Source organism: Podarcis erhardii (genome assembly GCF_964252035.2).
Source record: "Podarcis erhardii genome assembly, chromosome: 15".
NCBI classification, from domain to species: Eukaryota; Metazoa; Chordata; class Lepidosauria; order Squamata; family Lacertidae; genus Podarcis; species Podarcis erhardii.
In genome coordinates this window covers 14,326,487-14,451,516 of record NC_138505.1, presented here as the reverse complement: position 1 = coordinate 14,451,516, position 125,030 = coordinate 14,326,487, and the positions used below count along the sequence as shown (strand labels likewise).

The window sequence follows — 125,030 nt, the reverse complement described above, 5'->3', positions numbered from 1 at the left end:
TTTATCACCACCCTTGGTTGGTTGGTTCTTAATGGAGTTGCAGGAAGCTTACATCAAGCCCCTTCCAGACGTTCTGTTTATTGTGCATTCATGATTATTTGTTCTCGTGATGGCACCGGAGTGATTTCGCGCCTTCCCACTGTCGATGCTGTTTGTACCTGCAAAAGTATCAGGGCAGACGAACTGCTTCGTTTCCAATCAGTGCATGACCCTTAGCTTCCTCCTGAGATCCTTGAACTTTTCATACCACAAATGTTCTAAGGTGGGGTGTGCCCAGAAGACTGTATGTCCTGCTTTTGTCACGCTATGGCTTATGTCCCTCTGGACTGCAATAAGTAGGTAAGCATCACAATACAGCTAATAATAGTGGATCCACCACTAATGAACTATTATCGCACCAATGACATGTTGCAGAAAACAGCAGGCAAAGAAGAGTCTTTCACCTCTTACTGCTTTTTTAACTGATGGAGCAGATCGAAAGGTCGGCGGTTCGAATCCCTGCGGCGGGGTGCGCTCCTGTTGCTCGGTCCCAGCGCCTGCCAACCTAGCAGTTCGAAAGCACCCCAGGGTGCAAGTAGATAAATAGGGACCGCTTACTAGCGGGAAGGTAAACAGCGTTTCCGTGTGCGGCTCTGGCTCGCCAGAGCAGCGATGTCACGCTGGCCACGTGACCCGGAAGTGTCTCTGGACAGCGCTGGCCCCCGGCCTCTTGAGTGAGATGGGCGCACAACCCCAGAGTCTGTCAAGACTGGCCCGTACGGGCAGGGGTACCTTTACCTTTACCTTTACCTTACAGAGATGAGATGAGCAAAAGAGCTTGCTTACTCCCACTCTCCTAACACATGGATAGGCAAACTAAGGCCCGGGGGCCGGATAAGGCCCAATCGCCTTCTAAATCCAGCCCACAGACGGTCCAGGAATCAGCATGGTTTTGCACGAGTAGAATGTGTGCTTTTATTTAAAATGCATCTCTGGGTTATTTGTGGGGCATAGGAATTCATTCATTATTTTTTTTCAAAATATATTCTGGACCTCCCACAACTTCTGAGGGACAGTGGACCGGCCGGCCCCCTGCTGAAAAAGTTTGCTGACCCCTGTACTAAAAGATCTGGGAAGGGCTTTTGAAAGGTGTTAGGCCAACTCACTGACTTAACAAAACAATAAAGAAAATAGTTGCTAGCTTTCTCCTTTCTGTAGCAGAGAACCTATAAAGATAAACTAACTCTGTAGTTTAACTCAGCTTGTATTAGAAATTGTACAATTTTGATGCTCTAACCAGGTCTGTGACCGTGTAACATTTGTTGTGGTGGCTTTTAAAGCCTGGGGTTATTGTGTGCTGCAAAGCATTTGCTGTACCACACTGTGAAACTACGGCTGTTCCAGGCTGTGGCTATTTTGGGGTGGGATTCAATTACATACCAGCAAATTTTGGATGTGCTATCAGTTGATGGAGAGCTGTTGTGCAACAAACCCACTTGCCCCAGAGAGCAAACTTTTTGCATTAAGAGACAGCCAGGAAATCTGCTGGTAAGTGTGATAGCACTCACTATGAGGCAACATCATGCAAATAAATCAGGATGAATGCTGAATAAACAGGTAGTCTGGAAACACTTGGAGCACTCCTGATTTTTCATGCTACCCTCCTGACCCACAACTGACTTATGTTAAAACATTCCACAACATAGGCACAACATAGGCAACAAATACACAAATTATGGCATGTTCTAATATGGAGAAACAGGGAAATATTTGGTGCAGGATTCTTTAAAACAGGAGTGGGGAACCTTTTCACACCAGAGGGCCACAGACCCTTTTGGACAAGCTTCTGAGGGCCACATGGTACTGGTGGGCAGGGCCAGAGGGAAAAGTGGGCAGAGCAACAAATGGAAATTTTACAGTACACTAGGGTAGTTTCTGTACTGTCAATCCTCTGTCCAGCCAAGCAAGAAGCATTAAAAGGAGTTCAAAGATGCATTCTAGACAGGTAGAAACAGGTAGGGAGCGATGTTGCCTAGAGAAAGTTCCAAGGGCCAGGTCGAGAGAACTAGAGGGCCACATTCAGATCCCAGACCTGAGGCTCTACTCCCCTTCTTCAAAAAGGGCAGGAATTAAACAGCAGTAGACAGTGTCAGAAATCCTTTGGTGGTGTGTGCATGAGCAGTGGACCCCTGCTGGGGTGTGGGCCCCAGCAAATACCTGACGCTGAGGTGCACATGACACTGCCTTACATACCAGGTTTGTGTTTGACAGGTTTGAATGACAGCTACTCTGCAGGGAGGCAAGTGGGAAGGGCTTCTTCATCCCTGCTCCTTTTTAGCGCATGTAACCTGGGCCCTTCCAAATGCAACTACAAGCCATCTGTCTAGCCCAGTACTGCCTGCTCTGACTGGCAGCAGCGCTTCCATAGTTTTTCAAAGGCAGGGGCATCTTTCCTAGCTAGTCCCATTCACTGAAGATGATAAGAGGACTGTATCTGCAACCTTATGCATGCCAAAAAAAAAAAAAAGGTCTATTCCCACTGAGCTCTGGTCTCCATCGTCTTCTGAGAAAATACATACCCATAGCAGCAGCCTTAACCCAAACTGCAGTGTCCCTTTGACCAGATCCAAAGAGCAATTCACGGATGTGACGAAGACATGGCGCTGTGAGCAGATGGGAGCCAGGCGCAGCGCTGGAGCATCAGGGACATAGGGACATAGGAAACTGCCACACACTGAGCCAAGCCATTGGTCCATCTAACTCAGTATGGTCTACACCAACTGGCAGCAGCTCTCCAGGGTTTCAGACAAGGAGTCTGTCCCAATCCTATCTGGAGATGCCTTTGGGGATTGAATCTGCATGCATAGCAGGTGCCCACACACTGGGCTATGGACCTGCCCTTAAAAATAAAGCAAGATTCCAGTCCTCATAGTTCAGAACAAAGGGCCAATTTAAAAAAGAGCATGCCTTGTACCAGGGGTTGCCAACATCTTGGAGGCCTGTGGCTTGTGGGACCAGGCATAGGTTGCAACCTGCTGTATTGGCTACAACAGAACACTTCTTCAAAGCCTAATTTCAGTGGGGGCAAGGGGGACCCTGGGGGTGTCAGGAAAGGCCTCTCTGGGCACTGTTGCCTATGGGTACTACCTTGGTGGTGTCTGCCTTAGACCAAGTCAGATCGTGAGTCCATCTTCCTTAGTATTGCCTACACTGACTGGCAGCAAGCTGTCCAGGGTTTCTGGCAGGGAGTCTCTCCTAGCCCTGCTTGGAGATGTCATCAGGGATTGAACCAAAGATCTAAATGCAAATCAGCTCCTCTGCCCCTGTGGGATGGCCCTTCACTCATCATAACTGGGTAGCTGCCCAAGCCCACAGCCCGGAAGGGGGCCCAGCGCCAGTCTCCAGTGGCCCCCCTGCTGCCCACATGCTTTTCAGCTGCCTGAGCCTGTGGTGGGAACAGTGAAAAAAAAAGCAAAGAGAAAGAAGTGCAGCCTCTGCTTCCTTTGCACGTTCTTTTTGGGTGAATATTGGCAGGGGCAAACTTTGGTAATATGGCACCCTGAGCAAGGACAAAATTTGGTCCCCCTCCACCCTAAATATTTATTATTTTCACAATAATTCCTTTTGATACAGGGTTTTTTAATCTTCTAAGTAGGTGCCCACATAAATATAGGTATATTATTATTATTATTATTATTATTATTATTATTATTATTATTATTATGTGCCTCTTTGGCTCAGCATCCAGGGCAGGGGAGCTGCCTGCTCTGTCCTAAATCCAGCTGGGATTGGTGCCAGGGGCAAGTGAATGCACCATGGTGACTATGGCATGAAGAGGGGCATCTTCCTCACCCCTAGCCTATTATACCTATTAGGAAGACTTAAAAGCACTTGGAGAGAATAGTAATGCGTCGCATTAAGGAGTTATTGTGGCAGGGAGTTCCATAGGTCCTGAAGTATTAAAACAATGAAAGAATTGCAAATATCTAAACTTGTATTTATAAAAAAATGGGACTGGGAGAACCATTTTCCTACAAGAAGTTGCAGCAGGGTGACCTGTTTCCCTAGAGGTTTCGGGGGGGGGGGGAGAGGGCTCACTGAGGGGCTTCTTGCCCAACAACATCCCCACCGCACCCCAAAAAAACTGTGAACTGGCATTGCCTGGGATATCCTTACATATGGTGGAACTTTCGCAGCCATTGGCAGGGAACCAAAATGATGCTTTCATTGAACCACACACGCAGAGCACCTGCCTCCAAGAGCCGGGCCTTGTTCTCAGATGTTGCTGTTTATTTTCCATCTCGCCCTCCCCTCCCCTCCGCCAGCCCCCTGCCCTCCCCAGCTCAGTCGAGCGGCCCCTGGAAGATGAGGCGGACAAACCCCTGCTGGCCTGTCAGCCAGGTGCCACAGAAGGGGCAGGCTGCGTGGAAGGCGTGGGTGCCGTGGGGCAGGGGTATCTGCGCCCAGTACTGCACAGTCTTGGCCGAGCAAACGTGGCCGCAGGGGCAGAAGGCATGGGTGGGGCGCCCGGCGTCCAGGTACAGCCCCGCCTCGCAGCCCAGCCAGAGAGGCACGTAGGGCCCCGAGCGGCGGCACATGGGGCACTCACGCTCCAGCCCCCCTTTCTCCTTGCGGAAGCCCCAGTTGTGGAAGCCGTGGACGTGGCCACAGTTGACGTAGACCCAGGGCTGCTTCTTCTCCACCACGCCCCGCTGCGCCAGGCTGGGGAATGCCAGCGTGCTGAAGCCCACTGGGCACTGGGGGCGAGCGGCGTTAATCTCCTGGCGCAGGGCCTCCAGCTGCTGCAGGGTTGGGGTGCGCAGGAGTCCCTCCGAGGTCCGCCACAGCAGGGTGGCCCCGCACAGGTCAATGAGCGAACCATCCTGGAGCACGTTGGACTCGGACTCCACCTGGCCGTGGGGGGAGAGAGAGAGATGTCAGAAGAGCCACTGAGGTCCAGCTCCGAGGGCCTTCACTGCGAGAAGCGAAGTTACAGGGAACTAAGCAGAGGGCCTTCTCGGTAGTGGCACCCACCCTGTGGAATGCCCTCCCACCAGATGTCAGAGAAAAACAACTATCTGACTTTAAGAAGACATCTGAAAGCAACCCTGTTTAGGGAAGTTTTTGAAGTTTGATCTTTTATTGTGTTTTTAGTATCCTGTTGGGAGCCGCCCAGAGTGGCTGGGGAAACCCAGCCAGATGGGCAGGGTATAAATAATAAATTATAATATTATTATTATTATTTGCGATGGAAGGGGATGGACAGAAGATGAAAGCATACCCTCCAACATTTCTCCGATGAAAAAAGGGACGTCCTAAGGAAGAGCGGGACATTCCTGGATCAAATCAGAAACCAGGATGGCTTCTGTAAATCCGGGACTGTCCCTGGAAAAGAGGGGCTGTGAAAGGCCCAGTATGAGGGGCAGAGTAGAGAGGATCTCCAGGGGGTGGGAGGCTGGGGGAAGAGGGTGAAGCTCCCAGATGAGAGCTGGGAGACTTGACTCTTCTATGTGTGGAATAAGGGTTAAGATATAATTGTGGTACAGAGCCTTGTGTTTATTTTCTCTTTCTCTTCTCTTTCTTCTTCCTTAGTTTCTCCCTTTGCTTATTCTTGCTTCTTTCCTTTTTATCTTATTTAGATTATTTTGACTTTTCAGAGGGGCCCTGAAGCAGCTTTAGTCTACATTGCTTTAAAAAATTGGGTCTAGTAGACCCAATTTCATCATTTGATGATGCATCCTGCACATATATAACATTTCCCTAATTTTCACCCCCCCCCATAACTCAAAAACTATGTCATATTATTTTTTTATTCACACCAGCGACTTTGACATGTGAGATAATTCACTACAACAATTTTAATCAAAATCTGAGATATAGGAGTTAAATATTTCAAAAAATTGTGGCAATCTGTCATGGAACAACCCCACTGTAGATGATAACAGCAGTTTGCTGGACCTCGTTGCTGGTTATGAAGGGGCCCCCATAACAGATCAAGCGTCAGGGCCCCAAAAATGTAGGTCTGGCGCTGTTTCCTACCCCTTCCCGAAGATACCAAGGAATGAAGCTGGGACCTTCTGTGTGCAGAGCAGATGTTCTGACCCTGAGCTATGGCCCTTCCCCTTAAAAAATAATGAATAGATCCAGTCCTCAAGGTTCTGAATAAAGGACTGATTTAAATAGGAGAATAGGAAGCTGCTTTTGGGGTTTCAGACAGGGTGTCTCCCCATCCTTCCTGGAGATGCCAGGGATTGAACTTGGGGCCTTCTGCACGCCGGCAGGTGCTCTGCCACTGAGCCACAGGTCCTCAGTAGGGCAAGAGCCTCTCCTAGGTCCTGCAGGACGCCTTGCCTGGGCTTCCTCTCCCCACGTACCAGCTTTCCCCGCTGCTGCGCTGAGCGACTGTCCCGCAAGGCATACACATTCCCGCACACGGAGATCTCGCGCCATACACCCGGCGTGGAGTCCTCGCTGAAGCCACCGTTGGGGTGCATCACCAGCACCCCGTTTGTCGTCAGCCCGTCCATCAGTCCGTCAGGAGTCCTCCACTTGGCTGCCCTCTCCTGCCAATGAACCCAGAGACTGGCATCACAGCACCGCTTGGGCAGGGGGGATGTGGGGGCAAGACTTGTCCTAGGGGCCTTTGAACATGGAAACAGGATTGCCCTGCAGAGTCCTAACCAATTCCAGCCAGGCTTATTCAAAGCACAGTCTCTCTCATCAACAATCCCCTGCCTCCCGCCGGTTGCAGTCTGTTTCCTGGCCCAATTCAAAGTGCTGGTTTCACCTCTTCCCACACATACCTACCCCTGACTGGCAATCATTATCATAGAATCCTAGAAATGTAGAGTTGGAAGGGACCCTGAGGATCATCTCATCCAACTCCCTGCAGTGCAGGACTATGTAGCTGTCCCATACGGCGATCAAACCTGCAACCTTGGCATTATCAACACTACGCTCTAACCGACTGAGCTATCATGCCCCCTCAAGGGAGCTCCGCCCGGCATTGACACCATATTCTTTCCCAGCTCCAGGCTAAAATGTGTTTGTTCGCCCAGCCATTTTAGATTAAGGTTATTTTTGTCTGGTTGAATGCTTTTATTTCTCTTCACTTGGCGGTGTATTTGGTTGTGCTTTGGAACGCATTTGCCCTTGGAAATTATTTGTTTAGGCCGCATTCCCAACCGTGTCTACTCAGAGGCTGTCCTACTGAATTGAATGAGCCTTGCTTATTCACTGCAGGGGTGGGGAACCATTTTAAGTGGGCGGGCTGCGCTCACTCGTGGGCAGCCTGCCAGCCGTCACATGCCAGGGGAGGGCAGAGCAAGAGACAAAAGTGGTCAGAGAAACAGACGTAAATCTTTACTTTTGTATGGTAGGCTACATTCCAGACACACACACACAACCAGAAGTTTCTGCAACCTCTTCATCCAGGCAAGAAAGAGGCATGACTACAGTTCAAGGAAAGTGAGAGGTGTGGTCGGGGAAGGGGATGTTGCCTCAGGAAGGTTCCAAGGACCAAAGAAAGAGATCTGGAGGGCCAGAGGCATGAGCAATCCCTACACTGAGGATCTGGAAGCAGCTCACATCAATAAAGACAGAGAGAGAGACATAAAGGTGTGTGGGGAGAGAGGCTACATCAGACTTAAAAACTAAAAAGATGACGCACAAGGAAAGGAGAGGAGAAGGAAAAAGCAGAGAAAGATCACTTTCTCAAGGCCAGGAAAAAAGTGGACAACTAAGAGGGCATTTATATCCAGCTCAGGCCAGACAGGTCTCTTTGAATATCATTTAGAAATCCATTTTGGGGGACAAAGGGTGGTCTAATGCCATTAGAGGCCCTTCTCTGTGTGCCCCCTCACAGGCTGCAATAAGGCAGGAGGCCTCAAGGGGAAATGGCAAGCAGATGCACTGCAGGGAGTCGCTTACAGAGCAACTGCCTCCTGCTGGCTGGTGCAAGTGAGCCAACTTATGTGCCAGGCAGAAATGGCACCAACTGAGATGTCCCCGTCCACCATCATGTTGTGGGAAACTGCACCAAAGTGAATATTTGCGTATCACACAGGTGTGCTGTCCTCCTTTGGAAGCCAAAGACTTTTCCATTCCACCACACGTACGCAAAGACACACACAGTCGTGCTGGTGACTCACTCACTCCAAGGAAAATGTTGCGGGAGGCATCAAAGCCAGCAGCGTAAATGCGTGCTGTGTACGGAGGGTTCCTCTCGCAGATGACACGGCAGGCAAAGCGAGAGATGGTGCTCTGAGCCGACTGACCATCGATGGCTGAGTTGGCCCCTGGGGTCGTGTCCGTCACCACAAAATCAATCATGCTCTCTGTGGAGCGGCCAATCTGGGAAGAAAGGAGGCAGAGAGAGTTCAGAAAGGCAAAAAAAGTGTGCTGGTGTTTGCTTCGCGAACACATCCATTGTTCACTTGTGATTTTGCCATCTCGGTTTCAGGAAAATAGCATTTTCTCCTGTCAAAAAATCCTGAAATATCACAAACGGATGCAGAGAAGTCAGGAAGGCCTTACATTGATGAGAGGGACCCTTTTTAATGTCCCATCTCCAGAAGATGTTTTGTCAGTCTGCATCAGGAACGTGGAACCTGTGGCTTTCCAGATGTTCTTGGACACCAACTCCCAGCATGGCCAACAGTGAGGGATGCTGGGAGTTGGAGTCCAACATCCATTGGAGAGTCACAGGTCCCTCATCCTTGGTCTAGGTAACAATCAGATATCTGTATTAATTTCCTTGCGCTCTCAATAATAGCTTTGGTTCACATTTGTTCATGAAGTAACTAGCCAGCACAGGAACAAAACATCCTGGCCACACCTGAGGCTTGAAGAAATGCATTTCCAAATGAGTTGAAAACTATTTCAGTGGTATTGTCATGACTCCAGAATCCAGCAGTGATCCAGCCACAGATGGAGGCTGTGGAGGCGCCAGCAAGGGGAGCTGGACACACCTCAGGGCTCTGATTCAGCTGCTGGAGACTGCTGGGCCTCAGACGGGGGCCTCCAGAAGGACTTCCTGTACCACCAGAGGCCAGAGTCAGGACTCACATTGGTGCCATCGCCTAAGCACTGCTGCCTTCTTCCTAGCATCCTGCGCAAGATCAGAACACAACAGGTATTTCAGCTAAATGACAAAGGGAAAAGTGGTGCCAAGGCTGCCACCATCTCTGGAATCTCCAGAGCCTCACTGAAGCAGATATTAAAACAACAATCTGATGCAATATCCACAGGGCATGAAATCATAGCCATCATCGGTGGTAGGCACCGCTGGGCACCTGCCAAGGCTCATGCAGGTTTTCAGCAGGAAATTATGGGGCATGTGTTGCTTGGAAATTACTCAGTACATCCACTCTGAAACATTTGGAGGTTCAAACAGTATTGAAAGTGTCATTGTGTATAACCATCATGAGTTCAAATCATCATAGATGCACAATAAAAAGTATATGTGGCACAAAAAAACCCTCATACACCAGACATCTGTTGAAGGCACAGGCACCTAGTCACCCAAAGAGGATGGCATTCCTGTTTCTGCTGCCAGAGTCATAGGTACCTGGAACATGTCGGTCTCGGAGTCATGAGTATACTCAACGATCACAGAGTGGCTTCGGGAAAGTGTGTATGAGATGCTGTGCTGGCCTTTGTTACTCAGTGCCTGTTGGGCAGAAGAAATAAAATAAACAGCTGTGGGACCCATCTAAAGCTCCTCTCCAGAGCTAAACTCATCACCTCAATCCCAGCACCGAGCCTCTGAGATTCCCTGTTCCCTTTCTAATGATACCTGATCAAAGAGCAAGAGGCTTGTATCCCATTCCTAAAGCCCAGCTGCACAGAGGAAGACAGGAAGTTGCCTTATACTGAGTCAGATCATTTACCTAACTGGATTGTTATCGTTCACACTGACTGGCAGAACCTGTCCAGGGTTTCAAACAGGGTCATTCCCCAGCCCTACCTGGCGATGTCAGGGATTGAACCAGGGACCTTCTGCATACAAAGCAGATGCTCTGCCACTGAGCTCCAGCCCTGCCTCTAAAAAGAAAGTAAGATTCCAGTCCTCATGAATCCGAATAAAGAACTGATTTAAATAGAGACAATAAGAAGCTTCTTTATAACCAAGTCAGGTCACTGGTCCATCTAAGCCAATTTGTCTATAATGACCAGCAGCAGCTCTCTGGAGTTTCAGATGAGAGTCAAGACAGCTTTGTCTCTATTTCCTTATTGTAGGGTTGTCATATTCCCAAAAGTGAAAAGTTGTTGAGCCATACGTCTGGGTTTCCCCAGACATTTTGCTGATTCGGCAAACATCTGCATGGACGCCATTTTGACAGACTGATTCCTGGACGTATGGCAGCCCTACGTATTGGGACAGAAATGCATTTTACACATGCTTAGAGTCATAAATCTTTTCCAGGACTAGATTCTGGCATAAAAAAAATAGCAGGGAGCTGCCCTATTACAAATAAGACCCTTGGTCCATCTATCTTGGCCATGCCCACAATGATTGACAGTGGCTCTCCAGAGCCTTCCTAGTCCTACTTGGAGGATGTCAGAGACTGTATCTGAGACTTTCAGCATGCCAGGCATGTGCTCTATCACCACACATTGGTCCTTGCACAAAATTGCCCCCCATTGAAGCCCAGAGTGGTCTGATGAGCAGAAGAGTATTCCTGGTGGCTAGGAAGGGGCTTTGGACTCACCTTGGATACAAGCGGTGTAGAGATGTGGTGGATGACATCTGGTTTAACCCCATTGGGTTTCGGCCTCTTGAACAGGGCCAATCGGCTGCGACGGCGGCCCTTGTCACCATTGGGCAAGGAGCCATTGTACCTGTGTTGGGAGAGGCCAATGGATCTGTTTGTTTGTCTGTACTTGGTACAGAGTAAAATAGAGCATCACATCAATTCAACTTGATGAGAGTTCAGGATTTCAAATATCTAGTGCTCTTTAAAATATATCTATTTTTGAGGCCCACCTTTGTGAAAAGGCTGCTTTCAAGTCTAGTGGACAAACACAACCGCAGGCACTTCCAGATGATCTGTTTACTGAGCATTCATACTGATTCACTTGCAGGGAGACTGGACTTCTTGTCTTAGCTATTTGATGAGCATTCATTGTTATTTTTTTCCATAGAGATTAGATGAAGTTGCATCAAAGCAAGGGTTATCCCACCCTTTTTCATGTTTTCCCATCATTTTCCTATTGGCAAAAGGTTTGATCTTCTGGGGAAGTGATTGCGTTGTGCAAGACTTCCCATCGTTCCACGACCTGAATTTGCCCATATGTGATCGAATCCCACATGAATATAGCAACAGTTTGGAAGTGTCAAGTATTAATCTGCACACCCACTCACACCCCCCCCCCCATTTCTTTTTGCAGCCTGTGTTTTGTTAAAAATCCTAAATCCACTTCCCAAGCAGTCTCTGCAACAGAGAGATATCTTGAACCCCTGATTCATAAAGAACAGGCCCTGGTGAAGGGTTGTTGGGTGGCGTTTTGGGTCCTTGAGAAATGCCCTTTTGTTGTTTGCAAAGCTTTGCAAATGCCTCCACTGTCAGAGGCAGTATAGTTTTGGATGCCCGTTGTGGGGAGACAGCTCTTATACTCAGATCTGACTTTTGGGTTTCGCAAAGGCCACTATGAGTATAGGATGATGGACTATGAAGGGCCTTTGGCCTGATCCAGCCGTCAGGCTCTTCTTATGTTCCTAAGCCAGCAAAACCATTATCTTTATGGGGTCTCCAATGAGTTGCAATTGGCTTGGTTAGATGCTTGCTATGCAGGCCTGGTTATAACAGGGTCTCTGAACCCCTTCTAAAAGAGACATGATCGAGGTTCAAGCCTGCCTGGGAGACAAATTATCTGATCTGAAGGTCATCACCCACTAACCTTGGAAGTACATGGCTATTTTTACTCAGTGGTGAGAGAAACGTACTCTGTACATGCTCAGGCTTCCTGCTCATCAGCTTCTTTTTATTTCATGTTCCAGAGCTGAGCACTAAAAAAATGTGTCCAGGTCTGCATGGGGGACTGCTGGCAGAAAGGGTCCCCTTCACTTACCCCAACACGATCAGCTCCCCGTACTTCACTGGCTCCTTGGTCAACAGGATACTGTCCCCTGGAGAGGGATAAATGCGGCTGCTTTTGGGGCAAGCTCGCCGGAGATCTAGTGACTGGGAGCTCACTGCTTCAGGGCTTCCTTCTAACACCATCCTGTAAGCACAGAGAAGGCAGGTCAATGATTCTTCAACATCAGCTTTGTTGGACTGGTCATGTTGTTCGGATGCCTGATTATCATCTCCCAAAGCAACTACTCTATTCTGAACTTAAAAATGGAAAGTGTAATGCTGGTGGTCAACAAAAGACTCTCTAAAGGGAAATCTAAAAAAAAGTAGTATAAACACCAACAATTGGGAAACACCGGCTTGCGAGCGCTTCAAATGGAGATCAGCCTTTACCAAAGGTGTCATGGAATTTGAAGACGCTCAAACTCAGGACAAAAGGGAGAAATGCACGTTTGGCAAACCCACACAGTGATCAACTCCCGCCTGGAAACCTATGTCCCCACTGTGGAAGGATGTGTGGATCCAGAATTGGCCTTCACAGTCACTTACGGACTCACTGTTAAGACCGTTTTCATGGAAGACAATCTTACTCAGCTACGAGTGATTGCCAAAGAAGAATGCCACACATTTAAAGCACTCTCATTTCACTGGATGGCTTCCCGAAGAATCCCGGGAACTGTCATGTGTTCAAGGGTGCTGGGGGTTGTAGCTCTGTGAGGGGGTCTCCTAAGAAGTTTCAGAACCCTTAACAAACTACTGTTCCCATGATTCTTTGGGGTGGGGAGCCATGATTGTCAAAGTGTTGTGAGAGTGCTTCTTCTCACTTCAGCCGTATGAATATGGTTGTTAAGAATAATTTTTTAAAAATCATTTACGAGTCGCTTGCTATGAAACATATCGAGGCAGTTTAACAATGAAACATTAACAATATAGATATATTTCACAACTAGAACAAGTTCACGTATAAAAACAATGCCAAATTGAATGCAGTTACAGACTGGGATTAAAAAAAATCTCCACTTAAAAGACAAGTTGGGAAAAGGAAGGTCTTCCATAGGCCCCCAAAAGGCAACAGAGAAGTCCCTGTCTGATATGTAATGGGAGGGAGGAGGAGGAGGAGTAATAAAAAGCACAATCAATGCATTGCATGATCCTTATCAGAGAACAAAAGGAAAGATCCATTGCAACCCTGTTGTACCTCATGTACATAGATTCATTAAAAATAGTGGATATTATTTTGACTTAGGTCCATTCAGGTCTATGGGTCTACTCTGAATATTATTTAGCTAGAGACAACCCAATGCAGGCCTGGTTGTGCCTGAAGGCCCATCTTGCTTGAGGGGAGGAAGTACTGAAGGAGGCAGTTTGAGGGCCTGCCACCCTCCAGCTCCCATAGCAGCCCCTCTCTCCCCCCCCCCCAAATGTCACCACAGGAGCTTCTGCAGAAGAAACTTGCCCTAAGGGGAGGGGAGAAGAAGCAGTAGCAGTTTTTTCTAAGCAACCAAGTTGTCTTTTCCATTCTATTGCAATTTCTTCTTTAAAAAATAAATAAATGCTTCTAGTTGTAATAATCTTACGTAAAAGATTTGTGAGATCTGCTCAAAAAGTTGTACGTAAATATTGTAAGTAAAATAAAATACTCAGAAGTAAATCCCATGGAGTTCAAGGGGCCTTACTCTGTGGTAAATGTGTTTAGGACTTCAGCTTCATTTATAGTAGGAGGGCATGGATTATAGCCTCCCTCCTGTAGGGAGGAGTAAGGCACTCTACACATGCTCAGATGCCCATTAGGACCGCATCCCATATTCATACTGCATCTTGCCCTTGCATTGTCATAGCAACGCCCGCTTGACGGCTCCCCATCAGTTGCCGTGGGTGGCACTCCCTGACCTCTATGGTTTGGGGTCCGGTGTTCAAAGGAGCCATATGGTAAACACCTCTAGCATCTCCAGGTTTCTAAGGTGACAGTCCTGACCCTTAGCAGCAGCAACCCCCCCCAAAGTTGCCATGGTGATAGCCCTAAACTACCTCCGCACTGTTACCACAGCAGCATTTCAGATATTTTATGCCTCCCTGTTGCCATGGCAACACTCTCGGCTCCATCCTGGTCCCTGCTGCTGGAGGAACCCACTTGTGGTTCACTGAAATCCTGTAGCTGCCTCCTTCCCGCACCCTCGATCCTGTTGATTCCCTGCTCGTGGGGCTAGTTCACACATGCACACACATAATGCCCCAACACACACACACACACACACACACACACACACACACGGAAAGATATGCCTACACAAAAATGGGTCTTCTTTAACAACCACCACAACAAACCAAACAAATTTGAGCTGGGCCTCACCTAGGCCTTGCAGTGTGGAATGGGTTGCATCCCACTAAGGCCCCATCTCCACAATACAGCTGAAGCATCATCATACTGCTTTAAACAAAGAATTATGGGAACTGTAGTTCATTAAGAGTTGTTAGCAAGCCCGCTATTCCCCTTACAGAACTATATTTCACAGAATGGTTTAGCAACAAATTCTTCCCCAAGAACTCTGAAAACCATAGCTCCTTGTGGAGGATAGGGATCCAACTCTTAGCACCCTTAAGAAACTACAGTTCCCAGGATTCTTTGGGGGGAAAGCCTTGGCTGTCAAAGGGGGTATGTATAGCACAGGTGCCCCCCCCCCGAGTCCTACGCAGAGTAGACCCGCTGGAATTACTGGGCCTAGCTGTGTCCATTAATCTTAATGGGTCTGCAGGTCTAACGGGATAAAATCCTATATTCTTTTTAATACCAGGATGTAGCACAGATATATAAACTGGAGGGTATGTCTTAAGTGCGTCTCCGCATATTTTTCATTAAAACAAGTTTTAGTTAATGATTTAAGTACTGTACTGCAAAGAAACACATTAATATCTCATTGTATGAAGGTAATTGGTTTACTTATTTAGTGGCCAACCTGCATGTTGCCAACCACCCAATACAGTATATAAATTATAGTTAAGGGGTGAAGATGGCCTTAGTCTTATCTGTTTAGATACAGAGATGTTAAGTCAGACATTCTAACCAATTTGTAAACTGCCCTGGGTGCAATCTCTTAATCAAACTCCCCACAAACAGACATGGTCTCAAAAACATTACTCAGATACATCCAGGAAGGTAGTACCAGCTTTGATTCTGGAACTCAGGCAAGACTGTAAATAATTACATTTTGTACAAACATCCATCACGTGATACCCTGTAGAACTAAAAAAGAATAAACCCAGAATCCAGCAATATCCACTGCTCAGAAGGTTACACAAATAATCTGAATTATGAGATTATACACTGATTCCCACCCCCGCCCCCCCAGCCATTTTTTCCACCCTCTCTAGGCTAGGAAGCAGCATTTCTGGAGGCTGTAGGAGGTGGAGGTGCTAAGCCTCTATAGAGAACTGTATTGTCAATAACTATGGAGCCAAGGACTCTGGGTGTGTAGAGCAGAGTGTGAGGGGGAGAATTAAATCTTGAAGAACGGTTGTGTGTCAGGATCCCTGGGGCAAATTCAGAGACACAGAGGAAACTTAGTGGGACAGGGTTTCCAGAGATGCCTGGCCAGTGAACATTTTTGAAAAGCTCTTTGTATGTGCAAAACTGAAGGGCAAACAGAAATTGAAAAGAGGATTTGTAGATCAAGGAATGTAGAGATTTATGCATCTTGAGGTCATGCAGGATGGGTATGTGTAACTAAAGCCCTCAAAGGGGAAGTCTCTGTGAACCTTTGCATGTGCAGGGTCTCTTTCTACTGAACCTGTCCACCTCTCAGATTAAGAGGCAAGAGTTCCAGGTCACACAAGGTGCAAGTACATGCATCTTCTGGAAAGCTTTGAGACATAGGGTTTTCTTCCCCCTTAAGCACAGAAAGGGGAGGTTTTCTGCTTAAGGGGGGCGGAGGGTCTGCTACACCAGGATATTCTAGAGCAGTGGTTCTGGTAAGAGTGGGTATGTAGATGAAAATCTGTAGGATCTAAGCTGTGCATTGGGAGAATGGATCAAGTTCTTCCTGTTTAGAGGGGCATAGCTGTTGTTGTGTTTTTTAAAAAAAATACTTAGAAAGATTTATAAACCACTTACTCAAATAGGCCTCTAAACAGGATACATAATAAAACTGTAGATAAAAACACAGCTAAAATTTAAAAACCTATTAAAAAGGAAATATATATAAAATAATTATCATTAAAACATCAGTGCAACAAATATAGGGAACTAATGTCCAATGGAGTTGTGCACAAACACGGGGGCTCTCAGGGTTTCTAAGGAACTGGAATGGGGTTTAATGTCAAATGTGGTGAGTGAGAAAGGAGAGGGCCGCATCCTGCTTTATTGGGAAGTTAGGAAGGTTGCATTTTAAGAGATGATGTACATAACTTGAAGGGGGTGGGCATGTGTTTAATATGTTTAGGAGAAGTAGAAAGAGTTGGGATGTCCATGATGGTACCCCAGTATACCTGCCCCCACTAAGGAGCAGGCCGTAGCTCAGTGGTAGAGCAACTGCTTTGCTTGCCAAGGTCCCATATTCAATCCCTGGCATCTCCAGGTAGGGCTGGAGATATCTGAAATCCTGGAAAGCCCCTGCCAGTCAGTGTCTGCAATACTGACCATCTAGCTCAGTATAAGACAGCTTCTGGAAACAGCAAGAGTGCTGGAAGAGTGTATAGGGTGCTGTGTGACTGTGTAGGAGAGGGGACAATCCTGATTTATTGGGGTACCATGGGGATGCATTTGCAGAAAGAATTCACAAGGGAAAGGATCCAGAGGCTGTTTGACAGGATATTATCGATGGTGCTAGAGAAGCAGGGAAAAGAGCCTGATTTTGCTCCTCAAGAGTTGCCTGATAGCCTCTGCCTTTGGACAGAGGGATCTGGGCTAGGGACTGAAGTTGTTGGAAATGTATATTGTTGGGGTGGCTGTCTCTTTCACCCATGAAAACCAGATATTGAGCATGCATTCTTGGGGATGCAGGGTAGGTGGGCAGTGCCAGGCATAGTGCAATAAGGAAGGACCACGGAAAAATGGGACACATTTTGCAAAGGGACAGTGGCCCTTTGCACTCGCTCGTTCTCCATACACACACACACACACACACACACAAACACAAACACACAAACGTGTGTGTGTGTGTGTGTGTGTGTGTGTCCCCGTCCCATGCAATGCTGGTTAGCAAAAGGTAAACACAGACAAATGTGTACGCATCTTAACGAAGGTGCTGGTTTGGGGGCAGAGAACAGGAATCAGAGGACACCCAAACAGATTTGGGACAGGAAGGTAAAGAATTCAGGAACACCTGGGCATACTGAATTAGGGGACATGGGAATCAAAGGACACCCATAAGACATTCAGAGGCAGCCCAAGAGATCTGAGGAGGGAGTGTGTGTGTGTTTATATTAGGGTTAGGAATTAATAGGGGCCCAGACAGATGGTGCTGCTGGGGGAGGTTAAGAATAAAAGGGTGCATATTAACAAAAGAAAACCAGACAAGTGCCAGGGCTTAAATATGTTATATAAAGACGAGACCTTTTTAAGAGACACTATTAAGAGACATCTAACCAGATTTGAGAGGGATGGAGCTAGGCAATGAATTAGGGGACATAAAAATTCAGGGTCACCATATCAAATTGGGGGTAGGTGGGTTAGGAATTAGGGGGGGGCATGAGAATCGAAAGGCAGCCGAGCCGATCTGCGGATGAGCCTAGGAATGATGGGGATGGGGGGGGGGGCTGCAGACAGACAGAAAGCGAAGAACTGCAGAAAGTAAAAGTGGGGTGGGGGAGATCTGTGGGAGGCATCCCTCCCTCCCTCCTTTCCCCTCCTCCCTGCCCTCCCCCCGCCGCTCCTTTCCCCCATGCAACACCACCCCCTCCCCGCAGCCTCCTCCGCCTCCCTCCCTCCCTCCCCCCTACCCCAACCCGCCAGGCACCACCGTCAGGGTTGGGGGTCTCTCCGGCTCACCCCTCTGCGCGTCCCCCCCGCTCCCCTGCGGCGGGTCCTTGCTCAGCAACCACCGCCTGCGCAGGATGGATAGCCCTGCATTGCCGAAGGAGGAAGAAGAAGAAGGAGGGAGGAGGAGGGAGGAGGAGGCGGCGGCTCTGCTTTGGCGGCGGCGGCGGCGGCGGCTGCTCCGGCGCCGGGCGGGATCACAGGCTCAGCTGTCGCGTCCCCGGCACCCCGCCGCACACACCGCAAGTCTGCAACGCACACAACGCCGCCCCCCCCCCCCCGCAACCCTTTGCAAGGACCAGAGAAGGGGGATCCTCCTCCCCAAGCCCTCTCGTCTCTCCCTTTTCCCCACCCAGGGGCAGCCCTTGCCTCGCGCCCCCGCCTCTCCCTGCAACCTGCCCACCAGCTGCATCACAAAAGCAAAGCGGGTGTGTGGACGGGAGGGGGGGAGCGTTTGTTTATTGCTTTGCAGGTGTGCAAAGAGGCTAGAAGAGAGGGAGGTGGGAGGGTGCCATCGTGGGTGTGTTGGGGGCGGCGGCGGCGGGGGGGGGGTGCCGAGAGGGGTGCAAGAGCCGAGGGTCCCTCGCTCGGGGAAGGGGAGAGGAGAGGGAAGTGCAACAGATAGTTACGGAATGCATTCTTGTGTTTTCCGATTGCAAACCGCTGTGTGATTCTCGGATGAAGGGCAGCATAGAAAATAATAATAATAATAATAATAATAATAATAATAATAATAATAATAATAATAATAATAATAATAATATAGGGGAAGTCTCCTTTCGATGGAAATCAAGGCAAGAGCACCAGTAGCAGAGCCCAAACTGGAAAATGTTGTGCTTTAAAAGGATTGCAATGCAGTACAGGCTAACAATAAACATATAGTATAATTTTATTAATAACAATGCTAATTTTGTTGTTTTACTTCCTTTGGTAGCAGCTTGGGAAAGTAGGAAAGTGTCTTAAACTGAGTCAGGCCCACTGGCCCATCTAGCTCAGAAATGTCTGCACTGGCTAGCAGTGGCTTTCCTGGGTTCAGGCAGCCACTACCTGGGGATAGCAGGACTGGAACACGGGACCTTGTGCATGCAAGTTTCTTGTTCTGCCCCTGATCTACAGCCCTTTCCCCAAAAGAGAGGCACGGGCGGAAGGTGCTAGGATATTAGTAGCTGCAGTGGCTTCCAGTCTGTTTCCATGTCCTATTTAAAGCACTGTTCAGGAAAACAGGAGCAGAGATAAGAAGCTGCCTGACAGCGAGTCAGGACATTGGTTCATCTAGCTCAGTGCAATCTATACTGACTGTCAACGGTTCTAGAGGGGTTTTGTTTGAGGGATATTTCTATGCTAAGGTTGAACCTGCCCTCAGCTAGCCCTCACCTGCCTGTCTTTTTGACTTACAGCCAGTCCAGTGAGTGGCATTTGCTCCCTCCTCCTTGGCCTCAGTGTTGCCTTGGGAGAAGGGCACTGGGAGGAGACAGGAACTGGGTGGCCCAGCCTGCCATTGGCTCTGGCGCCACCTGCTGTTGGGCTCCTTTTCTTCCGCCCTACCAGTCCCAGGGGGCACCAGCCACCCCTGCAGCTTGGGCAAGGCACCCTTGGTGGGCCCACTGTTCCTCCTCCTCCAAGACATCGCTTCCTGCTCACTTCTGTTTCTGGGCCCAATCCATCCAGCCATCCAGCGGGAGAGCAGAAGGCAGGTGCTGCTATCTTGTCTCTCTTGGGTGGAAAGGGCATAGCTCAGTGGTTAGAGCATCTTTTTCCCATGCAGAAGGTTCTAGGTTCAATCGTTGGCATCTTTAGGTAGGGCTGGGGGAAGCTTCCTCTCTGAAACTCTGGAGAGTAGCTGCCAGTCAGTGTAAACATTACTACATGAGATGGCCTTTTGGTCTGGCTAGGTATAAGGCAGTTTCCTCTGTTCCTTGTGCAGGTCCTTCTTAAGACTCTGCAAGATCCAGAGGTAATATGTACATTTGAAGTCCCCCCTCCCGGCACTACAATGTGATCCTCTGCCTGAAAAAAACAACCCTAAATATGCATATGATCCTCTCTATTTGCCAGCGGAAGCGGAATGTTAAGATTCCATCTCTTTAAAAAGTATACGCACAGAGTGTGTGCTGCTACAATACACCTCGTAATTATGGCTTGTGTCACGTGCAGATTTGTGCCTTCTTTAGCAGGTGGAGTGGACCGCCCCAAAATAAGCTATACATGGAATGAAATGTGTGACAGACAAGATGAGCCCAGGAGAAGCTTCTCCTGTAATTGTACTTCCATACTAGAAAATGCTTAACCTGTTGAATGTCTGCCTGCTGCACAGTTGTTAAAGGTACAAGAACCCTGCTTTCCTTCAATGCCCAATCCTAAACCAAAGTCTAGGTGCCATTCCTGTGCCCACATACTGTGGGGATGTTAAGGAAGGTAGAAGATATATTGTTTTGATATTATCCCTTCTCACTCATGCTAGTGAGTAAACAGCAGAGCACATTCCCTTTGCAGCTTATTGGAAGCAAGCTGATGATTTCTTAAAATCCTTTAATTAAACAATCCTGTCTGACTTGTCGAGTCTGGATTGTTCCTGGTAAGTTTCCCCTTTATTTCCTTCTTAAAATAATAATAGCACAACACAGTCTTCTTTAAAAGTAAGAATAGTGTTTTACTCACATTCAGTTCACAGCAGTAATTTGAAGGCAGGATTTATCTTGCGGTTAAAATGAAAAGAAGTCTGAGCTACATTTCAGACTTTGTGGGCTCCATCCTATGTGAAGCTTGAGCCATGCGCTGGCTAAAAGCCAGGACAGCAAGAATCCAAGAGTAAGGGAGTAAGAGTAAGGGAGTAAGAGTCCAAGAGAGAAATGGGGGTTGCGTGGCCAGCCCTTTTATGTGGTCAGCTAGGGTCACGCCCATCTACCTGGTCACACACAGGGGGAGGAAGTTCCAGAGCAGGTATGGCAGGAAGTCCTCCCTGTCTGGAGCCACATCCCCGTGTGTCCATTCTAGGCAACAGGAAAATGTTATACTTGACTGCTCTAGTAATACATCCCACATACCCCTTCTCAGGCAATGCAACTGAAATATACTCAGAGTCGCAAAGTGATTTCATGCTCTTTATTCAGCTCATAGTGGTGAGGAGGAATGGAAGTCCCCTCAAAGTATCTGCTTTATATACATTATTTACACAATGGGCTGCACGTGATTGGCTAATTCCGGACTTCTCCTGTAGGCCAATCAGGTTGTGGATTCACTTCTATCTGGAGCTGGATTGGGTGGCTCCTGCCGACCAATCAGACTGCTGCATTTTGGATCCTATTATTCTAGGACCAATCAGACTGCTGCAGTTTGGATCCTATTCAAGTCAGTACATAACAGCAACATACAATTATATACATAAATTTTATTCAACAACCCAGAGTCCCCCTAAAATTAATGGACCCTCTTTAAAATTTGATAATTGAAACAGTAGAGCTGATAAAATAGGTTGAGTGGAGTTAGGGGCATAGACTGAACCAATTGTATAATTTTTGTTTCTCTATAGTTTCTTCTTGTTGTTGTTGTTTCAAAAACACACAAAAAAAACCCTTCTGATCTATTGGAACATCATTATATACAATGCCTGTTTTCTTGGCAATCCATAAAGCCACACCCCTAGCTTTTGAGGATCCAGGCAAATTATACCAAATCCCACCTTTAGGGGGCAGTACAAATCACTTGCTCGTTTTTCTTTTGTAGGTTTCTTGTAAGCAAATGATATCAGGATTATAGGAATTTTTGTACTTTTTGTTTTGATATGGAACCCAGTCCATTGACAAAATATTCACATTAGCCAAAATTATATCTAAAGCTTAACACAACTATGAGCTTGCATAACACAGCAGTTTATGCATCTCTCCCAACAATACATCCCTTTCCCCCCCCCCAACCACCACCACCCTAACCCACAGCTTGAGAAGTAAACCCAGAAATCATGTACGTGCAGGATCCATCTCCAGGGAGTGGTTCTGGGTAGAAATGGCCACAGACCTCAATTTATTATTTTTATTTATTAAATGTATTGCCCTTCACCCGAAGATCACAGGGCAGTTTACAGTAACTTAGGCCTCAAGAATAAGGGGGGTGAGCTTCCATGTCCCCCATTAAGAGCAAACAGAAGAAAAAAGGCACAATTCAAGTGTTTAATCAAGCAGCAAACTGATTCAGGATATGGTGAACATCATTCAGCTCGATGTAGACTAGAGGATAGAAGCATACATAATAAAGGTTTTGTAGACTCTTCAGGTCAATTTGACTTAGGAAACTTTCTCTTTTCTGCTGTGGTGGTGTTTTTTACTTGCTAATCATGACCATCTTCTCCAGAATCATCATCCGAGTCCTCCACATTAGTCCCACCTTCACACTGCAGTACTAGTAAAGTTAGTAGGTTATTAATTTCTTACAGTGTTATGCCATCTCTGTGCTTAAATTTAAATGGAAAGCCCCATTTGTAAAGGCTTGAATTTCCTTCTAGGTATGCTGAGTGAGGTATTGAGAAATTGCAGAGCTGTTCCCATCAAGGTTCTGATCTTCTGTATGGTTTAGTCTCTCACTGCTTATCTATGAAATCTTGTAGTATCTCTTGGTTTCTCGCCTCGTTGGGTATACAGTGGTGCCTCGCAAGACGAAATTAATTCGTTCTGCGAGTTGTTTCGTCTTGCGATTTTTTCGTCTTGCGGAGCGCGGATTCCCTGGGTATTAACGGCTTTAAGAAAAAGGAAGCAAACAAACGTCTTGCGAAGCAAGCCCATAGGGAAAATCGTCTTGTGAAGCAACTCAAAAAACGATTAACCCTTTCGTCCTGCGCGTTTTTCATCCTGCGAGGCATTCGTCTTGCGAGGTACCACTGTACAGTAAGTCTTTGTGGACTCTGTCTATATTGTGATTCAAGATGAGCTTAACCATGTGTATAGCCAGGATTTGGGGGGGCAGGCTGGGGGGGGGGGAGAACCAACTTATCTGCAACGCAACTGACCAGTTAGTTAAGTATTTTTATTTATTTACTTGGTGGGGGGGCAGCTGCCCCCCACCTGCCTGGCTACGCTCATTACCTTAACAGATTGGAGAACTGGGCATGAGCTAACAAAATGAAATTCAATAGGGACAAAGGTAAGGAATAGCCAGCTGCACAAATATAAGATGGGAAACACCTGGATTGTCAGTAGCACATGTGAAAAGGATCCAGGGGTCTTAGTAGACCGCAAGCTTAGCATGAGTCAACAGTGTGATGCAGCAAATAAATAGATAGATAGATAGATAGATAGATAATGCTGTTCTAGGCTGCATCAACAGAAGTACAATACAGTGATACCTCAGGTTAAGTACTTAATTCGTTCTGGACTCAACCTGAAACTGTTCTTAACCTGAAGCACCACTTTAGCTAATGGGGCCTCCTGCTGCCACCGTGCCGCCAGAGGACGATTTCTGTTCTCATCCTGAAGCAAAGTTCTTAACCTGAAGCACGATTTCTGGATTAGCGGAGTATGTAACCTGAAGCGTATGTAACCCGAGGTACCACTGTATCTCGATTAAAGGGGAGTCATAGTCGCGCTCTATTTTGCCTTGGTTTAAACCACACCTGGCATACTGTGTCCAGTTCTGGGCACCACAATTTAAGAAGGATATTGACAAGCTGGAACGTGTCCAGAGGAAGGCAACCAAGATGATAAAAGGTCTAGAAACCAAGCTTTATGAGGAACAGTTGAGGGAATTTGGTATCTTTAGCCTGGCAAAGAGGAGACTGAGAGGAGATATGGTCAAGTATCTAAAGGGCTGTCAGGAGTCAGATGGAAGATGCAGCGAGCTTGTTTTCTCCTGCTCCGGAGGGTAGGATTTGAACCATGGGCTTCAAGTTACAACAAAGGAAATTCCGACTCAACATTGGGAATAACTTTCTGTCAGGAAGAGCTGTTCAGCTGTGGAATGGACTCTCCCCAAAGGTGGTGGACTTTTCTTCACTGGAGGTTTTAAGGCAGAGGCTGGATGGCCATCAGCCATGGATGATCTAGTTGAGATTCCTGCACAATTCTATGATGATTCTATCATGCCTATGATGGACCTTATCCTGCAAGCTCCTCTTAGATCCTTACCTACCTTTGAGCCAAACCTACTTTACAGGTCCGTGTACCCAGAAAATTACTGAGTGAGATGGCCCAATGGTACAAGCCGGCTTCCGGGGAGTCTTTCCTAGGTGTAGAGTGGGAAAGAGCAAAGGCGCAAAAAGCCTCGCGATCTCCGACGCATCTACCTGCTGGGGGCGGCTGCAAGCCCCCGGTTCCTGCCCGGTTCTCCGCCCTTCTCCGTGGCCCTTCCCGGTCCCTCCCTCCCTGGCTGCCTTTTTCTCCCAGCCCAGGATGTTGCATCACGGACGGGGCTTGGCTCCCTCCCTGCTCCGGCGCCTGCTCCGTGCGCTGGCCCTGCCCCGAACCCGGGCGGCGGCGCTTCCTGCTGCTGGGCGAAGCCGGAGAGGGCGGCGGCTGCTGCGACTTGACAAGGCGCTGCCGGCCTCGAACCCGCGACCCGCAGGCGGCATCGACTCGCCGCCGCCGCCGCCGCCGCCATGGACAGCCAGGGCCGCCGCGTGGTGGTTTGTGACAACGGCACCGGGGTGAGCGTGCAAGCGCTGGCGGACAGAGTGTGCCAGGGAGCTGGGCGTGGCGGGTGGGCGCGGCGGGGCATCGTCACCGCCTGTGCCAAGGGGCTAACGTGTGGATGTGCGAATGCGTGTGTGTAACACGTCCGAGTGTTCCAGGGTTGCCTCCGAGAGCGCCCGACAATCGGGGCTTTGTTCCGATTTAGCCAGCTCCCTTTCTCTCTGCCGGGGATGAGCTCGCCTCGGATCTTGCCGCAACTCCCGGGGAGACCTCGGGCAGCATCAAGGTTTTGACCCACAATATTGGGGTGATTCCCCTCCCCCCCCCCTCGGGCTTGCCTCCCTTGCGAGGTTGTTGCAACCTTGTAGCCGTTCGTGCAGATTTGGAAAGCGCTCGAGATTATGAAGTGAAAGAGCAAGAGCGCCTCTGGGGACGTGCAGAGCGCCCTGGAGACATCGCAGTCGAACCCCAGGAGGGCATTCGTTTTTTAGTTTTGTAGGGCCCACCACCTCGTCGCAAAATAGTGAGCATGGTCATCCCCAAATACATCTGGAAAGATGAAGCTGGTGGCCTTCCAGGGAAAGAGTGTAGCTTCTAGGCAGGGTGTTGTTGAACTACAGCTCCCAGCATGGCTGACCTTTGGCCATGCAGGTAGGGGGGGCTTCACATTTAACCAGTGTACTCCTTAGGGGATAGAGGACTGGATTAGCTCAGCCAGATCAATTAGGGACCTGGATTTTACCCTGGAGTCTGTGATCCTCATTCTGTGACTGTGGAATAATGACCTATTGTGTGAAAGCAGAATGTGAAGATCTCTAACCCCTTAAGCCAGGAGTTTAATGTGGCCCTGTAAACTTCTGTGTCTGGCCCTCAGGCCTCTCCCCAGGCCACACCCCTCGCGGGCCTTGATTGAGTGCTTTTTCTGGTGTGAATGAACTTTGATAATGACTCTTGCCTGTCTGAATGAAGGACAGAAAGGAGTGTGTGTTAATAACCAACCTATTGTAGAAAGGTAAAATTTACCATTTGTTGGTCTACTTACTTTTGTCTCTGGCTTGGGAACACCCCCCCCCCCAAATCAAAGGTTACCCATTGTGGCCCTTGTCTTGGTCACAACTCCTCCATTTGCTCCTCCACATTTGCTCCTCCAAACACAAATACTTTTCAGTGGAGTCAGTTCTGTATCTTTTGTTGTTGCTGCGATTTTTATAATTCAGTTTAAATTTAAGTGCAGGCCATACATTCAAGCTCTGAGCTGCCAGTTGTTGAGAAAGGAGTAGTCTAGAAGAGGAAGGTCGGCATCCATCTGTCTTGGGGGACAGTGGAGGAGTGTGCCTTCAGAGATGGAGTCAAACCATTGGAGAGTTACAGAGGCTGACAGGGGAGAGACATGTTTTGTTGCAGCTGGGGCAGACGAAGACATGCGGTTGTACTGCTGCAGATGCCCCAGAGCGTTTCTTCTCTCTGCTCTCCTCCCAGCAGTCATTCCTCCTCTGGTCACTGCTGTGGATGTATGGCTTGACCGTATGTCTCCAGCACTGCGGTCATCTGCAAGGGATTCCCACATGGCGGGATTGATGTTGCCAGCCTTCATGCCACATTTGCAGACATCTTTGTAATTCAGAGCTGGTCTGCCAATGGGCCTGGTGCCTGAAGCCAGCTCCCCACAGGAGATCCTGCCATCTTTCATTCTGTCGACATGACCAAGACAGTGTAGACCACAAACTAATACAGAAATTAGGCCTAATGGCGGGAATGGGGGTTAGATACACAGGAAATTCATTGGGGAACTGCACAGCTGTGGGAAAGTCCACATAGATGCCCTTCTCCAAATTTGTTTGTAAGTCTTTTAGGGCTTAAAAATAAAATAAAAACAGTTTGGAGATCAGAGCTGTAGAGCCTTAGGCTAAGGGATCCAGCTGTGGAGGGTATAATGCAGCCTCTAGCAACCTGTGACTGCCAGATGTTCCAACTATACAACTTCCATCAGCCCCAGCTAAAGGTGGTTGCAATGTTTTAAGACTAGATACTCCTGTGAGTTAGTTCCCTTGGTTAGAACATGGTGCTGATAATACCAAGGTTGTGGGTTCGATTCCCATGTATTCCAGCATTGCAGGGGGTTAGACTAGATGACACTAGTCCCTTCCGACTCTACAATTCTATGATTTCCAAACATTTCAGGAGGATGATCGTGCTAGAAATGGTCTACCCAAGGTGCTGTTGAACCTGGAAACCGCTGTCCAAGGGGGAAACATAGGAAGCTGCCATTTCCTGAGTCAGGCCCTTGGTCCATCTAGTTCAATATTGCCCGCACTGAATGGCAGCAGCACTCCAGGGTTTCAAGCAAGGGACATTTCCTACCTGGAGATGGCAGGGATTGAGCCTTTCACATGCAAAACCTGGTGCTCTTACCACAGAGCTTTGGTCTTCCTCAGCTATATTTTCAAAAATTTTAAGCTGCATATTTCACAAGTGTTTGTTATTTTGTTATTTCACATGGCAAGGCCACTAAATAATTGACTTAGTGGGTGTGGGATAATGCTGTGAACACCCAGGTAAGGACGGTGACTCCAGCTCTCTCCATCCATGGTTTTAATCAGTTTCCAGCATGTCATGACACCCATATGCATACATAGGAAATGGACTGGTCTGTCTTTCTCAGTGTTCACTGCACTGACTGGCAGTGACACTCCAGAGTTTACCTGTAGATGCTGGGGATTGAATTTTGGACTGCAGGTGTTTTGTACTTTGAGCTTAGTAAGCAGCTGCTCTACCTCAGTAAAGGTAAAAAGGTACCCCTGACCATGAGGTCCAGTTGTGACCGACTCTGGGGTTGCGGCGCTCATCTCGCTTTCTTGGCCGAGGGAGCCGGCGTACAGCTTCCGAGTCATGTGGCCAGTATGACTAAGCCGCTTCTGGCGAACCAGAGCAGCGCACGGAAACGCCGTTTACCTTCCCACCAGAGCGGTACCTATTTATCTACTAGCACTTTGATGTGCTTTCAGACTGCTAGGTTGGCAGGAGCAGGGACTGAGCAACGGGAGCTCACCCTCTTGCAGGGATTCGAACCGCCAACCTTCTGATTGGCAAGCCCTGGGCTCTGTGGTTTAGACCACAGCGCCACCCGCGTCCCACTCTACCTCTGAGCTTCCACCAAACAGAAAGCAAGATTCCAGTGCTTGAGTTTCTAATGAAGGGCGGATTTAAATATCAATCTGCCTTATTTATACTGAAGTCAGGCTGTTGGTCCCTTAAGCTCAGCATTTTTACAGTGGCTGGCAGTGACTCACTGAGAGAGGGACGTCTGTCTCTCTCAGCCCCAGATTGAACTGGGCATCTTCTGCCTGCAAAGTGAGCCTGCCCCTCTTAAGAACTGTAGGCAACCCTGAAATCCCTGGGAGAAAAGGCCGGTCTCTGGCTGATTTAGCCCCTTTCTCTTGGGCCGTTCCACATGCTGCAGTCTTGCTGCTGGCAACACCCGACTGACCTGTAGATCTCTCTGTCTTGCCTTGTGCCTGTGGGATTTCATACATGCAGATTTACCGGGAAGATTAAGCATAAATTAAGATTAACCGGCATGGATAACACAGCAGACAGTTCAATGGGCAAGATTCTTAGGCTTCTGGGAAATCTTCTGAAAGCCACATGCCAACTGGCCTGCAGGGCCAGAGACAAAAGTGGGCCATACTTTTGTGCTGTCGACTAGTTTCTACGCTAGTTTCAGTGACACTTTCCAGGCAGGAAAAACACTCGTGAAGCAGGGCCAGTGACGGATGTGGCCTACAGAGAGTTCAGAGGGCCAGATAGCGAGACATGGAGGGCCACATTTGGTGCTTTGACGTGAGATTTAAGCAGCCCTGGGTTGAGGTCCGCAGTATATTAATGTTCTCTGGAGGAGGCTATATAAGGTTTTTGGAAAGCAATGCATCCTTTGAGAAGTGTGTGTGTGTGCACACATGGCAGGTTCTTTGGGGAGCATGCTGGGAGGGTTTGCGCACTTGTGCACGCACTGAGCTTTTCCAGCAATCTGGAAAAAGTTGCCTCTCAACGCAGCTTTGTCGGTGATTTGCAGCAAAGCCCTGTGGGTAACAAAGCCACCCCCACATGTCCTCTCAGCTTTCCATTGCTTTTTTGTTCCCAAACCCACTTCATTCCCCCACCTGCTGAACATAACTCAAAAGAAACTGGCTGGTGTGCAGGGAGCCTACTTATTCCATGATCTGGCAGTTTTTAATTTCTAAACGGAAAATAAGAGAGAAAGAGAGGGGGAGGGGAAGTGTTTATAAACATAGCGAGCTCTGCTTTATATTGAGTCAGGCTATTGATCCATATAGCTCAGTATTGTCAACACTGACTGGCAGCAGCTCTCTAGGCAGCGGTATCCCACAGCCCTATGTGGAGATGCCAAAGGGAATTGAACCTGGGAAAAACAGGGGGTCTTGTCAATGAGCTACGGGCCTTCCCCTAAGAGTAAGATTCCAGTCCTCATGGTTTTGAATAACAGGCTGATATAGACAGGAAAATAGAATCATAGAACTGTTGAAGCGGACACAAGGGTCAGTGCAGCAGGAATCTCTTGCCCAACAAGGGGCTTGAATCCATGTTTTAATAAGATTAAAAGTCTCATATGAAGCTGCTGCCTTGTACAGAATCAGACCATTGGTCTACCTAGTTCAGTGCTGTCTATGCAGAGTAGCAGTGTCTCTACAGGGTTCCAGGTGCAGAAACTTCCCCAGCCCTATATTGTGATGCTGGGGGTCGGACCTGTAATGCTCTGAATGAGGACTATGGTCTGTGGGAGGGTTGGCCTCCACCCTCTGACAAAGCCTTCTGCTTCTGTGTTGAATTTCTGGTTGAGAAATTTCAGCAGCCAAACCATTAGTTGCATAAAGGTTAATATAGAAACAGGAATTTAGGAAGCTGCCCTATACTGAGTCATTCCCTCATTCCATCTGGTTCAGTTTTGCCTACAGCAGGAGTTGCTTCTTGGACAAGTGAGCACATTTCAAATTTTGGAGGGAGAGCAGGGGGCGCCTGTCACAAAATGGCTTCCGCGGAGGGGGCATGGCATAGCACAAAATGGCTGCCACGGGAAGTGTGGCAAAACGCAAAATTAGAAAGGCAGCCACCAACAACCTTATGCTTACCAGCAGGGAAGTAAACTGTGTCCTGCTGGCACTGATTGTGGAGATAGCGCAATATTGATTTTTTACACACACACACACACACACACACACACACACACACACACTTGCTGTCTAAGAGCAATGGGGGCATTCCTTAGTAGCAGGGGAAATATAGAAGGTGGCTACACCACACCCTGATTTCACGGAAATCACTTAGAAGGCACCTGCACATTTTGTCCCATGACTTCCTAGGAGGGCTAGATACTTACTTTAAAAATAAAAATGGAAGCTCGGAATCTGGGGCACCTGCCCAGGGGCACCAGTGAAAGCTTTTGTGAGTGTCACTGTGCCCATGGGTGCCAGGTTGGCGGCCCCTGATCTACAGTGACTGGAAGTAGATCTCTGGGGTTTCATGCAGGGGGCTCTTCCAGCCCTATGTGGAGATGCTGGAGACTGAACCTGAGGCTTTCTGCCTGCAAAAGAAGTGCTCTTTTGCTCAGCTGCGGCCCTTCCCCGCTCGTTTTTGTTGCCTGATTCAGGAGAGCTGCCATGGCAGCCAGAGGTAGTAGCCCTTGGTAGCAAAGTTCAGCAGGAGAAAGAGGCCTCCATGCTCCCGCCCTTCGTTTTGGGCCTGCAGATTTCTGGAGCTCTTGGTGTGCAAGCAACTTCCTCCTCGGTTGCCTGTTTGTTCTGCCGTGAGTCATATTTGGCCATTTCATTTCCTGCCTCTCCACTTCCCCCTTTGCAGTTTGGTTTCCTCAGTCTAGTCTGAGGGCACATTTCCCAGCCCAGAACCAGAGGCCTTTAGCAAGCTAGCAGAGCAGCTTCTCAGGCTGGCCTTTTCTCTCACACACACATACCCCCCCTTTTTAAACCAGGGGTTGGCCACCTTTGGGGACCAGTGGGCACAACTGGGATTTTGAGGAAGTACTATGGGCGCCTTGCAAAAACAGCTGCTGCGGAGCGTGTTGCATAACACAAGCACATTGGGAAAGGGGGGGGGGGAGAGAAAGACCACTTTGCTGGTGAATCTGAAGGGGTGTCCACCCTAGAATATTGTCTAGTCCTGTTGCATCTGATGGGTTTCACTTGGTAATTCTCGAGGACATGGACAAGGTGCATAAAATATCTGAAGCACTGTTACAAGAAAGGTGGAGCAATCTGGTTTCCTGCTGCTCTAGACAGTAGGACTCAAAGCAGTGGGTTTAAATTACCAGAAAGGAGATTCTGACTAAACATTAGGGAGAACTTTCTGATGGGAAGAGCTGTTTAACAGTGGAATGGGCTACCTCAGAAGGTAGTGGACTCTGTTTCATTACAGGTTTTTAAGCAGAGGGATGGCCATCTGTCAAGGATTCTTTTTCAGACATTCCTGGATTGCCCTACAGTTCTATGATTCGATGACTGTTGGCCATGCTGGCTAGGACTGATGCATATCTCCGACACTCATATAAACTTGCCCTGTTCCATTAAAGATTTCCCTTCGGGAAGTTCTTTGGATTGTGATCCTTTTGCTAGTTGCGTGGGAAATGGGCTTGGTGCCGTGTCAGTTTTGCCAATAACTTTGGATGAATATGAAGCTTGGTAGCTTCCAGGTTAGATTACTGCAATGCATAGTGTATGAGACTGTGTTTTAAAGGGTGCTCAGAAAATGCAGTTACTTCAAAACCCCGCTGTTAGGCTATGAAAAACGCAAAAATTATCAAGGGAATGGAGCAATGTCCCTGTGAGTTGGGGTGTGTGTGTGAACAACACTTTAAAAATAAAGGGCTAAAAGGAAAAATGCATTCTGTAGTGTGTAGAAAACTGATAGAGATAAGTTTTGCTCCATCTCTGATAATCCTAGAACTTGGAGGCAGCAGAAGTATTGGCAACGCAGAGAGGCAGAATAGTGGAACCGCAAAGTCCCCAGTTTGAAAATTGTGGTTGCTGCTCATTTGCATCATAAGCCAGCCTTAAGGAAGCCGCCTTTGCACTCCCAAATACATTACGGTGATGGTAATACTACTGACCTCCCTCACAAGGTTGTTGTAAGAATGAACTTAAATAATAATGCCCACAAAGGAGTCCTATAGAACCAACCCTTTCCCTACATCCCTGGCTCCCCTACCCACTGTGTCATTCTTCCATGCTTGAATTACTCTCAACCATTGTTTTTCTCCCCCCCCCCCCCCCATTTTCCCTGCAGTTTGTAAAATGTGGCTTTGCTGGGTCAAACTTCCCGGAGCACATTTTCCCAGCTCTGGTGGGCCGCCCTATCATCCGCTCCACCGCCAAAGTTGGCAACATTGAGATCAAGGTGAGTAGCATCTGTGGGCCTCAGATCTCGGTGTGTGTGGTGAGGCCAGTCAAATGCGGTTGGGGGTGGAGGGCTGTTTTTTATTCTGCAATGGATAAGGTGGGGAACCAATGGCCCTCAGCCTAATTTCATGTGGCCCTCAGCATTTCAGATGTTAGGGGCCCACTCTTGCTCTCTAGGCTTCTGCTCTAGGTATTGCTTCCTCTTCTGTTTCATGTGTTTGCAAGAGGTAGAGAAACAGCTGTGCAAGAACTTGCCTTATTAAATATCTCCCAGGACAACAACACACACACACACACACACACACACACACACACGGAACTCATAAGTCACTTACTCTCGGCAGGTAGAAATATCATAACTAGACACTGGAAGGACCTATCAGGAGTGAACATAGACCACTGGTACCAAAAAATAACAGGAAAGTTACTGGAAAAGTTAACCAACAAACTCAAACTAGCACAAGGACAAGGACCTCAGTGTGGTTCCCCTTTATTACATACGCAACACTATCCCCCCCCCAACTGCATACAAATAAATACGGCTCACCTGACCCAACAACCTAGCCTTCCTCCCTCACACAAATGAACCACACCCCAGTCAACTAAACACAACCAACCAAGCTTGGGAACCCCTAACCTCTCAAATTTCAATAAAAATAAATAAATAAATAAATAAATGCACAAATGTGATGATGACACAACTCCCCCTATACTAAGAACAGGCAATAGAATGAAAGAACAATTTCCCCAGTCCATCTCCCCCTCCCTTTCCCCCCAACTGCAAGATGTCGATGACAAAAATGTTTTTCACCAAACGTAAACGATCTTGTGAAAAAGACTTAAGAATTGAAAGTCAAGACAATAGATGTAACTTTCCCTGCTTATCTGTTTGCTTTGTAACACAAAAACCCCCAATAAAAACTATTTTTTTTAAAGAGAGAAAAAAAGAAACAGCTGAGCAATTGCAGAGTGCTTAGAAAGCCTGCAGGCCCTCCATTGGAAAAAATGTTCCCCAGCCCTGCCATAAAGTTACTGAGAGGCCCTGGAAGCTTCGAATATAGATTTTTTAGCACTCCTGAGAGTGTGTGTAACTACAGTTACTACAACTGGCGGAAGTGGCATATAATTCACCCACTGCAAGAACAGTATTGGAGTTAAAGTCACCCTGAGGGTTTGTCTGCTTGTTTATATGGTCCAACAATCTAAGTCCACACTGTTAGTTGGAGTTTGATACCTGTTTGTGTGAAGGGAGCCCAAGTTTTGGCCATGATCTGAAGGCTGATTATGCTCTGTGATGACATGGCACGGGGGCTCATGTATTGCACACGCAGGTGTATAGCTGTAGCCCAGCAGCATAACTATTTATTTATTTATTAACTTTATATGCCACTTGATTGTAAAAAGCAGCAAAATCAAGAAAAAATGACAAGCATACTTTAAAACATACAAAACAAAAAACATACAAAACACTAAAACAGATTAACATACTTAACATACAAAACATACAAAAACATACAAAACACTAAAATAGATTAAGATTACCTCAGCTTTCTAGGTGTCTGGGTAGGCCTGACTAAACAAAAATGTCTTTAGCAGGTCTGAAAAGAGTACATGGAAGGTTTCTGCTTCCTCTCAATAGGCAGGGAATTCCCAAGTTGCAGGCGCTGCCACGTCAAACGATCGAGTTCTGACAAATGCGGATATTATGTGTCACCTGTGGCAGGGCCAATTCCGCCAACTGGCACGGCCGAGTGGGCACATGGGGGCGGGGTAAGGTGATCTCATAGGTGAGCTGGCCCCAAGTTGTTAGAATTGAATTTTGTTTCTCTTTCCCGTGCCAGGACCTCATGGTGGGAGATGAAGCCAGCGAGTTGCGCTCTATGCTGGAGGTGAACTACCCCATGGAGAATGGGATCGTGCGCAACTGGGACGACATGAAGTACTTGTGGGACTACACCTTTGGGCCCGAGAAGCTCAATGTCGACCCCCGCAACTGCAAGATCCTGCTTACCGAGCCCCCCATGAACCCCACCAAGAACCGGGAGAAGATCATTGAGGTAGGTGGGATGTTATTAGCAGAGGAGCTTTGGAGAAGCCGGGGTCCCAGAGCAGGGGTGTGAGAAACGAGTTCATCAAACCGTCCCTGCAAGATGTGAGGCTGGATCAGTGTGATGGGATCTGTTGTGGCAGGAGCAAGATAGGCCGCAGAGTTTTGTAAGCTCCTTGAGGCAGGGTCCTGGGTCCTCTTGTATACTTTATAATAATATAAAAAATAAGGAAACCTGGGGAGAGGTTGGGTAACTTGTGTTCTGTAAGTGGGGCTGGTCTTGGCGGCTATTGAAATACAGTGGTACCTTGGGTTAAGTACTTAATTCGTTCCGGAGCTCCGTTCTTAACCTGAAGCACCACTTTAGCTAATGGGGCCTCCCACTGCCGCCGTGCCGCCACCACACGATTTCTGTTCTCATCCTGAAGCAAAGTTCTTAACCTGAGGTACTATTTCTGGGTTAGCGGAGTCTGTAACTTGAAGCATCTGTAACCTGAAGCATACGTAACCCGAGGTACCACTGTATGGACTTGGGAATAGCCAGGAATTCTAGGGGTGGCTGAGACTTGTAGAACGAATGCTCACTGCCCATTTGCCCTTGCAACACAGGTGATGTTTGAGACGTACCAGTTTGAAGGAGTCTATATCGCTATCCAGGCAGTGCTGACCCTCTACGCCCAAGGTAAGTTGGAGGCTGGGGTGTGTGATGGGAGAGGCCAGGAGTTAAGCAATGGTATGGTATTAATGCATGTTAAATCTTTTGGAAGACCCACATGTTTTATTGTTTAAGGGAGACATTGTATTAATTCCCAATCTGTGTCCTGTTAATAATAAAGGGGACGCGGGTGGCGCTGTGGTCTAAACCACAGAGCCTCTTGGGCTTGCCTATCAGAAGGTCGGCAATTCAAATCCCTGCGACGGAGTGAGCTCTCGTTGCTCTATCTCAGCTCCTGCCAACTTAGCAGTTGGAAAGCACACCAGTGCAAGTAAATAAATAGGTAGCACTGCGGCCGGAAGGTAAACAGTATTTCTGTGCGCTCTGGCACTCGTCACAGTGTTCTGTTGCTCTAGAACATGGGTAGGCAAACTAAGGCTTGGGGCCCAGATCCGGCCCAATCGCCTTCTCAATCCGGCCCGCAGATGTTCCGGGAATTAGCGTGTTTTTACATGAGTAGAATGTGCTTTTATTTAAAATGCATCTCTGGGTTATTTGTGGGGCATAGGAATTTTTTTTTGGGGGGGGGAATGAACGAATTCCTATGCCCCACAAATAACCCAGAGATGCATTTTAAATAAAAGCACACATTCTACTCATGTAAAAACACCAGGCAGGCCCCACAAATAACCCAGAGATGCATTTTAAATAAAATGACATATTCTACTCATGTAAAAATACGCTGATTCCCAGACTGTCCACGGGCCAGATTTAGAAAGTGATTGGGCCGGATCCGGCCCCTGGGCCTTAGTTTGCCTACCCATGATCTAAATCAATGTTGTCTGCAATGGACATCAGCTCTCTGGGTGTTTCAGGTAGGAGACTGGGAGAGATGTCATTGGGGATTGAATCTGGGCGTTATACATGAACAGCCTGCACACTACCACTGAACTATGACATTTAATTTAATGAAAGTATGGGCTGGCATGTTGATGATGATGTTGTGTGGACCCCATGTAAAACTGCATACAAAGGCTGCTGAGATTGCAATGTAAACCCCTAGCAAGAAGCGCTTTTAGAAGTGAAAATTTGTCTCACTCATTCACCTGGTTGCAGTTACAGATAGGTAGCCGTGTTGGTCTGCCATGGTCAAAACAAAATAAAAAAATTCCTTCCAGTAGCACCTTAAAGACCAACTGACTAACTCAGTTGGTCTTTAAGGAATACCTAGAACTAACTCAGTTGGTCTTTAAGGTGCTACTGGAAGGAATTCACCTGGTTGGTATCAGTTCCCGTTGGTATCCAGCTTCCTTTGAAAAGTCTGCATTGAGTGTACTTTCCCTCCCCATAACAGTTTGTAACTGGTGATTTTATTCATGACCACAATGTTCCAGATCCTTTTCTTCTGTCGATCTGTTGTTGGCTTGCAAGCTGTTTTCAAAGGTTTTGCTAGCAGAGTTCGCGCTGCAGTTAGCAAATGCTGCCAACTCTTCAAATAAAAGAAATTCTGGTATCTGGGCAGGCCCAGGGGAGGAGGCTGCTGGGGTTCCCCCCACCCCCATGTCAGAGTGTGAAGCCTAGCTAGTTAGGGCATTAGACAAGATTGTTGTGTATATATAAAAAAAATAGATATAACAGATTTAAAGTCAAATTGTTTGCTGCTATATAGGAAATTAATGTATACATATTTATATATTTTTTCAAGCAAACATTTAAACATTTAAAGCTAAGATTTTAGAGATAATTAGTAATATATTTATCTAGGGGAAAATGATGTTTAACATCATTTACCGGGTGACGCTGTGGGTAAAACCTCAGTGCCTAGGACTTGCCGATCGTATGGTCGGCAGTTCGAATCCCCGCGGTGGGGTGAGCTCCCGTCTTTCGGTCCCAGCTCCTGCCCACCTAGCAGTTCGAAAGCACCCCTAAGTGCAAGTAGATAAATAGGTACCGCTTTATAGCGGGAAGGTAAACGGCGTTTCAGTGTGCTGCGCTGGTGCTGGCTCGCCAGAGCAGCTTTGTCACGCTGGCCACGTGACCCGGAAGTGTCTGCGGACAGCGCTGGCTCCAGGCCTCTTGAGTGAGATGAGCGCAGAACCCTAGAGAACCCTAGAGTTGGACACGACTGGCCTGTACGGGCAGGGGTACCTTTACCTATACGTATATTTAAAGATAAATTGTAATAAATTGTAATGGTTTTATAGAGCTGGGTGTGTCTTGATTGGCTGGCAAGGTCAGCTGGCTTGTCTTCAGGCCAGTACATATTTCGATTCCTGCTTAGACTTTTGTTTAACACACACACACCGGTTGAATTCTTGCCTCTTCCATGAACTCCAAAGGTGCCCTTAGGCAATCTAAAATTATCTCAGCTTTCGCCTCCTCTCTGAAGCTTGGGGATAATACAGTGGTACCTCGGGTTACATACACTTCAGGTTACATATGCTTCAGGTTACAGACTCCGCTAACCCAGAAATAGAGCTTCAGGTTAAGAACTTTGCTTCAGGATAAGAACAGAAATTGTGCTCTGGCAGCGCAGTGGCAGCAGAAGGCCACATTAGCTAAAGTGGTGCTTCAGGTTAAGAACAGTTTCAGGTTAAGAACGGACCTCCAGAACGAATTAAGTACTTAACCCGAGGCACCACTGTAATTCTCTTTGATGGCCACCTTGCAGGGTTGTTGTAAAAATTAGATACACACACACTGTGTGAAGAGGTTTGTACACTTTGAAAATGCTACTGAAACAGTCTGTTGCCATAATTAATATGAAAACCTTTTTTCAGGCCTTCTCACAGGCGTGGTGGTAGACTCTGGGGACGGTGTCACCCACATCTGCCCAGTCTACGAGGGCTTCTCCTTGCCCCACCTCACCCGCCGGCTGGACATAGCGGGGCGTGACATCACACGCTACCTCATCAAGGTGAGGGCTGCAGAGGCCGTCGCTGGCTTTCTCCCCCTAGGTGGGGGATGCTACATAGGGCATCAAAGAAATGAGTGAGCAGGATCTGCTGAAACCCTTTCGTGAAGCTGGCGCACCTGTGTATCAGCAAGTAGGGAGCGCCTGTATCAAAATACTGCTGTGTAACCTCACCACCTAACAGGAGGTGCTCCTGTTCAGAATATCAGCCCTCCAGGATTCCCCCACCGGCGTACTAATATAAGCTAGGCCATTTCACACAAACACACCACCCATCATGTTCCATTTGTAGCCAGTACTTAACATTCCACAGCTACAGACATGCTCAGTCCTCCTCCTGTTGTTTTTGAGGATGTATTTCAAAAACCTGCTTCCCCCTTGGGCTCTTGTAGGGGGGGTTGGACTAGATCAGAGCTTTCTAAACTGTGTCATGCCACGTGTGTCGGCTGCAGTCTGTAGGTGTTTTGCATGAACACTCCCAGCACTCTGCTTGTGGCTGGAAAGGGGTTTGTTTAACCTCCGCTTTGCTAGTAAAACGGAATTACTGTGTCACAAAAAGATGCACATCTAAAAAAGTTTGGAAAACTAGAGGATCCTCATAGTTCCAACTCTTCAATTCTATATGATGCCAATTTTGTTGGCACTCACTACGAGTATGCTATTGGCGGGAGCTGTATTGCTCTACTGCCTCTCTGTGTGGAGGTTTTATATTTCTAGCTATCCTATATACTAATAGTGAACACAGTTCTCCAAAAGTGTGGATCTTTGTTTATCTCCATTGGAAAGTGGATCCTTCCAACCCCTCTCCCTTTTCCATTTCCCCCCATTTTTCTTTTGCAACTGGCATTTTGTGGCTATTGAGCATGCCCAAATCTCACTGGGCTGGGTGGGGTGTTGTTGGTTTTTTTGGCCAGGGGTGGGGAGGTGCATTGCCTCCTTAGTTTTACTCCCCCATCTTTCACACTGGCCTAGTTTTGTTTCTATTTCTCCTAACTTGACTAATTTAACTATAATGGAGTGTGTTACAAATTGACAGTGTCAGAGACCATTATTTCCTAAGTACAGAAACTTTTGCCTTCTTGTTATCAACACTTTCCTTCTTGAACACCTTCCTTGCTGGAAAAAGGTTTAGAATTGTGTGTTTGTTACACAGAGGCTGTGCCTATACTTTTGTGGGGTGTGTGTATGTGCCTCCACCATCTCTCAAGAAGGCAAGTAAATACGCCCCATTTATTTATTTAGTTTCTAGGAATGTGAGATGGGCAGAGTGCTCCAGGGGTGAGTGTGTGCGCGCTTAAGAATCCTTGACAGAAGTTTTTCAGCACCTTCGCCATGAAATATTCCCAGGATGCTTTGCAAGGGGTGGGTGGAAGCCATTAGCAATGACAGCTGATACAATGCAACTGATGGTTTTGGGCTTTGCCCATTGTCTCCCTGCTTTGACAGCTCTTGTTGCTGCGTGGATATGCCTTTAACCACTCGGCTGACTTTGAGACAGTCAGGATGATGAAGGAGAAGCTGTGCTACGTCGGCTACAACATTGAGCAGGAGCAAAAGCTAGCTCAAGAGACGACCGTGCTCGTGGAGTCCTATACGGTAATTATTAGCTGAGTTATTAATTACTGTTGGCGGGATTTCTTGCCTGTCCTTCACCATAAGAGCCCTAGGATGAGTTACAAGAATGTTAACTGTATAAAATATTGCAACCAGTTTAAATGAGTTAGTTAGAAAGGTAGGATTGGCCCTAAAGCATATATATAACTTGGTTGTCAAAGCCCAGAGCATCTCAATGCATCTCAGCATGCTACAAAAACTGTAGAACGAGTGTGTCTGACCCATCTCTGTTCTGGAGAGAATTCCACAGTTTAAGGGCTGCCCCAGGGGATGTCCCGAGCCATGCCACCCCCTGCTCTGAAATTGATAAATATAAATTTATCTATTTAAAATTTCTATACAGTGGTACTTTGGTTCTCAAACTTAATCTGTTCTGGAAGTCCGTGTGACTTCCAAAGCGTTCTAAAAACAAGGCATACTTTCCCATAGAAATTAATGCAAAATGGATGAATCCGTTCCAGGCTTTTGAAAACAACTCCTAAAACAACAATTTAATATGAATTAACAGTCACACAATCAATCAGTCAATCAATCAATCAATCAATCAATCAATCAGTAGCTGAGCTAGGTTCCACACAGTCACAATAACAAATTAACCAAAAAAGCCGCAAAAACAAAAAGCACAAAATAAGTAGCAAAAATAAAAGCGCCAGCTCCAAATATCACCTCCATGTTGCGTGGGTGCTCGGGACTCACTATCCGACAGACCCCAACGTATCACTCAAAACAGAAGTGTGGCACTCAGAACGGAGCATGTTCGGCTTCCGAAAAATGTTCACAAACTGGAACGCTTACTTCCAGGTTTGTGGCGTTTGAGTTCCAATTTGTTTGACAACTAAGCTGTTCAAAAACCAAGGTACCACTGTGGTTAAAAAGTATTTCTAAACCACTTAATGTTCTAAGATCTCTAAGCGGCATATAAAATTTACAGTATAAAACCCAGTCAAAACAGTATTACAAAAGCAGGAATTCAGTAATCACAAAGTGCAATCTTAGGAATCGGGGAAAGCCCAGGCTAAAGGATGTGTTTTTACAGGAAGCTTGTTCATGTAACCAGGGGCGGGAAATGCCCGTTCTCAAGTCACTGCCCTGTTGTCCGTGAGGAAAATTTCCCCAGATGATTTCAGTGACCTTACAGGTCGAATGAATGGAACAAGGAGCAGAGAAAGGGGAAGATCATGTTTGCAAAGTGATTGTGGCAGGGGCCATAAATTAGATCAGGAGTGGAAGTGGGGGCGAATGTGGCTTTTCAGGCTCCTCCATCTGGTCCTGAAGACTCTTCCCTCCATGAATGTTTTTGCCTGGCTGGAATGTGTCTTTGGTCTTTGCTCATGCCTCTTTCTTCCCCTGGCTGGAAGGCAGAGGAGGGGGGCATGCTCCACAGCCTACTAGTGCCACCCTTTCTTGTTTCGCCCCTACAGCTTCCAGATGGACGGGTGATCAAAGTTGGGGGCGAGCGCTTTGAGGCCCCTGAGGCCCTGTTCCAGCCCCATCTCATCAACGTGGAAGGAGTTGGTGTGGCTGAGCTCCTCTTCAACACCATCCAGGCAGCGGATATCGACACCCGGTGAGGGGGGCGTTGCCCAGGAGGATGTGGGGGGCATCTCTAGAGGTTAACGTGGGACAGACTTTAGGAATATGTTTCTGAATTGACCCGAATGTGGGTGATGGGGCTTGTCAGCCTGGGAAAGTAGCCAATCTAAGAGAAGGAAAACTCTGATCCTAAGCCTCCACTCTCTTGAGGGACCTCTTCTGGTCCCTCAGTGTGGTGTAGTGGTTAAGAGCGGTGGACTCGTAATCTGGTGAACCGGGTTCGATTCCCCACTCCTCCACATGCAGCTGCTGGGTGACCTTGGGCTAGTCACACTTCTCTGAAGTCTCTCAGCCCCACTCACCTCACAGAGTGTTTGTTGTGGGGGAGGAAGGGAAAGGAGAATGTTAGCTGCTTTGAGACTCCTTTGTGTAGTCATAAAGCGGGATATCAAATCCAAACTCCTCCTCTTCTTCTTCTGGAGAAGAAAAGGCTAAAGAGTAAATCCTACACAAATCCAGAGTGGAGTCCCTAAGACAGTCGGATGGCGCCTTGTATGCCTCCTTCCGGCAACTCCCGCAGCCAGGCTGGGGCCAAACATCTTGCTCTACTTCCTTTGGACCACATCAGAGAGGCTGAGAAGGGGGCTTTGTTGCCTGGACAGCCCAGGACCTCCATACACACTGCCCAAGCTTTGTGCCCCGGGGAGGTCACTGTGGTGCTGCTAATGCAGTGGTTTGACTTCACCCCCGGAGGCACACTCCGTTGTCTCGAGACAGACAGCTGCCAACAACAACTTCTCCTGATGTTCAGACTGTACATGTCATTGCATGTGGTAGACAAAACAGTCCCATGCCTGCACTTGGGGGGAGGTATCTGTTTGGGAAAATCCTAAGAAATTCAGAAGTACAAAGGGCGGGGCGACCCTTTTGGACAAAGGCCTTAAAGGTGTGGGTGGGAGAACTCCTAATAGCCCCGTGAAGGACTTAAGCATGTTTAGTACGGACAGAATACCGACTGATTGTATGGTGGGAAAGGATATGGGCGGCTAACTGCAACCTTGAACAGGAATTTGAGTCATTTGGCAAAGAAAACAGGGAGGGGGGAAGGAATGGAATCTCCTGAGAAAGGGCATGGCTGTAAATAGTCTCAGCGAAGAGGAGCACTCTGCATTGCAACATTTTGCTGCAGGTCCCCACTTGTTCTCTCTATGACAGATGGGCAGAGGCGGCTTTCCTCAATCACCAGCTTGCTCTAGTGAGAAATTTCAGTGGGGACCCGGCCGGCTGTGACTGTCTCTTTCTCCCCTCTTCCTAGATATAAAAGCATTACGGTTCTCCTCTAACCCCCCCCCCTTTTATATTATCATAGGGCTGAGTTTTACAAACACATTGTGCTTTCTGGGGGTTCTACCATGTACCCAGGACTGCCTTCCCGCCTGGAGCGTGAGATCAAACAGTTGTACCTGGAAAGGGTGCTGAAGGGGGATGTGGAAAAGTTATCGGTGAGTTGGGGGGGTGCTGTAATGGGGCATGGAGCTGCTGCCCCCTAGTGGCCTCTCCGAGGGGAGGAGGGATCTAGTCAAACTGGGGAGAGACACAACAGTGAGTGGAGGTGGCATGTTCCTTGCTGTTTGCTTTCTTTTAACCCCCCCTTTTTCTCTCTCTTCCAGAAATTCAAGATTCGCATTGAGGACCCTCCCCGCCGGAAGCACATGGTCTTCTTGGGAGGGGCAGTGCTCGCAGACATCATGAAAGACAAGGATACCTTTTGGCTGCAACGATCTGAATATCTCGAGAAGGGGGTCCGCATCTTGGAGAAGTTGGGGGTGACTGTGCGATAGGACCCCCCCCTTTCCATTTCCCTTGCCCTGATGCATTCCAGCCCAATTTCTTATTCTGTTGAGCCACCACTGTGCAGGATGTGGGTGGGTCAGTGAAATATCTTTTTTTAAACAAATACCCCGTTTGGGGAAAATAGGAGAAGCATTCCAAGCATCTAGTTATTGTCTTCCTTGCTTTCCCAAGTTCATTGTCCTCATGGAGCTTACAGGAGCAAGCCCCATCACACAGGAAAGAGCTTCTCCCCACCCACACTGGGGTGGGGAACGCACATGTTTAGGGGCCAAAGGTCAGTATTCTCCACCTCTTGCAAGTTTCACACTCCACATTATCTCCTGTGCAGCACATGCTGCAAATGTTTGCTCAGGGAAATCCATCCATTCCCATCCTCCCTTCTTTCGCTTTAATGGGAAGGAAGCAAGTGTCCAGACCTCATGGCTGTGAGATCATATGCTTAAGCATGGGATCAGGGAGAGTTTGGCAGGGTGGGGGTGGCAGCACTTGACTGCTGGCCTAAGTCTTCGCTTTCCCTCTGCTCCCTGCAAAGATCTCACATCTCATTCCTTTCCCATGCTGTCGTCTTCCCTCAAGTGTAGCTGAACTGCACAGCTTTGGCTTCATTACCAAGCCAGAGAATAATTATAAGGAGAAATCTATTTTACTTGTGTATTCTGAGTTTTCTAAAGACTACTCTTTCAAGTGGCTATAATTTTAGGATTGTGTAAGGGCGGTGACACCCCCCGCCTTCTCTCTCTCTCTCTCTCTCTCTCTCTCTCTCTCTCTCTCTCTCACACACACACACACACACACACATCAGTTGTAGGCTTCAGTGATGGAACATGCACACCACAATTGTTTCTGACTTGTTTCCAGGTTCAGCAACACTCCTTTCATTGGTGAGGGTAGATCAAGCGAGGGCAGGGGGCAGAGACAGCAATAGATCAATATTATGGTGCCATGAGGGTGCTGGGTAAGGGTCTCCCATTGCTGGCCTGCAAAGCAGCTTTGCTGGTTGAGCTAGCATCCTCTAATACAGGCATGGCCAAACTTGGCCCGCCTGCTGTTTTGGGACTACAACTCCCATCATCCCTATCTAACAGGACCAGTGGTCAGGGATTATGGGAATTGTAGTCTCAAAACAGCTGGAGGGCCAAGTTTGGCCATGCCCGCTCTAATACATTGGTGCGTTGGATCCTTCGTTCTTCTCTGGGGCCCCAACATCACACAACCCATTTTCCTTTGCCCATACGAGTTGAAATCAAAACTGCTAGCAAAGACCCCACACTTTGCAGGCGCCAATCAGCTGGTTGCCGGAGTCTGCAAGGTCCTGTGTGTGCTTGGCTCACTGCCAGCATCAATCAGATGACTGTTGCTGCTGACAGCAAGCTCCACTTGCAAAGGGACAATTGAGAGCTCCCCTTAAGAAATTCACTTTTGTTTTTTTTTTAAATTCCATGGGCTTTGGGGCGGGGAAGGAGCTCCTGTTCAGTTTATGGCCTTCATGCTCCTATGGAAGGCATAGTTGCTCCACCAAATTTGGGGAAGGAGGGAGGGGAGTGAAATAAAGGAAGCTGCCAATTTTATCCCAAAGTATTATTCCCCATCACTGCCATATCCTGCCCTTATCTTTCTCCTCAGGCAGTCCCAAATATTTGTTTCCTAAAAGTGGGGTAGGAGGCGATGAAGAGACAACCTGGTTCACTTGGGGTTGGGACCCCCTGTTGTAGTTATAGGACAACTAAAACTTGCTTGCCAGCTTATAAATACCCAGGCAGTTGGGCATTATCTGCCTGTTCCCTGCCCCCAACCAGAAAGGTCTACTCTCTCTCTTTGCCAGGAGGAGACAGAGTGTTCCCCCCACTTGGCACACTCATAGAATCATAGAATAGTAGAGTTGGAAGGGACCCCTGGGGTCATCTAGTCCAACTCCCTGCAATGCAGGAATCTCAGCTAAAGCATCCCTGACAGATGGCCACCCAACCTCTCCTTAAAAACCTCCGAGGAAGGAAAGTCCACCACCTCCCGAGGGTGTCCGTTCCACTGTCAAAACAGCTCTTATTGTCAGAAATTTCCTCCTGATCTTGAGTCGGAATCTTCTTCCTTGTAACTTGAAGCCATTGGTTTGAGTCCTACACTCCAGAGCAGGAGAAGACAAGATTGTTTTTGGTGTGAGGATGAATGGATGGGTCCACTCCATACTGGCCTCCCCCCCCCCAATTTTGTTCTTTGTATCAACTTCAGGAGAAGGTACAAGAAGTCACCCTCCTAATTCTTTTGGTATTTTGTTTTGGTATTATTATTATTTTTTTTGGGGGGGGGAGGAAGAAGCTTGATTTTTTAAAAAAATGGATCTGCTTTTCAAAACTGTCCATGTCTCTGGTTTTCTGTTTAGCAACAAGAACAATCAGCTAAATACCTGGTGGTGGCAACTGGGGGCATGAGATGGTGTTGGGGCACCAGGGAGTGAAGGACCACTGATGCTTATCTCAGCACTGGGGAGGGAGCAAAGTAGCAAGAGCGGCTGGGGGCAAAAGCGGGCAGAACAACAACAAAAACACACACACATCCTGCCACAGTTTCATGTTTTTTAATAAATTTAAGAACAGCCCCGTTCAAACCCTGTTCTGTCCCTCCCCTCCCCCCCCTCCCCAAAGTGGCAACAGCAAAAAACCAGAACTAGGGCTAGGAGTCATAATCCTCCTCGTCTTCCTGGGCTGGCGCAAGCGGCGCAGGTGGGGGCGCAACTGGCACCGTCCCCATTGGTGCAGCGACAGGCAGAGGTATTGCGGGAACTGGCGGGGAAGTGAAATGTAGATACGGTGTTGGAGCACTGCAGGGGGAGAAAAAAGGGGGTCGGATTAGTTTGCAGGCCAAGGCACTTTTTCTATAGATTGGGGGTGATGAAGATGTTTTCCAGGCCTGGGGTGTGTGGGTGTGTGCCTGTGGCCCTCCAGGCGCTGTTGGACTACAACTCCCAGCATTCACAACCATTTGCCATGCTTGTTAGGACTGATGGGAGTCGGGAGCCCAGGAATATCTGGAAGGCTGCAAGTGGTCCCTGTCCCCTCTAGGCTCAGAAACAGATCAGGGTTTCTTTGGTGAGGAGAACAAATAACAGCAGCCTAGACTTTAAGCCAAGGCTGGTGCCAGGATTGAAAGGGGCCATAGCAAAGTGGCATCCGGTCCCTGCCCCCAAAACACACAGACGTCAACAGTTTTGAGGCAGCCGACAACAGCACTTGAATCCCAGCTTGACGGCTCAAAGGGCAGAGCTCCCAACCACAATTCCTGACACGCTGCTGGCCAAATGCAATAAGCAGGAGCACACTGAAAATATTACGTGGAGAGATGTGTGGCAGGTCGCACAGGAGGAGGGGCGATGTGGGACACTTCCTCCTCCCCGTTGCTCTCGCTGTCTTCAGAGTCGTCCTGCACAGGCCGGAGAAAAAAAGGGTCACCATGGAACGATGCTATGCTCTTGATGCCAGCCTATCATTTACTCGGAGCAACCAAGCTAGTTGGATCCTGCAGCCACATCTTTTGCCCTTCTAGGCAGGCAGCTGAAATGTGTTTCCTGGGCTGCTTCCAGCCCAGCAGACCCGATTCACACTGCTGTGCAAGGACAGTGCACTGAACACAACAGGAGCGGGGAACCTGAGACTTGGCCCCCCTAAGCCTCTCCATCCAGCCCTCAGGACCCTTCCCCCCCCCTGCCACACCCGGATGCCTCTTACTTGCTTGGAAGGAGGGGAGAGGGGTTTGTATGTGCGCAGGCAAACTAGCCTACTGTACAAAGGGAAGATTCACCTCCATTGCTGGATGTGGCCCCGGGGAGGCTGCCTAGAAAGGAATGCGGCCCTTAGGCTGAAAAAAGGCCCCCCACTCCTGGGATACAACCAACATCACTGCCTCAGCCCACTGCTTGGAGGCTGGACAGTCTAAAACAACGTAAGAAAAGAGGGTGGAATATTGAGGAATAAACTGTGTATGTCCGATGAAGTTGGGCTGGAATCAGGGCATGGCATTGTGGGGCACTTGCTAAGGCCTCACTGCCCACCCACTGAGCCCCCTGGCTATGCTCAGCTCGCTCCTTGTGGTTGTGGCCTGCTCAGCTGCCCATCCCAAGTGTGAGTGAGCAGGGAGGCCTCAGCACAACAGCCCCTGCCTGCCTGCCTTGCTGCCGCCTCCTGGGCAGTGCAGCCTGGCAGGCCCAGAGGGGAAGCATACGGGCCATGAGCACAGTGGCAAGCGGGGGGAGGCCACAACTTCACCCCCCTGTGAAGAATCACCGCTGAGATGAGGCAAGGGTGGCTCCAAAAAAGTTAACCATCTATAGATAGCAGAAAGGGAAGGGGCCGAAGCAAGAGGGTGGTTTTTCCAAGCAAAACCACCAGGGGGAAGGAAGATGAACAGCAGCCGCTTTGGGTGTCTGTTCACACAAACAGAAACCGAAAGTGGGTCAAGAGACTTTACATGGGCATCAACCAAGGGGGATGGCGATACAGTTGATCCCCCTCCCTGGATGACCTGCTTCGTCCTCTCTGTGGTTTACTCCACCCGGAAAAATTCCTGCGGGCGCCAATACAGCCCGCATTTATCTGTGGTTCTTCAAGATTTCATTTAAAGGAGGGAGGGAGGCGGGATGAGAAAAGAAAGAGAAAGGAGGAGGAAAAACAGGGTCAGGTGGTTAATTAACTTTTTAAAAAGTGCTTCTGGACTGCAATTAGAATAGGGTTTCAGTTTCTGAAGACACTCAAAACCACGCCAGCCCACCTCTTGCTCCGAGTCTGTGCCCGACTGCTTCGGATCCCGTCCTTTGCCTGGGCCGCCATTCTTTCGCCCAGTGCCAGGTTTCCGGCCCCTGAACCAGAGAGGAAAAGAAAGTGGAGACAGGTGTGCGGAAGAGGCCTCCAGGTTAGGCTATGCAATGCGTTGTTCATGGGGCTGCCCCTGAAGACCATTTGGAAACCGGGGCTCAATTGCTGGCTTTGACCTTTACCGCCTTGCAAAGCTCAGGACCCCTATCTCTAAAGGCTGCCTTCCACTATATAAACCTCCTGAACCCTGAGATCATGTCCCCCATTGCACTTCTCTGCATCCCACCTTTGAAGGAGTTCCAGAGAGTGGCGAGAAGAGAAAGGGGCCTTTTCTGTGGTAGCTCCGCACCTCTAGCAAGCTCTCCCCAAGGAGGTCTGCCTGGCACCAACCTTGCCAGGCCAAGACATTTTTGTTTTCCTGGTCATTTGGGCAGCACCAATGATGGGATGTGTTGTTTTTTGCTTTGACTACTGTCAGGGAACTGCCATCAGGGCCGGAGGGAGAGAGCGGGCTCTGGAGGGGTCCCAGAGAGCGTCCCGGGATGGGGAGAGGCAGCCCATCTTCTGGGGAAGAGAATCAGCGTAGCACCAGTGGAGAAGGGGGCAGATGGGGGAATCGGCGAGGCGGTCCCATGACTCCTTGCCAGGGACCAGCGGGGAGAGTAAGGGTCCTCCGCTGCCTACACCCTCCTTGCGCAGAAGGCTTCCGCGCAGGGAGAGTAGGAGGAGACCAGGCGTCAAAAGAGCTTCTTTGCTGGAAGAAGTTCAAGAAACGCCCACTGACAGATTCTGCCAGCGATTGAGACAGCCACGGGTGAGTGGCTGTCCGGACAGAAAAGGTTCACTCAGGCAACCCAGCCAGGTGTTGCCCCGGTTTACGCACGAGCAACCCCTAGAACCATTACAACTACATTTTGAATATAATGATGCATTTTTATTCATTACTGCACCTCACTCGTCCTGTAAATTGCTTCAGGGATTTTTGCTGGGGGAGTGATTCATATAATTAAATACACCTAAAGCAAGCCTCCCCAGGAAAAGTCTCCACTTTCACCAGGCAGACACAAACAGCGGCTCAGAAACTGATGCTCTGCCACTTGGTTACGGCCCAACACATGTCATGTTTAGCCATTGAGAGCTGAAATTCCTGGTTCTAGTCTTAGCTCAGCCGGACTGGTCTCTTGACAAGGCTGGGGAAGCTTCGGTCCTCTGGAGGTGTGTTTACTTAATCTCCCGCCATCCCTGGTTGGGGGGTTGATGGGAGTTTGAGCTCAGCAATATCTGGAGGGCTTCCGATTCCCCATCCTCAGCCTCCCACTCACAATTTAACAAGGACAATACTAGCCAACTTGCAGGATGGTTGCAAAGGTTCCTGAAGCAGAAGCAAGCAAGTATTCATATTATGGGAAAAATCTCCCCCCTTTAGCAAAGATCAGATTGGGGGAGAGGGACAGAACTTCCTCCAGTGTCTCCCATCCCACCCATTATGAAGGAGGTTATCTTAGGCCAGATCAGATTATTCATCCGTCTAGCCACGTACTGTCTACTCTGTCTTGCAGAGGCTGTCCAGGGTCTGAGGCTGAGAAGGATCTTAGCCATCTCCTGCCAAATGGCCATATTTGGGAAAGTGGAGAGATGCAATCGGGGATCGAACCTGGGACCTTATGCTACGGGGGCTTCCCCTCCCTTCCTACCTCCTGGAAACTTTCTCCCCCTCCATGAGGTTATCCTCCGCATCTCCTTGCATATCTGGCACGGAGGCAACAAGGTCCTTCAGGAAGTCAAACTGTTGCTCCAGCTCTATGCATTGTTTCCTGCAAAACCAGATGACAGGCTTAGATGGTAAATCCAGACACAGCTGATGCAGTGACAAAACTTCTGTTTAAAATCAGGGGGACGGGGAGACAAGTTTCTAGCCCTCATGGTTTCAAATAAAGGTTACTAGATTTGTGAAGGCAGGCAGCTAGCTGTCTTCAACTTCGTGGGACTGTTGATGTTTCTCCAATGGGCCAGGGACCACCAGTGGGTCTTAAGTCTACTTTCAAGGGTGCTTCAGGGCCACAGCTCACACAGTGCTTCCTCACTCTTCCATTGTGGCCTCTGACTTTTGGGAGGAGCAATGCCAGCAAACCTGTATGCTTGGTAAAGGTGGGTGGGAAAGAGAAATAAAGAGAAAGAGAAAGAGGCAGGGGAGGGAAGGAAGGTCTCACTCCTCTGAAAGGAAGAAGCCAGAGGAGGTACTGAAGGAAATCAGAAAGAAAGAAAGTTATTTTTTTTTAAAAGTAAATGAAACAAAAAGGAATATGATAACAGTCTAAAGCTGCTGCAGAAGGAAGAAGTGAGTGTAAAAGGAGTGGGCAGAAGGAATGAGAGAAACTGGGAAGTTTGGAGGCGGGAATTAGATACATGTAAGAAAGAAAAAGACGAAGTAACAGGAGGTAAGTAAGTAAAAAATACTTTTGAGAGGCATGGTTGGGGGAAATAAATAGTTTAAAATGAAAACACTTTCTGCACTTCAAGCCAAAGCACTTGAAGCTCAACAAATTCTGCCTGATACGGGGAGGCTGAACTGCAATACTTCCACAACCAATGCCTGTGCTTACTTTGAGGAAAGCTGAACTGGGGAACTCCTTGCCACAAGGAATATACACATTTCCAAAACGGGATTAAAAACCAAGGAGAGACGATGTCAGTAACTGCCAGCTGATTGCACCAACTCTGCCTCCATCCGCCACCCTTTCATGACTGGCTCTGCCCCTGCCCCTTGATGTGCAGCCGGTACTCACAAGTGCGATGTGGTCATGGTCTTGGCGTTCCTGGACTGCGTCACGTGACAGGCCTTCTTCAGTAGCGATTCTAGAAAGAGCTCCAGCGCCCGAGCTTGGGGAGACCTACAGTTAAGGGATGCTGTGAAGGGAGCCACCCCCCCCCCAACCCCCTGACAGTGTGCAGAGAGTGCAAAGCCTCACACAGGAGGCTGCCTGAGGTTAGATTTGTCCATCCAGTCCTAGGGAACTTGTCAGGCCCCCCAAATATAGTGGGACAACAGCTTCATCCTCATCCCTGAGCACGGGCCATCCTGCCTGGGGCTGACTAGCAGCAGGTCCCTGCTGGGAAAAAAATTCACATATTGCATCCAATATGACCCTTTGGTTTTAGATAGTACATGAGTAAAGGTAAAGGGACCCCTGCCCGTACGGGCCAGTCATGACAGACTCTAGGGTTGTGTGCTCATCTCACTCTAGAGGCCGGGAGCCAGCGCTGTCCGCAGACACTTCCGGGTCACGTGGCCAGCGTGACAAGCTGCATCTGGCGAGCCAGTGCCGCACACGGAAACGCCGTTTACCTTCCAGCTATAAAGCGGTACCTATTTATCTACTTGCACTTAGGGGTGCTTTCGAACTGCTAGGTTGGCAGGCGCCGGGACCGAACGACGGGAGCGCACCCCGCCGCGGGGATTCGAACCGCCGACCATGCGATCGGCAAGTCCCAGGCACTGAGGTTTTACCCACAGCGCCACCCGCGTCCCGCAGTACGTGAGTAGACGAGTCTAAAATGCCTGGGACGCAAATTTTCACAGCCCTCTAGCGGCAATGGTGGCTCATTTACCAGAAGTAATTTATTCAGTGTTAGCTCTGGAAGTGTATTCACTATTCCAGGGGTCAGCAAACTTTTTCAGCAGGGGGCCGGACTATATTTTGGAGAAAAAAAATATGAACGAATTCCTATGCCCCACAAATAACCCAGAGATGCATTTTAAATAAAAGGACACATTCTACCCATGTGAAAGCACACTGATTCCCAGGCCTCATTTAGAAGGTGATTGGGCCGGATCAGGCCCCAGGGCCTTAGGTTGCCTACCCATGCAGTATTCTGACCAAACTATGCCTCCTAGAGCAAAATATATGTAGGAGGCTTAGTTTGGTCGGAATCGAATTCCTACAGGTTCCTCAAGCCATCTCCTTGGGGCAAGACACATTCCCCCACTTGGCCTCCCTGCACTTCTCCCCAAGGCTTGGCAGGTGGGCAGATCTAGGCAATGTGACGAAAAGGATACAGATAATCACAGGAACAGCCGCTGCCACCTTGCCAATCTCCTCGTCAGTCTGCATTATCTTCTTGATTCGAGCCTTTTTAAAAACAAAAAATGGAGAATGGAAGAGGGTATTAAAACGGAACCCTGGCTTCTCAGATTTCAGCTGGACTTAGCCAAACAGCCTGTAAGATCTAGAAATTTTGTTTCCTGAGTTTGAAAAAATTCAACTTAGCTGGTCACAAAGCTGAATCACATCCCTGGTAGTCACCACATTTTACATGCCTGTGGAATCACAGAATACAACCCCCACCTCCAACCACTCGATAATAACCAGGGCCTTGAACTGGCGCCTTGGAAACTAGCTGGAAGACCAAATTTGACACACTGTACTTCACCCCTATGCGGCTGTGTGCATGCCATCCATTTAAAGCACATTACCCCCCCCCCAAAGTATCTGTAATTTATTAAGGGTTCCGGGAACTGTAGCTGAGTTTAGAGTAATCTATAGTTCCCAGGATTCCTTGGAGGAAGCCATGTGCTTCAAATGTGATGTGTGTGCATGGCCACAGTGGTGGTGCCTCACTTCCCAACAGGGGTAAACGACAGAGGGCATCAGTGCCACCGGTTTGCCAGCTAGCTCCCAAGTCTAGTTCAAGGTGCCGGTTATAATCACTGCAGAAGTGACGTTTGAACTGGAGGCTTTCTGCTTAGGTGGAACAACCACTCATTAGGTGGCCCTAGAAGCAAACACTAGGAAACACTTTAGAAATTGAAGAGGTAATCCTGGAACTCAACCTCAGCCCAGGGGATCATATATTTTGGAAGCCCAATGGTCCAACTCTGTAGACCACAGAGTAAAAAAACAACCCAACAACACAACCTCCAAGGGCTCCTCTAAGCACATGCAGAGTACATCCCCCCCCCGATAACTATTAAGTGACTTGGACTGGGTGACCAAGGCTCAGCATCTCTCCTAAGCACTAAACCAGGGAAGGGGAACCTATTGCCCTCTAGACTGATGGGATCTGGGGCGGCCATGGATTTCCCCAGCCCTGCACTAAAGCCTTCCCCTGAACCCTGCCTTGGCACCTGGGGTGCAGCAGGGAGCTGCCAGTGAACAACCAACTTGGGTAAAAAGACACACTGCTCTCGGGAAGCTAGCTTTTCAGCATCGCACCCAGGTTGTCCCATGGGTTGGCAGGAAGGACTGTGCTGCTAGGCTTGCTGAAGGACAGCCCTCAGTCACCCTTGTCTGCCAGAGTCAAGAAAGGCTAGGATCCACTGCTGGGCAAGAGAGTGGGGCACCTGGGGCATTGCGATGCTTGAAGTGGAAATGCCCAGCCTAGCTTCATGGGGGTTGGGTGGAGAGACCCATAGTTCAGTGCCAGAACACAGGATTTGCATGCAAACTCAGTCTTCAGCATCTCCAGATCAGTGTAGACCAGGAGTGAGGAATGCTTTTTAGGCAGAAGGCCAGAATCCCTTGCGGACAAGTTTCTGGAAGGGGGAGGACCAGAGGCAAAAAGCAGATAGAACTCCTGCCTTTGTGGAGCAGGCTGCATTCCGACATGCCAAATTCACACACACAACACACCCTCCACCCAGGCTAGCAAGAGGCGTTATCTCAGTCAAGGACATTTCTCAGCCGAGCCAAGACAAAACACTCAGGGAAGGCAGGGAGGAAGGAAGGCCAGTATGGGGTGTGGCCTGGGGAGCAGATACTGTCAACTGAGAGTCCCAAGGTCCCGGCTGAACATCTTAGAGAGCCCCATCTGCTCCCCAGCATGAGGTTCCCCATCTCTGGTTTATATTGGGCTAGGTGGACTAGTGGTCTGACTCTGTCTAAGGCAGATTCAGGCAGGTAGCCGTGTTGGTCTGACGCAGTCAAAATAAATAAAAAAATTAAAACATTGTCCAATAGCACCTTAGAGACCAACTACCGTAAGTTTGTTCGGGGTATAAGCTGAAGTGTGCATGTCTAAGGCAGTTTCCTATGTGAATTAGCTGTTTATCCAGAATCATGAGGGCAGGAGTCTTGTTTCTGTTTTAGGGTGCAAGAACACATGATTTACATGAAGAAGGTCCCAGATCTCCAGGTAAACCCCATAACCTCCAGTTAAAAAGGATCAGGCAGCAATTGATGGGAAAGACACTGGCCGGCCTGAAATTTCAGACCGAGGAAGAGGATTGATGGGAATTGGAATTTACCAACATCTGCAAAGTCACACGCTTCTCAACCCTAAGGAAAGCCCAATCCTATGCATTTGTGCTCCGAAGTAAATCTCATGGGTTTTACAAGTCTCATGCTTGTACAAGTCAAAGGATAGCAGGACATGTTCCAGGAGAGGCTCACATGCGACCCTCCAGATTTTTAAAATTTTAATTTAATTAAAAAAATTAATTGAAATATAAACTCTTACATTCAGCTAGGAAAATTAAACCAAATTGTTTTTCAAATGACAAAGCAGAATAAAGTTAAAATTAAAATTAAAATACATAATCATATTCATATTCATGTTCTTATTATGTATTTTGTGTTTTTATATTGCAATTTTAAGTTGTGAACCGCCAATAATAATAATAAACACCGTCCCAAAAGGCAGTGAAAAGATAAAGCAGCCAATGTTGTAATAATGTCCTATACAAATGTATCATGAGTCCATCATGAGTCCATCCATGCTTGGAATACATGTGGGTGATCAGCAGTCTCTTGATCACTCAATCACAAAAAGGTTTTTGGGACCAAGGAAAGAAGGAAGGAAGGAAGGAAGGAAGGATAAGAGGTTTTATAAAATGATGAAAGGTGCAAAGAGACAAAAATAATCTGTCTTGCTCCAAACACAGGAACCCAGGTTTTCCACCAAAATTGTCCAGCAGCAGCACTTTGGACAGAGAAAAGAAAATGCACCCCCTCTTCAGAAAGCCCTTCTACAAAAGAGGCACCCACCAAGGAGCCTTACTATAAGACCTCAGGTTGGCCCAGGACCCAACAATCAACATTAGGAAATAGCGGAGGAAATAAACTCAGACTTATTCCATGCCAGGAGAGGGAAACCTGCTTCCCTCCAGGTGTTGCTGGACCACGGACCATGCTGGCAGGGGCCAATGGGGGCTGCAGTCCAACAACAGTTCTGGAACTAGTGGCCATGCAGATGTGGGCAGACTCCAACATCAGCCCCAGCCAGCATGGTCAATGTTCAGGGACAATGGGAGTTGTAGTCCCAACAACTTCTGGAGGGTCATGGATTCCTCAGGAGCCAGATTGTATCTTGCAAAGGCCACAGAGAGCAGAGGGCACATCTTCCACAGGGGCTACAAAAGCCAATTGCCATTGGGGAGGGGGCTTGTCTATCAGGTCAGGGAACCAGTTCCTGTTCAGTTGTTGTTGCACGACACCTTCCGTCATCCCTGACAAGTGACAAGGGACCACACTGGCTCTGGCCGATGAGAACTGCAATCAAGCAACATCTGGAGGTGCATCAAGCTTATTCGAAGGAGGATTTTGTTTTGTATTTTATTGGAAAACGGGCTACACTCACTGAATTGCTAAAGCAGAAAACCTCTCCTATGGGTTTTCTCTTCTGTGCAGAGGGATCAGTTGCCTGTGTGTTCGGGGTTACATTTTATTCCCTGGGGCAGGAAGGCAGTGGGGGTGGGGGAGGCAGTCTTGTGTGTCTATTCCAGGAGTGGGGAACTTTCGGCCTTCCAGATGTTGCAGAATTATGACTCCCAGCAGCCAATGGCCAGGGGGTGATGGGAGTTGTAGTTCAGCAACATCTGGAAGGCCAAAGCTTCCCCATACCAGGTCTATTCTAATAAACAGGAAAAATAAGGGGTTCTTAAGACTTCTATAGGCAAGCAGGCACGAGTGTCTTTTAGGGAGGGGTCTGTATTACCTGCTTTCTTTTCTCTCACCCCCCTTCTCCACATCTTGCTTGAAGCATATGGGAGGTACGGGGGGGGCAAGTAAAAGGGAAGTAATTCATTTGCCGCCTTGATTAATTTATTTAGGCAGCCACCCTACCCGCGTCTACTCAGCAGTTTCAATGGGGTCCCCCCTCCCCAGCTTCAGCGGGCTTAAGATCGCAGCCTCAAACTCTCTGGGGATTCTGCAGCGGCCGGGGTGGGGTGGGGAGGAGGGTGGCAGTCCGAGAAGCAGCCCCGGCACTTTTTGCTCCCTTCCTCCGGGGCAAGAGGGGCTCCGCTGCTGCGGGCCGGGCTTTGGTGCAAGCTCTACCCCGGGGTAAGGCAGGCGAGGGGAGGGCAGCCGCGGGGGATCTCACCGGAGGAAAGCGCGCATTGTACTTCTTCTTCTTGCTCGGCATCTCCTCTCCTCTTCCTCCTTCTCCTTCTTCCTCCTCCTTCTCCTGCTGCCGGGCCTGCAGCGAGCGAAGAGCCGGATCAGGATCACCTCGGAAGGAGCCGCCTCGCCCGACCCGGCCAAGCAGCCTCCGCCGCCGCCGCCGCTGCCGCCTCCTCCTCCTCCTCCTCCTCCTCGCCGCCCGCCGCGCGGGTCCTAACGCCGCCTGGATCGAGGCGGAAAGGCATGAATGGGCGCTCCTTCCCCCGAGAGCGCGAGGCCCATTCATAAAAACAAACCCTCAGTAGACACACATCCTGCGGTGCCCGCGGAACAGAAGGAGCAAAAGGGCAGCAAAGGCTGGCTTGCCTGCCACGTCAAGGAACTAGCGCACAAAGCGGGAGCCCCCAGCCCACCCGCAAAGCGGAGATGGGGGAACCTGGGACTCTGCACAGGTCTTTTGCCTGCAAACTCCCATCAACCCCGCCGGCCAGCAGGGCCAATGGTCGGGGGGGGGGGAGTAGTGGGGCGGGGTAACCACTTCTGAAAGGCCTCCACCCCCTAGACTCGAGTTCAAAGTTAGGTAAGCAGGAGACTCCCTCCGCCCCCTCCGCAAAGTAGAAGCTCGAAAGGGGACGGAGAGGGAGCTTCTGAGCCACATGCACGCACGACTCTTTTCATAGGAGCATGGGGACCACGAGGGTCATCTAGGCCACCCCTCTGCAATGCAGGAATCTTTTGCCCAGCGTGGGGCTCCAACCCACGACCCTGGTCTTAAGAGTCTCATGCTATCCCGCTTCGAAGTAGTTTGCCACTTAAGGGGCTTAATCATTCTTACTTGAGAAGGGAGTCCCACTGTGTCCAACGAGGATGACTGTCAAGTAAATGTTCATAAAAAAGCTGCCCAAAGATGAAAGAAAAAAGAAAGAAAGAAAGGGCAACAACTATGATGTAACAATTAAATGATAGCAGCAGTTTTAAAAATTCATTTGAGTACAAGACAGCTGCCATTAACAGATAGATAAATTGATATAAGGCTGCAATCCTTCTGCACAGGCTTACCCGTAAATAAGTTCTTTACTTGTTAAAGCACAATCTTTCTGTATTCCCAGAAAGAAGTCCCACTGGGTTCAATGGGCCTTGTTCCCAGGTAAGTGGGCATTAGATCAGCCTTATGTTATAAAGGCTTGCCTGAAAAGTATATTTATTTTAAAATTTTGAATTAATTTCTGCCCTGCTTTTCAGTCCAAAAGGAAAACCAAAGGCAGCTTCTTTTGATATGTGAAAAGTACAATGATAAAAAGTATTGTCCAAAAGCATGAGGCACCTTGCAGAAAGTAAGCAGCTTTTGGTTGGTTGGTTCCTGCCTGGATGGGGAACCCTTGTACGCCACCTTAGGTTCCACGATGGAGAAATGACAGAATATATGCGTAGAAGAAAACAAGTTAAATAATGTGGGGCAGCTTCCATCGCCTTCAATACACAGGATTGCTCTGTTGTTTCCATTCCAACAACAGTGTCATTAGCTGGGTTGAAACACTTATGACAAACTTATAAGGTATGTCACAGTGTCAGTGCAGTGAGAGAGACAGCTTGCCTACAATGCCCTGGTATCTTCAGGAATTGATCTGAGATCTGATGTAAAGACTTTCTGACCTACGGGTTACCAAGTTTCCTGAGTGGCATTGTTGGGGAAATCTAGACTGTTGGGATACTGAGCTTAAAACCAGTTTCAGATGTACTGTGTACTCAATTCATTCTGCGCCCAAAGTAGCAAAAACCATTTTTCCTGCATGATTTGTGTACTGTACATAAGCAATTTAAAGGTGTGATCCTAAGCTTGCCATTTCTGATCCAGCAAACCACCCCCTCGGCCCCCCCAAAAACCAGGCCTCTGTGAGCAATCAAAGCTTTCCAGCTTGTTTCCTTATATACAAGCTTTTTACTTAAAAAAAAGAAGAAGCTGAGGAATGCCACTTTGGACCTGTATGCTAGCTCTGCTCACTTGTAGCGCAGACTGAACAAAACAGTAGACTGCTTATTCATTTGTCAGATGAGACTTGTTAGTTTTGATGCTAAATTTCCCCCTTTTCCTGCAATATAAAAGTAGCAGCTGTATTTCAGAAAGGACAGAGAAATGCAGGATTTTAGCCCAGTTGTGATAGGGGAACGGCACGCCCTTCCCAAGGGCTGAAGTCAGAAGTTGGCAACATCCAGCACCTGCCAGTGCCTGAGGGGAGGGGACAATGCTGTTCCTGCTGCTCCTGCTTCCATTCCCATCCATTCACTTCCAAAGTGGGGGCAGTGAGGGGCAGCAAAGCAATAGGAGCAAGCAGAAGGAAAAGCAACTGCAATGGTTTGATCACTATTTGCCATCTTTCTCTGGGCCACAAAGGGAACTGGGCCCTGATGCAAGAGGCTGAGAGCAAGTGGGCAATTTCAAGGCGGAGGAGGGCACTGAGGAGCCCCAAACCTAAACCAAGAACTCAACCAACCAACCATTCATACAAAAGAAGGGCGGGGGGAGTAGTAGCAGGAATGAAACATGACTTTAGTTTTTTGAAAACACTGCGCCACAAATGCAAATACAGCCCGTAGTTATTATCCCTATATTGATGGCGAGGTGGCAGTGGCTTTGGCTGAGCTGCCAGCTACAATGGCTATGTTCTGCCTCCACCTTGTAGAAAGTATGCCACTGATTTCGAATACCATTTGCTGGGAGTCAGAAGTGGGGAGAGTTGCTGTTGCATTCAGATCCCGCTTGGAGGCTTCCCAGAGGTATCTAGATTGCCACAGTGAGAAGAGGATGATGGGCTAGACGGGCCACTTTTATATTCTTATGAGGGGATTCCAAGGTAACCCTGTGGTTGTCCTTTTTAAACATTTGGGCATGTGTGTGAGAGAGCGGCTCTAAGTGACAGCCCTGTGGCCCTGTTTGCCCCCTTACCCTAGGCTTTTAGAGCCTGTGGCTTACATCTACCCTGTAATGTTGTCATCTTTATATTGCAGTAGTGTGTGTGGCTGAGAAGCTCAGAATGCAGTGCAGCCCAATGCTTCCATCCTTAAATTATTTTATTTAAGGAATTTACACCCCACCCTCCAATAACATTCCCAGTTCTTCCCAGTGGCTGAAAGTGAGGCTTACAACAGCCCTGCAGTGATATTATCCTCGCATCGCGGGTACTTGTGTGGGTGGGTGATGTTTCAGGAGAGCACTGCCAGGTCCCCGCACTGCAGATGGGCGGGCTGGGGAGCCGTGGTTATACCATGAAGGGCTGCGATGCCAACGGAGCTCTTAACATCACATCAAACTAAACTGGTTTTCCGCTTTATTCCCCAGTGTAAACTACGAAGGGATTTCAACGTAGCTGCGCCTAGAGCGATAGGGACCCACCTCTCGACAAAACTCAAAACTCAAAACACTTAGGCGCAATCCGGAAGAAAGCGGGGGAGGAGGGAAACCAGCCCTTCTGCGTCACTTCCGGTATAAAATGGAATCCTCCGCGCGCGATACACACACAAACACCCCGCCCTCTTAACATCCTGAGCACATTTTAGAGGGGGGCTGTTGCTCCATAGAGAAGCCAACTGCTAGACCGGCACCACTCCGGACGCCCATAGGAAACAATGCCCAACATGGCGGGTTGCCATTTGTGAGAGGAGATGTGTTTTAAACCCACCCCCGTGCCCTCAGATATTTTAGGTTTTGGGACTAAGAGATAATAATCCTCAAATCCTGGGAAGCGCAAAAAAAGAAGCCCCTTTTTTTTCGGAAGATAGCAAAAAAACTTTGGTTCCCTTACCTCACTTCCCTTACCTCAGTTCCCCGGCACTTCCTGTCCCCTCTCCAATGCATTCCCCGCATAACTTCCGGGCTGTGCCGCGCGCCGGGCCGCCTACGCCAGGCCGTTGGTAAGGCAACGCCACTCCAGGCGGGGCTGCTGCGAAAGGGGCTCCGGCGGCGGCGGCGGCGGCTTCTCTGGAGGGGCCAGGAGAGGCCCGCTCTCTCGCGCTCCTCTGTCTCGCCGGGGAGGGTCAGAGAATGGAGGGGGCTCCCGTTTGCCTGTTTATTCCAACGCCTGCCGCTCGCTGCAGCCATTGCCAGTAACGGTTTGCTTTACGGTGCTCGGAATGCTTCGCCTCCATTAAGCTTCTTGTTGCACTGAGCAGCCCTGCAAGGTAGGCCAGTGTTATCAGCCCTAAGCGAGGGGGAAACTTCCTGGATGGGTCTTGCTTAATTTTTATTTTTGGCATACTCCCCACCCTTTCCCATAAGCTCCTTTGGGCGACTCCTTAACACACCAGCTGACCCTGGCAATTTCTTTAGTCACTGCAGTGTTATTCTTGCTTTTAACAGCCACGCTCCTTCTGCAACCAGCTTATTGCTATTCCTTCCCTAGACTAAAATTTAATGCTGCCTAAAACAGCCCCTAAGTGAGGAGCTGCGTAGGTCTGCATGTGGTTAGTTTTTGTAGGTTCCCCTCCACAATTAAAAATGTCTTTGGAGCACCTTTGCGTTGCTGCAGTTAGTGTTGCCTTGGTAAATGGTAAATATGTCTTAAAGGCAGGGGTGGGAAACCTTTATTAGCAGCTAAAGGGGTCACGTTCCTTGCTGGGCCACATGGCAATGATGAGCAAAGCCAGAGGCAAATGTGGGCTGAAGTGCAGATTTTACCTTTGCACAGTAGGCTAGTCGCACACCCCTCTGTATCTTCTATCCAGACAAGCAGTTCAAAAGCACATCCCATCTTGCAGAGGCAGATTTAGGGGAGCAGGTTTGCCTGCACAGGCACGGAGCTGTGAGGGCACTGTGAGGGATGCCACAATTATCCTTGCAACGAGGTTTTGAGGCTGATCAAGCAGAGAGCTAGTAACTTTCTGTAGAAGGCTGCCTGCTGAGCTGGGGTTTGCAGCCAGGTCTCACATCCAAGGCTAGTGTTCTGCACCATACTGCACAGCAGTTTTGAGTAACTAAAAAAAAAAAAAAGTATGTGTGATGGTGGTGAGCTTCAGTTGCTACTGCTCACTCTGGAATTCCTGTTTTATAAATTCCAAGCTGGGTTACAGTTACAGATAAATAGTTACTGGACACGTTTGGTAATGACCTCAGGGCGAGTGAGGCTTGGCCTCAATTCTCTGATCTGTAAAATGGGACTGTGTAGAGAATTTGCCTTGTTGGCTAGTTGTATGAAGGAAGGAAACATTGCAAGCTAGGATATATGACAGCAGGGACCAGGCAGGCTGCCTCTTGCTTACTACATTTTGCTTTGCCCTCTCCTTCTTTGTCAGGTGCCCTGCAGTGCCATGTCCAGCCAGGATGATAAGACAGGGAAGGAAGGTGCTTTTGCAGCAGAGCAGCTGGCTGCTGAGTCCATGGCGGCAGATATGGACCCCTGGGTAGTTTTTGATGCTCGCAAGACTCCCCGGGCCGAATTCGAGGAGTGGCTGCAGACCTACCAACCGTCCCGTGTGTCCCGGTTTGGTGACCCCGAGTGCAATGCTGAGCCGGTGGGTTGGATAGCAGTGTATGGGCCCCGTTTCTGTCCTGAAGCTGGTGATGTGGTAGGGCTGCAGGAGGACTGGGAGCTACTGCAAGCCAGTGGGCGCCACATCACCTTCGACATGGTCAAGGAGCTGGCGCTAAACCGGCGAGTGCTGACCGGGAAGTGGCTCATGCACCTGGATAGTGGCTTCAAGGTGGACCATGCCTGGTGTGGCATTGCCCGTGCGGTGCTCGACGGGCGCATTGGCGTGGCCAAGGTCAGCCCCTGCTGCCCCGACTCGGAGCGCAAGCAGGTCATCTGTGTATACACAGACGACTTCACAAATGAGGAGCAGGTGCTGGTGGCCGATGCTGTGATCCGCACCACAGGGGTCAAATGCTTGTTGTCCTACAAGCCTGATGTTTATACCTACTTGGGCATCTACCGAGACAACCGCTGGCACCTTTGCCCCACCATCTACGAAAGTAAGTTTGATTTGGAATGTATCCCTCGGCGTTCGCGCATCACCAACAAAGTGAACAACATGGAAGTGACTTAAAACGTGTTCCTTTGTATGTGTGGCCCTTCCAGGGGAATGGTGTTGTGGCTGGGAGCTACAAGTCCCAGTGCCCCTCCCCTTTCGCTCCCCCTCAGAGAGACCACATTACAGTTGCCAAGCACAGGCCAGCAGGGATGCTGGAGGCAGGATTTCAGCACTGGGTGGCAGCTGCCTGCATTGGTCTTCCTGCAGCCACATTTAAAGAAACCTGAATTTATCTTTCAATGGAGTGTGCTGCCTTCCTTGTTTTCAAGAACTTCTTATCAGGAGTGCATCACTGCACTTCTTCCTCAGTTGCCTGTGCGTATGCTTTCATATCCCCTTCCCCAGTGACTTTGGGTATCAAAGTAAATGCACACACTCCCATTTCATGACAGGTCAGTAGAAAGATTGCTGTAGCAGTCAAAAAGAAAAGGGGTGGCAAGTCAAATGATCTCTTATTTGACAAATCCTTGCATGTTTAGGATATGAATACCCAACATGGCGTCTTCCAAATGCTTTGGTCTGCAACTCCCAGCATCCTTGACCATTCACCATGTTGAGTGAGGCTGATGGGAGTTTTAGTCTAAAACACCTGGAGGGTTTGGCTACCTCTGTGCTAAGAGGAGGCATACCTTCTAACAATGCAAAACATTCCCATCTTGTAGAATAATCTAAGCAGACTGTGGGGAGTTCTGTGAAACACAAAAGTTTGGATATTATTGCTTCCAACAGTTTCATCTGATTTTGCCACAGGTTCTCCAGGCCTGCCATAATGCCTGGGAAAAGTAGTTTCTAGGGAAGTTTTTCATCAGAAACTACTAATGGTTCACCAGGGAGGTGCTGTGCAGTTTTGAAAGAGGAGCTAAACACAGACACTATCCCAACAAAATGTGTTGGGAGAACAAGTTTTACTCATTTAAGGGAATGTCTCGCAACATTTCTTTCCTCTTGAGGCTGTGGAAAATAAATTTGATTCGGCAGCACTTGCCTACCTGTAAAATAGGTTTTTAAAAAATAAAGTGATTTTGTCTTCTTGCTGAATGTTTATTGCCAGGAGGGTGTGTGGGAAGAGAGAATGGAAATGGAAGAGGCAAGCAGGCCAGCTGGCACCAGTCTTTGAATTGCCTCACTTGCAGTTTAAAGCTAGTTCCTACTCAGGAAACTGAATTTTTAAAGAGGCTTCTATACTAGGGTTGCCATAGGTCTGAATTTGTCGGACATGGCCAGAATACGGCAGTCAGAAGCAGTGTCTGGGTGGAAATGGCTGAAATTGTCCTGGAAAACCCGGACATATGGCAACTCATGTAGGAAGTCAATATTATGGTGAATCCCCCCCCGAAAGCTCAACTTCCATTTTTTAGATTTTGCAAAACAAACAAACAAACAAACACCTCAACTTTTTGTTTGGATTTTAACTTTTTGAAATATGGCAACCTTATTATGCAGACTAAGTATGCTTATCCTTGAGAGGGGAAGGGCTGTGGCTTAGCAGTAGATTCAGTCCCCAATGACATCTCCAACTGGAGCTGGCAGTGTCCCTCGACTGAAAGCCCAAAGAGCTGCTGCCAGTCAGTGTAAACAGTACTGAAAGAGGAATCATTGTTCTGACACAGTATAAGGCAACTTCCTACGTTTCTGCATTACGGGAACTGAAGGAAGGACCTGAACATTCTTGCACTATGGTGAACCCTGTCCGTGCTCTTCAAATAACCAGTCGTACCCCAAAATGAATTATGTGAAGCAGCTGTCCAGTAGTCAGAATTTGCTTTCTAACTTGTGCATGCAACTACCATTTCAGGTAGCCTTTCTAACTGAGGGCAGGTTGTTTGGGGATTTTTTTGTGAAGCTTCTCCCCTTCAAGATACAAATGTAAGATTGTTTCAGGGCACATGGCTGCCATCAACCCCAGACAGCATGGCCAAAGAAGCCCAGGGAAAGTGGGAACTGGGGGTCCAGCAATATCTAGAGAGCCCTAAGTTGTCCCACGCCTGGCCTTAGGGAAAGAGCATGATGCATGTATAAACTGCACCTTCTACTTCCCTGCTTGATTCATGCAAATTGTACATGTAGATAGGGAAATCTTATTTAATGTTTTGGAAGAAAAGCTAGATAAGTGTTCATAAGTGTCATAATTCTATGGGAGTGCAGGCAAAAGTAATAAAAGAAAATGGCTTTGGTTCCAGAACCTCTTTCCATTAAACAAAAATATTCTGATCAGCTGGGAAATGGGAGGGAGAAGCTTAGGAGCCAAGAAGGCTGGCTGAGCAAGATGCAAAGAGGTTGGGTGCTTAATGTAACACTCTTCGCACCAGCAAAGCCAAAATGAAAAATCAGAACATCACAATAAATTATACAACCTGAAAGAAAACAGGCACACCTATACGGTGTGCACACCTATGCTCCAGTGTTCCTTTGGTGTGCAGTTATACAACAGCCCAGGAAGCGAGAAAAAATAAGGAATTACTAAGCTGTTTTTTGTTTTAAAAAGCAGCACAATAGGGTTTATCCATGCTTCTAAATGATAATGCACTGATGCCTACCAAATAGATGTTTTGGATTGTAATTCCCATCGGCACCAGTCAACTTAGTCAATGGTCAGGAGTGATGGGACATGACAGCTTCCTGGGGGAAGGCTCCCAATTTGCCCCCTTGAGAACCTAATAGTCCCCATGGCTTCTGGATTTTATGTGACTGGGGTGGGGTGGGGTGGGGGTGGGGAGAATACCAATACTGGTTTGAGGTGACATTGCCTGCAAATTAAGGCCACAGTTCCCAGATCTTCCTTCCACAAGTCCTTATGGAAACCACACCCCAATTCCACGATAAAAAGAAAACTGCCAGGCTGAGGCTTCAGTTTATTTTTAGGAACCTGCTATAGGAAGAAGAAAGCAAGAATTGCCACATCAGATAACAAAAAAAGAAGAGTGAGACAACTGTGGACCAATAACAGCACTTAAGTGGTTAACTATCTTGACACACCCACCCACCCTTAAAAAAATGCAGCAAATAGTATTTAAAAAACAAGGCGCAATCCCACCCCCCACCCTGGACATAACCTTGGCTGCCCCTGCTGGCTTGGTAGCTGCTTTCCCCACCAGACCCTGTTGGCAGCAGGCTGCATCCTAACCTGGGATAAGTGGATCTCTCTTGCGTTTTAGACCTTGTGTCTGAGTTCAGCCATCTGAGGCTTTTGGTCTGTCTTCCCACTGAGGAAGGGGAAGATTATCCTGCTTCCTGCTAGCTTGTTTTCCCTCTACGTGGCCTAAACCGTCTTGCTTTTCTTTGGAGGGGTGGCATGATTTGGGGGCTGGCAGGCACTGGGTTCACATGGAGGGTCTCAAGCCCTCACCCTAAGAGGAAACTGAGCAAGGCTAGGGCCAAACAAAGCCTGCAACAGAAAGGCACCAAATGTCCCATTGCACCCCCTTATAGTATCGGCATATTTTCTGAGCGGAAAGGCTCAGAGTTGGCTTCAGTACGGAAAAAGAAGTCGCCGCCCACATCCTCATGCGATTTCCCATTGTTTTATCCCACCCCACCCCCCGCCACTGGCAGGCAAGGTGCAGGCCTAGAGCACAATGACTGGGTCTGCATCCCTTTCATCCACGAGGCTGGCTTACCCCAACAAGGCTGTGGCCTTGTTGCTCTTTCTGGCTTAAAAAAACCCCTTAAGAGGAAGAAGTCCTGTGTGCATGCCACAAATCCCCAGTTAAGGCCAAGGACACCAAGGTTGAAAAATAGCTTGTGTTTTGCCACGACAAGTCCCATGTCTGTATACCCACAACAGCCTGCTAGAGTTAAGCTATTCCTTCTACAGCAAAGGACCAACAAACGATTCCAACTCTTCCCGCCTCTTCAAACACGGGCAGAAGGGACAAACCCTCACGGCCCTGGAGATGGCTTTAGGGTTTCACCAGGAAGGCCTCACCCACCAGAAGAACCTTGGGCAATGCTTTAAGGCACTCTGGAAACAGTACAGAAGTAGCTTTGCTTTTAAAATATCCTGGTACAGCTACTGTAGCATTTAGAACTGTGTGGCTTTTCATAAAAAGGTTAGAAACAGGTTTGACCTGCTGATTTTTTTTGCTTGCTGGCACAGTTCTTTAAGGCTTCTGAGCTTCCGCTCCCCCTTAATAATGTTTTGTTTGGCATGAGGAGGAGAAGGTGCCGGCTGGTGAGTTTTCAGAAGGCAACCATGGGAAGGAGGAGAGATTCTTCCCCTTCAAACAGTCAAAAACACACACAGCTCCATAGTTCTGGAAGGAAAACAAGCCTTCAGTAGGGAAGCGAGAACTGGCTCCGCCGTGTTACCAAATGTACAACGCCCACTTCACTGGTGGCGGGGAGGAAAGAGACCTCGCCTCTGCCTAAAAGCAATGGTCCAGGCCTATAAAAACCTCATGTTCCAAGAACCTAGAGGTTGCCCCCACCCAAATACATCCTTAAAGGATAGTCCATCCAGCGGGGGGGGGGGGGGGGGACCACCAGAGAGGGGGAGAGTTAAGTTGGCAAAGTCTACGCAAACAAAGAGTGGCCACCCGGGATCTGGAGCTCAGGGACAGAAGCTGGTGGTCCTGTGACTCCACCCTTATGAGTTCAGCTGGTTCAGAAGAGAGTGCAAGTCAAGATCTACCATGGAGGAAAAGCTTTCCTCAGCAGGAAGGGCCCCCGGAAGGCCATTGTAGCAGCTGGCACCTGAGCCGCCGCCACCGCCCCCTCCACTGGGCTCCCCTTGGGCTCTCCGCTGGGACACCAGGCGGCTGATTGACTCTGGATAGGTCAGCAGAGTGCCTTGGTTGTCCTGGAGTGCTTGCTGGGCGGCCCCTTCTGTGAGGAGCTGGCAGAACTCGGCTGTGTTAATCCCCTCCAGGCTGGCGTAGGGAGCATCATCCAGGATCCCCCCAAGCTCCATGCCCCCAGCATCCGCCCCTTCGAAGTGGAGGTGCAGGAAGGCGTCTGCAATGCTGGCTTCGGCCTCCGACTCAGAGGGCTGGACCCGATGGCTCACGCCCAGGCCCGACAGATCTTCCATGTTCACCGTGCTGAAGCTGGACTGTGCAGCTGCGGTCGGAGGAGGAGCCGCCGCTGGAAGTGGGGCATGGCTGGGCCCCGTGAAGTAGGCGGGAGAAGGGTGCACCATGGCCTGGGGTTTGGAGGTGGGCAGTGGGGTTTGCCCTGATGCTCCCATGATTCCTGGGACACCTGCAAGGAAGATCAGAGAGAGGAGATGACGACAAAGGACACACTAGCACTCTTGCATCAGTGAGAGAAGCGCCATGGCCTCCTGACCTTCCTGGACTCCCAGCTGGCCAGGGTTTACCGGCCAGAGAATCTCAGAGCTGGTGCAGGATCTGCCCACCAGCCATGGTTTGGAAACTAAGAAGCAACCTCGGCACCAATGCAAACACCTAGCATGTGTTAAGGCAAAGTTTCCCAAACTTGAGTTTCCAGACTACAATTCTCATCATCCCTGACCACTGGTCTTGCCAGCTAGGGATGATGAGAGTTGTAGTCCAATAACAGCTGGAGACCCAAGTTTGGGAAATACTGTGTTAAGGGAAAGGGAGGGAAGAAGTGCATTCCCAAGAGTGGCTCCCAATTTTGCTGGGAGCCAGTGCTGCAACATCCACTCAGATGTGGCATTATCTTTCTTTCTTTCTTTCAAAAACAACAACAACTTGCCAACAAGTTTCTAGTTTTAAATGCTGTGATTGTGGACTTTATAAGTGTATGTTTCCTAGTGAAATCCTAGAAGCAAGCCAATAGGAAGCTGCCTTCTGCTGAGCCAGATTCACTGGGGCCCATCTCACTCAGTACTGTCTACACTCTGACTGGTAGCAGCAGTTCTCCAGGGTTTTAGGCAGGGAGTCTTTCCCAGGCCCACCTGGAGACGCCATTGGAGATTGAACCTGGGACCTTCTGCATGCAAGGCAGATGCTCTGTGCCCCCTCCCCCAGCAACAGTTCCAATCATCATTCAATGGGGGAAATTGCCAGATTGTGTTACATGTTTTTCTTTTGAAAGCACAGAATATAAATAGCTTAGAGCAAGGGTGGGGAGCCTTCAGACCACGAGTCAATCTCGGCCTGCCATGGGGTCCAATTTGGCCCATCACACCCACTGACACCACTGGTGATGCCAGCTGCTGGGTTGGAGGACAGGGTTCAATCCTGCTTTGGGTGCACTGCCCTGTTCCCAGTAGAAAACAGGATCTTGCAGCCTAGGTAGCAGGATTTAATCTCCACTCGTCTGCCAATGAGCACAGGTTTAAAAAGCCCCTTTCCCTTCTCCTTTAAGCGGGGGGAAGGGTAGACAGGAGCTGAATGCCAACCAACAGTTTGAACAGAACATATACAACTCCTAAGCTGCTAGTCCATATTGACGTCATGGGACAAGATTCCCAGCCAGACCAATTTTCCTCATAAGCAAGCTGTTAACTTGACAGAAGGGTTACATGAAAGGAAAGGTTAGGCATTCCTCACCGCTGATGTTGGGCCGGGCCAGGCCATGTTTGGGAACAGCAATGCGGCGTTGGGAGCGAGGTTCTGGAGCTCCGACTGTTGGGAGGGAACGGAAGGGGTCAGAACATGCAAAATCCTCCCAAGAGCCCAGCAAGGCTTCAAACACCCCCCCCCCAATGTATGGACACCGGAAGAACCCTCACCGTGAGGGAGACTCTTTGTCTGTCTTGATTAGTATTGCCTGTTCTGACTGGCAGAGGGAGGGGCTCCTTCCCCATCACCTGCTCCCTGATCCTCCTAAACGGAGATGCCAGGGATTGAACCTGGACTCTGTATGGAAAGTGTGAGCTCTTATTTACTGAGCTACAGAGGAAGCAGTATCCCCCCTGCAACATCAAACCCAGGTCTCATGAGATTCCAAGGTATTCCACCTCCTGTGCTCCTCTCTGTTGGAGGCCAGTGTACTAAGAAGAGCAGGGCATGGCCCCCTCAGCCTCAGCCATTCCATCTGCCTGCCTTTTTACTTGCAAGCAACTCACAGAGTGGCTCTGCCTGCTGGGATATTCCTCCACAGCCCTGCTCTTGCAGAACTTGGTTGGAGGAGGAGGATGGGGACAAAACTAGAAGGAGTAGGCTCCACCTGCCATGGACTCTGGGCTCTGTTTTCTTGTTGGTCTCCCTGTCTTCTGCCCCAACAGTCCCAAATGGGGCCCAGTCGCCAATGTCTCACCCCCTTGAAGGTTCTTCAACCAGCCACACCACCCTTCTACCCCTCTATCTCGAGCCCTACCTGCAAAGGGTGTTTTCTGAACAAAGTTCTTGAAGGTGCCAAGGGTCCGTTTGCGTTTCTCGTCAATACGATTGAAGTCACCTGTCCAAAAGGAAAGGGGGGGGGAGAATAAGGACACATTTGCTTTGAAAGGGAGCTGATAATGTACTCTCCCATCATAGGCAACGACTGAGTAACAGGAAAGCTGGAGTCAGGGAATCACGCCTGCACACTCACAGCGGCGTTTGAAATTCGCCAGGCACTGGGCGCATTTTGCACCTGGCCACTTGTGAGCAAGTGAAGATGCCCGGGTGCCAGGAAGGCACCTGACGTCTCCACCACCTGGAGGCGCATCCCTGGGGATCTTGCCTGCTTTCACACACTAGCAACACACCCTTTCAAATTCTCTCTGTGGTCTTTCATCTGTGCAATCAGAACTTTATTTCAGGAAGCAAAAATTCACATTGAAAAGTATGTCTTTTGAGCCACTGGACCCCAACATGAAAACTAGGCATTCTGTTTTGGCAACCATAACCCTGATTCAGGGAGCCCTTTGGCACCTAACATACATCTGAGTTTCTGAGCTGGCTCACAGCTGAAAGCTTTGACCCTAAACTCATAGAGCTTAGAACCAGAGCATGCAAGAGAGGACATACCTTCATCAGGAAGATAACGGAACTCCATGGGCCCACTGACTTCCTTGTCGGATGGGCGACGCAGCTGCATCTGGACTGTCACCGGCTCCCGAAGGGTTTGGTCCATGTACGGCGGGGTCTTGAAGACAATGGCCACTTGGCGATGGACGTCGGCTTGGGAGAAGGAGCCCTTTGCCTCCCAAGAGTCCTTGAAGAAGCGGACTTCGATGTCCTCTGCAAAGGAAGCGAGGGGGGGAGGATTGAGGGGTTCAGACTCACTGAGAACATAAGAACACAAGGAGAGTCCTGAAACTGGATCAGGCCAATGGCCCATCTAGTCCAGCATCCTGTTCTCACAGTGGCCGGCCTGGTGCTCCAATAGGAAGCCTGAAAGCAAGTCCCAAATGCAACAGTGCTCTCCCCAATTGTGATTTCTGGCAACTGGTACTCAGAAGCATTCTGCCTCCAACAGTGGAGGGTGAACCGAGTCTCACCCTCTTTTAGAGCCATCCAGGTTGGTGGTTGTTGCTACCCCTTGCTGGTGTGAAGGGTGGGGGAAAGAACAAAATGGGAAATACCAACACCTGGTCTTATTTCCTTTCACCACAAATGTGGAATCATCTCCTGTTCCCAAACTGAGAAATGGCCAACAGCACTTTTTGAAGGCAACAGGCCAAAATACCCATATACACACACCAAACAAAATGTGGAAGACTTTAACATTTTGAACATATCAGCTGACTCCTTGAAGTTGCCTGCCATTGGGCGAGATGCTGTGACATCAGGGCAAACCTCACAGAAAAGCCCAGGACTGAAGTGGGGGCAAACAGTGCTGGAAGCGAAGAGGTCAGTTTGGCCACATGGTGACTATAGTGAGCCTGCATTTAAAAATGCATAAGTTAGAGAGGATTTTAAAAGGGTTGGCAGACACAGGAGGCTTTAGAGATGGTTTCGGTCATTGTTATGAGCAAAGATGTGGCTAGATGGGCTTTTTGAGTTTTCCCCACTACACTAAAAACTGCCTTAAGAATAAGAACAGCAACAACAGCAACAAAACAACAACAACAACACCATGAAAGGAAAACACACATGAAAAGTTGAACCCTTGCTGCTGTTGTCCAGAAGTCCTTTGCAGCCTCTTCCAAGGCTTGACCTCTACATCTCTTCCAAAGCCCAAGGTGGCCAATGGAAGTAGAACCCTGCACTGAAAAGGGAGGCATCTCTTACCTTTCTGGACCTTGTCACAGAGGAGGAAGATCTCGTCTCCACCCAGGCAGCTCCCTGAATTGCGGTTCACACGGCAGATCTTCAACTCGGCTGTGTTGGGAGCACCTGGAGAAAGAGAGGGCGCCGGGGCCATCTTAATGACTCGGTGGCAGTGAGGGAATACAAGAGGCTGTGTTATGGAGACCATTGGTTCATCTAGCTCAGTACGGAATACACTGACTGGCAGTGGCTCTCCAGGGTTTCAGGCAGCCTACCTGGAGATGCCAGGGATTGAACTGGGTAACTTTTGCATACAAAATAGGTGCTCCACCGCTGTGGACCTTTGTTGAAAAATAAATATCCCAGTCCTCATGATTCTGAACAAAGGACCGAACTGAAAAGGGACATCTGAAGCTGCCTTATACTGGTCAGACCATTGGTCCATCAAGCTCAGAACTGCCTGCACTGACTGGCAGCAGCTCTCCAGGGTTTCCAAATCATGATTTAACAGAAGCCCCATTAATTTCAATCAAGTAGTTAATGCACCTAACTCTGATCTGCATCCATTCCATTTCCCCAGGGATAGAATTATTTACTTGTTGGATGAAGAAGCTGCTGTTAAGTTGCTCTGGGACCCTCAGATAGAGCAGGATGCGAAAATCAAAAACCAATGAATGATCAGTGTTGGGTCTGCTCCACTGTCCATCCCTGGTTGGTCCCTCCCTCTCTAATAAAGGTAGCGGTGTACGTCAGAGCCACCCCCCGTTAGCACTCACGATTGTCATAGATGGGCTGTGAGATTGCCAGGGGCAGCTGGACCAAGCGCCCACTGCCTGCATCCTGAATCCACACCTGGAAACAGAGCCGAACCGCGTTCAGGTCATAGTCTCCTTTTAGCTCTTCCATGGACACTGGAATCAGGGGCAGGCGGGGAGGGAGAGAGAAAGCAAGAAATATAAACAATACAGTTAAGTCTAGAAAAGGGAAGTAAAAATTGTGCACCTGCATCTAGATGGTTCAACCCCTGGAAATGACAATTAAAGAGAATGAGGCAGCACAGGGGTGGGTCAACTGTTTTCAGCTTGTGGTGCAGATTCCCTCCTGCGCAACATTTCAGGGACCACATGCCAGTAGCAGACAGAGCAATGAATGCAAATCTGAGCCTGGAGGGCACCCTGGTATGTCTGACGATGGTTGGGCTTAGCTGCTGCTTTTACAGGGATAGGAAACCCTTTTCAGCCGGAGGGCCAGATTCCCTCCTGGGCAATCTTCTGGGGGCCACATGCCAGGGACTGTCAGGGCCAGAAGCAAAAGAGTGGATAGAACATCAGGTGTGAATTTTAGATTTCTACAGAAGGCTGGTTTCTAGGCACACCTGCACACCCCTCTCCATCCTGGCAAGAGGCATTATCAAAGTTCAAGGGCACATTCTAGCTGGTCTAGAACAGTGTGAATCAGGGTGAGTGAGGGGCATGGTCTAGGGAGAGCCCCAAGAGCCAAACAAGGAGGCCTGGGGGGCCGCATTTCATCCCCGGGCTTGGCATTGCAGCATCTCTGAGACAGCAGGTTGCAAAAAAGGCCCTTCTCTGCTGGAGACTCCAAAGCAGCATTGCTGGTCATCACATGCACAGCTAGGTGGGAGAAACAGTCTGAGCTAGTCCAAGACAGCTTCTCACGTTCCAACAACACACCCCTGCCCCCCACGAAGCCCTTGACCACTGTCACGGCCGACAGCGCTCCTCACCATTGAACGGGTTGTTGTTGGTTTCGATCCGCTTGGCCACGGCCTTGTCCAGGTCTCGTTTCCGCACGCATTGGATTCCCAAGTTCTGGAAGCTGGGAAGAAGCACATGGAGCAGGCGGGGTCAGTGTGCAGCTTGGAGGGAGGGGGAGAGGGAGGCACAAGGAGGTGAAAGGCATCGGGTGAGAAGCACGGCTGCTTCCCCAAACACCAGCGAGGAAGACCCCAAATCATCCACCTTCAAGTGGAGATGGTGATGCTCTTAACATTGGCCCATCTAAGCTTGCTTTATTCTTTGTACAGACTCCCGTGTAAAGAGCCAAGCGCCCCACCCGCACTGGGCCGCCCGGCTGCTTTTCACGCTAACTTTTCTCCTCGCAGATCAAGGTTAAATGTCCGACAGTGAAACCTGCAGAGCTTCAAGCAGCCGCCGTCAAAACATGGCCCACAACTACCTCCTTTTGGGTTTTAACCTGCGTAGTTTTTTATTTTGGACTTTGCAGCTGCAGTGGTCGCGGAAGGGCAGTAGCTCAGCAAGTGAGCACACCTGCTTTGCACACAGAAGGCCCCAGGTTCAACCCCAAAGGCGTCTTTGCGTAGGGCTGGGCAAAGATACGCTCTCTGAGACACTGCAGTTGTTCATTTAGTTTGGCAGCTTCATCCCTCAAGTTGTGCTTATGTTTGCACTTTTGTTTGCAGACGGCAATGGCTAGCGGTTGATGCAAATAAACAAACACCCACCCCCAAATCATCCTCCCAAATGGCCAGAGAAAAAGACCGGGGGTGGGGGCAGATACCCAGCTCTCTCCCCTTCCCACATCCGCTCACCTGTGGATGGAGCGCTCTGGAGACAGCTCTGCTTCATAATAGCCTTCTTTGCAGTCCTTCCCCACCAAGTCGTGCGGGTGGGGCCGGTAGGGGACCTCCTTGGTGACCAGCGAAATGCGGACCTTGCCTGGGCCTGTATAGTTGTGGATCTGAAAGCAAAAGGCGGGGAGCTGATGTGTGGCAAAGGCTGCAGCTCGGAGGCAGAGCATCTGCTTGGCATGTGGGAGGCCCTTGGCTCCATCCCCAATGGCATCTCCAGGAAGGACTGGGAGAGACACCTTGCGCCCCTGAAACCCTGGAGAGCTGCTGCTACTGCTTCAGCATCTCTTAAGTCCAGTGTTCACAGTAACCTTGCAGAGTAGGGTCGTACGGCCTTCCCTGCACTGCAGAAATGGGGATATGTACCTCAGTGGCAGGTACAGCAACTGCCTTGCATGATTCAATCCCCGCTGGCATCTCCAGGTAGGGCTGCCTGAAACCCCCAAGAGTCATAGAACCCCAGAATTGTAGAGTTGGAAAGGACCCCTGAGGGTCATCCAGTTCAGCCCCCTGTAATGCAGGAATCTGAACTAGATCATATACAACAGATGGCCATCCAACCTCCACTTAAAAACCTCCAATGACGGAGAGTCCACAACTCCCAGAGGGAGTCCACTCCATTGTCCATACAGATCTGACTGTCAGAAAGTTCTTCCTGATGGTTAGTTGGAATCTCCATTCTTGAAACTTGCAAGCCGTTGGTATGAGTCCTACCCTCCCGCAGAATGACACATGACCTCTTTCTCCACCAAGAGCCTGGAATGTTTATGATCACTCCATGCCAGCACACCAGTCGGTGTCAGGGGCTTCACCTCCGCAAAGGGCCATTAAAGTACAGTGGATGCTCAGGTTGCGAATGTGATCTGTGTGGGATGCATGTTCACAACCCGCAGCGTTTGCAACCCGCAGCAGCGCGTCTGCGCACGTGCGGGTTGCGATTTAGTGCTTCTGTGCTTGCGTGACCGCAGAAACCCGGAAGTAACCCGTTCTGGTACTTTTGGGTTTTGGCGGGTCCGTAACCCGAAAAAACGCAATCTGAAGCGTCTGTAATCCTAGGTATGACTGTATCCTTAAAACAATGCCTTTTATTCTGAAATTCACACTCCCATGACCACACATACAAGCCCTGCTTCAATCCCTCAACCCCCCAAAGACTTCTAAGTAACACTTATTTCTAGAAGAACCCCCCACCCCACTCCCAAGTGCTGTGGGGCTGACCTTGATGGTGGGGTGGGTCTTGGTGGTGTCTGTGCTGCGCTCCCCGGGAATGGAGCCAGCCAACCGCCCTTCGCACTGGTAGCGGAAACGCATGCCGCGCTGCTTGGGCTGTTCAATTATCTCCACGACAGGAGTGCTGCTTGCGGGAGGGTCTGGAGGGAGACAAAAGATGCACCTATATTAGTATTATATAAATTGTTAGTAAATCCTACCAATTGTTGTCGTTTTTCATTTATACACCACTCAATGCGAAAACAGGACTCAAAGTGGTTTTCAGAGCATAAAAAACAGGTGTGCAGACATGAAAATGTGAACGCACCCCCACTAAAACATGAAAAGCATCCGTGATTAAAATACACAATGAATCAATCCCACAGAAACAGCAATTAAAACAGGACTCTCAGGTGGAGAGATCAAGAGAATCAAGAGACACCCCCCTACAGAAGCCAGAAACACTTGGCTATTGTGTGTTTTTGAAACAAGCCAGGCTGCAGTTGATAAATGCTTCTCTCTCTCTCTCTCTGTGTGTGTGTGTGTGTGTAGAAATTTTTATTATTTTCAAGGGCAAGCATTACAAACACAAAACAGGGAAATGTATATATATATATATGTATGTAGCCATCTGCTGCCTTTTTTATATACATTTCAAGGCTTTTATATGTTATTTTCTCTTTTATGGTTTTATTTGCATAATGCCTAATAAAGGTTTGATAATAATAAAAATAAACAGGGAAATACTAACTAACAGGTAAGTTACATACAAAAAATAATAATAAAATACAATGCCCTATACATAGATTCTCACCAACTCTGGAGGTGTGAGCTCACACCAACAAATCCAAGTGCTTCGATTCTTTCAGTGATAATCACCTCATCAATAGCAAATAATACTAATGTTAGTCAGGCACCTGCATTGCACTGCTTTCAACACCGGCTAAAACTGTTTTTGTTGTGTAGCACAGCCTGCTAAGACATGCAATTTTATCACTGTTAGTTTATTTGCTCTCACACCTGTTGATTTTATCTGTATTTTGAGAACTGCATTACGCCTACTGTTTTTATCATATTACAGAAACCTTGCTAAATAAAAAATGAGCTATTAATGAAAGCCACCCCATTCCTAAAATGAAAATGACAGGCTTCTCTCCCAAGTTAATTCAATTTCTCTTTGGTGCCAGGCTTTAATCCCGCAATGGGGAGATGGTGTTGGGACCCCCAGAATATGGTCTGAAGTAAGGATGGGGAACCTGTGACTTTCCAGGCATTGCTGGGCTCCAGCTCTCATCAGCCTTGGCCAGCATGCCCAATGGTCAGGGGAAATGGGAACCTTAGTCCAGGAACATCTGGAGAGCAACGACTTCCCCATCTCCAGTTTATCCCTCATCTGCACTACACATTTAAAGCAGCACCATACCACTTTAAGCACACACGGCTTCCCCCAAAGACTCCTGGGAACTGTAGTTTGTTAAGAGGGATACGAGCTATGGGGAGACCCCTATTTCCCTCCCAGAGGTTCAGTTCCCAGCATGGCTCCACAGTCAACCCCTCTTCACTTGGAATTCAGAGAATTGTGGCTCTGTGAGGAGAAACAGGGGTCTCCTAACAACCCTCAGCACCCTTAAAAAAACCACCACCTACAGTTCCCAGGATGCTCGGGATGTGGGTGGGAAAGCCATGACTGTGTACCTAACCTGCCACACCGGGCTGTTGTGAGGATTAAATGACAGGGAGAACCACGTACACCCCCTTGAAGAAAAGGAGATATATAAATGCAATGAATGAGTGAAATAAGTAATGCATGTATAGTGCTGAGACGGGGCTTTAATCCAAGCCAAACCCCAACGCTAGCTGTCAGCTCTAAACAGCTGTTTCAGTGCATACAGACTTTCTTTCCCCCAACTAGATCCAACATTCGAGCGGAGGGGAATGGCTTTTGGGAGAGAAGCTCCTGATAAATACATACAGTGGTACCTCAGGTTACATACGCTTCAGGTTACAGACTCTGCTAACCCAGAAATAGTACCTCGGGCTAAGAACTTTGCTTCAGGATGAGAACAGAAATTGTGCTCTGGCAGCTTCACGTTAAGAACAGTTTCAGGTTAAGAACGGACCTCCGGAACAAATTAAGTACTTAACCCAAGGTACCACTGTATTTTTGACGCCACTGAAGGTTTTCCTTTTCCAACGAGCCTTTTGTGCTCCCCGCCCCTCGAATGTGGATTTGGAATAGTTTCATATATGATTTTTTAAAAAATATTGTTAATAACAAATTGCTTTGAGGCATTTCATACAGTGGTTTTTAAATGAATGTGAGTGTTATCAGAAGCCTGAGCCCTCTTGGTGGTGGGCAAAGTGCCCCTAGGTACACATCACACCTTGCGAACGGCTGACTCTCAATACTTTTCATTTAAGAGAGAAAGAAGAAACAGCCTCTCCACCTTATTCCAATCCCCCTAAATGCAGTTGTCCCTTGCTGGGATTTGCAGCAACAACAAAAGGTACTTTCCCTGAAAATTAAGAACTGCCTGCCAACTTTCTGCCTGGACAGAGAAAGGAATGTTCCCAAAGTCACACAGGCAGGCCTATGTGTGTCCCCTCCTGCCCCCCCCCCTTGTCAAAAGGGGCCCTGTTTTTACTCTGTCCTGTGCTCTCACACTGTTTCCTCTGGGAGTCAACTTCCCCCCTCCCCCTCCCAAACTTGGGGATTTCCCGATCCAAGCTTTGAAGCAATACAGGAATTTTTCTTTTTCTACTAGATTAAGTCACAGGCACAAGCAAAGTCCAGCCAAGCTTGGCAGCAGATGGTAACTGCCTTTTCCACTGTGCAGGGACAGAGGCCCCACCCCTCCCAAACTGTGGCCTGACCCATCTGTTTTGCTTGGCAGAATCAGTAACCCCTGTGTTACCTGCGCCAGACTCCTTCGCCCGGGCTATTAAAAAAGAATTAAAATGCAGGGCGGATCAACCTGAGAAGCTAGAGAACTCTCCCAAGACAGGGGAAATCCCCACAACAGGGAGAGGCAGTACAGCAGGATCCACATCCACCAGAAATCAATGACCTCACCCTCCACCGACACTGTGAAGCCAGGAAACAAGGACTAGAAGTCATTTCTCTCTGCTCCAGTCACAGAACCTCCCAGCCAAGATGGGAATTAGGACTTAGAAATCAGAAACTGATTTATTCAAAATCCAATAAGCCCCTGCTCTCCTTAGCTTGGCCCACAACTTATTTCTGCTCTTCTAGTCACCCCAGGTGAGGTTTACATGTTTGTCTGTCTCTTGACCGTTGCCCCTTGCGTCACAGAAGCCAGACAGCGACTGCAAGCATTCCAACAGTTGTTCCCTGCCCTGCTGGAGCAACATTCCACAACATTACAAGGCAGCTCAGCCAACCCATGTGAGAAGCTCCACCACCACCAATTATACATGCCCAACAACTACTCCCCGCCCCAGCCAATCACTATCTCTCTACCTGGAAAAACTTTTAACTCCTGACTCGGCATTTTTTACAGTCAGATGTAAGGGATGCAGTAAAAGAAACAGAGGGGCCATCTCTTAGAACGCTAAAAATCATATACCAAAGGTGTGCATGGCTTCAGGAGCAGTACAGTGTCCAGGACAGGATCCTGAACCCCAGAATAGGATCCTGGACAAAAAGATCTAGCTCATAGTAGAGGAAATTCACAAATACTGTATCCTCCGATTCTTGGAGAGTAAATATATTACTGCGTAAAGCTGGATCGCTGAATTTCTGGTGCCAACAGCACTCAGCAATTAAAGATTTTTCCTTTCTCACCACCATAAATCCTACTCCTGCATTTATTATATTTTTTATGACAGCCCCTTTACCACTTCAAATGAGTGATATAGGAAATCTCAGTGTTTCAGAACATGCCTCTGTTTTTTTCTGAACTGACTTTTTTGAGTTTGTCTAAGAAGTCTTGCAACAGGTGGCCCGACACCGGTATTTTAACAGACAAAGAAATGGTGAAAAGTCTGGGAAAGCATGTTACTGAATATTTTTTGCTTAAGTCATGCCTTCATATGGGATTCCTTTAAAGCAGCCCTCGGGGGCCAATGCAGTTCTGAAACTAGTGTTCGAAACCACTGCAATGGGAACACTATTTCTGCTCTTGCTTGCAGAAATAAAACTCCTTGAGGTGAAACATAAAACCACGAGTAGTGAACATATTTACAAAATGCTTCAAAAGATACCAATACGATACTAATAAAATCTAAAATCACTGTAAATTAGGGTACTTTTTTGTTTTAGGAAGAACATAAAGGTTATAAACATTTGTAAATTCAGTGCCACGGGGCTTCTACTTTTTCTTAAACAAAAACAACACTACAACTTAGATCTTTATTAAGTTTATAAATGCTTTTAAATAAAATAAATAACATAAGCAAAGTGCGTGGTATCAGGTTGTGTTATTCTGAAACGAATAATAAGTTCTAAGAAAAGCTTAAATCCCATCTCCTTCCATTAAGGAAGTGGAAAATTGAGGGGCACTATCCTCCTCCTTCCCCAATTCAAAACTTCCCAGGAAATACTGTCATTTGTGATATGAATGACAACAACACGAAACCAAGACATGCCACTTACCTGGAAGACCCCAGTTATGTTGCAACAACAACGGCAGGAGATCTGGAGGAAGGAAAGAAAAGAAAACACCAGCATGAACAACTGTGGAAAGCACGAACCTAGGAAACTGCTTATAAAGAGTCAGATCACTGGGCCATCAGCAGCCCTAAAGCTGCAGAATTCCCTCCCCAGGGAAGCACACTTGGCACCTTCACTGTATTGCTGCTGTTACCTGCTGAAGACACAACTCTTTAACCTGGCCTTTGATATTAGAGGTATGTTTTAGGACCTACCCTGTTCTTCCATTTGTAAATTGTATTTGCATGTTGTTGTGACCTTCCCTGGAGCCTTGTGGAGAAGGAAGGATATGAATTCCAGTCATGATGATAATGATAAAGATAATATTATGATGGCAAAAATAATGGCATCTGCACCAGCAGGGGCTCTCCACTAGGGTTTCAGACAGGAACCTGTCAGCTGTACTTGGAGATGCTAGGGGTTCAACCAGGGACGTTCAGGTGCTCTGCCACTGAGCTACAGTCCCCCCCTCCACCAGCAACTGAATGCCATGTCTTACTCAATACATAATCCATACACAGGCAGCAACTCCACACAGCTTGACCACCCAGCATTAGCCTTGTAAAGACTTCAGCCGTTACTTCAACCGCTGCGGTCTGCCAAGCAAAAGGTGTGTTGCTCATGATCACTTGAGACTATGCAGTTAAGGAAATGATCCCAAGCCTGCACTCTTGCTTAACAGGATCAGCTCGGTGTCCACCTCCCCAGCAGGCATTAGGATATAAGGATGCTTTGCCTCCACTCTCCAAATGATCACAGAGGCCTCCCATTTATTCCGTGTTTGCAATGAGGCTTGAAAAGAACCCTCTGACTGGCAGCCAACTTTTTCAGGCCATGTCGGCGCACTCTGATTTTCAAGCGAGCGCTGTGGGTGCTGCTACCCCCTTTGCGTCTCTTCTCCCGAAACACGGGAAAGAAAAGATACGCGTGCACTTCATGCTTCCAAGTGATCAGGGTAAAAGTTGGATCCGGCTGACTTACACTGAACCTCGAAAAGCACATAAAGCTGAAAGAGGAAGTGGGGAAGAGAGTCACTTTTCCAGCTTCCTGCTTAAGGCCTGTGGACCTTTTTTACCCCTTTAAAAAGTAACTGTGCTCGCTACCTTATGGCCAAGGGTCAACAATACCATGTGTGTGTCCGTGTGCATGCTCAGAGGCTTTGGAGCACCAGGAGAAAGACTGAAAGAGCGCCACCTGACACCACACTGGCGACCTCGTTGTAGTCAACAGATTCTCCCCAAACCTAATTTTAGTCTGGGGAGGGGGGAATTAACTCTCCCACAATTGTGGTTCCCCCAACACACACACACACACACACACACACACACACACACACATTTCAGTATGTGAGAATCTGAGGAATTTTCCCATCATCCGATAAAGGGGAAACAAAGTACAGCTGCCACCTGTATTATGAGGGTGATGAACCTTTCCCAGAAATCCTATTCATCCTGATTTCCGGAAAGTTGACATGGGGGGGGGGGGCAGCAAGAGTCCACAGAGTGGTAAACTGAACTGGCAGAGAAGGCGACACGGGGGAGGAAAGTAAGCAGAGTAGAAAGGAAAGGGAGAAGAGAGACAGGAATACCCACAGGTGAAAGGAAGTAGAAAAAGGCAAGAAAAATAAAGGGCAAAAAGTGTTTTGAGAAGGTAAGGAGAATGTGGAAGAAGGGATGAGCAAGAGAGAAAGGGGCAACAGGAAGATACCTGGTGATAGAAAAGATGGCAAAAGAAGGCGAGAGCAAAGAGAAGGTGGAAACTGAGAGGGGGGGGGAAGGCAAGACTAGCGATGCAGGAGAAAAAGTAGAAGTAGCTAAATAGAGAAGAAATGAGAAAGGAGGTGGTGAAAGTTATGGAAAGCGAGAAAGTGACAGAAAGGCTTTCTGATTAAGAAAACGCAACCATTGTAAAAGTGAGCATGACTTCACTACTGAGGAAATGTAATTAGCGAATAGGAAGAGAACCTACCCAGTTGATGCTGACACAAAACCCCACACGTACACCATGTAAAAGAATGTTTCACCCCCCTTCACCAACCTTATACTGCATACAACACTAATGTCTCATATCAAATGTAACTGATCTGTAACAAAGAGACTCTACAACCTGAAAAAAGAGACAATGCATGTACTTTTGTAAACCAGGAAAATCTTTTAATAAAATTTATTTAAAGAAAGAACTGAGCATGACTTGCCCCTTGCTTAATGTCTACCATAGCCTTCACTGAAGAGAAAACCCCCAGAAATCAAAAGAGGATACAACTATTAAAAGTGTTCCGAAGCCTGACTAACAATACTTGGAATACAGCTTCACTTCTTAGCATGCCAATACCTCAGTGTGGCAAGACACTGCCTGGTACTATTAAGTTTAAATCAAAAGTGAAAATGTGAAAGATGGGCTGGTTTGCAGTCAGAAATGGGTCTCTAGTCTGGACTGGCTGAAGATCACAAAAGCGTGTTTGGGAGCTGGAACTTCCACACAAAGCTTCCAAGATAGAGAACAGATACCTTAGGTTTTTATGTCTAATCTAGTTTAATCCTCTCCTTTTTTACAATAGGCCAACTGGTCTGAAGTGGCTTGTTATTCTGTAGTATATGTTCAGAGCCATTTAGAAGGGAACCCTCTAGGTTAGATTACTTTTAAGTAAATTTCTGATTGGCTCCTTACAATATTTAATTTCACAGATTTTGTCACTGGTTGATACCACACTCTTCTCCAAGGAAGGAGGCAGGCTTTTACTGATCTCAAATTCATATAAGTATGTGAAACACCATTGGAGCCATTCAAATCAGGTGACTCAAGGCCCTGCAAGGACTTACAATGGGGGTGGAAGTTGTTGCTAGACTACAGTTCCTATGATCACTGGCCATGCTAGCTGGGGCTGATGGGACTTCGGAGTACAACAACATCCAGAAGGCCACAGGCTCCCCCATTCCTGCCTTATACCCCCCTTCCAGAACCTCCTTTCTGCAAGGAATTCTGCACATACTCAGAAACCCATGGCTCTACTCAAACAGGTACAAATGGAACGAGGTAAGTCGCAGCCACTTTTTTTGAGATGTCTGAATGAGGGATCAGTTTCGTCTAATCTTTCCCAGTTTTCCAAAAGAAACTTCTGTACAACATAGCAACAGCTGGCTGTGTTAACAAGCTGTTTCTCTGCAATTTCTCACTAAAAATCTCCCCGGTGAGTTCCAACGAACAGCTACCAAGCCACCACTTTTAAGTGTTTTTCTCCTGCTCTTCAAGATAAAAAAAAGAGTTCTTATGTTTATTTCACAAGGTCTGATTAAAGCCTGTACGTTCTGTACTTTGGCACAGTAAATCTGGAACACCTTGTGCTTAGTATTTATGGAGCTGGGTTTAACTGAGGGGTCCCTTGCCAGAGCCCACCCTGCCAGAGCCCCAAAACTCCTAGGGCAGGGAAAACCTCTACAGCCCAAGGGCCAAATTCCCTTGCAAGCAGCCTTCCAGGGGCCACATCCCAGTGGTGGGCAGAGAAATATGTATGGAAGGCACAATTCCAGCTATATTCCAGCCACACCAAAGCCGAGAGGTCAGCACCCCCACTTCTCTCCATCCAGGCAAGCAAGACACAGGTCTAGGACACATTTCAGACAGACACAAGTTCTGGAGGAGGGAAAAAACCAGGGCAAGTGAAGGCCACAGGCTGGGGAAGAGTCTCAAGCCCAGAAGGGAGGCATGCTGAACCACATTCAGCCTCCAGGCCAGAGAGGTTTCCCCACCCCTTTTTGTTTAGTGCATGTCAGGAGGTCCGGCCTAATAGGTGGAAGACTTTCAAGCATGCTTTTTATCTTTCTTTCTTTCTTTCTTTCTTTCTTTCTTTCTTTCTTCTGGAATAAAGACTTCCTCCCCACTGGTCCATTGCAGCCACCCGCAGAGAGCGATAGAAAGAAAAGAGAAAAAGGTGGGAGGCAGGCCTGTGTGTCATGGAACTGCAGGCTCGCTTGCACGCACACAACAACCAGAGGCCAGGATACAAATGTGGGCCTCCCCTATGTGAAACGGAAGCTAAAACTGCTAATGTTAAGTAACGCCAAGAAGAAAAAGATCAAAAGGCTGGACTGCCCTACCAGAGGCTGTGGTTACCCTGCAGCACAGAAAAAAACGCTCTGAAGGTGGTAAAAGGGTGCTGAACTAAGCTTCCTGGATTTAAAGAGAGAGAGAGAGAGAAAATGCATGAACACACAAGTTTCTAGTCCTTATGGCTTCAAAGGCAGGCTTGGAAGAGGCCGGGCAATGGCTGCCAATGTCTCAGGTGACAGCAAGGCGGCCAGATAAAACTACCAGCCTGTGTCTAGCAAAATAGTAAAAATTAAGGGTGCTAAACTAAGCTCTCATGCACATCTTTGCAATGTTTTGTTGCAGCTGGAAAAACTGGCTCTACTGGGTGCAAAGTTTAAATAAAACCTAGACATAGAACATTAATTTATCTCTCTTTTTAAACACAATCTCAGCTATACTGATTGACGCACAAGTGTGCAGAACTACAGAGCAAGGCAGCTGGGGCTTTAAGCGTAGAAAATCCAAATGCAGTTGCCCTGCCCAGCCGTGAGCCTCTGGATTGGTGAGGGCAAGTCAAGTCTCTCTCTTTCTCTCAACCTGAAACCCACCTGAAACCCTACATTTAAAGCACATGGCTTCCTGGGAACTGTAGTCTGTTACGGGTGTTGGGTGTGAGGCTAAACTACAAATCCCAGGCTTCTTTGGGAGAAGTCACGTGCTTAAGATATATGGTGTTGATGTTTATATCAACAATCCAAACGGAACATGTAGAGCATAGTTCCTGAATATTCAAAATACATTTCTTGCAGTTACATTTTGTTCTATTTCCTTGGTTTCCGATCATAAAAAGAGGGCACTGCTGGACCAGGCTCAGAGGCCCACCAAGAGGACCTGGGGGCAAGAGCGGCTCTCCCCACTTGCAGTTCCACTCAGTCTTACTCAGAGGAGTACTGCCTTCCGCATGGAGGCAGAACATAGTCATTTTGGCTAGTAGCCGCTGACAGTCTTATCCTCCATGAATTCACCACATTTGTCACTTTACGAAAGATAACGCAACCAAAGCAACATAAAGAAAAATAGGGAAAAGTTAAAAAGGGAAGGGGGAGCCTGGGTTAAGGTCTATTTCTGACCATATAAATTGGAAATACAAATCTGAGCTGTGCAAGTCTCAAGAAAACGCGACTGAATGGTCTGGTATTTCTTCTTTGTTCTCATGCTGATACGTCGCCAGTTCGAATAAGGACAAGGAATGTAACCCATCACTGCATGCCAGGCAACTTTCTCCCATCATGCAACTCAGAGCGAAGCACAAATGGGGATCCCAAACAGTTGAAAACCCAAGTGCAGAGCAGACCCATACCTGCTTAGCTTCAGCGAAGTGGTACAGCCTCATGTGCCTTCAGACCAGGGTTTCCCCAAACTTGGGACTCCAGGTGTTGTTGGACTACAACTCCCATCTTCCCTAGCTAGCAGGACCAGTAGTCAGGGACGATGGGAATTGTAGTCCAAAACCGGCTTCCAGCACTGAACCACTATGGGTTGTACCCACTGAAAGTCACTTGATCCAGGGACAGTGCACATATCTATTTTTCTTAATGGTGACGTGGACCATTCATAACATAAGAATATTCTTCGAAATTGCGAGCAGGGCAGTGGGGTGGGGTAAGTGAAGACAAGCTACAACAATGAACTACAACGTTGTTCACTGCTCCTGCTCGGGCTGCACAGAAAAAGGCATTTTGGTTCCTGACTTTATCTGATTGTGCAACTAAACTATAATGGATAGAGTTCTACAGGATGTGTTGCTAGTGCTGTGAAAGCAGTCAAGATCCAAGGATCCCTAAACATGCACGTCCAGAGGGTGGAGATGTCAGGCACCAACCAGCCTGGCGCCCAGTCATCTCCACTTGGTCACAAGTGGCTGATAAAAAGGTAAAGGAACCCCTGACCATTAGGTCCAGTCATGGCCGACTGGGGTTGCGGAGCTCATCTCGCTTTATTGGCCGAGGGAGCCGGCGTACAGCTTCCGGGTCATGTGGCCAGCATGACTAAGCCACTTCTGGCAAACCAGAGCAGCGCACGGAAACACCATTTACCTTCCCGGTGGAGCAGTGCCTATTTATCTACTTGCACTTTGACGTGCTTTCGAACTGCTAGGTTGGCAGGAGCAGGGACCGAGCAACGGGAGCTCACCCCGTTGTTGGGATTCGAACCGCCGACCTTCTGATCGGCAACTCCTAGGCTCTGTGGTTTAACCCACAGTGCCACCCACATCCCTAAGTGGCTGATAGTCAGGTGCAAAATGCACCCGCTAATTTCAAACACTGTGTGTGGCCCCAGGAAAGTTATCCAGAAAGGAATGCGGCCCTTGGGGTGAAAAAGGTTCTTACACACACACACACACACACACACACACACACACACACACACAGTCACCCAGTAGGAGAGCTTCATGGCTACATGGGGTTGAATCCAACTAAGTTCTACTCAGCATAGACCCAATGCAATGAGCCTATGCTAGTCACGTCTATTGACTTCAATGGATCTCGTCTGCATAAGACTGGTAGCGGAGCCAACCCATGGCTTCTGAACCTACCCTCCCCAGCCCTGGTCAGACACTCCTAACCACACTGGCTCTTGCGCCACCTGATGCCACAGCAAATCTGCTTCAGTCTTTTTTAAGGTGCCACAAAACACACTGTTGGGGTTTCTGCTGAATGAGACCTTACACAGTTTCCCCTTAGGAAAACAAAACTGAACAACAACACACAGGCATACCACACAATGCAGAAGCTGAGACAGCCCCCCGCCCCAAGGAAAATTGAGTTTCAAAAACAGACACATAATGTTCTTTGTTTCGGGCCCCAAAAAGAGGAAGTTTGAGAGAGACACATTTCCAGATACCCAAACGCTGACAGAAAACACAAGCTTTAAGAAACGGGGACCGGGCTCGATCTTACAAGAGAAAAGGGAAAAGAAGGGAGAATAACCAAGGGTATTTCTTGCCTAAGGGATATGGAATGCAAATGAATTGTAGAAACGCCATAATTCTACATTATTCTCTTCTTTAAAAAAGAAAGGTGCATGCAGGTGTGTGTAAATGAGTGTACATGGAGAAAGAGTGACTAAACTTTTTTTTTTTTAGGTAAGGAAATAGAAGGTGCCAGGATTCAAATCTACCTCATGATCCATACTCTGATCTGGAAGACCTACTGACGGGCTTTCACTGCACATGCTCAGAGGGTCTCTCACTGACTACCACTTTGCAAACAGTTTCTATGATCTGCAAGGAGTTATTGTGTCATTTATCAGAAAGGAGAGAGAGAAAGCGGACCCATGTCAGTCTACCCAAAAAAGCTGCTGCTTGTTGTTTAGTCATTTAGTTGTGTCCGACTCTTCGTGGCACCATGGACGCCAGGCACTCCTGTCTTCCACTGCCTCCCGCAGTTTGGTCAAACTCATGCTGGTAACTTCGAGAACACTGTCCCACCATCTCATCCTCTGTCGTCCCCTTCTCCTTGTGCCCTCAATCTTTCCCAGCATCAGGGTCTTTTCCAGGGAGTCTTCCCTTCTCATGAGGTGAGCCTCATTAGGTGAAGCCTCAGCTTCAGGATCTGTCCTTCCAGTGAGCACTCAGGGCTAATTTCCTTAAGAATGGAGAGATTTGATCTTCTTGCAGTCCATGGGACTCTCAAGAGTCTCCTCCAGCACCATAATTCAAAAGCATCAATTCTTCGCCGATCAGCCTTCTTTATGGTCCAGCTCTCACTTCCATACATCACTACTGGGAAAACCATAGCTTTAACTATACGGACCTTTGTCAGGAAGGTGATGTCTCTGCTTTTCAAGATGCTATCTAGGTTTGTCATTGCTTTTCTCCCAAGAAGCAGGCGTCTTTTAATTTCGTGACTGCTGTTGCCATCTGCAGTGATCATGGAGCCCAAAAAGTAAAATCTCTCACTGGCTCCATTTCTTCCCCTTCTATTTGCCAGGAGGTGATGGGATCAGTGGCCATGAACTTAGTTGTTTTTTTTTTTTATGTTGAGCTGCTACCTTGCAATAAATGCAAAACTAGCCTGCTGGGGAGCAGATAGAAAAAAAGACTGAGAGCTCCGTCCTTCCTGAAGCAGTCCACTGCATTCCTACTGCCCTGGTGTAGTGGTTAGAATGTCAGACTAGGACCTGGGAGACCAGAGTTCTAATCCCCACTCAGGCATGAAGCCCAATCTGGGTGACCTTGGGCCAGTCACTATCTCTCTGTCCAACCTCCCTCAAAGGGCTGTTGTGAGAATAAAATGGTAAGGGGGGGCGGTTAGAAGCATGTATGCCACCTTGAGTTCCTTAAAGAAAAGGTGGGATACAAACATAATGAAGTTAAAAGGTACAGAAGACCTTCTACCAGCCAGCTCACTCATCTGCATGCCCTTCCTTCTCACCTATGGTGAGCAGGCAAGGACTTAAGGAGAATGGAGAGTTAGCACACAGGATTTTCCTACCTTAACTGACAGAGCTTCTTCAGGGTCTCGGGACTGGCGGTGGTGCATATCAACGTCTACTGGACCAGGTTCAAAGGGGGCCCACCTAGTCCAGCATCCTGTTCTCACAGGGACCTACTGGATCCCCACCATGGCAAACCCATAAGCAGGACCCAAATGCAACAGTGCTCTCCACAGCTGCCATTCCCAGCAACTGGTGTCCAGAGGCCAAGTGCCTCCAACAGCAAAGATCACAGCCATTGTGGCTGGTGGCCAATGATACCTTTATCCTCCAAGTTCATGTTGTCTAATTCTCGTACAAAGCCATCCAGCTGAGTGGCCATTGCCACAACTTGTGGGAGCAGGTTCCATCCTGTAATTCAATAGCTCTGCTACCTGAGAGCCAAGCGCCAGGAGACTGAACCTACATGCAAAGTCTAGGCAAGTGGTTCTCAAACTTTTTTTTGAGCAAAAACTGGCTTGAGGCACATCAGGTTTTTTTTGTTGATATGAAATACACTGGAAAACAAAAACTATATTATACTGAAATGCTTAAATGTTTCTTTGATTGTCCTTGAATCTTCCCATCCTCTCCTGGCACACCACCCACTTTAGGTCTAGGGCTAGGCTCTCCCTGTGCCATTTAGGCCCTCCTTAAAGAGCTGCCTTGCAGCCAGACAGACCGTTGCCCAACAAAGACCAGTATACTGCCAATCTGGCTATTGGCTCTTCCCAGTTACAGGCAAAGATGGACCTTCCCTGTTCCTATTACCTAAGAATCCTGGTTTATAGCCTGGAACAACTTCCTTGCCAAACTCATATATGCAAATCTGGACTCGCAAGGGAGACTTCAAAGAATGTGCAGAGGGGGGTTGGGGGAGCGTGTGAGCTAGCCCCTCTCCCACCATCCCCCCCCCCTCAATTCCATGCATTTGACATTAAGTACATATTTCCCTCCAAAACATTTCTTATTGAGTTTTAACATACAGACCTGATGCACACACATTCTATATATGTGCCGATTTGCTTTGAGTGTACAGAGCTCCTGAGGAGAGAGCCTTGCCCAATCAGGGCCCCATCCCACACGAAGCTCCACACATGCATCAGTACAACTACCGTACATAGAACTCCTTCTAATGCACATCAAATGTGCAGATGTGAGAGGAGCATGTTTGTGGGCACAATGGTGCAGCCCCCTCACCCCATTATTGTCCGTATCTCAGCTGGTAGAGAGCACGAGACTCTTAATCTCAGGGTTGTGGGTTCAAGCCCCATGTTGGGCAAAAGACTCATGTATTGCAAAAGATTACCCTCGTGGTCCCTTTCAACTCTACAATTCTATGAAATCGTCAGTCAGATTTTATTTGTCTACCAAATGCAGATTACAGCCAGAAAAACCACATCTGGGACATCACTATTTGTAAAAAAAGGAGAAGAGAGAGACCGGGTTTCCACCACATACCTTTAGCAGGGTCTCTACACCCAGACAGTCAGAATCCAATTACCAATTACGTACATTCTCAAGCCACGCAGAGTAGCTCAACTTCTGCACTGCAATTATGCTTTTCAAAAACTTTCTTCTCCACATCGTTCGCCCCCCATGTAATCCCTGCATGGTGCCAGTGATTCCCGGAGATTGACCTTCTGTATGCAAAGAACATGCTCTACCACTGAGCAACAGCTCTTCCCAAATAGGAACATAGGAAGCTGCCTTATAGCATATCAGAGCACTGATCCATTTGCTTCAGTATTGTCCACACAGATTGGCTGTGTGTTTGTTTTACTTAATCCTGCTGCCTTGAGATGTCGGTGGGCGGCTAGACTTGGGACATTTTTCATGCAAAGTGTGTGCTCTGCCAGAGCCCTACATTCCATCCCCAAAGGTAGAGGACAGAGGTTCTGCTGGAGAATGTAGGGATTTGTCCCACTCCCACAACTACCCTTGCACACTAAGCAAGAGCCACAGATTTGAACCAATTCCCTGGCTGAGGGTCTTTCAGAGAGGCTGTTCCCATGAGCTTCCAATGAACTCCAGCATATGCACATACCCCTTCGCAATGACACCGTGTTCAAAATTAGCTAGGCGCCTACGCAACAACAGCAGCAAGGATACTCGTCGCTAAGCATTGGAAAACTCAAGATTTACCCACTCTGGAAGAATGGCAGATGCAACTGATAGACTACATGGAATTGGCCGAGATGACTGGCAGAATCCGAGACCTGGGAGAGGAGACGGTAGAAGAAGATTGGAAAAAACTCAAGATTTATTTGCAAAAGTATTGTAAAATGTATGAATGTTAAGCAGGATGCTTGATCAGAAACAATTTGGCATCATCAAAAAAGATGAAGTGAATTATGAAAAGAAGGCAAATTTAAAGAAAACAAACTTTTAGATAATAATTAGGTTAAGTTCAAGTTTTCAAGAGGTGGAATAAGTGTATCTAAAATTTGAGATATGATATTGAAAATTAGAAAGTAAGGATGGAGATAAGGTGATAAATTGCTGGTTAAATTTTCTATAATTTGGAACGCAGGAGCGGGAGATGTGAGGAAGTCCAAAGGAGATAAGAAAATATGTTATGATATGTAATATTTTTGTTTGTTTATTTATATTGTAATTAAAAAACACTTAATAAAAAATATTATATATATATAAAAAAACAAAATTAGCTAGGCGCCAGCGCGTTTTGCATCTGGCACAGGTCTAATTGCGACCATGTAGAGATCTCTGGATGCCAGGATGGCGACTGGGGAAAGTAAAATGTCCCTTAGAGAAGGATCTGAAATATTTCCCTTGAAGCTTGGATTTGTTTTATTCTGCATTGTTTTATTTGATGTCTTAATGTGTTGTAAACACATTTAAAATATAAAGTGGTACAGAAATGAAATGGACAGCAACCACCATCAATTGGGGGGTGGGGGTGGGAATGGTGCCTAGACATTCTGTAAGCTAGGTTTACAATTGGATATCTGAGCTTCTAACACTGAATGACACCTAATTCTAGATGGAAGCAAGCAAGCTCTGATTTCACGCTGGTCACAGAAATGCAAACTGTACAAGCTCCACAACCACGAGCTTGTATTTGTCTTCACCACCAGCTATTTCATTACAGTAGCACCTCGGCTTATGTTACCCTCGGGTAATGTAAACTTCGGGTTGTGAAAGCGGCAAACCCGGAAGTGTTTCACCATGCCCGCATGCGCAGAAGCGCTCTACTGCACTGCGCACAGGCGCAGAAGCGGAAACCTCTGGTTGCGGAAACCTCGGGATCCAACCGGAGCTCTGGAACGGATCCCATCCGCAACCGGAGGAACCACTGTATTTTCATCCCAAAGAGCTCAGAGTGGCAAATGTGTTTAGTAGCTCCCATCCACTTTATCCACACAAACAGTGTAAATAAGGTATGGTCAGGCTTAGAGGAAAGGTAAAGAGCCTGGTGCCCACAGATGTTGCACTACACCAGCCCCAGCCAGCAAGGGCAACAACAGATGATGCTGGGAGCTTTGGTCCAGCAACAAATGGAGGGACAGTGTCCCTGCTTGTCAGGCTGGTCACTGGCATAGCCTTGTCAAGGTGCACAAGGAAAACTAAGCCAGAAATTCTGCCCATTCTTTTCTTTTGAGGCACAGGAATAAGGGTGTAGGCATTTGGGCCTTCGGAGCTATGCTGTAGCTAGGCCTGCCTATTTTGGAACAGGTCCCAGTTATCTTGCCCTGCGACTCAGAGACATGGAGAGGCCTGACGGAGTTTTGCTTTTCCCCAAAACAAATCCTTCTCACTGGCTTGAATTCTAAAAAACAGCACCATGCCAAATTGCTTAGTGCTTTGCGGGAGAGCCCCAGAGCCTGTTGCTTAGTTTATATGCTAGCAACTGCCTTCACCACTGCATTAACTACAACACCGCCTCCTGCACACGTGGGGCTGGTGAAAAGAGTTTCAGATAGGATACATAGGATTGGAACCCCTTGGCCCAAGGAGCTGCATGCAGACTTCATGCCTTGGCAGCTCCAGGGAGAGATGCATAAGATCCCCAGCAGCAGCCACCACCTGGATAAACTGGGGGGGGGGGGACCTTTGGCCCATGGGCCAAATTTGTCTCACAAGACAGGTTTCCCAAAACCACACCCACCCGCCCCCCCCCACGCCAGATGTCAAATGCATCATCAGATGCAAGGTAGGTACAGACACATGTCAGCTGGCTGGGCAACTGAGCTCCCTGTGGGAAACTCAATTGTGCAGCCGATCCCTGCACAGCGCAGGCTTGAAGTCAGGGCCCATCAATGGTGAAGCAGTGATTCCAAATCTGCTGATCAGCAGCGCCTCAAAGCAGCATGCAGGCCTCTTTAAAAGTGTCATGCGGTGCTTTGATGTCCTGGGGGTCATTGATCACCGCCTGATGTCACTGTGATGTCAGATTCAGCCCATGAAGGGTATGTGAGATAAAAATTTGGCCTGCAGGTCAAAATCCGGCTTCCCGCTCCCTGGGGTAGATGGGGGTGTTAGACAAGCTACCTAAAGCAGCAGCTATTTTCATACATCACAATAACCCAGGGTTGCTGGCTTATTATGGTTCATCAGGAACAGTAGGATATACATGGAATCAATCAATGCCTCAACACAAAGCTAACAGGACCAAACAACAGCTTCTCGCAGCCCTAGCACATTTATTTTTCTCACCATGGTAGGCAGAGCCGTCACCTCTGTGATTCAGGAACATAAACTAAAGCAGTGACAGGGAACCCTGTGGCCCTCCAGATATTGGTGAACTACAACTCCCATAACCCATGTGCAACGCCCGTGTCAGCTGAGGTTGGTGGGAGTCCAACAACATCCGGTGGTCCAGAGAGTCCCCATCTCGAAACAAACAGCAGAGTTTTAATAAACGGTGCAGTTTTTGTAATTTGATGTTTCTTTTTGAAATTATGAAAGTGTACAATGTTGTTTCTCCCCACTGCCTAAGGCAGGGTCTGGGGAACCCATCACCCTCCAGATGTTGGACTGCATCTTCCATTGTTAAGGCAAGCTCCTCCCCAATATTTTTTATTATAAACAGTGTATTTTTTTTAATAAATCAATTGATCATCCCTGATCAATGGCCATGCTAGCAGGAGCTGATGGGAGTTGTGAGTCCAGCAAACACCTGGAGGGACGCAGGTGCAAGAGGTAAAAGACCAAGAAAAGGAACAGTTTTTTCATTTCATGCAACTGTCAGAATTTGTTGCAGCATAGAGCCAGTAGGGCAGAGTACTTTAGAGTGGCAGACTAGGGCTGGGGGTGTCCTCAGGTTCAAATCTACACTCAGGTGGGCAAACTTCAGCCAGTCACTATCGCTGAGCCTGGCCTACCTCACAGGGCTCTAATGGAGGGAACATACATACCTTTGTTAAAAGGTAGCATCATGATGACAGGGAAGAATCATTTGGGAAAGGATGAGCAGCTTTATCTGTTCCCACCCTAGCACATAAGAATTGGTTAGAGGGCACACATGCATCACTGCCATTCATTAAAAACATTGACAGTTTTGGATTGTATTAGTCGCACCCAAGAGTAGGTCCATTTAAATGAATGAGATGACTGACAGGTCTCTTCATTTCAAGAGGTCTACCTGGAGTAGAACTCAGCTGGATACAACCCAGATGAGTACACTGACCACATTCTCACACAGCACAGCAAGATATGATGGCCCGTGTTAGAAACTGAGATATGAAAGCTAGGAGCTAAATGGCACCTTAAACCTAGGTTATGGGCGCCGCAATGGAGTGTCTAGGCACGCTTTTTAATAACAAGAATACAAAGCTGAAAATGAATGAACTGCAGCTAAAATTTTCTCTTCATTTTTCACATAGTCTAGTCCGCATCCTAACACTGCAAAAAAAACAAAGCCCTACTTCCCCTCCCTGCCCACCTAATATTATTATGAGGGTCCCTTCTCCAGTCTTCAGAGAGTGGCTGGAAGTGGGGAGGCAGAAAAAGGTCCTGCTTTCCTTCCAGCAGTGGTAGTTTTAATCTGAAATTTTAGGAGCAATACTGCACCCTGAGCTCAGAAACGGCTTGCATTAATGAAATTCCCTGTCACAAAACTGTACTTAGAACAATGGAAGTTTCGAATGCTGATGACGGGCACTAGGACGCCCCACAAAGACAAACAGAAGACAGCAACATTCCAAAGATCATCAAAAATCTAAAATACCTGAGCAAGTAGGAAGGTCTTCAGCTGGCACCTAAAAAGCTTGCAAGGTGGACACCATATGTGCCCCCCATGAGGAGAGGATCCCTAAGTTTAGCTGCCCCCCCCTTCATGAAAGCTTGAGGTACATTTGAGAAGGGTAAATTTGAGAAGAACTCTAACAGGAGATCTGAAGATGCATGCAGGCTGATAATACTACATAAACCATAATCACTACAAAACTACAGAAAGTCAAATATCACTGCGCATGAACCAGCACTAAATAATCCAGAAAGGATAACCAACTAAAAGCATTCGGGACCAGCCGTGTTTGGGGACAAACCTCTATTACAAGTTAATTCCTCCCTGCCCCCAGCTCCAACAGCAAAATCGAAATTGTGAGCCCTATAGTTGAAGACAAAGGATAAAGTGCACCAGTAGGAAACAACACAGAAAGGAGCCATTAGTGAAGCACATAGGAGCAATTTCTTCCAGGAACCAGTCACAGGTCCAACTTGTAAGCAGGCTTGGCCAACCTGGTGCCGTCAAGATGTTTTGAACCACATCTGGCTGGTGGAAGTTGTAGCTCAAAACATCTGGAAGGCACCAGGTTGGCCTAGAAACCTACAAAGTGTGCATGGTGTATCATTTCCCCCCCCCCCCCAACCTCCTCCTCAGATGCCCATCCTCTCATTTCAACTGAGAGAATGCCCCTGTTGCAAGAGGAATACCCCCAAACAAATACCACTCCCTCTTGAAATCAGCCAATTGCTAGGCTCGTTTTGCACCTGGCTATTGGCCACTTGCAACCAAGTGAAGATGCCCAGGCACCAGGATGGCATCTGACACCTCCACCATCTGGAGAGGAATGCCTGGGGATCGGTGGATCTTTTCACACACTAGCAACACATTTCATTTATTGCTCATCACATAGGGAATGTTTATTAAGAAACCAATAAACATTTCTCCTCCTCTCCTCCAAATCAGAGACCTCACACCTTCCTAGTTTTATTATGTTTTTATATATGCTGGAAGCCACCCAGAGTGGCTGGGGCAACCCAGTCAGATGGGTGGGGTACTAATAAAAATTATTATTATTAGTTAACAGAGGACCAACCATTTCCCTCTTCCTTCCCAACTCACCCCTTTAACCCTGGCCTTTGACAGGTAAGACATTTTTGTGGGACCCATCTCATCTTCCATTTTTGTTTTACTCTGTACACTGCTACATTTGCTCAGGATTGCTTTGTTTTAATAGCTGCATCTGAAAATCGTTTTACTTGCATGATTACACTGCTGTAACTCAATTTGGAACTTCACAGCTGAGGGAAAATGGTTTAAAAAAAAAAAAAAAAAACATACTGAAGAATTACTGAAATCAACCCAAGATAGCCACTGCCATTATTTTCAACAGGTCTACTCAGTGTTTTTCTTCTTTTAAAAAAATGTACCAGTACTGCGTACACTTGAGTACCCCCAGGGGAAAAAAAGCACTGGGCCTTCTCTGAGCGGGGCCAGCACTGGATCCGACCCATAACTGCTTGCAACTCACCAAACTGTGTTTCTGTGTGTATTTGTTAATGTTTTGTATCATTGGCTAATGGCACAATGTATTCTAATGATTTCAAATGTAAGCGAATGACGACGACGAGGAAGAGAGTTGTGCATCATTTGCTAATGGCAAAGTATGCGTTTGTGTTGCCGGATGCGTTGCGATGTGAACAACAACAACAACAACAACAACAACAAAGTGGAGGAGGAGGAGGAGGAGGAGGAGGAGAATGCACCCCCCTCCTCCCTCCACTAAAGCGGGTGTGGGGAAGCCCCACATCTGGGGCAGAAAGGCAAAGATGTCCCCACCCCTGGACCCACAACTGAGAAGGAGGTTGCAAGCAGAAGGCAAAGGCACTCACCGTCCATGTTGGCCGCCTGGAAGCCCCCCTGGGGCAGAGAGTCCCCCATGCCAGTTGGGTGGGGAAGGTGCGGGGGGGGGACACCACCGCCACGCAGGCCCTCGGGAGCAGGAGAAGAGGCGCCTCCAAGGAAGGAAAGAAGCCAGCCTAGAAGCCGTCGGTGGCAGCTGGCAGGCCCAGGCTCCCTCCCCGCCCCCCGAGTCCCACTACTACGGCGCAGCAGGAAAGGGCGCTCGCAGGCGGCGGCGGCGGAGGCGAGACACGCAGGCGCACCCAGCCCGCTCCGCTGGAACCTCGGCAGCAGCAGCAGCGGCAGCAGCAACGCCTCGGGGCCGGAGGAACCACCGCCCCCCCGCCCCACGTGACCCCGCCGCCTGCCGGGAAGGCGCCGCCTCGCGCCGCTTCTCGCGCTCATCCTCGCCGCCCGCCTCTCATGCAAATCGCGGGCCTAAGGGATCGGGCGCAAGTGCCTTACCCGGCTCAGGAGGGAAAGGGAACCTCTGAGGAGAGCCCAACCTGGATTCTGTTGGGTTTTATTTTTAAAAAAGCAACAATAAATATTTTATTAGTGTTATGTTGCGGGTGACAATGTTTTATTCTGGGAAGCGCCCTGAGATTTTATGAGGAAGGGCGAGGTATATAGATCTTAAGAAATTAAAAAGTATGCAAGCCCAAGAAGCGTTGTGCGTCCCAACATCCTCGCTTCTCATGCGCCTCTCAGAAAATAATAAAAGGAGAGGAAAGCAAGGAGATGACCTATGAAGGGGTTGCGGGGTGGAGAGGCAACAGAACAAAAGCTATGTAATACCAGGAATGAATTAAAGGAAATATATTTGAAATATACTCGGAGTTCTGTAGTGCTTTCATGCTCTCTATTGCAGCTTGTAAAACAGTGATTGAATTGCTCCCCAAATCTCAGGCTTTTATATACATTATTTACACAATGAGTCCCATCTGATTGGCTGATTCTGCTTCCCTCCTGGAGCCTGATTGGTCTTTTCCTGCAGGCCAATCAGTTGTTGCACTCTACGATCCTACCAGCCTAATAGGCTGATTAACTTCCTCCTGGAGCCTGATTGGTCTTTTCCTGCAAGCCAATCAGTTGTTGCAGTCTAGGATCCTACTTGCCTATTGATCTAAGATCCAAGCTTAGTAAGGTAATGGTAAAGGTAAAGGGGTAAAGAGACTCCTGACCATTAGGTCCAGTTGTGGCCGCCTCTGGGGTTGCGGCGCTCATCTCACTTTTTTGGGCAAGGAAGCCGCGCACGGAAACGTCGTTTACCTTCCCGCCAGAGCGGTACCTATTTATCTACTTGCACTTTGATGTGTTTTCAAACTGCTAGGTTGGCAGGAGAAGGGACCGAGCAACGGGAGCTCACCCTGTCACGGGGATTCGAACTGCTGACCTGATTGACAAGTCCTAGGCTCTGTGGTTTAACCCACAGCGCCATCCGCATCCCTTAGCTTAGTACATAACACCATTGCTTAGTGCATAACACCATTGTTATAAGGAGGAGGAACAAAGGATAGAACCATCTTGGCTGCTGGCTGGAGCTGCTGCCATCCAGAGACTGTGGAGCATGACTCTAGGACTCAAGCTGGCCAAAGCTATGAGAGAAGCAGGGAGATGCCCTCTGCTGATCTAATACTGTGTTCACTTCCATCCTAGGCTCAGGTTGTATTTATTTGAACAAGCCATTTATCTCATAGTCACCATAGTCTCTTGTGCCTCTTTTTATCCAAAGGAACACAGACCCTGGGTAAATGCTGGGACTAGGGGTGGCGCCCAACCTTTGTGTTCTTTACTTTCCATAAATGTAAACAAAAAAGGGCCCACCTTTCAATAAATTTCAAACTGAATACTTATAGTTGTTTTTAAAATAAATGAATAAATACTAAAAACAAAACATAACTTAAGCCAGGGTTGTTTATTCATTCTTGGTTCTGGAGCAAAGGTTTTCCTCTCTGCTCTTTAATTAGACTGTTTGGGTGGCCAGCAACTGCTTTCTGAAAAGCAGTCATCAGTTACATAATGCTATCAGTAACATGTCATCAGTAACATAAATTATAGCTGTGTTATCTGTATTTCATCAGTGCAAGGAGGCTCTGCAAACCCTTTGCATGTACTGTACCTGACAATGCCAGCCTCAGACATGGGCCCTGATTTATCACATACAGGCATTTATGCAAGGAGCTCAAAATGATCTACACGATTCCCTATCCATTGCTAAGGTCACCTAGTGAGCTTCATAACCAAATTGGGGGTTTGAACCTGGGTATCCGCTAGTATTCCTATTTTCATCTGTGAAATGTGAAGATATTATTTTACTTCTGGACACCTTGAATGCATTCACCTCACTCTCCATGTGACTACAGCCAACACTGACACACATCTAGTATTAGGAGCAGTTTTCTGGTCAAATTATGTCTATCCATAGAAATGCATATGCAAAAGCTTGCTTACAATTTTGTAGTTATTTGCTTATTTTTTCAACTTACTTTTTTATCTACCGTATGTATGGAATGGAATTCTAATGGGCAAAAAACAACAACCCAGCGCCCTGCTTGTAGTTGCACACAGAATTGTTATCTATTGGTGAGAGTAGTAGAGTGAAAAGTCCCTGGTTCACTCCCTGGCATCTACAGTTAAAAGGGTCAGATAGTCAGGGATAGAAACACTGTTATCTGGCTGAGACCTTGGCCAGCTGCCACTGTAGAGTAGCCTAATGAGTTTACAAAAGGCAGCTTCTTTTTTAGACATGCTAAGTGACTGCTTTCACTTTGCTTTAGTGGTCCTCAGAACAACAACAAAATCCAAATTGGGAATTGGTGTATTTTTATTGGTGAAAGGGTTGGTTAATTTTGCAGCCAACTTCTGTATGCTTTATATTATTGCAAAATTCTCAGCACATCTCCAGTCTGATATCTTACAAAATTTGCTTTGGTATCTTGGCAGAAAGGCAGTATATAAACGTAATGAATTAAATAAAGGGGGGCGGAGTCGGTTAACTGCCAAGTCAGAAATGCTCATACTACACAGATTACAACAACAAAAATGACAACTTCCGTTTTCTGGGAGGGCTGCCAGGTCACGTTGCAAGCGTTTTAGCGTCACTTCCTAGACCATCACGTGACACCAACGCCTGTCGCTGTGACGACTTGAACTAGCATCATTTCCCTTTCTCTCCTGCGGGCTCTAGCTGGCTGTCCTCGTCACGTGATACTACGACCATAGAGTTCAGAAAGAAGCCTATAGAAGGATCAAAGCAAAATAGGAAGTTGTCATCTGGAGCACACCGGAAGCGATCGCTTCCTTTCTCCCCCCCCCACCCGCTGTTTGGTAGATGCCGGAAGAGAAGGCCCCGGCTAACGGCGAGGGTCCAAGATGGCGGAGGTGGTGAGTTGAGAGCCGGGGATTGCGGGGTGGGGGTCTGGTTGGGCTTGCTTGCCCCTCTGCTAATCTCTCTCTAACTCCTGCAGGAGGAAGTGACCGAGGGGTGTCGCCTCCCCGTGCTGCGCCGTAACCAGGAAAACGAGGACGAGTGGCGTGAGTGAGGGGCGGGGCGGAGGCTCAAGGGGCGGGGCGGAGGCTCAAGGGGCGGGGCCAGATGTCATCATGGCCCAGAGCGGAGACCTCTCACCTTGGGGGGGAAATGATATCTGTTACCAATGAACCTTGGGGAGGGTTAGCATGGACAAGAAGGTGGAGTCAAAGAGGCTGGTGAGGCTGAGGGCCAGCACCGCAGGGGTGTCAGGTCTAAGGTCAGGCTGCGAAAGAGCATCCGGCAGTGTATTGGAGTGTGGTACATGGGGAGGCTCAGATTCAAATCCTCATCTGCCTATAACACTCAGTGATTGAATTGGGGTCAGTTGTAATCTTGGTCCAGGTGTGGAGAACCTTCAGCCCTCCAAATCTTGTTGAATTATAACTCTTCTCAGCCCTAGTCAAGCTTGGCTGGTGGACAGGAGTGATGGGAGTGGAGGTTTAGGCAAAATCTGGCGAAGAACACTTGTCCAGCCTACTTTCCAGGATTGTTTAGACAAAAATAGAGAAGGGAGACCTGTATGTATCACCTTGAGCTCCTTGCATGAAAGGCCTGCTATAACTGAAAATATGGGCCAAATGAGGTGGGACCAACAGCACAGTCTTACCTATGCCATCTCAGAAATATGTTCTACTTAATTCATTGGAGGCTAGTGCAGTTTTGAGTTCCACCACAATCAAGATGTCAAGGAGTCTAGAGGTCTCTGGGAATTTGGGGAGAATCCAGTGGAGGAAAGGAGCGAATGGAATTTATTAATCTCAACAGGTTTTGATGACTTTATGATCAAAGGTATTGCAGAACGAAACACACTTTGTTCTCCATGTACAAAAGGAAGTCCAAGTATCTGTGGCAAAATCATATTCTAAACTGTTTTGTATCTTTGCCCTTATCCTACCCATTATTTGTCAATCTTCTGTCAGTGATGAGTTCCAGTAACAGAATCTGGTATTTGGATACATCCATGACATTGATTACTGGCAATGCAGGTCAGGGCTAGCATTTCTTTACAGCACTCTTACCTATTATTCATATCTGAAAAGATAAATTGAGTTAAGAAAGAGTAGTGCCCTCAGCCATCTAGTCTTACAACCAGGATTTGAACTTGAGGTGTTTTTTTTGTCTAGGCTCACATTAGTTCTTAATACTCACATTTCACAGACTGAGAACATTGATTGTGAGAATTTTTTTACAGAGATCCTTGTGGCAGACTAGAGCGTTAAAACTAAACTCTAAATAAAATATTCAGGCCCACTGATATAACATTTGCATCGCATGAATCCCAAATAAGAGAGTCTTCCTGACACTTTTAGTAGTAGCCTTTTCGGAGGTCCACAAAGTGGTCTCCTCTCTCTCTCTCTCTCTCTCCCTCCACATTCTCTTAGATAATATATTTCTTTCTTTCAACAGCACTGGCTGAAATACTTAGCGTCAAGGACATCAGCGGTCGAAAACTTTTCTACGTTCACTACATTGACTGTGAGTAGATGGGGACAAATCCATTTGGAGGGTGGGCAGGATGAAATCATAAAAAGGGCTATTCCAGATAGGAATGATGAAGAACATCTGGGAAGGCAAAAGGTTATAGAAACATACTCAAGATACTTAGAAATTGAAAGTAGAATTTTTTAAAATTACTATCCAGTAATTAAAACTGGTCTACCCACTTAAATGGGGAAGTAGACCAGCCTTTTCCCAGAGCAGGAATGGGGAACCTGGAGTCCAACTCCCAGCCAGCTTGGCTCCACCCTGGCGAGCTTGGCCAATGACCGGGGCTGATTATCGTTGTTATCTAACAACATCTGGAGGGCCACAGGTTCTGGAGCAGACTGCCCATAGAGCTCACAGCAGAACCAGCATGCTAAGCAGGGGTGTGTGAATGCATGGATAAACTTCCTTTCCATCTGTCCTGAGCATCAGAACCAGTCCTAATAAAAAAAGTTTTTGGAGTTGATTGTTGCTGACTTCATTCTTCACTTTGGGAACACCTGAGAATGCTTTTGAAACTCAGTATTGGGCCAAAAACAAGACTCCATCCTTCCCCTGTTGGGATGTGACTACCAAGATTAGCCAAAAGGCATGGACTCTTCATTCCAGCCCTTGGGACCTGTTTTTGCTTTTGATGTGTATATGTACGTAATGAAATCTGGTCACCAAAAATAGACAGCTGGCAGCTACTGTAAACAAGCAGGTGGGAAGACAGGCAGAAGCTTGGGGCACTGCCTAGAAAGATAGGGAGGATGTAACAGGGATTGCTGCTGGCTAGATAAGCGATCCAGAGCCAGGCTTTTATCATCATCTCATTCCTCCTTAAAGATGGGGGTGGGAAAATTATCCCTTGCCTTGAACCATGCAGTTAACAAGCGTCTGGATGAATGGGTGACTCATGACCGGCTGGATTTGAAGAAGATACAGTTCCCCAAAAAGGAAGCGAAGACACCCACCAAGAATGGGCTGCCTGGATCACGGCCCAGCTCTCCGGAACGTGACGTGGTAGGAGGAAATGTGGGCCCTGGGGGGGGGGGAGGAAGGGCGGCTTTGGAAGGACGTGATCTGGCAAGGGATCGGTGGGTGGTGGTGTTAGTCTGGACCTGGGGAAGAGAGTGCTTTTATTAGCATTGGGGTTGATTCCCCGTCCCATTCCCCCAGGTCTCTTTGGGCCAAGACTTTATAAGGAACGAGGCCTTTGGAAGCGTTGGTGGTTTTCTTCCGGTCTTGTCCCTTGTGTCCTTTTATTGTGCTGCCCAGCCTGCAGCATGTGGGGATGGTGGTCCCTGCACCCTTCCCCAGAGCGGCAGTGCCGCCCCTTGCCCCTCCCTCCCATGTGTTGGTAACACCCCTCTTCCTCCCCCACTCAGAGGAAGACCTTGGATCTGTCTCTACAACCAGCCGCAACTCCATCCAGCGGTAAAACCCTTCCCATTCCGGTGCAGATAACCCTCCGTTTTAACCTACCAAAAGAGAGGGAGGCCGTCCCCGGCTCGCCCGACCAACCCCTCTCCTCCAGCTCCTGCGTCCAGCCAAACCATCGCTCAACGGTACGAACCGGCGCCCGGCCGCCCCGGCTCGCTCCTTTTGTGTCTTTTGTCTACCCGGCACGTTCTCAAGAGGCCGCACAAGCTGGGCGGGGTTGGGCAAGGTCTGGGCTGGCAAGGGAGGCCTCCAAGGGAGGAGCCCGGGGGCATTCTGGCCTTCATCTTGAGGGCACTCTCTTCCCTCCCGAGTCAAAGAAGAGTAGTGCAGGTGACCCCCTTCAGGAAAAACACCAAAGAAATAAAGAACGGGTTCAAATCAAGCCTCCAGTACAGTGCCCTGTGCACATTGGCATTCAGAACCATATTACTCATTGAACTAAGCTCTTGAGTGTCGCTCAGGGTCTGGAGCCTGTGAATGACCGTGGAGCCCCACTAAAAATACTACTCAGACGTCCATTTATTGCTGACTAATTGCCCTGGAAATTTTATTTGGTTTGAAACCAGCTTAGCTGCTACAATCACTTCATTTGGCCCCAAGTCCCCAGGTTTCTTGCTTCACAGCCTCGCTGTTAAGCAAGTTAGAGATTTGAATCGTAGTTTAAATGTTGGGTGGGGGCGTTTTACTTGCAGCTGTCATTTTTATATGGACTCTCTCTTTCTCTGTGATGTGTCTGCCTGCAAACCCATTAAAACACACCCTGCACCTAAGGTGTCTTTGTGTAAAAGTCTCTGATACCAGAGGTGGGGGGAAAGCTGTTGTGAGCATACAAGCAGACCTTCCATTGTGGAAGGTTCCCCTCCCCCCCAGATGTGGGATTGGGACAGCCATACATGCTCCATTGACTGCAGAAGATTGCTGTACAAAGCAGGACTGAGTCCCCAAGGATGGGGGACAAGTAATCTCTGTAAATGTTCAGAAGAGTCGGAGCTCAGTGATAGAGCACTTGCTTTGTGTGCAGAAGTTCCCAGGTTCAATCCCCAGCATCTTCAAGTAAAACTGGGAATGCCTCCCTTTTTGAAACCCTGGAGAGCCGCTGCCAATCTGTGTAGACAGTAATGAGCTAGATGGACCAGTGGGTTTGATTGATTATGAAGGCCCCAAAGCAGATGAACTTGAGCCATAACCCCTGTATGACCTTCCCTGCAAGGCCCAATCCCCGTGTGGGCTGTGGGTCAAAGTCACCATGTTTTTTGCTATGCAAGTGGGGATCTCTGCTTGGAACTGAGTGGGCACATGGAAATGTGTTTGGAAGCGTATCAGTGGCTGTTGAGGAAGGGGATGGGTAGCCCCAGAAATAACTTGCTTTGTTTCTGTCTCTTCCAGAAGAGGAAAGTGGAAGTAGTTTCTCCAGCAACCCCCATCCCCACCCCAACAGAGACAACACAAGCATCAGTGTTCCCCCAGGTAAGCCACTCCGCACCCACCTCCAGTGGTTCTTGTTGTACGAATGGGTCTAGGTAAGGGATTATGCCTGTTGGGGGTTGTGCCAGGAAGAGAGAGCCAGGTTCTGAAGAGGAGCCTGTGAGTGTCTCCACAAACACCCAGGATGCAGAAGCTGCTCCTCCAGCTACTCAAACAGAGGTTGGTGAAAGGCTGGAGTTTGCGTTTTCTTAACGAGGAAACCAAATCTGAATCCTTGCCTTTGTGCAAAACCACATTTGATTTTGACCTCAACTTACAGAACAGCACTAGGGGATGGGTGTGTGCGCATGAGACCCAAGCAGACGGCGTGGAATTTTAGCTTTTCCTTTGGGAGGGCGGCTGGATTTTATTCATGCTCCAATGTGGGCCGTTGGCCCACAGAACACATGGCACCGGTCTGAAACTAAGCAGGACAGGGTCTGGAATGTAGGCCTGCCTGAGAACACCACACTGACTTCTGAAGAGGAAGATGAGCTACAATAAATAAATACACCTCCCAAAAATAAATATACCTCCCAAGCCAAATAGGTTTGTGACCTAAAGAGCGGGGATGCATGTGTTGCCTTCCTCTTTAGCAGCCCTCCAGACCTCTTTGTCTTGCCCTTAGAACCCTTTCACCAACCTGGCTTGCATCCTCCTTGACTATTTTTGCTTGGCTAGAATGTCTCCTTGAATTCTCATACTGCTTCTTGGGTGCCAGGATGGAGAGGAACGTATAAGTAAGTTAACCATTGTTCCTCCACCCATGTTTTCTCCTGGCCCTGCCCACCACGGGCGGCCCCCGAAAAGTTGCCTGGATGGGTGAGTCACCTCAAGGTGCAAAAAGTTCCTCCCTCTTGCTGTAGCTTCTGTCCCTCAGTGAGTTTTCTGGAGCTCTTTTTGAGGTGCCTTTAATACTTTTCTGCATGAGCTGGAGAGAGGGGGAGGGAATGCATGGGCAGTGACTGTCCCCTGCTCTCTTTGACATCCTCCTTGACCCCGTTTTTGTCTTCCAGAATGGCTCCGCACGCCGAGCGGTGGCTGCCCAGCCTGGCAGGAAGAGGAAATCCAATTGCCTTGGCACTGATGAGGTAAGTGCCAGGGCTTGGGGTAGTGCCTGCCAGCCTGCTTCCCAGGGGGGCACCAGCCTGGAAGAAGGAATGTGTGGCTCTTCCTCGTTCATCCAGAATCTCCCGCCTCCCCCCGGTTTTTGTGAGCAGGACTCCCAGGACAGCTCTGACGGCATCCCCTCAGCCCCACGCATGACAGGCAGTCTGGTCTCGGACCGCAGCCACGATGACATCATCACGCGCATGAAAAACATTGAGTGCATTGAACTGGGGCGGCACCGCCTGAAGCCTTGGTACTTCTCGCCCTACCCACAGGAGCTCACCACCCTCCCCGTCCTCTACCTCTGCGAGTTTTGCCTTAAGTACGTCAAGAGCCTCAAATGTCTCCAGAGGCACCTGGTAAGTCCCAGGACCCAGTTTGGGCAGCCTGTCATCCGGGACCCAAAGTCTGCCAGCCTGGATTGCTCTGTTTCCCAGCCAGCTCTTTGTCGCCAACACCTAGCGGCTTCCCGAGACGGCATGCTGGCTACCGTTGGGATACCAGGTCTAACAACACCCTGAGTTGCCCACACCCGCCTGTTTCTCAAGACGCCAGGTCTATCTTCCTGGGTTGGTAGACCTGGTCTCTGGCCTGGGTAGACCTAATGCCCAGTCTGACTTGTTATAGCAGGTAAGCCCAATGCCATACTGTGCCTGCTCCTGCAGAGCCAGAGGCCAGGCAGGTCTACCGTCCCGACTGGCTGTCGGACATGCCTGGAGACTGTTGGGCTCAGCAGACCTGTTGATGGGGATCTACTGATCTCTGCAGACCCATTGCCCAGGGTTGGTAGACCTGATGCTAGCCTGGGATTTCTGCCTGACGCAGCCTCCAGGAGGTTAAACCTATTGAGTCTAGTAGAGCTGTTGGTCTTCTCCTGCCTATTGGAGGACAGGTCTGCCTACTGTCACATCTCTGTCACAGCCTTGCAGGCTACACATGCCCATCGTGCCAGTTTGTGCATTCAGAAGATTTGATTGGCAAAACGTCTCCAGATGAGATAGGGCTTGTTTGAGTACACCCCTATGGGAACATACTGGAGGGAAAGCTTGCTTCTTCACCCTTGCAGGCTAGTTTTCTACATGCCCCTGAGGTATTTTATACGAGAAGCAGGACTTGGAGCAGTTTTGCTCCTCAAGCCGCCTGATTGCATCAGTTCTGTGCAAAAAGCTCCTACAATCACCTGGGGAGTCAATATATTTATTTATTTTATATATTGTGCTAACAACAGTGACGACAAAAAATACAAATCGGGCTGATACAACAGAAATAAAACAAGAGTACACTTTTGAACATAGTATAAAATAAAACCCATTACTGTCTTGGGTTGGATGAATCTTAAAGAGGAACAGTATCGTATATTTTTGAATCAACCAAATCCATTGAGAAGCAGCGGGAGGTAGCAGGCAGTGTTCTTCCTTATTGACATTAGTACAGTTGTACCTCGGGTTACAGACGCTTCAGGTTACAGACTCTGCTAACCCAAAAATAGTACCTCAGGTTAAGAACTTTGCTTCAGGATGAGAACAGAGATCACACCGTGGCAGCGGGAGGCCCCATTAGCTAAAGTGGTACCTCAGGTTAAGAACAGTTTCAGGTTAAGAATGGACCTCCAGAACGAATTAAGTTCTTAAACTTAGGTACCACTGTAATATAATATAATCAAACCAAACCCCTACAAATCTATCCAAAAATCTATCCTTTTTACATTGTCCCCTGGAAATGCATAGTTTGTTGGTCAGCTTTTATAATAAAGCAAGTTCCCAAACTTTGGAATACGAAAAAGAAATATTGGCTCCATTTGGAACTCTCTAGAAATGAGCCATTGTGGCTCTAGCAGCCATCTCAAAATGAGCAATTAGCTCTTTATTATGTATACTAAGACCAGCTTCCTCAAAAATAGGTAATGGTGCAAGCTGGGCAGAAGGGATAAGAAAACAATTCAAAATTGTATTGATTTCTTTAAAAGCCAGAGACCATAAATGAAAATATGATTGAGTAACAGGCCTCTGGGAGTTCTGTACCAGTTCGTGAATCACTTTTAAGGACAGTTCTTTATATTTTGCTGAAACGGAGCGGAGAGGGGGCTTCACCCATATTCTCTGCCAGGTATCATCCTCTTTGCCCCAACCTGTGTCCTGGCTCCATGCTAATCTTAAACCGAGCTGCCTGTTTGGTTCCTGTTTCAGTAAAAGTTTGTATAACCCAGAGTCAGTATTGAAATGATAACTGTGTGTGCTTACTTTGCACCATCCAATTGTGTAAAACATGGGAGAGAACTCTTGAGCCCCTTGCCGGACTTCCAGAGAGGGAAGACGCAACACTCATTTCCCTGTGTGTGTGCTCCACTAAAGGTTAGGTTCTTGATTCCCCACCCTCCACCTGGCATTTACTCTGGGTTAACTTTGTTAGAGAGCAGTATCATTGGTTCCAGACAAAAATCCCTAGTGTGTGCTGGAGCCTGGTAAGGGGCTGCAACTTTGTAGGATCTTGAGCTTTTACCTCCCCACACCCTCCAGTCTGCCCTGTTCTGTCCTATGTCCCTGCCCCCCAAATGCAATTCCTAGAATCACAAGGACCCAGAAAGGTTTGATTTTGCTTGCGAGAGTTCAGCCTGTGATCCTTCTGTTTTGCAGACAAAGTGTGACTTGAGGCATCCGCCAGGGAACGAAATCTACCGCAAGGGGACGATCTCCTTCTTTGAGATCGATGGGCGGAAGAACAAGGCAAGAGCAGTTATTGGGCGCAGATGAAACAGGGATTCTAGGAAAGCTGATTCCACGATGATTGCTGGGGCTTTGTTTTGGGAGATGGGGATGGAGAGCGCACTGGTGACGGCTGTTGGCCATAGACATCTCATCCACCACACACACACACACACACACACACACACACGAAGTTGGGACTGCTTCATCTAGTGCAGGGGTGGGGAGAAACTGTTGCCATTCAGATGTTGTTGGATTACTGCCTCAGTCGCTGTGGGGGTTGCTATCTAGGAACTTCTGGAGACAGCGGTTTCTCCACACCTGACTCAGCCCAGTGATGTCTGCTCTGACTGGCAACAGCTCTCCAGCAACTCAAAACAGAGAAATCTTTCTTCCTCCTAATTGGAGAAATCAAGGATTAAACACAAGACTTTCTGCATGCAAAACAGTTTCCCCATCATTGAACTATGGTCTCTTCCTGTAAAGCTACAAACTTCCAAATGCCAGAGCAGGCGGTTTCTTCATCCTGTCCAGTACCCTCTCTCGTCTGACTGGCTGTGGTTCTCCAAGGTCTTCCCTGTCCCCTTCCACCTGATCCTTTTAACAGAAGGTGCCAGGGATTGAACCTTGGGCCTTCTGCAAGCAACAGTAAATTTGGCCCTCCCTGCTGCCTGCTCCCCCCACCCACCCAAATGCGAAAAAGGTACAAAACTGAGTCACATAACGTGTGGTCTGAACTGATAGGCAAGGCAGATGGGTGTCCCATCTGGTACGACAAGACATTCACAATGGCAGAGAATGCAAAATTGGCATTTTCAGTCCTTCATTGCAAAAGTCTTTTCTTTGTGTGCTCGTTTCCTTTCCTCCATTTCCTCCCAGAATCCAGATGTATGGATTGACAAGTCTTGGGGCAGAATAGAAGGGAGGGAAACAATCCAATCAAGTTGTCTCTGTGTGAGTGGGCAGATAGGGTGGAGGTTCATCCCCACATTGTAAGGCAGGCATGTTTTAAAAGTCTTGAAACTGATCCAAAAGCAAAGGTCATATGCTCAGTACCTGGGGAGGGGTGTTTGGAAGTGAAACTTCTGGGTTTGTCTTCTCTCCCCTCCACTTGCTTCCTTGTTTTTCTGGAGATGTAATGGAGTGAGCATCACACACGAATTTCCCTCTCCTTGGAACTGGGAAAAACACATTTTAAATTCCCTGGAGGAAGCACTGGGTTTCCAGACACTGTATGTGAAGCTGAGAGGGGGAAATGCTCATAGCCTCATATTTGAAATGGCTTGTGATTTCCCTCCCCCTACAGTCCAGTCTTGCCCCACAGCCTTTCACTGCTAGAGATGAATCTCAGGCCCTCCTTTCTCAAGGACGTGCTTGTTTACCCTTTCCATATCTCTTTTCAGAGCTACTCGCAAAACCTCTGCCTCCTGGCAAAGTGCTTCCTGGACCACAAGACCCTCTACTATGACACAGATCCCTTCCTCTTCTACGTAATGACAGAGTACGACAGCAAAGGCTTCCACATTGTCGGCTACTTCTCCAAGGTAACGTTGCAAAATTAATGTACGCATACATCGGATAGATTTTAAGAATTTCTAAATTGATAATGTGTTAATGTAATATTAATTTGCATGGTGTATGTGTAAAATTCATTTGTCTATTTCAAATACATTTAATATCATCAAGTTCTTAAATTAGTTACAGTTCCGATTGAATTGGATCTGAAGTTTCCACCATGAGCTGAGAGTTTTACCTAACTGAATGCTATTCTTTTTAGCCCCAGTGAAATTTTGTGGAATGCTCACAATAATGTCTTTGCTTTGCAAATGTGTCCAGGGGCCAACTTGTATTGATATTTATCATCCTCATCCTGCCTCTGGGAATAAAGATTATTTATTATTATTATTATTATTATTTAGCAAGGAGAAAGAAGTTAGGGGGAGAGCTGGTAGCAACAGCCTAATGTTATCTGTGGAGCAAGTTGGCTGTGAGGATCTACACAGAGCACTGGAGACCTGTCCAGCTCAGTCCCTCTCTGCCTTCTGATATTTCATTAGGCATTGCATTTTCATTAGGCATTACATTACATTTTCAAGGCTTTCCTTGCAGCCATAAGGACTGGAAACTTAGTTTATAGAATAAAAGTTGAGGGCCTACTGTTGATGAATTTTGCAACAGTTATGAAACCAAAGAATGGGCACTGTCCTCATGCAATCGCCATTATGCTAGTTGTGGTCAAACCTAAACAGCTTCCTCTTGACAAGGGACAGAGAGGGGAAATCTCCTGTCATGCCAATGTCAGGGATCCCGGGGAGAGTCAGTGTTGGAAGGGCTGGAACAGCTCCTCCAGTGAAAATTAACATGCTGCTTGTTTTGCCACTACGTGCAGGAGAAGGAATCTACGGAGGACTACAACGTGGCCTGTATCCTGACGCTGCCCCCTTACCAGAGACGGGGCTACGGAAAGTTGCTGATTGAGTTCAGTAAGTGGAGTCTCTTTCTATTTTCAATCCTCCATTTGAATCTTAGCAGGTTGTTGAATCAAACCCTCCTATATCCCCAGAGGTTGTTTTTCTGGATTTGGCCCAACCATTCCTGACATTTTCAGGAGACAGTCTCTTCCCTGACACATCGAGGCTCTAGAGGTGCCCTCATCTGTGCATCCATGTTTAGATTGTCATGTGCAAACATGGGGAAGAGCACTTGTGGGGCTGCCCCACAGCTGTGTAGCTCCCTCATCTTGAGTAACCTTCAAAGCCCAAACTTCAGCACCTTCCCCCACCCTCCACCCTAGATGTGTTGTCTAATTAGTCTTTTACTTGCACTTTTGGTAGTTTGGTATGAAGATCCTGCTTTGACGACTCAGTTGCTTATTAAAACAAACAAAGCCACAGAGTTATGCTTGCTTTATCTGTGTATTACATAGATTTATTTACTTGCAGGATAGAAATCCTACAAAGGTGGCTTACAAGTAATACAGTTACATATTTTAAAAATATATTAGAAATATTAACATATCAAAAACACCACAGGATCCTTTCCACATGACTGTTGGTGGCCATGGGTTGTGGGGAGAAAATCCAGCTGGGGCAGGCCGAGGAGGGCACCTGGTTGGGGAGTGCTGCTATAAACAACAGCCTGTTTGAGGTTGCTGTGATGTTTGCTAGCCGCATATTAAGACACTTAAAGTTATATCCTATTTTATCAGGTCTCCCAGCTAGGAAATGCTCCTTATTTTAGAAAGTGCTTGTTCCATGGAGCAGGCAGTCCCAATTTCACATTGTGGGAAAGACTCCTAATTCTGCCGATTCCCAGTTCCACCAGTCGAGTGCTGTATTTTCATTATTTATAAAAATTCACTTCTTTAAAATTTGGGTCGAGGGCGCCTCTCGGCCCTCATTTTAAACTCCGTGGCTTGAGACAGATAGGTAGAACTTTCCCTGATTTAGTCATCTCTTCCATCCGCCACATTGTTCTTTCCTGTGCACTGGGATCTTCTCACAGCCCCCCTCAAGCTGCCTCACTCTTTCCCCTCAAGGCTATGAGCTGTCCAAGGTGGAAGGGAAGACAGGCACGCCAGAGAAGCCTCTCTCGGACCTGGGGCTCCTGTCCTACCGCAGCTACTGGTCCCAGACCATCCTCGAGATCCTCATGAACCTCAAATCGGAGACCGGAGAGCGTCCACAGATCACTATCAAGTGAGGTCCAAGTAATGAAAGTTCACTACTGAAACCCCTGTGGGCAGCCTCTGGGCAGCCCCCTTGGGAAGGCCTTCAGTGCGGCCCTTAGCAGTGCTGATGGCAACCCCTCGCTGCTTAATTTTTTGCATGGGGTGGAGAAGACACCATGCAGTGGGTGCCCAGAAAATCATGTTCCCCTCAGCTTGCCAAATAGCTGGAGGGGGGAGGGAGCTGTGATGGGGAGACAATGGTGTGCGAGGTCATGTCCACGTAAATTAGCCCTCTGTGTGTGTTTTTGTGTGTAGCCACTAGCACAGGCATCCCCAAACTCTGCCCTCCAGCTGTTTTGGGACTACAACTCCCATCATCCCTAGCTAACAGGACCAGTGGTCAGGGATGATGGGAATTGTAGTCCCAAAACAGCTGGAGGGCAGAGTTTGGGGGTGCCTGCACTAGCACATAACCTGTGACTTCCTAACCTCATGTGACAAAAAAACAAGGAAAAAAGTCGATCGGGAGAAGCTCCCAGGTAGGAGCTGGGAGAGCTCACTTTCGTTTGAAATAGGGGTTAAGACGCAGCCTTAATAGAGGGCTTTGTATTTCTTCTCTTTTTTCTATCTTTTTTGTCTGTTTTATATTTATTCGGATTAGTTTGGCTTTTATTGTATTCTATGTTGAAAACTTTCAATTAAAAAACTGATTAGAAATAATAAGGTGGCCCACTTCACTACCTGAGGTGCACGCTAAGGTTGTAAGACTGGCCTCCCTCTTTCACTAGCCCTTCTTTATTTTGGATTGCACTCAGTATTCCTTCTCCTTGTTTCCAGTGAGATCAGCGAAATCACAAGCATCAAGAAGGAGGATGTCATCTCGACACTGCAATACCTCAACCTCATCAACTACTACAAGGTAGCATGCCTGAATGAATGGCCATGCAATTTGCTCTGCAGCAGCAAGACTCCAACATTTCTAGGCACCACTTTGGAGCTTAATGGGCAAGTTTGGGCTCCCAATTTAGGGGTTCCCTAGAGCTCCCAGTAGACAAAGACACAGATGGGGATCACAAATGGGGAATTAAGTCTCCTGCACCCAGGTGTTGTTAGATTCCTAACTACTATCAGCCCCAGCAAGTCTAGCCCAATGGTCAGGGCTGATGGAACTTGGAAGTCCCAACAATTGCTAGAGGGCATCAGGTTCTCCACCTTTGGGCTGAATTCATCCTGAAGGAGGGAAGTGTTATAGTAACATGAACCAGCTCTGCATGGAGGACACACTATCTTGGGATGGATGTGTCTGCATGTGAATTTTGTTTGTGTGCGGCTGATGGAGGGATTAAAAACAACAGGCGGTGATGTGCTAAGGTTCTTGCAGTTTGTCTATGCAGTTTTGCATAACTTGCTCTGCTTCTACTGATGTGGCTGATGTCTTTGCAGTGGCATGGCCAGGAGTAGAGGAGCTGTGCAAGGCAGCCTTTGCTGAACCCATGGCCTCCATCTATTTTGGACTCCAACTCCCATCAGCCCCTGCTAGCATGGCTAATGGTCAGGGAAGATGAGAGTTGGGAGTCCAGTAATACATGTAGCTTACCAATTTGGAGAAGGCTGCTATAGGGTAACAGGTATGAGGGTTTTTTGTGGGGGTAGGGGGAATAGCATTACAGGGAAGACTAGACACTGCAGAAATTTCTTGTGGGGTAGGGAGTTGCAGCACTTGAAAGTGATACAGCTTGTTGGCTTCCGTTTTCCCCACCTGCAGTAATGGGGGCAGCAGAGGAAACGTGTTCCTTCCCCTCAAGATAAACCAGCTAGAACTTTGGCCTGCTTTCAGGCATTTTTAAAGACGAGACTCATTTTTCCTGAGATTCCATGAAAAGGGATGGGCAGGGAGATGCTGCAGCCCTTGGCTGTCTGTGCTTCTCCGCCACGTCAGATTTACCTCTTGTCACAAAAAGCGCCAGGAACTCCGAAGAGGTATTTAATATGCAGGATTTCAGGAGCTGAACCATAGTGGCCACAGAAGTGGTGGGAGTGAGCAGTGTTTCAAGTATAGCCGTGTCCCCGTCATGAGGACTAGAATCTTTAAAATTAACAGAACCAAAACACATCTCCTTTCTAGGGCCAGTATATCCTGACACTCTCCGAGGACATCGTGGATGGACATGAGCGTGCCATGCTGAAGCGAATCCTGCGCATTGACTCCAAGTGTCTGCACTTCACCCCAAAGGACTGGAGCAAAAGAGGAAAGTGGTGAGGCCTGCGCACCTGAGTAAGGACCAGCTGCTTGCAGGACGTCCACCCTCCTCCTCACTTTCTGTGACAATGGGGATCAGGCAAGGTGACCATGCGCTCTTTCGAAGACATTTTCCAGTCGGCTATCGAAGCAGGCACCGTCAGCCAGCCAGACATCTAGGGGCGTTGCTACCTGGGCCTCACGTGCCCTGGACTTGCCTGCTTATTTGTATATAGGACTTTTTGGATCCCTCGCTGAGCGGTTGTGTACAGAAGTGGAAAAAGCACAGACCAAGCTACCCAAGCCGTCCCCCACCCTTTTTTTTTTTTTGACTGGATATTTATTTATATATATAAATATAAAACCACCATCACAAATCAGAGTTTGGAGCTTGACAAAGGCAGTTGAAGGGCAGCTGCTTTCTGCTGCGTTTCAGCTGCAGGCAGAGAAACTGTTGTTGCTGTATCCTTCTTTCGAGGCTGGAATTGTGCAGTTACTTCCTTGGGTGGAGAAGCTGGAGGGCAGCTCTAGAAAGCTGCTCTCTCCCCTACTGCCTGAGGCTGCAGCAGCATCCACAGGGGTGAAAGTGTGGAAAGAATCTGTTATAGGTTAGCATACGGTAAGACAGTCTTGCTCTCTCGCTCCCTTTCCCCAAAACCAGAGTCTTCATGAACCGGAGGAGCAGCCTTAAAAAAAAAGCAAACCCCACCCACCTTCTGTGCTCAGAATAAATTAACAAAATGGGTTTTTAAATGGCATGTGTGTGTACATCTTTTTTCTGGATATGGTATTGCTTTTTCACAAAACCAAGACCCTCAGACAAGCAAATGGGAGCCTGAGAAGGAAGAGGCTTATAGGCCAGAGCCACTACAGCCTGAAGCAGTTGAAGCGATGGCTGCGTACACATCATACATTTAAAGAATTCTGGAAACGTTACGTTTATTACGGGAATTGCAACTATAGTTCCCAGGATTTGGGGTTGCTGGTGAGCTGTGGTGTAAGTATATGCGATATAAGGAGCCACAATCACTTTACCTTGTAAGGGGTTTTCAAAGCTGAGTCTTTGCAATACAAACTAAGTGTGTTTAAAATCCATTTCCACTACCCTGGCGCTCTTCCTGAGGAACTGTAGGAACTACAGCTCTGTGAAAAGATAGGGGTGTCCAAAACTCTGGAGTTGCAAGATTTTCCTGGGAGACAGAAAGCGTGGGAATTAAAGCAGTGTTGACATGGTCTTATCTATGTAGTTGAGGGAAACCACCAGAACCGGGTGTGGCAGAAGGATCCTTTGACTTGATGGAGCACGTTCTCAAAAGTCACTTTGGTGAGGAGTGAGCCCACAAAAACTTGCTTTAAAAAAAATAATATTGCAGAGATAGACCAAGATCGAAAGCAAAGTTCCACTTGAATGGTAATACTGTAAAAGAAAAGGCTGAATGCAAGGAAAGCACAGATCTGCACGTTGGTGGGGCTGAGTTAGCAACAGCATCCAATCTGAAAATGAGGGGCCTGCAGAAAAAGGACTCCTTAGCCCCCCCACCCCAAAAAAATCCAATACAGAGTTCGAAGTGCAGCCTGTTTGTTTTTTTTACTTCCATGTCACCAGCAGTCACAAGCTCCCATCTCATTCTTCATCAGCCACAGGAGCATGGATCTACAAGGGAACAAAAAGGATCCTTTAGAGGAGGGATGAGGAACCAGCAGCCTCCCAGCAGAAGTTATTGGGCTACAACTCTCATCTCCATCCCTGACCACTGGTTGAGGTTGATGGGAGTCAGAGTCTCATAGCAGCTGAAGGGCTATCGTTTCCCCACCTGCTACAGCCACATTCCTGTCCACAAGATGCACGTAAGAGTCGGTCTGACCAGACACCGTCCCTAACAACGTAGAAGAGACGGTGTTTCTAGTCAGAGAGGAGGAACTGCAGAATTAAGCCACTCTCAGAGAGGAGTCAAGGCAAGAAAGCTGCTAGGCTGAGCAAGGCGGCATCAGTGTCAAACTCTACCAATGCAGCCCTGCACTTGTTCAGCTTCACCCTATTTGATTTTGGTGCTGTGCGTGTTTCCTGCCTTTGCCGCTCCCTGCCACAGATTATGGGTGGGGAGGGAACAGCACCAAAACCCTCGCCTCCCAAAATACACAATAAGGCCAATGTTTAGTGGAGCGTCTGTTTCTCCAGAAGCATGTTTTTAAAGTATTTGCCCTATGGAATCAGAGCTGGAGGGGACCCTGGAGATCAAGGCTAGGGAACCTGTGGCCCTTTAGGTGCTGTTGGACTACCACTCCCATCATCCTTGACCATTGGCCAGGCTGCCAGGGGCTGATAGTGAGTCCAACAGCACTGGAGGGCTAAGTGCTCCCCCACCCTGCTTTTAATTGCCACAGGAAATCCAGAAATCTAGAACGGGTTCCCAAATTAGTCCGCAAACTTTCAGGTGCTCTCCAGTGTGTCTGCATTAAATATACTGATTTTTGATTGCATTTTAAAATTTATTTTACGGTACAATCTGAATTCTATGGGGCACAATAAAATACAACATAAAAAAGAAAAGCAATACACGAGCCATACAGCACCTGCAGATACTACATGAAGACTGTTAGATTCCCAGCTCTCACATCTTCACCCTAACCATACCCAGCTCCTTTCCGTAACTTACAGGAATAATACCAAAATTTACAGAAAGGGCCTGAAGGTATGCTTCCAAGTGGACCCTCCCACCCTGAGCTTCCCTGCCCCTTTATAGATAAGATACGCACCCCTTCAGCAATCTTTGGCCATTGTAAGGACATGAGGATCTCATCACTGCTGTTGGGGGCCTGCTCCAGGTTCCAGACAGTGAGTGACTCAAAGGTAGACTTCACCCGCACCTGCCGCTCCTGTAGGAAAGAAGGGACAGTCAATGGGGATCCGGGGATCAACCCTTCCCTCTCCAGGCTCCACCCACCCAACTCACCTGCAAAGCTGCATCATCTTCCTCCAGGACCAGCCCCATGTAGCCCTCAGGTACGAGGACTTCCTTCCCTTTTAGGCTCCGCCCACGGAAGGATACGGATGCCTCTGCTGGGCAATGCAGGATGACCGAGGACAAAAACAAACAAACAGATTCTCAGTCTGGGCTTTCCAGGCAGAGAGGGGGCTCCCCACCTGCTCTCCAGTCCCTTTAAACTGGAAATCCCTCCTAGAACCACCTGTATGCAAAACTCATGTGTTCTTGCTCCTAATAATAATAATAATAATAATAATAATAATTTATTTATACCCCACCCATCTGGCTGGGTTTCCCCAGCCACTCTGTTCTAACATAGTCAATATTGTTGTTTTATCACAATATATTGTGAAACTAGGGAAGGAAAGAGAGAGGGAAATGAGCAAATTTCTGACAGGCTTCTAGAGTGACGATCAGTTTATTCTTTTAGCATATTACTTTATCATTAATATAATGGGTGTGGGGGAGAGGGCCTGGTGTCAGCAGCTGTGATCGAGGAATGTTTTGGGTCACAAAACTCTTATGCCACAAAGGCTACTCCAAATCGCAGCACCGGCCGCCAGTAAGGGAAGGCTTGCTTCCATGATAGCTTGAGGGACTTGGAGCTGATCAGCCCCAGAAGACCTCAGAGGATGTTGAAGACTGGCAGTTATGGCGGCCAGCAAAGGCTTGGGGTTGAATTGAGATCCTCGTTCAACTCGGGGAACAAGACTAAGGAAGGTCTAGCCTTGAAGGCAGGAAACGCCACCTGAGCAATTCTGTTACTTATAGGAGGCATTTCTATGGTGTCATTTTTCTTGTGATAATTTTTATTTTGGTAAAAAAAAAAACCCCAAGCCTTCTAAATAAATAAATATGTTATTACTGGATTCCATACACACTCTTCCAGGGTGTGTAATACAACATCATTAAATACCTGAGCAGCGCAGAAGGGCCAGAGCTCAGTGGTTAGAGCTCGTGCTTTGCATGCAGAAGGTTGTAGGTTCAATCCCTGGCATCTCTAGGGTAGGAACATCCTGCCTGAGGTGCGGGAGAATCACTGCCAGCCAGTGTAGACAACATTGACCTAGATGGGCTAAGGGGTCTTTTCTGGTAGAAAGCACCTTTGTTTGTTCTAGATCACGGGTGTAAAACACAAGGCCCGCGGGCCGAATCCACCTCATCATGTGACCCGTGTAGCTGTCGCCGGCTGCCAGCCTTCACCTTTTATTCTCGCTTTATGCGCGGCAGCCTACTAGCCAGAGAACGTCTGCCCTCTAGCGGCGCCGGCCGTTCTACACAGGAAACCTCCACTTTACATGCATTCAGGAAACCTCCACTTGTTTTTATATTGAGCGCATGCCATCCTGTGATGTGACAGATCCAACGGCTGCCTGAACCCTTCTCTCCTGTACTGTAAGTACATATGATGTATGTGGGGGGGGGGGGTGTCTGCTTATTATTCTGCTTAAAAGTCTGAGCGGTAAAAAAAAAAATTACTGTCTGTTACCAAAAATCATTTTTCAATAAATTGTACAATAATTGTACATTTGAATATCTACTTGCCATTATTCTGACTATGTTTCTGCTTTCAGAGCTAGTTATTACTTACATTATTACAAAAAACAGTAATAATTGAATGCAGTGACAATAATTTATGATAATAAAGAGTGGACACATAGTCCTACAGATACAACCGGCCCTTTGAGGGTGACCAAACTGCTGATGCGGCCCCCGATGAATTTGAGTTTGACACCCCTGTTCTAGATGAACAGGGGATTCAGGGCTCCTGCACCTTTCATAGCTGTCCAGAAGAGGGAATTTAGGCAGATATTGTTCAATCAAAGGTGCAGGAACCCAGTCCTCTTCTCCCCCCCCCCCAGTTGTCCACCCTCTCCCATGCCCTCCCTGGTGGTCCATTACTGCACTCGGAAGTCTGAGCCTGCCAAGGTAACACCCCTTGCATCGTCTCCCCTGCCCCATTTACTTCAAGCAGCACCAACCCCTCGCAGCGCAATCCACTCCAGGGTGGAGACTACACAAAGTTCCTTTAAAGCACATTCTTTTCCCCTCGGAGAATTATGGGGACTGTAGTTTGTTAAGGGATGCTGGGAATTATAACTTTGTGAGGGCTAAAACTACACTGCCCAGAATTCTTTTTTATTTTATATTTTTGGGGTGGTGGGGGTGGGAAAACGTGCTTTAAGCAGATATGGTGTGTCCGCAGACCAGGCCTACTTCGAGATACAAGACTGCACTGAGTTCAACGGGGCCCCGAGTTCGGATTCTGCGCCATTTCTCTCCCCCCTTGCAGAGCAAATCCTACCCCCTTCCCCAAATCCACACGGACAGATAAAAGTCCCCTCTCGATCCAATGGGGCCTTAGTGCCCCATAACCGGCTGCCCAAGGGGTCTGCATCCCACTCTCCTCCTGCTTGGCTCACCTTCCGGTTCTCCGGGCCGTCGAATGGCCGGCGCGAAGTACCGCCGCACCGCAGCGGCCCCGTCGTGCCGGACCGCGCAGGGGAGCAAGTGCAGCCGCTCCCGGGGCGCCCCGGGCAAAGAAGGCAGCGCCAGCCGCGCCGGGCCCCGCTCCTCGCCAGCCATGAGCAGCACAGCCGTCCGCCCTTCCTTCCTTCCTTCCTTCCTTCCTTCCTTCCCGCGGAGCAGCCTCCCTCCTGCGCCCCGCCCAGGCGCATCCACTCCCGGGTCGCGCCCAGCCCAGCGCCGCCTCCAGCGCGCGTTGGACTCTCCTCCGCAAGTCCCGTCCGCCTTCAGCGGGTCCTGGCGGGCACGTCCGGCTCGAAAAGGGTGTTCGTTCCCCAGGAAAGGGTTGCCAGTTTCGGCCTTTCATTTTACACCCCTCCTACCAATCTTCAATTCGGTTCTCCCACATTTCTGCAGCATTTTTGGGTTTTTTTGCATTTTCTCTCTCTTTTTTTTAAAAAAAACCATCCTCGTGCAAATCATAGAATCGGAGAGTTGAAAGGGACCAACTAGTTCAATGCAGCAATCTTTCAGCATCTTAAAAGGTAGCTTCTTCTAAGAAACGCATTTAAGTATATAGTTTGGACAGACGCCCACCTTCTTGCAAGCACTTTCTAATAATATAGTTCATTTTCGTATGTTGTTTTCACGGGTATATTCGTCCTTACTTTCCAGCCTTTGTCCTGCAAAAGCCATTTCCCCACTTGGCTCTGCCCCAGGCTGAGAGGGTGGGAGAGACATCATCGTGCGCCACAGGGGTTGGGATTGGGTGTGGGACACTGAGTTCCTTCTCTCTTTCCTTCTCTGGGGGGTGGAAGCCCCCCCCCCCAATCCAGACAGCTATCTCGGCCCCTGCTGCTGCATATGGAACCCTAGACCAGCCCCATAAGAATGGGGAGGGGGGTGTTTGCAGGGGGAAAGGAGAGGCGTGTGTGTGTGTGTGTGTGTGTGTGTCTTGGACTGGAGGGTATTTTTTCAGAGGGGAGTGAATCTTTACTTTTCAAGGGTGGGGACTGTGTGTCAAGGAATCACCCCCCCCCCCCCCGTTCTTAGTTTGCAAGAGCTGCTGGGGCTGAAATTTCAGAAGCCCTCTGTCTGGCCTGGCTGTGATGATGACCCAGCTGCAAAGGAAGAACACCCTCTGTTCATGCTCAAGGATGCTGTCTTTCCCAAGCAATTTGCAAAGAAAATGCCCATGTTTCCCTGCTATTGCATGCAGGTTCAAGAGCTGAGCTCTGGGAACTCAGGGAAGGCTATCGGACCTCACTCACCCAACCTGGCAAGATGCTACCATATTTAATAGCGGCACAGAGCAGCAGAAAAGAAATATTACAGGTTTTACTTTCCCCAAAGTGTGGAGCTGAATTGACTGGAGAGGGAGGGCAGCTTCTTCTCTTGAATTTCTGCCTGTCCTGCAGGTGTTAAAGGGGGTGGGGGAGAGAGAAAGGTGGCAATTGTAGAGGCCTGGCAGACTCTTATTTCAGGAAAATCCTAACCCAGATGCAAAGTAAATAGAGCCAAAAGGGTTGACTCCATGTTAGGGTTAAGCCCCAAAATGCATGGATGCCTCTTTCTGCCTCCATCCCACCCTGGTTCTCATCACTGAATTTCTCCACCTCTTGCCTTTTGAGTCTTGGATTGATTCTCTGCCAGAGATGTCCACAGACCCAGATTGCATCCCTCCCAACATGACCACCAGCCCAGAGAAGCTCCAGCCCTTTCAAGCATCAGCAAGGCAGCCCCCCCCCCATGTGAAAAGGGTGGGGTACCTGATGCATCATCATTCCCAGCATCATAGACTCTGCCGAGCCAAAAGCTGGGGCTGCAGTGTTGCTGGGGTCAGGGCGACAGACTAGGAAGGGAGGGATATCGGCAGAACATGAGACTGGACTCAGCTACAATTGGCAAAGAAAGAGCACTTTATACGCCTTGTTTATGCATTCTAACACTGCGACAAGAGATGGCGCTGTGGAGTTCTGTTTTTTGCTAACCTGATTTCCCATACAAAGTTTGCAACTCGTTTATCTGAAACGCTTCTTGGATGTGTCTAGATCCAGCCTGAGTTCTTCCCCACCCCCACCCCCACCAAAACAACAAGAAGAAGAACAACAGGACTTCCGGGATAGCGCGAACGGGTAATGGCGGATTCCCTCCGAGTTCCAGAGGGAATCGGCTCCGCTAAGGACGGGTCTTGCCGTGCCGGCGACACGGGGACCCTCAGAAACCGCAGGCGCTGAAGCCTGCGGACATGGTGACTCGGTGGGCACCTTAAGCGCCCTCCCCGACCCGCGAAGAGCCTTTTTAAAGGCTACGGAGTGGACCGGAGAGTGGCGTGGCGCTGAGAGTCGATCGCTGCCTTGGCGGAGCGAAGCCGCGAGCCATGACCGGAGAGCGCTATCTTTCTTCCTGAAATTCGGACTGAAACAAATAACCCGTGAGTAGAAGGAAATTTTGGCACTAAAAGTTTTATACCTAAAATTGAGTACGATCGGGGGTGTGTTAAAAGGAAGTCCGCACTCCCCCCCCCACAGAAAGACTCAAAGCAAGGAGAGGAGCACTAAGGCGGAAAAACTTTGGTGTTTAAATAGACATTCTCATGAATTGGATTACAAAGTTATTGTGCTGGAGTGGAAAAGAGTAGAATTTCGGAAGCCTTTTTTTCTTGGCAATCCCCCCCCCCCTTGGACCCGGGAGCGCCCTGCGTGTGAGCCCGAGGAAAAAGAACAAAGAGTTTGACAGCTGTCAAAGAGCTGTCAAACGAGTGGTAAAGATTTGGAACCGTATTGTTAGTACTTTCTTGGACTAAAAGAGCTACAATAAAACTGAACTTTTAGAAACAAAGTGACTGGGAATAACAAAGTAGCGGGGAACAACAGTAACGGATTGTTGGAATAAGATCATGATGGAAATCCCCCTGGAGGGAACTAAAGATATTGCAATGGCTGCAGAAGAGAAACTATGGGCAGAGATTGAAAGGATGTTTTTTCTCGTGGGAACTTTACAAGAGCAAAGTACCACAATGAGTAAACAACTGGAGACTTTCGGTTTGGAACTGGGCAACCCTGCTAATGATACAAAGCTGATGGAAAAAAACTCTGCAGCTGCAGAGGATGAGATAACTTCGGAATTGGGGGAAAAGAAAGAGGAAGAAGGAGAGGAATTTCAGGTGGAAAAAATCAACCAAAAGCCGGCAACCTTTGGGAACAAAGGATATAAAGAAAATGACAAGTGGACCGCAAATCTGCAAAAGGAGAGAAAGAGAAAGGAAGAAGTCCCTGAAATAACTGGAATACTGGACTATATAAGAGCAAACAAGTGCGATTGGGACTTCTTCATTCGGCTGGAGTATGAGAGATTGAGTGGTCCTGAGCAGAAACTGATACTGACTGATTTGGAAGGAGAAAAATATGAGGGGCTGGTGACAGAACCTCCTCAAAAAGAGAGGGCCAACAAAATGGACTATCAACAAAACTGGTGGAGAGAGACTAACTGGGGCTTAAGAGCCTCCGATGTGAGAAACCCGGGCTAAAGCAGCCAATTTATTGGGACATTGGTTTGGGAAGGGACAGAACCGGGGCAGGGAGGGAGGGGAGAGTAGAATAATTGAAATCTGAGATTTAGAATTGCTATATTATGATTTTAGGTGTAATATGGGAAGGGAGGAATTTATGGGAAAAAATTTAGGCCATCCTTAGAGAAATGATTTATTGTGTAAAATTGGATAAGTTAATGGGTCAAGCATAGGTGATAAATTTTAAGAAAAGACAAGATATTTAAGGGATGAGAGGAAATAACTTGCTGAGATAATCAATGAAATTGGAATGTGGGAGGGAGGGTGCGGGGAAGTCAATGAAAGAAGGTTATGAAAGTAAGGTTATGAAATTATGTATGTTTTGTTCTGTCTTTATATGTTTGTTTGTTTGTTAAAAAAATTTGAAAATTCAATAAAAATTTATAAAAAAAAAAAGAAGAAGAAGAACAACAACCCAGTCAAAGAGCAAAACAGCGCTGCTCTAAAATGATTGACATGATGTTTCTCCAGTGGAAACGTCCTTTGGAAAGTACTTAGCCACAGATTGCACTGCAGAATTGACCTTTGGAACCTCTTGCTTCAGGATGTTGGGGTCACCACTGGCGGAATTGGGAGAGGAGCTGTACCTTTGTGATCATGCATGCTGCTCCTCCTGCAGAGTCCATCTCTAGCTCAGTATTGTCTACAAGGGCTGGAAGTTGCTCTCCAGGCCTCCTCAGGGGCCCTTTGCACCTCGAGTGTTTATGGCCGGCTGGGATTTGTCCCAGAACTCTGGTCATGCCTCTTGGGTCAGTCACAATCTCTTAACCTGACCCACCTCACAGGGATGTTGTGGGGGTGAAATGGGGAGCGAGGAAGAAGCATGTTCAGCTCCTTGAGTTCCTTGGAAGGAGGGTGGGATAAAAATGAAATAAACAAATCAATAAATCGTGGCAGCTTGACAAAGTGAAGTTGCAATCACAGGGATTGCAGCTGTGTCTCAGTTAAACCACACACACACACACGGAGGCTGCATATGCACCATACATTGAAAGGACATTTAAAGCATATACACAACCAAGAATCTTGGGAATGATAGTTTGGTAAGGGTGCTGGGAACTGTAGCAATGTATGCATACATTTAAAGCACACACAAACTTGGTTTTGTGTGTATGTGCATGCATGCATGTGTGTGCTTTAAATGTTTTTTAAATGTATGCTGTGCACACAGGCACACACACAGGCACACAAACACACACAAGGAAGGGTGGGAAACCTGGGCAAAATGTGCATTATTTTGTCAGCTCTAAAGGGGTGGAGATCTGCAGGCTTTTGCAATCAGGGCTGGACCTCAAATGGATGCAAAGTGGAATTGGATGGGGACTGTATGATCTCATCCCATACACTTAGCAGATACAAGCAAGGAACAAACAGGAAAACACACAAGGCCTAAAGATGTGAAATGTGAATGAAGAACCACAGTTCTGTTCTCGCTGGCTCTCTGTGCAGAGAAAGAGGGGTGCATGTGGGGGGAGACAGAGTGTCACGCAACCTGGGGTCCCAACAAGAGTGGGAAGGTACACTGCTAAGCCCAGATTCATGGAGCCAAAGATTTCGTGACTCTTCTGGAAGGGCCCTGCGGGTATTCTCTAAGGGCTGGTCTACAGTAGAAGAATTTATTGAAGCTCAGAGCTGAGGTGCAGCTAATTTAACCGGCAGATGACTGGAAACAGCCTGAGTAACATCTGGGAAGCAAAGTTGGCATTGTCAAAAAATGTGCTGTCTGTGCACTCTGTTCAGGTTCTGCTGCTTCGAAGGAGAGGGAGCAATGTCACCAACTCCGGAAACTGGTTTCAAAGCTGGGAATCATATGATGCAACCGTCAAGGGCAGCTCAATCTCTGAGCAAGCACAGAGTGCAAATTCATAACAAAGAAGAGAGTGACCTCAAACATGTGCAGAGCTTTTATTCTGCACCATGGAGGAAACACAACCATGTTTCAGGAATTGAAGAGTAAAGGGATGCTGGTCTGAGCCCCAAGCCCATCTCGTTAGCCACTGAGCCAAATATCCATAATTATCCATAATTAACCGCCAAATATCCATGCTGAAACTTTAGGTAGAAAACTGAGCTGGAAACAGACAGTGGCATTAAGTAGGGCTTGGCTTGTGAACCTGTCAGGCTAACAACATTAGGCTCTTACACAAGAGCAGAGGGTTTCCTGAGCATGGGCAGAGTAGCTTTCCATCACTGGCCCTTACACCTGTGGAATCAGAGGGAAGAGTTTTCAGGATAGGGGAAATAGCATCTGGGTGTAATAATCTTTTCTTTCTTTCCCCACTTCCTTCAAACCCCTTTACAATCAAGGACCTTTCCTCCTTTATCAAGGATAGGGAGCCAGTGACCCTTAAGATGTCGTCTTCATCCACTTTGAC

General features: G+C 48.0%; 7 protein-coding genes and 2 long non-coding RNA genes across 19 annotated transcripts; 3 read left to right on the top strand and 6 right to left on the bottom strand.

Moving 5' to 3' along the window:
• Window positions 1-3,955: 3,955 nt before the first annotated feature.
• PELI3 (pellino E3 ubiquitin protein ligase family member 3) lies at window positions 3,956-21,316 on the bottom strand. Of its 6 annotated transcripts, none has more exons than XM_081842966.1 (7): window positions 20,686-21,316; window positions 12,052-12,204; window positions 10,692-10,821; window positions 9,548-9,649; window positions 8,134-8,331; window positions 6,354-6,542; window positions 3,956-4,889 (listed from the first exon to the last, which is right to left on the bottom strand). In XM_081842966.1, coding segments are annotated over exons 1-7 (1,341 nt in total). In that variant the 5' UTR covers window positions 20,688-21,316; the 3' UTR covers window positions 3,956-4,322. The 6 variants fall into 6 exon arrangements, with proteins under 6 accessions (XP_081699092.1, XP_081699091.1, XP_081699093.1 ...); XM_081842965.1 differs by lacking the exon at window positions 20,686-21,316 and adding an exon at window positions 19,075-19,167; XM_081842967.1 differs by lacking the exon at window positions 20,686-21,316 and adding an exon at window positions 18,040-18,377.
• A 464-nt stretch (window positions 21,317-21,780) lies between these two features.
• Window positions 21,781-24,403, bottom strand: LOC309331045. The gene is made up of 2 exons (XR_014151702.1): window positions 24,299-24,403; window positions 21,781-22,422 (listed from the first exon to the last, which is right to left on the bottom strand). It is a non-coding gene; the product is annotated as an uncharacterized lncRNA (long non-coding RNA).
• An 85-nt stretch (window positions 24,404-24,488) lies between these two features.
• Window positions 24,489-45,039, top strand: LOC309331009 (actin-related protein 2-like). The gene is made up of 9 exons (XM_081843011.1): window positions 24,489-24,658; window positions 31,959-32,069; window positions 33,913-34,128; window positions 34,728-34,800; window positions 37,554-37,690; window positions 39,134-39,283; window positions 40,723-40,868; window positions 42,204-42,336; window positions 42,505-45,039. Exons 1-9 carry the CDS (start codon window positions 24,611-24,613, stop codon window positions 42,673-42,675), a joined length of 1,185 nt encoding a protein of 394 aa, XP_081699137.1. The 5' UTR covers window positions 24,489-24,610; the 3' UTR covers window positions 42,676-45,039.
• Window positions 45,040-45,307: 268 nt separating this feature from the next.
• Window positions 45,308-55,985, bottom strand: DRAP1 (DR1 associated protein 1). Its single transcript, XM_081843012.1, has 7 exons — window positions 55,810-55,985; window positions 51,548-51,620; window positions 50,277-50,370; window positions 49,185-49,304; window positions 47,447-47,534; window positions 46,014-46,102; window positions 45,308-45,503 (listed from the first exon to the last, which is right to left on the bottom strand). The coding sequence occupies exons 1-7, from the start codon at window positions 55,849-55,851 to the stop codon at window positions 45,356-45,358; spliced, it is 654 nt and encodes a 217-aa protein (XP_081699138.1). The 5' UTR covers window positions 55,852-55,985; the 3' UTR covers window positions 45,308-45,355.
• Window positions 55,986-55,988: 3 nt separating this feature from the next.
• On the bottom strand, window positions 55,989-59,698 carry LOC309331035. Its single transcript, XR_014151690.1, has 3 exons — window positions 59,630-59,698; window positions 56,665-56,726; window positions 55,989-56,052 (listed from the first exon to the last, which is right to left on the bottom strand). It is a non-coding gene; the product is annotated as an uncharacterized lncRNA (long non-coding RNA).
• A 169-nt stretch (window positions 59,699-59,867) lies between these two features.
• On the top strand, window positions 59,868-62,882 carry LOC309331021 (UPF0696 protein C11orf68 homolog). Of its 2 annotated transcripts, none has more exons than XM_081843028.1 (2): window positions 59,868-60,005; window positions 61,116-62,882. In XM_081843028.1, the coding sequence occupies exon 2, from the start codon at window positions 61,131-61,133 to the stop codon at window positions 61,866-61,868; it is 738 nt and encodes a 245-aa protein (XP_081699154.1). In that variant the 5' UTR covers window positions 59,868-60,005; window positions 61,116-61,130; the 3' UTR covers window positions 61,869-62,882. The 2 variants fall into 2 exon arrangements, with proteins under 2 accessions (XP_081699154.1, XP_081699155.1); XM_081843029.1 differs by having other exon boundaries at window positions 59,918-60,015; window positions 61,127-62,882.
• Window positions 62,883-64,688: 1,806 nt separating this feature from the next.
• On the bottom strand, window positions 64,689-96,421 carry RELA (RELA proto-oncogene, NF-kB subunit). Its single transcript, XM_081842929.1, has 11 exons — window positions 95,992-96,421; window positions 79,354-79,395; window positions 74,748-74,899; window positions 73,491-73,639; window positions 72,666-72,757; window positions 71,698-71,832; window positions 70,943-71,047; window positions 69,737-69,949; window positions 69,102-69,182; window positions 68,333-68,407; window positions 64,689-67,052 (listed from the first exon to the last, which is right to left on the bottom strand). Exons 1-11 carry the CDS (start codon window positions 96,404-96,406, stop codon window positions 66,439-66,441), a joined length of 2,073 nt encoding a protein of 690 aa, XP_081699055.1. The 5' UTR covers window positions 96,407-96,421; the 3' UTR covers window positions 64,689-66,438.
• A 2,824-nt stretch (window positions 96,422-99,245) lies between these two features.
• KAT5 (lysine acetyltransferase 5) lies at window positions 99,246-114,384 on the top strand. 4 transcript variants are annotated; one of them, XM_081842947.1, is made up of 14 exons: window positions 99,247-99,388; window positions 99,472-99,538; window positions 100,944-101,012; window positions 101,890-102,026; window positions 102,392-102,571; window positions 103,833-103,913; window positions 104,927-105,001; window positions 105,131-105,379; window positions 107,654-107,743; window positions 109,126-109,266; window positions 110,112-110,205; window positions 111,261-111,420; window positions 112,230-112,311; window positions 113,518-114,384. In XM_081842947.1, exons 1-14 carry the CDS (start codon window positions 99,377-99,379, stop codon window positions 113,650-113,652), a joined length of 1,572 nt encoding a protein of 523 aa, XP_081699073.1. In that variant the 5' UTR covers window positions 99,247-99,376; the 3' UTR covers window positions 113,653-114,384. The 4 variants fall into 4 exon arrangements, with proteins under 4 accessions (XP_081699074.1, XP_081699073.1, XP_081699075.1 ...); XM_081842949.1 differs by lacking the exon at window positions 102,392-102,571; XM_081842946.1 differs by having other exon boundaries at window positions 104,927-105,379.
• Window positions 114,385-114,553: 169 nt separating this feature from the next.
• Window positions 114,554-119,248, bottom strand: RNASEH2C (ribonuclease H2 subunit C). 2 transcript variants are annotated; one of them, XM_081843042.1, is made up of 4 exons: window positions 119,042-119,248; window positions 116,586-116,692; window positions 116,389-116,508; window positions 114,554-115,285 (listed from the first exon to the last, which is right to left on the bottom strand). In XM_081843042.1, exons 1-4 carry the CDS (start codon window positions 119,202-119,204, stop codon window positions 115,256-115,258), a joined length of 420 nt encoding a protein of 139 aa, XP_081699168.1. In that variant the 5' UTR covers window positions 119,205-119,248; the 3' UTR covers window positions 114,554-115,255. The 2 variants fall into 2 exon arrangements, with proteins under 2 accessions (XP_081699168.1, XP_081699169.1); XM_081843043.1 differs by having other exon boundaries at window positions 116,586-116,689.
• Window positions 119,249-125,030: the final 5,782 nt, after the last annotated feature.

Excerpts from the sequence above, each read along its gene's own strand:
- PELI3 (XM_081842963.1), bottom strand. The coding sequence starts at position 13,866 with ATGAATATGGGATGCGGTCCTAATGGGCATCTGAGCATGTGTAGAGTG. Across the intron at positions 9,650-10,691 it reads CTACACCGCTTGTATCCAAG|GCACTGAGTAACAAAGGCCA; the intron begins GTGAGTCCAAAG and ends TCTGCCCAACAG. Across the intron at positions 8,332-9,547 it reads CCGAGACCGACATGTTCCAG|ATTGGCCGCTCCACAGAGAG; the intron begins GTACCTATGACT and ends CTTTCTTCCCAG.
- LOC309331009 (XM_081843011.1), top strand. The coding sequence starts at position 24,611 with ATGGACAGCCAGGGCCGCCGCGTGGTGGTTTGTGACAACGGCACCGGG. Across the intron at positions 32,070-33,912 it reads TTGGCAACATTGAGATCAAG|GACCTCATGGTGGGAGATGA; the intron begins GTGAGTAGCATC and ends TTCCCGTGCCAG. Across the intron at positions 42,337-42,504 it reads GGGATGTGGAAAAGTTATCG|AAATTCAAGATTCGCATTGA; the intron begins GTGAGTTGGGGG and ends TCTCTCTTCCAG.
- DRAP1 (XM_081843012.1), bottom strand. The coding sequence starts at position 55,851 with ATGCCGAGCAAGAAGAAGAAGTACAATGCGCGCTTTCCTCCG. Across the intron at positions 51,621-55,809 it reads ACAATGCGCGCTTTCCTCCG|GCTCGAATCAAGAAGATAAT; the intron begins GTGAGATCCCCC and ends GTTTTTAAAAAG. Across the intron at positions 49,305-50,276 it reads ACCATGACCACATCGCACTT|GAAACAATGCATAGAGCTGG; the intron begins GTGAGTACCGGC and ends CTGGTTTTGCAG.
- LOC309331021 (XM_081843028.1), top strand. The coding sequence starts at position 61,131 with ATGTCCAGCCAGGATGATAAGACAGGGAAGGAAGGTGCTTTTGCAGCA.
- RELA (XM_081842929.1), bottom strand. The coding sequence starts at position 96,406 with ATGAGCGCGAGAAGCGGCGCGAGGCGGCGCCTTCCCGGCAGGCGGCGG. Across the intron at positions 79,396-95,991 it reads CCAGGCGGCCAACATGGACG|ATCTCCTGCCGTTGTTGTTG; the intron begins GTGAGTGCCTTT and ends TCCTTCCTCCAG. Across the intron at positions 74,900-79,353 it reads ACATAACTGGGGTCTTCCAG|ACCCTCCCGCAAGCAGCACT; the intron begins GTAAGTGGCATG and ends GTCTCCCTCCAG.
- KAT5 (XM_081842946.1), top strand. Across the intron at positions 105,380-107,653 it reads AATGTCTCCAGAGGCACCTG|ACAAAGTGTGACTTGAGGCA; the intron begins GTAAGTCCCAGG and ends TCTGTTTTGCAG. Across the intron at positions 110,206-111,260 it reads AAAGTTGCTGATTGAGTTCA|GCTATGAGCTGTCCAAGGTG; the intron begins GTAAGTGGAGTC and ends TTTCCCCTCAAG.
- RNASEH2C (XM_081843042.1), bottom strand. The coding sequence starts at position 119,204 with ATGGCTGGCGAGGAGCGGGGCCCGGCGCGGCTGGCGCTGCCTTCTTTG. Across the intron at positions 116,693-119,041 it reads ACGGCCCGGAGAACCGGAAG|CAGAGGCATCCGTATCCTTC; the intron begins GTGAGCCAAGCA and ends TGCATTGCCCAG. Across the intron at positions 115,286-116,388 it reads GGCCAAAGATTGCTGAAGGG|ATCCATGCTCCTGTGGCTGA; the intron begins GTGCGTATCTTA and ends GTTCCCTTGTAG.